General features: G+C 42.7%; 1 protein-coding gene across 1 annotated transcript; it reads left to right on the top strand.

Annotated features, from left to right (window-relative positions):
• The first annotated feature begins 34,808 nt into the window (after positions 1-34,808).
• HGO (homogentisate 1,2-dioxygenase) lies at positions 34,809-91,926 on the top strand. Its single transcript, XM_087694256.1, has 9 exons — positions 34,809-35,369; positions 52,593-52,826; positions 89,935-90,014; positions 90,121-90,288; positions 90,384-90,559; positions 90,651-90,720; positions 90,809-90,963; positions 91,062-91,145; positions 91,431-91,926. Exons 1-9 carry the CDS (start codon positions 35,026-35,028, stop codon positions 91,635-91,637), a joined length of 1,518 nt encoding a protein of 505 aa, XP_087550382.1. The 5' UTR covers positions 34,809-35,025; the 3' UTR covers positions 91,638-91,926.
• Positions 91,927-144,179: the final 52,253 nt, after the last annotated feature.

Genomic DNA, 144,179 nt, shown 5'->3' with positions numbered 1-144,179 from the left:
ATCTCTGGTTCCTGTTCGCCTCATACGATTCACTAAGTCCACCCCTGATGCTGGTCCCTTAGTGGACATTTTTAACAAGAAGCATTTCTCCTTGGCATGACCTTGCCTAGGAAATCTACTTCCATGGAAAAATGGAAACCAATTACCTGAACTTGATTAGCTCTCTCTTGTGAAACAATACCTTTGAACTTGTGTGTTTGCTAGATGGTTATTTCAAATGCAAGGCATACAACATTAGTACAAAGTATGAAACACAAGCTTACCCTTTATTCTACACCAGTGGCATCATTTCTTCTAAAAAATGATTAAGATCCACCTAGTCGCCTCTGATTCATCTTCTTTTGTCAAAGATTCAAACAACATCTGTCGAGCAACTAGCATCTGTATTTTTCGTGGGTCTCCCTTTTCGATCTTTAGGAATATGCTGACAAGGCTCCATACCTTTTCAATGGTTGCCCCCTTTGTGCCCTGTTGAACATCTGAGCATGCTCCCAAACATGGATCACCAACTGTGTCATTGTAGGGTCTAATGGCAACACATAATATATTGAGCATATGCAAACATCTATACAACTAACAACCTTTTGACAATAGTGACATGTTATCTTGGAGTTTACCTCACTTGCAGGATAGTCCATGCTCACCTGTCTATCTAAATGACAATGGAAAAAACATCATTGTATTTTCTCTCAATTATGTAGTAAGAACAAGCTACCCTAGGACATTGAAGACTTCCAAGACAATAGCTCAAACGCATTGTGCACTCTATTTCCATATTTGTTTGTGAGGGCTATGATCAAAGGTGACCATCATATTTCTGTTCCATAGCCATCATTCGTTTCTTACTTTGTGTAGCTGGAAGCTCAAAATCAATCATACCATTATACTCACTTGGGAGCTCATCCACCTTTTGCGGTGATCCACAAAGTGCTAGTAAATTTTTCAATCTACCTAGCCTAGCTTTCTCCTCAATGAAGGCCACAATGGACTTATCATAGGAAGACACATCCTTGCTTTTGCTACCCACATGCAACTCCTTGTCAATATTTGTGTCATGCATCCCTATGTGTACACCTCTATCATTGTATTTAGCTTTTTACATTATCACTTGGCCAACATCCTTGCTATCATCTGAGGGTATATCAAAATACACTTGAGTTGACTTGCTACCAGTGCCACCTTTTATTGACTCGATACTATCAGATACATACACACAATCGTTTGAGTGCATAATGGAGTAGGTGATTGATAGTGTGCTACTAATCATGTAGTGCGCATGCCCTTCATGATCCCATCTTGGAGATACATTGACCTTGTTTGCTACACCTTCATGCTCTACGATGACTTGCAACCCTTGAAATTTTTGTGTTGGAGGCAATAGATTCTGTAGATAGTTCTCACTCAGAAGAACAAGCTCTCCATTTCTTAATGAAACTCTGTGCTCTATGTAATCAACAACTATTCTCCATGACAAAATGGAAAAACTTGACATGTTGTGCTCTCTATTGGGTTGTAAATTGATGAAAAATAAATCATGCCAATATGGTCAAAGAGCATAGTGCAGTCTCGCTGCCTGTTGTTGCTCTTCTTCTCTCATTATTGACATTGACCATGGCCTCTCTCTCTCTCTCTCTCTCTCTCTCTCTCTCTCTCTCTCTCTCTCTCTCTCTCTCTCTCTCTCTCTCTCTCTCTCTCTCTCTCTCTCTCTCTCTCTCTCTCTCTCTCTCCATCCAATGATGCATGCATTATTTATATTTCAAATGTGCACTCTCGTGTTTTGCCTTGATTGCACTTTAACTGCTGCCTTATATGGTTTTTTGGGAGTAGGAGAACCTTGCCATATGCATGTAGATTATGGCTAGTCTATTGAGTTGTATACCTACAGATGTTGCTATGGCAACTCCTTTCCCTGACTAGCATAGTAGATGTCAACTTAAGCTTCTATGTCCATCTTTTTGTCCAGATACCCACAAGCACGTGTACATGTGTCTTTGTTGCATATTGATTTGGGGTGGTTTCATCATGTTTATCTTGCTACAATTCATGGCTTATTTCTTTCTACAATGATTGATTAACATTCCTTCTAACATCATTGGCTACAAATCCATGCATTCTAGATCCTTCCTCCCATCAAGCAAGATAGATGCATTCAAGGTCACAAAGAGTAGGATAGTTGGGATGGCTTTGATACTACCATTGGTCCTTGTGTTTATCCACATTGAGCAAGCCCCAATGTCCATCTTCATCATCTTCTTCTATCTCAATATTACTATAGCTCAACTTTATCATCCTTTTACTCATTGTTGAATAAATATTAGCTTTGTTATTTTTTCATGAGTATTTAGGTTGTGTGTGCATCTCTCTAATGTGGCACACTTGTAGGTGATTTTTGGATGAAGAGTAGTAGAGCTTGACATTATGTATTGCAGTTTTGATCATGTAAATCTCTAACTCAGAATAATGCATGAAGTAGATCAATTGTTGCAATTCATTGTATGTGAAGTTCTCTTCACAGTGAGGCTACTTGGTTGGCAGATCATAATGTGCTTAGGGTTTGATTCCTTTGAGCCTACATATTACATGTATTTGTATGGTTATGTGCGTTGGTTGTCCCAACCCTTTGTTTTGTGTTTACCAATATAATGGATAGATGTATCTACACAAGCACATTACTTGTGCTCACTTTTTCTCCTTTGGATTTGCAGTCAACCATGGCATTTGACAAGGCATGATGCATGCGGTACTCTCTCTCTCTCTCTCTCTCTCTCTCTCTCTCTCTCTCTCTCTCTCTCTCTCTCTCTCTGGGTATATATATGCACATAGGGTAAGGTAAAATAATTCATTACCATGTGAGAGACATGGATAATCACGTGCCTCTAAGATTTTATGCCAACCCCTTTTTATTGCTTGTCTGAAAGGTGTCAATTATGTGGGTACGTGAAATTGCTTTTGGTCTAAATATCATTGGATTATCTTAGCCTATATAACCTTATAACCACCCTATGCCCTCTCTCTCAAATCCTAAGAGTTTATAGTCCTCTCTTTCTATTGTCTTGCCACCATATGGTATGTTTAACCTTCAGTAAAAAGAAAGGGAATCCTAGGCTCTTCTTACTACCATAACTTGAAGATGAACCCTATCTTTCTTGCCCTTATAATTTAAACATTGTGCAACTCTTACACTAAGGTCCCCTCATAGCTTATTGGAGATTACACTAGACTCCATATTGTAAAATTCTCTTACTTGCCTCTCCTAAAACTACTATATCTTTTTTAGTTGAGATTTGCTAAGAATTTGATTGACCTAGAAAAGGCCTTATAATCTTTTTTAGTGGCTTTGCTAGGAATTTAAACCATGTGCACTTTTACACCATGAACTCCCTTTAATTGTAATGTTATGCCCTCTCTTTTTCACCTCTTTGAGAGGTTAAGCCAAAATATGAGTGCTTGCCAATTGGTTGGAGGTTTTCTCTCTCACACATTGCGTGTGTGTGAAACATGCATGAATGTATGAAGATAAGCAAATCCAAAGTGGCATGTTGCACCAAAGTTAAGTTCAAATAAACACAAGTAGAAGCCTCACCCTAAATACTTGCCTCCTGAACGCTAATCTAAACCCTCGATAATTCTTTCCTATAATCAAGTTAGTTTTAAGTTGGATTGTATTGGAAGTTGATGTAAAACATATTTATACACACACAAACACACATGCTCAGAGAGAGAGAGAGAGAGAGAGAGAGAGAGAGAGAGAGAGAGAGAGAGAGAGACCTATTACCTTAGCTCAAGTGCATGTGTTCATAGATGTCTCTTTGCACATAAGATTCATGTACATTTTGTACTCTTACACTTCTTAGGATTGAATAGAAGAAGACATTGTCATAGAACTTTGTCAAAAGGTATGACACTAAGCCCAAAAGCCTAAGGTAGGTTATTCTAAACTCTTAGCCTACCTTGGATTTGCGCATAAGATCTGTGTGCATTTAGTACTCTTACACTTCTTAAGAATGAATAGAAGAAGACATTGTCATTGGACTTTGTCGATATTTGAAACACTAAGCATAAAATCCTAACCCTTGCCTGTAGGCATAGTACCTAATAGAAGAAGTCATTCAAAATTTTAGTTCAAAGGTAGAAATATGGATATACATGCCATCCTAATTGAACATCTAAGGTAGATTACAGTGAACTCTTTGTCTATCTTAGATTAACAGGATCATAATTTTGGGGCCCTACACTGTTAGACCTACACACACCCATGCAAGTGCGTGTGTTCATAGATGTCTCTTTGCACATAAGATTTGTGTACATCTGGTACTCTTACACCACCTAAGGAACCTAAAACTCTCACTTATGTTTATTTTAAACTTTATATAAATTCTTCAAAAGACTTAATTGAAGAAACCATTCAAGATCTTGGCTTGTATAAATGTGCAGTCATCCTAATCTTTCTACATTGTGAAATCAAAATCTTAAGCCCTTAGGACCCATATAACTTTGGTAGGTTAGAACTACTTACTACTTTATGAATTGTTTGTGAAAGTAATATTTATTCATTACAATGTAGAAGCTTATAAAATAGATGGAGTGTGGTGAAGCCAGCCAACAAATGGCATGAAAGAACTTCCTAAAGTGGCGCTTTCCACTCCTCCTAGCAATCTAAAATCAAATGAGACAATGATCCCTACGTTTGTCTAATTGGTGCTCATTTCATGGGTATGAAAGACATGCTTTTATTCTATCCATATCCAAGTTGCTATTATAAGTTTCTATATATATCTAGGTTGAATCATCTCTATGTTTTGTAGTAGTCCAAATGTTGCCCCCAAGAAAGTGAATATGCGAACAATGAAAGAAGTTGCAAGGAGATAAGAAATTTATATTGTAAAACATGCAAGACTTATAAAGAATGGAAGAAAAACTAATCCTGCTCCAAGTTTTACAAATTTTAATTCCCTAGAGAGCAAGATAAAAGAGATGTCAGAGATACAAACAAGTTTGTGTGCACGTGTTGAAGGTGCCTTAGGGAACTTTTTGGCACAATTGCATGAACAAGACAAAGGTCAGCATGAAGTTGTGTGTGAATAAAGCACACTCAAAGTGCTCTTCAACAAGTCTCAACTAAGTTAAGGGCTAAATTTAAGACTCTTTCTAGACTGGTATGCAAGACAAGTAGATTAACTAATGTACTGGTAAATGATATGTGGACCATATTTTGGGGACATGGAGATGACCAAGAACCCGTGATTTGTAAGAAAGGGTGTTGATTGCCATTCTTGCCAATGCAAGAGTAAGTCTGTTTGTTGCAACAAGAAGTGCACTCATTAATAATGAGTGTTCATAGGTTTAATGGTAATAATGTCTTGATTTTTGAGTCGCAAAATGGAGGATTTTGCTCCATTCTACATACTCTATCCATAGTTAATATTCATCCTATAAGTACAATATTACTATTTCAAGACCTTGATCTGCAATCCATTGGAAGTCTTACTGAAGTATGTGAGCAATGTTTGGCCAAACTATGGAGATATGAAACACAATTATGGAATTCAATTTTGTTTGGTAGACATTATTACCGAAATAGAAAAGTGATGTTATCTCCATTGCAACGTCCACTGCAACCTTTGCATGATCTATTGCATGGTGTTCATTTGCAAAGTAGAGTGTTTAAAAGTAATATTCAAGCTTATAACAGTACTCTTGCATTTGTGTCACTTAGAGCAAATGTTGATGAGATTCTAAGTGTTGCTAGAAATGCTTACACTTTCATAGTACATGGCTCGATTGATCACCGTATAGGTTCTCTTCTACCTAATATGCAACATCAATAGAGACCATGTGGGAGCTCACGCTCACCGCCAAGACCCACGGACCGCTTATTGTTTCAAGCATTCCAAGCGAGCTCTAATGGCTATCTCTCACCTAGCTGATGCGCCGTCGATCCTACGAGTGTAGTGAGCTTACCTTGATGCTTGATCGAGTGCCCTCCTCTCTCTTGCACTCCGATAGCTCCACGATTCTTGATGCTAGCTCAAGTATCCTCAAGCCTCCTCCATCACCAAGCTCCATCCTCCATAGCCGCGCGCGCAAGAGAAGAGAAGAGGAGATGGTGAAGAGCTTCACCCTCTTGATCCCTCACTCCCACACACACTCACTCCCTCACACTCTCACACTCCCTCTCTCAAGAGCACACACAAGCAAGAAGGAGAGAAGAAGAGAGGAAGAAGAAGACTCTTTTTGCCACACACCAAAGAATGAGCTTCTCATTCACTTTTCAACTTTATATACAAAGCCCTAAATCCTTTTTGGGCGGTCATCCCCTTTTCCCTTTTCTACATGGCTGGCCGTAGCCTAGGCCCTTTTTCCCATTTCCCACCATTCTAATTTATCCTATTCCCAACTAATGCATACACTTTGCACAGGAGTGAGCCTGGCACTCTTTTACAAAGATTTGGGGGCGCTCCCACATTTTAATGGTGCACCCTTTTACTCTTTTGTTGTCTCGGGGCGACACCGAGGCTTTCTGAGGGTCGTGCCCAAACATTTAAATTTTTCAGGGACTGGTTACCGGTCAAGGTGCCTTTTTCTGCTTTTATCCTGCGCCTTTTTTGCTATTTTCCTTTTTTTTTTCATTTTCCGCTCCTCTGTGCTGCAGGAAACACGGTAACATTACCCCCTCCTAGCCAAGTGCCAGTCCCATGGCACTGCGGTGGGACGTAGTGGCTAGTTAGGTCGGCTGCTAGGCGGAACAGGTAGGTGGATGACACTGCTTTCAAGGTGGTTGGGTGAATGACAGGTGATAGAGTTTAAGGACGATGACCAGGGGAGATTCCGGCGTGCTTTAGGCTCCATGAAGATACTCGACATCTTTCACACTGTTGTGGCGCCCGTTATGTAGCCGGTCGTCCCTCAAGTATCAGAAATGCTTGAAGCAATAAGCAATCCCTTAGGAGGATGGTATTGGAGGGATTTATTCTGGAGAAGCCCCCTTGAACTCTATTTGCATTGAAAATCTGTGTCTTTGATTTGAAGATCTTTGTCTTTGAGTTGAAGGTCTTCAGGCTTGTGGAATCAATAAGCGATATGTAGATCTTTAGGCATTGGGCATGCATCTTTGGAAGATGAGGTTCCAAGATCTATGCCAATGGCAGACCTATCATGACTTGGTTCAATTTTGGTAGCCATCAGCAAGCAGATGGCTGGACATTGGCACATGGAAAAAGTTTTGGTGATTAAAGGATGCCGCGGGTGATCCTCTTCAGCGAAGTAGCCATTCCTTGAAACTTGAACATAACCTGCAAGAAAAGTTGTGCGCTTCCTAAGGGGTGTGTCTGCCTCTCCGTGGAGTGCGTAGTGTCCGTGACAGTGGAACTGGGAGATGGGTCTAACCTTGGGCAAGCCCTTGGTAATGTTCCACACTTGAGAATCCAGTTAGTGTGTCGTTGGAGGTGCGATGCAGGTCTTAGGGTGACAGGTCTGAAAGTTTTGCCCTTGATGTGCCCTAAGCGTGAAGTGGGGAAGGGGCTAGGTAGAACCCTAGGTGCAGTGCCAGCGGTGCACGTCGAGGCGAAGGGGGGGTTGCAAGCACATCTTGAGAAGGTCTCACTGCTTATCTTTGCTTAATGGTAGATGCATCCCTTGGCTTTGCTATGCTTTGCTGTCGTCTCTTCTTTCCAGTTCACCCTTTTTTTTCTTTTTGTTTTCTTATGGCTTGCTTCTTCTCCTTCTTCTTCTTCTTCTTCTTTCTTTTTTTTTAAAAATAATAAATAGAAAGAGGCTTATACATGGATACATGTGATACAAGGGCATGATGGGAGTTTACTCCTCGTCATCCGAGTGGCGGGTAGGGGATGGCGGAGGGCAGGGAGCCTTGTTAAGGAATCTACGACTCAACAAGTAGCCCTTGAGGTTGAGGCGGGTTTTGAGAGTGGTGGTGGAAAGGAAGGGGTGGTTGCACTGGGTGAATTTGCTATCACTCATATCTTCGAGCAGTGCAACACAGAAGGATGGCAAAAGAGAAGCACGCATCATGAGGCGAGTCATGGTGCTGCTATCTATGGTGTTGGGGTCGAAGTAGAGGGATGGGAGGTGGCGTTCTTGAGGTGCGGGCTCTTGGTGGACTAGGACCCTAATTAGTCTAAGATAATTACAAGTGGTTATGAAGGCGGGGTCAAGACAGGAGGTGAACTCGCTAAGAAGTCTATCTATAGAGCTGTACAAATCAGGGAGGGTAAAGAGAAGGGCGTCCCTATGGGAGGTGCTATTGGTGTTATAGATAATGGGAAAGTCGAACCTGCCGTGGATGGACGGATTAAAGTCGACCCCTACCCTTCGAGGATACGGCATGAAAGTGGGGTCGTTTCTCTCAGAAGGGAGGGTGTTACAAAATGCCATCCACGCATCAAGGTTGACGTCAAAAATGCGTCTTCTCCAGGTGGGTTGGCAATTATAGCCTTCCACTGATCTAGGCACCTGGAGGACTTTATCCTGCCAAAATTCGCGGTCCTCGGCCCCCCAAGCAATTGGGTTGGCCTCTCGCTCCGCTAGCCACTTGGCCTTGAGCCTTGCACCCATAATGATGACATCATTTACAAGTTGAATGGGCATTACTCTGTTTAAGGTAGCGGGAAACTCAAAGCTCAAGTCGAAGGGGTCGCGGTTACATTCCTGCTGTTCCTAGATAATCAACTCGGCATGGAATTCAGTAGGGGGATCTTGAGGGCGCGATAGGAGAGGGGCATGATGTCTTGGAACAGGTCTAACATTCAACTTTTTCCTTGCCTTCTCTACCATTTCTTTCCTGCGGTTAGCCTGGGCTGCTTTCCTCTCAGCAGATGTGTCAGGGGGCTGCACTTCCTCTTGTTGTGGCTGAGGGGGTGGTGGGATGTACTCCTCCTGAGGTCTCAGATCAAACTCCAGTTCACCCCCTTCTGCTTGCACGTCTTCTTGTGCCTTCGCCTCTGTGAAACCGAGTTCGTCTATTTCCTTCGCCGTCAGGCCTACCTATGCAAGATATCTTCTTTGCTCCTCCAGGCTCTGCGGCGGGCCTCCTAGCTGCAATGGCACGTGCAGGCCTGCTGTTAGAGCTCTGCATGCAATGGTTAGCTTCTTCTATAGCCAGCTGATCATTGGCTTCATTTCCTTCCAGTTTGGTGGAGTGGAGCAGTGTATTGAGAAAGGTGTGCTGCTGGGCTATCATGGAGAGCTGGGCTGCCTCTGCCTGATTCTCAACCAGCACCCTATCTCCTTCGGCTTTGGCCAGTCGGCGTGCCAAGTCTCGTATTCTCCCCTCATTGTGATCAGCCCATTCTTTTGCTCTTTTTTCCATATCTTCCAGGCTCTCCCCCTGATGGAGGGTCATAGCCATGAGTTGTTGCTGCTGGGCCTCGAGTTCATGGTGCAGGCGGGACTGCTCCTGGCGTTCATCGGCGATCTATGCATTGAGCTGGTTCAGCTTCACCTACATCCTTTGCACCTGCTCTTCTCTTAACTGGTCCAGCTCTGCAGCCTCCTGTCTGATCTTGTCAAGCTGGTTTTGTGCTTCTAGGTTGACTGCAGAGAGCTAATCGTTCTTGTGCCACAGGTGAGCATTGGTCTCCCTTTCCCCGTTGAGACGCTCCATCAAGATTTTTCTCCTTCCTTCCCAAGTAGCGTCACGTTCCTTCAGGGCCTTTAATTCCTCTGCATCCTTATTGTTGGCTTCCTCCCTGAGCGCAGCAATCTTCCTTTGGTATTCTGTTATCTGCTTTGTTCTCTCTAGCTGGAGAGCGGCTCGTGATTCTCGTTTTGTTGCCAGCTCCTCCACGGCTGTTCTCCTTTCTTTCTTGGCCCTTTCTAACTGTGAGAGCAGCTCCTTAACATATTCGTTGTATTGGCCTGCTAGAGGTGGGGGGTGGGGCATGGTGGTGGTGGTGACAGCGTCTTCTGTTTTCTGCCTCTTCAACTCCGGCCTTGGCTCCAGATCAGCCATGGCTGCCCTTTTGACTCCTGATGCTGGGGTGGCCATGGCCGCTTCTCTTGCTAGCTCCCGTTTCACTAGGAATTGTAGCCAAGTGACCACGTTGCTTTCATCGACTTTTGGGATGGAACCTTGGGTGGCGGTGGTAGTGGGTGTTGTCATGATAGGAGTGGCTGGCATGGAAGGTATGAAGAGGGGGGGAGTTGGCATCATCGGTTCTTTTCATTTTCCTTCTGCTGGGGGCAAGGGTGTGATTTATGGCACACTGGTACTAGAACCAGGTGCCTCTGTTCGGTGCGGGCTCTCTGCGCCTCCCTCGTCTCTTTCGTGCTGCTCCTCGATGGAGTGACGAGTGGCCAGCGCTATTTCTTCCTCTTCCTTCCTTCTCAACTCCTCTTCAGTCTTCCTTTTTCTCTTTTCCTCATCCTTGACTGACTCCCTTCGAGCCCTCTCTAGATCTTCCTTTTCTTTCTTCTTTCGCTCCTCTTCTCTTTTTCCATGCAGGGCTTTGGTTCGTTGTTCTGCGTGCCTCTGTGGGGTGCCCTGGGACTCTCCCTCTTTGTCTATGTGAGTCTCCATTTCATCTGACGACCTTCTCTGCTCTTCTGTGTGAGGTGGGGATTGTGACGGTGACTCGTCACTTCCTTCGTCGCCTCCCTTCTTGTCTTCTCCTTCTCGTCCTTGCCCTAGTGCTTCTTGGATGATGGCCGTAAGGACACCTCCAAACCCTATGGTTGCGGCTTTGGAGGATGATGCCTTGCGGGTTGATCGGGATGATGGGGACTCCCCTCCGACGGCTCTTCCTCCTGTTGCCAGGGCCTTAGCCAAAGCCTCTATGGTTTTCCTCACAAACCCATTAACGTTCACCTCGTCCAGCGATTGTGCCGCAATGCTGTCGAGCAGAGGTACGTTGATTCAGCTCATTATGATGTTGTACCTCTGGCTTGAGAACAAGGCGTGCACCATTTTTGCCTGCGGCTGGATTTCTGGGTTTGGGATGTCCGCCAGGCTAATCCCATCATTGGTATGGACCTTCACCTTGTCCATTCCCAACATGGTGTAGATGTCTCTTTTTGGCTTTCTTTCCACCTTATTCGGCAGCCCTAGTGCCCTTTCCACCAACTCGAGGGTCAGCTCGATCTGCACATGTCTGGTGGCTTCATTGTTGCGCACCGTGATGGTGCCTCTATTCCTATTGAAGGTGCTCAAGAAGTCAGCGCACTGGGTGTAGTCCACCCTCCGGCCCACTGTGTCTAGGTACTTCTGCAGGTGGCATTGATCTATGATTTGGCGCACTGCCAGCTCTTCGATGGCCATGTCTTCAAGGTTGAAGATGTGACGGAACTTCAACTGGTTGAAGGCTCTCGTCTCCACCATGAGGCCGTACTTCGCTTGCTCCTTCTCCGAGAAGGGGAGCTTGCCCGCTTTGTCCTGGCTTGCCATGATCGCTACCTGCAAGTTCAGCTATTTTCACTTTTAGTGCTTTTTGACAACTAATTTGCTGGAAGAATAAAAGCGTAGCTGATTTTATTGAACATAGCCTTAACTTTTCTTTTCAGGATTTTACCATTACACCTTACCCTTGCATTTCATTACATCTTACCCTTGCATTTCAAATTTAACTGATGTTTCATACTTGGTTTACTTTTTAGATTCCACCTTATTTATTACCCCTTCCCCCTTTGGAACGAGAAGAATCCGTCCCAAGATTGAAGGTTGAGAGGCCAAGGAGGTTCAGCATAAAGGGCGTCAGTCTATTTGTGCAGGAGCCAGGCGTAGAAGTTGGGGTTATACTCTAGCTGAGCTTCCCTGTCTAATTCGAATGGGCGGATACCAACATGCGTGATATATGTCAAAACATCAGTTAGGAGATTGCCAGAATCGACCCGACTTGCAATGTGGAGCTCTTCCTCTGTTAAGGGGCGGTCAAGGTGGGGGTGCCCCTTGATGTATGGGTTGGCCATGGAGAGTGGTTAATACTCGATACGAGGTTGGCGCGACATAGGTGGGGTAGTACTCTGCTGTTTTGATTGCGCGGCGCTGCTCAGCGTTGGTCATTATGCGGCACCCCTCAACTTCCCATTGCAGCCTAAGAGTGTACCAACGCTTCAAAAACATGGAGTTCGTATCAGCGAGCTTGGATAACTTGGTGATTTCTTGATCAGTGATAGCAAAAGTGGTTCGTTGATCATAGGATGTGATGAGACATTGCTTAATGGCTTGCTCTTTGGAGATCTCGCTGCTGAGCAACTCAGCACAGCAGAGCGAGAAGCTTTTGCAAATGCGAATTCAAAAGTCTCCCACGAGCAAGGCATATTGCGCACTTCCGTGGCAAGGGGTTCTTCTAATAGACCCAAGTCCAAATGGTCATAGCTGAGGGCGAGCGACACGAAGGTGGCATCGAGTCATTTAATGCAGTCCATCAGATCATCGCCGGTGTCCTCGCCAAGGTCAGTGGGCTAGTGCTAGAAATGATTTTCGTTCATAGGAGGGCGTAAGGCCGACGGGCGGTCGAGGTTTGCTAGAACTAGAGGCCTTGACAATACATAGTTGCGGTTGGGAGTTTCCTTGAGCCTGCAGTCGGGCTGTTTGGAAGATGGGCGGGTTAGGGTTAGTCACAACAGCTGGGCTGTTGCAGTCAGCTTTGCTGCGGAGGGTCAGATTGACTTGGTCAGATGATGCCACCTGTGTGACAGTGGATGTTGCTTGGGCCGATAGGTTTGTGCGACTCTCTTGGGCCGAAGCGTAGATGAGTCGGATGGCTAGGGCTCTGGAGAGCACTGCAGCCTATGGTTTTGAGGTGTTGGGGGACGTGGGCTAATCAAGCTTGAGGGTGGCGTATGACTAGTGCCTTTGGCCGTGGGGGCCTTAGGGATCCACAGTGAGGCATTTCCCTCATAGTAGCCTTGTGCATGCAAGAGGGCTTTAGGGACCCATCTTTGCTTAATCATGCGGCTCTTCCTGTGATTGCGTCTTGGCCTCCTAGGTTTAGAGTTCTGGGTCTTATGCGAATAGGCGCGTCGACTCCTAGTCAGTTGTTGCGGCTGTTTAGGCACCCATTGAAAGCGAGGCTGTTGGGTCTTTGCTTTGATTATTGCGGGTTACGGTTTATGGAAGTCGGGGAGTGGCAGCCGCGCACTACCCCCCTCCTTAGTCTTGCCTACGGATGTTTCTATCGGTGGCCCTACGGACGGTGATGGTGTCGCGCAGCCCTTGCTGAAAGCTATGACAATGCGCACGTTGCCGATTGCTAGGTGGATGCGCTGCGACTCATAATCAACATTGCAGTGAGTCTGCTTTTTGAAGGTTCGCCCGAGCAGTGACTCCATGCCTGCGTCTATAGCACTGGGCAACACGTAAAAAAGCATTGGAATAGTCTCAGACTCGATAGAAACGGCGACTCTGCACTTGCCGAGAAGTGCGTAAGATTGAGCCCCATATGGGCTTAATTTGGCATTTGTGTGTTGAAGTAGTGGTTTGCCAAGTTGGATCCAATGCTTGTGGGTTAAGACATTGAATTCTGCTCCCTCATCGATCAAGGCGTTGAAAGCGCATGTTTGCTTGGCAGTGACCGTGACACAGAGGTAAGCGGGTTCTACAGCTTCCTCATCATCTTCGTTGATTTCAGTGATTGTGGTTGCTCATATTTTGACCGACGGTTCGAACATTGGTGGCTCATGCAAAGGATGAGTGGGAGGGAAGTACTTCTTGACATGACTGCCATTGAAGAAGCCTATTCCTTCACCATCTAGGGTCTCAAGCTCGACATTACCGGTTCGACTGATTGCCCGAACCTTGAAGGGTCCAAGACCTTTGAATTTCATCTTTTGTTTATGTCCTTTAACTGAGTAGAGGAGCACTAGGTCACCCTGTTCAAACTCGCGCTACTTGACATGCTTGTCAAACCAGCTCTTGCGTTAGGCTTTCTCGTAGATAAGCGCATGGGTGGCTAGAAGACGAGTCTCTGATAGGCATTCTAGCTCGACCAAGTGTTGTGTCCATGCTTCCTTCCCTTCCCATCATTCTTGAAGTGCCACTCTTAGGCTAGGAACGAAGAATTCTAATGGTAGAATTGCCTCAATCCCATAGGTCAGCCTAAAGGAGTTTGGCCGACAGTCGTTTTATAAGCTGTGCGGTAGGCCCATAAGGCTGCCATCAACTTGTTGTCCCAGTCGCTTCTTGAGGTTGAGACTATTTTAATTAGGACATTGATAAGAATCTTGTTAGTTGATTCTGCCTGGCCATTAGCCTGAGGGTAGTATGGTGAGGATTTGCGATGGATGATGAGAAAGGTGGATAGGAGATGTGCTATCACTCCGTTGATGAAGTGTGTGCCTTGGTCACTAACCAGTTTGATGGGGCAACCGAAGTGCGAGATCACTTGCTCCCATAAGAACTTGGCAATCGTCCTAGCGTCGTTTTTTTGTGTGGCTCTTGCCTCTGCCCATTTCGTGAGGTAATCCGTGGCCACCACGATGTACTTGGCTTGTGAGTACTGCGTCGTAGGGCTGATGGGTCCTATGAAGTCAATTTCCCATTTTTCAAAGGGTTGGCGAGCAATAATTGGGGTTAACTCCATTTGATCTTTACGAATCAGGACTTTTTTCCGTTGGCACTCCTCACAATGCTTGACGAATCGCTTGGCGTCGCAGAAGAGTGTGGGCCACCATAGTTGAGACTGCAGCACCTTCCGTGCTGTCGTGTCTCCGCTAAAGTGTCCTCCCGCAATGCCGCTGTGCACCTCCGAGAGCACATCGTTCATCTCATGCTCACACACGCACCTACGCAGCAATCCGTCTTGCCCCAGCCTATAGAGTTGGCCTGCAATCAGGTAGTAGGGCTGGATCTTCAAGATCAAGCGCCTAAGTCGTGCCTTTTCTATTGGTCGCTTAGGTAGTCCGTGCTCGAGCACTTGGACTATGTCGTCTGCCCAGTATGGCGTTAGATCAGCCTTAAATAGATGTCTCTCGCTGGACAGGTGGAATAAGTGGGCGTCAGGTAACTCGTCAATGATGCCTTGTCCAACGGCTTCTCCTGTGGGTATGCGGGACATGTGATCAGCCATGTAATGCTGTTTTCCCTTTCGTACCACCACGGAGAAATCGAACTCTAGGAGCAGGAGAAGCCATCGAGCTATGCGCCCTGTAGCACAAGGTTTGTTTACTAAATAGAGCAGGGCTTAATGGTCCACAAAAAAGATGAAGGTTGTGGCCAATAGATAATGCCGGAATTTATTCACAGCAAATACCATGGCTAATCCCTCCCTTTCTGTTGTCGAGTAATTCATCTCTGTCTCAGTGAGTTGTCTGCTAGCAAAGCTCACTGGGTAATCTAAGTTATGCTCACCAGGTTGGCACAACACTGCCCCCATGGCAAATTTAGAAGCATCGATGTGCATGTGGAAGGTAATGGTCCAATCTGGGGCTCGCAAAATTGGTGCTATTGTTAGAGCCTTTTTCAATTCTTCGTATGCTCGTTGGCATGCCTCGGTCCACTCAAAGACAATCAGCAGCTTGTACAATGGTCTAGCGATCAGCGCGTAGTTCAGCACAAACCGCCGATAGTATCCTGTATGGCCTAAGAAGCATTGAACTCCCTTGTAATTAATTGGGGGTGGAAGGTCAACAATAACCCTGAGAAGTTAGTGGCAATGCCGTTCTTCGACACCACGTGTCCTAAGATGCATCCGTGCTTCACCCAAAACTGACACTTCAAGGGGTTCGAGAGACGATATAAGCGGCACCGTTCAAAGACTGCGCGGAGTTTGTCTAAGTGTTCGATCTAGGTCAAATGGGCACACAGGTCGTCGACAAAGACCTCTAACTCCTTGTGAAGCATGTCCTTAAAGATGGTGCACATGAGGTGTTGGAAAGTGGCAGGGGCATTGGTCAACCCGAAGGGCATGACTATGTATGCAAAGATGCCCCACTCAGTGGCAAAGGCGGTCTTGTGCCTGTCTGCAGGATGCACTTGCACCTGGTTGTACCCTGAGAAGCCATCCAGAAAACTGTAGGCTTCCTTGCCTGCCACCCTTTCCAGCATGTGCTCAGTGTACGGCAATGGATAGTTGTCTCTCTTCGTAGCAGCGTTCACTTTCTTGTAATTGACGCACACTCGAATTTTTCCGTTTTTCTTCATCACAATTACTATGGGTGATACCCAGTATGTGTGCTCAATTTCGTAAATGAATCCAGCTCTCATCAACTTGTCAATTTCCTCTTTGACAGCATGAGCATGTTTTGGATTCATAGGGTACGGTCGCTGCTTGACCGGCGTTGTGTTCATCGTCATGGGTATGTTGTGAGTCACAACACTCAGATCTACCCCCTGTAGCTCTTCTAAGGACCAGGCAAACACATCTATGTACTCCTGCAAGAGAGCGACAAGACTCATTTCTTCTTTACCAGTCAAGTCATCGGCAATGAACACTGGTCGAGGTGTTTCCCCTTCCTGGGCTAGGTCTACCTCCTTGACCTTGGCTAGTCCTTCGATTGGTTCGCTCGTCTGCCCTTGACATTTGCCACCTAACAGAACTACTACCCTATCCCCTTTTTTGAATTTCGTGAAGGGTTTAGGGAGGTCCTGCGGCTTCCACTGTTCTTCTGATCGTGTATCCCTGGGGTGCTTTGCCTTATCCTGCCTTAACTGTCTGCGCCTCAAGTGGATGGGTAAGTCCCCCTTGGTGCGTCTGGTCATGGGCGGCCTAGGGATCTCTAGGTCACTATCCGAAGTAACTTCTGATTCAGAGTCAAACCCTCCATCTTCGCTAGAAGAGGTAGTCTCCCCTGGTGGCCGCAGTTCAGATGGCAATTCGGTCCTAAGTATTGATGTCGTTCCTGGCTGGGCTAGGCCTACTTGCTCAAGGTCTATGGCTCCTATGCATTCCAACCAAGCACGATCACATTCCATGCACATGACTCCTCGCTCTATTCTAAGGGCTTGCCTTTCCTACAGCTTGGTGTTTGCTTGTATCTGCTTAATTTCTCATCCTTCAATGTCGTATTCTATGGTATTTACTTCACCCTCGCTCTCATCACTGAAGGGTTGGTAGTCTTCGTACTCATCGTTAGAATCTTTGTCATTCGACTACTCGTCGTCTCCTAGAGCTTGGTATGCCTCGTATCGTTGGTCAGGAACCAGGGCCCAGTTATACATGAGGTTTAACTCGTGCACCCTAGTCCATTGCCACTTGGAATCCTCTATGAGATCCTGGAGTGGTTTGAAGTTTGCATCTGGGTTGCCAGCTAGCTGGTCCGTTAGGTATTCCAGTACCCCCTGGAGTTCCCTTTTGTTGGATGGTACTCAGGCTTAGGCTTTCCATGGAGGCTTGCTGCCATCATGCCTAGCAGAGATGGCGTCTAGGTCGACTAGTGAGGTCTGCCAAGTGTCCATCTCTATTCTTACGGCATCCGTTCTATTGCCAAGGAAGATCAAGCCATTACCCCAATCTTCGATGACTCTAGCGTTGCGCATCTAGGGTCGGCCTAATAGGACATCGTAGTCCACTCCCATCATGACTATAAAGTCAACAAAGAACTGGACACCTAGGATCTTCACTGGCCAATTCTTCAGTACCCCGAATGGCTTCACTCTCATACCGTTTGCTAGCATGACATTAAACCTAGCAGCTTTGATAGGCGGGTTTCCCCAAGTCTGAAGCATTGCATGACTAAGCACACTAACCCCAGCTCCCGTGTCTACGATTCCCTTCCTTGTTGTGTCACCTAGGGCTAGGACCGGCAGGACCGCGTGCATCTCGGAGCCTTCCCAAAAGGCGTTGACGTGCAAGGATTTAGGCACAGAGTGCAGCATCAAACTTGGCAATTGCGTTTCTGCATCCTGATCTCGAGGGTCTGCCATGACCTACTCTTGTGATCCTTCAACCCACTGCTTAAGGTCTTGCCATAGAGTAGGGTGCTGCTTAAGCAGATCTCCCAGGCTAAGTGTTACAGGGGTGGTCACCAGCGTGGTCAAGAGATCGTTAGATACTTGTCCTTCCTTTAGCCTAGATTGTCCGTGCCAATGGCCGCGGTTGATCTGCGGCTCTATCGCGTCTAGGCTTGGTCTTAGCGGCACTGCTTGCGGCACAGTTGCTTCTGTCGACTTAGGTTGAAGCGGTGATATTGGCGTGCTTACGCTGGAGAGATCATCGATATTGTCCTCTATGATGGGCTCAGCGTCTTTGAGATGCTGTTGAGCCTCCCTCACCCATTCCTTTACCTTTTCTATAGCCTCTAATTGTTGCTTCGGATGCAGGTACTCCCCTATCTTAGCGCTTCCCTTTTCGGCCGTCTTACGGGCTGAAGTCTCTGCCTCTGCATCTGAAACCTTCTTTCCTGCAGGTAGAGTCATAGCACTCTCGGTCTTTAGTGTGACCTTAGCTTTCGATCTCTTCTTTTTCCGCCTGCAGCTTTTCTTTCCTATCGAGGTTGCGTCAAGATTGCTAGGTCCTGGTAGAGAGATGCCAGCCTGCTTCATTTGGGCTCGGGTCATAACCTGCAATGGAATAGGTGTGGCCTCCCCATCGGGATTTTTGACACCAAACAGCCCCAGTGGGACAGATGGCAAGTTGGTTGAACTAGAGGATGGCTTTCGCTTTGGGCAATCTGTGAAAAGATGGGTGATTCCACACTCTGCGCACCTTTGGTCAGCCTTGTCTCTGTTTTGCTGCTCTCTTTCAGGGCTGCGTGATGAGACGTGACTGGGGTGACCACAAGTCCAACAAGTGACCGGATCCTGCAGCTGCCCTCCTAGGCCTCTACCTTGCCCTCGTCCTAGCGCCATCACCGGCATGGGTCGATAATCCATGAGGACCGCATTGCCCTCATCGTCGTGCGAGACGTAAGGGTATATGTAAGTCTCTTCATCGTTTGGCTCCTCCACATAGTGTACTGGAGCATCGCTCGGTGGGTGGGTCACGTAAGGACCAGGCGGTCTAGGAATGCCTGTAGGATTTATGTCCATTCTAGGAACGGTTGGTTTCATATCGTTAGGCGCGAGAAGAGCTAGTGGGGCTCCCCTTTCGAAGAATGGCTGCAGCCTATTCGCTGGGTAAGGCGGGCCGTAAGATTGCGAGTATGGAAGTCTTCTTGGTAATCTACAATGTGTGACATCATGGCCAAACCTACCACAGTTAGTGCAAGGTCTTGACCTAGGGTCTTGACACTCGGCCAGCAAGTGGTTTCTGCCACAGTACACGCATTGGACGTGCGGGCGCGTTGGTCATCTTAACATGTCTTGTAGCTTGGCTAATTCCATCTTGACCTAAGCCAAGCCTGTCTCGATGGCCTTCCCCTTATCTTGGGATGATGGGATTGACCGCTCACTAGAGGCTGACGTTCTCTTCCCTGCCAATGCCTTATATAACTCCTCGTCTCGAATTCCGCTAAGGAATACAGTTGAAACTGCTCTGTCAGTTGGTCGCTCGCCTAGAGGGATTCTCTTAAAGAGACTTCTCACATGGGTCACATAGTCGCGGATGTCCTCCTTCTCTTTCTTCTTGACGTTCATCAAGCGCACCAACAGGTTATCGGAGTATCCCGGCTCGGCGGATCTCTTAACGAAGAGATCCTTGAGATTATTGAAGTTGGCTCGCTCTACGACATCCAGGCTTGTATACCACATCCTACCCTTGTCGCCTAGGCAAAGCCCGGATGCTTGTGAATGTTAAGTCTGGTCGTTGAGGCCGTTGGCTTCGCAGACTTGCTCAAATTGCTCAACAAAGCTGTATGGATCGTCATGCGGTTGGTACTTATCGAGTTGCTTGGCAACAATCGGTATTTTGGCCTAGCTCTTTGAGCCTTGGTTTTCCCCTAATCCTGCAAGCAGAGACATCGCTAGTGCAGTGGCACTCTACTCTACTGCGGTGTTATCGAGCAGCCGTTTCATGAGAAGCTCGCTCAATGTCAAGTCTCCCTCTAGTGCTCTCTCATGGTCCGTTCGATTTCGGCCAGCCAAGTTCAGCACTCGCTGCACCTCATGCAGCTCCATGCTTTGCCTTTGGTTCCTAGCCTGTTGATCCCTATTATACTCAACTATTCCATGTAGTGCCTTGCGGGCTAGCCTTCTCTCCTCCTCTAGGTCTGCAATGATTGCGTCTGCTGTCCTGTCGCGGTGCTCGTACCAGGCGTGCGCATCGTAGCTGCTCACTGGCTGCTGCTGAATAGCATCTGGGAATATGTTCAAATCAAGTTTCTCACTAGACCGATGGTCGGAGCTCTCTTCAGTCATGGCTGAGTTCTTGCGCTCCACTACGCTGTCGACCAAGGTGAATAGACTTGACAGATCCTCATCGTTGGCACTCCTTGCTTGGTCCTACCCTGCACTTCAATTGTTTATCTATGTCTTGGGTCCTCTCCTATTGGTGGGTTCCTAGAGTGGTTTATCTAAGTGAGTTCCTTTGGTTATTGAATACAAACCTCAATTTATGGTCACTCGGTGAGTGTGTCATTTCTCGTACACTTGTGCCCAATCAGGCTTTCAGCTTTCTTAAGTGTACTTCAAGTGCGGAAATTCAATGTGAGTGCCGCGAGCGATTCCTCGGCGTCTTACAGACTCTCACTTGTTTCGGGCCTGATAGACTTCGTTGCTCAAGTCCTGGCCGTTCTAGCGGGTTCTAGGGTTTGCGCTGCTTCTTGCCGTTCACTAGGGGGGTTGATCACAGGTCCTCCGATTGGATTTCCGTTCTCGATGCATTAGGTCGCTGGAGAGTGATCCAACACTCTCCCCCTGTCCCTTGGTCTTGACTCCTACGTCGGGAACTGCCTATAAGGCGTTCGCCATGTTGTCCTGGAGCAGGTTGCGCTTTCAGTCACTCATGGGGGTCAATTTTTTATGTTTTTCCCTCTCTTTCTTTTTTGGCCTAAGGTGTGTCCAACTCTGGGAATCGAACGTCCAATTTACCAGTGGTCCGATTCTACTGGTCTGATTTACCAGTGGTCCGATTTACCAATGGTCTGATTCTAGGAATCGGACCAGGTGGGTCCGAGTTTAAGCCGTCCGAGTCTCAGAATTGGATGGGGGTTGGGTGTCCGATTTTTGAAAATCGAACAAATGGTCCGATCGGACGAGGCATGTGGTCCGATTACTGATGTGTCCTAATTCGTGAGTCCGATTTCTTCGATCAGACAATCGGACAAGTAGTCCGATCGAACGGGGTTGGTCCAAGTGTCCGAGTGTCCAAGTCGGACGGGTTGGTCCGATCAAACGGTTGTTCGAGAGTCCGATTCTCAAAATCGGACGTCTAATTTTAAGAATCGGACACTGAATCGAGTGTCCGATTCCGTCGGCCCAAACGCACTTTTGAGCACAAATTCGTCCAAAATCTCAAGACATCGATGATTATAGACTACAAAATTCACCAGGAGTGATGTTGGAGTGACGGGGGAGAGATCTATATACCTAGGGATCACCAATAGCAATGTCACTCCTTACCCTGATCGATCGAACGGGTCGCCCAAGCTCTCTCTCTCTCTCTCTCTCTCTCTCTCTCTCTCTCTCTCTCTCTCTCTCTCTCTCTCTCTCTCTCTCTCTCTCTCTCTCTCTCTCTCTCTCAGCTGGTTGCAAATGAGGATTCCCTTGCCCTTCAAGAACTTATAACCCTGCTGGACATTCCCCAAATGTTACCGATCACTCTCCTTGCAATTCCTACACATTCAAATGCGCATTTCCTCCATTTTTCCCCTGTTTTCCCCAATTTTCTCCCTGTTTTACAGTAGCAAACCCTATGCCTCTCACGTGTGATTTCCTACTGTTAACCTACTCTAAACACAACACAAATCGAAAGCAAAAAACTGAACTAATTGCTCCATGTTTTTCAATCATCAAACAACCAGAATATCCCAAAATACTTACCTGTTTTGAAGATCAAAAACACCCAAACTTCCTACCTATCTCAAGCTTCGTTTGGGGATGAATACCCTACTTTGATGCTCAATATGAGGCGCGCAAGTGCTCAAGCTTGAATCTGTTGGTCCCGACAACGGAACCAAAATGTGGGAGCTCATGCTCACCACCAAGACCCATGGACCGCTTATTGTTTCAAGCATTCCAAGCGAGCTCTAATGGCTATCTCTCACCTAGCCGAGATCCTACGAGTGTAGTGAGCTTATCTTGATGCTTGATCGAGTACCCTCCTCTCTCTTGCACTCCGGTAGCTCCACGATTCTTGATGCTAGCTCAAGCATCCTCAAGCCTCCTCCATCTCCAAGCTCCATCCTCCATAGCCGCGCACGCAAGAGAAGAGAAGAGAAGAAGAGAAGAGGAGATGGTGACGAGCTTCACCCTCTTGATCCCTCACTCCCACACACACTCACTCCCTCACACTCTCACACTCCCTCTCTCAAGAGCACACACAAGCAAGAAGGAGAGAAGAAGAGAGGAAGAAGAAGACTCTTTTTGCCACACACCAAAGAATGAGCTTCTCATTCGCTTTTCAACTTTATATACAAAGCCCTAAATCCTTTTTGGGCGGTCATCCCCTTTTCCCTTTTTTACATGGCCGGCCATAGCCTAGGCCCTTTTTCCCATTTCCCACCGTTCTAATGTATCCTATTCCCAACTAATGCGTACACTTTGCACAGGAGTGAGCTTGGCACTCTTTTACAAAGATTCGGGGGCGCTCCCACATTTTAATGGTGCGCCCTTTTACTCTTTTGTTGTCTCGGGGCGACACCGAGGCTTTCTGAGGGTCGTGCCCGAACATTTAAATTTTTCAGGGACTGGTTACCGATCAAGGCACCTTTTTCTACTTTTATCCTGCGCCTTTTTTGCTATTTTCCTTTTTTTTTTCATTTTCCGCTCCTCTGTGCTGCGGGAAACACGGAACAGACCAAGACTTTCTCAACCATATGTTTATGATACAAAACATGAGTTGTCCAATTGATTAAGAGTAATGCTAGATCTCTAACCAAATTTACTTGAAGAGCTTCAATCTATGATGCATGATCATGATATATATGTGCAAGCTTTTAGATGTGTGGATATGCAATTGCAACATAATCCCTTGATGGAATTGAGAATGACTATTTTTTATGTGCAACAAACCAATAGACAATACTTAGCTCCTGTTGCAAAACAAAGGTTGTGGCTATTATGCTAGGTCAAGGTAATAAGGATACTTGATCATCACAACATTCATGTTTATGCTCAAGAAGGTTGGTGTGTTTCTATTTCAAACTTGCATAGAGCTTATATGCTACTGTTGTATGTCCTTATTTTTCCCAAAGGTGATGATGGGTGGCATACAAATGTTCCTTATAGTTATGTTAATGTTCTAATGCATGCATATGAATTATTGAATAAAGATTGCATTACTCAAATGCAATTTTATGCATTTTGGCTTCAAGTGCATAAAGACACTACAACATGCATGCTATGCAGTGGTGGCCGACTATTGCAGCAATTTATTGTTGATGCTTATTGTAGGATAGAGCAATGTAGGTTGGCTTGGTGTCATCAAAATCAATTTGTTCTACATCAATATGTTTTGAACAACTTGGAAAATATGGTTGGAGCAATGGGCAATCAACTAGCACAATTGACTAGTATCTCTATGGGTAAAAGAGTGGTTTTACCATCTTCGTTTACTTGTGGTCCAAGCCACATGTATCAACTATATCAAGATGCGATTGCCATAGTATGAAGCAAGGAAAAGATAGATCTTTTTATAACTATGACATGCAATCCAAAGTGGGTTGAGATAATTGATGCTTTGTTGCCTGGACAAAGTGCTCATGATTGTCATAATTGGACTGCTCGCTTATTCGAAAAAATAAGATTTTGAAAGAGTTGTTGGCTATGTTAGTGTGATTGAGTTAAGCAAGGGTTGCTACATTTCCACACTTTGATAATTTTATAGCATCCTATCAAGCCCTCTGAAGTGTGCCACTATGATAGATTGGTATGTGCTGAATTACCTGATAAATATAGATTTCTAGATTTATTTCAGACAGTCAAGAAATGCAATATTCATGGTCCATGTAGTGTAATGAATCCCAAGAGTCCTTGCATGCATGATGGTCAATGTACTAAATAATTTCTCCAAAAATTCACTTACATGACAATAGTTGAGAATACTAGTTATCTTGTCTATAGAAGGCGAGATGATGGGAATAGAGTGAACATCAGAGGTAATATAATTGATAATGATGGGTTGCTCCATATAATCCTTATTTGAGTAAAAAACATAGTGCATTGCCATGTGAGAATTATGTAGTGTTTCAAGATACAAACAATATATCATATGCTACTAAGATCATCTAGAGGCTAAGAATGTTCTTTATCAAGACTTTCCAAGGTATTGGGTATGGAATGCATAGCAAAAGATTTGGACCAAGAGAAAACATGGAAATACTATTGGTCAAATGTACTCTGTGGCACTTAACTACGGTGAGCATTACTATTTGCAAATGCTTTTGATGATATCAAAAGGATGTACTTCCTTTCAAGATTGATGTACATCTGATAATGTGGAGATTAGTACTTTTAAAGAGGCTTGCATTGCAAAAAGAATGTGGACTTTGTGCTTGGAAGAAGTTGCATCTATGCAAACTGGGGCTTGACTTTCTTCTTTATTCAGTGCTATTTTGGTGTTTTGTGAGCTTGCTCAACTAGGTTAGCTATGGGAAAGGTTTTTGATACCAATGATAGAGGATATTTTATACAAGTTGCAAAAAGATCGTAGGCATGTATCTCATGACACTCTATAATAAGATGCGTCTAATAGAGATTTATTGCATCTCAAAGATTTTCTATGTTAGCATGTTGTTTGACTTTCCAAGGCTACCAATTCCTCATGCATTAGATGCTCAATTATAAATTAATGCACTTTTGTAAGATGGATATGTATATGATACTATGAAGCAACAAAGTGCTTATATTTCTATAGAGACAATACTAAATGATGGACAATGGGTTTCCTATTGTGCAATTATAGCTAGTGTGATTCTAGCTATGGGAAAATATTCTTTTTGGATGGTCCTAGTGGCTCAAAAAAGACTTCTCTTTATAACTTTTTGCTTGCTAAGGTGAGAAGTCATGGACATGCAACATTGGCAACAACATCATCAAGCATTGGTGCTTTGCTTTTGCCAGGTGGTCGTACTACTCACTCTAAGTTTAAAATAGTGTTAGAACTACATAGTCGATCCACCTATAATATTGCGGTCAAAGTGACCTTTCTCAGTTATTGAGGAAATCAAGTCTTATTTTGTGGGATGAGACTTCTACGATGCATCGATATGCCTTTGAGGTAGTAGATAGAACATTAAGGGATATTATGAGGTGTGATAAACCATTTGGTGGAGATGTTACTTTGTTTGGGAAAGATTTTAGACAAAACTTGCTAGTTGTGGTCAAGGGCTCCCATGAGGATATTGCCAATGCAACTCTATGCTACTCTCGTTTATGGCAGTATGTTAAGGTGCTCAAACTCTTTGAGGATATGCATGTATGTGGAAATAGTGTTGTACAGGATCATGGTTTCAATAGTTGGATTCAATGAATAGGGGATGGGGTGGGCATTGTAGACGGTTGTGATAAGTTACGAATTCCATCTAGCATGGTGCTAGAAAGAAAATCTTGAAGCCTTGATTAATACTGTATATCATCAAGTAATTACAATTTTTGACTTTGGGATTTTTTTCAGAGACCGTGCTATACTAGCATCATGGAACACAAAGGTTACCACTTTAAATCAACAAGCATTGCAGTTGATGCCATGAGAAGTTATGCAATGTTATAGTGTAGATTCAATTACAGAGATGAATGATAACTCATTTTTGTACTCTATAGAGTACTTGAATGCACTAGATCTCAGATATGGATTTCCCCCTCGTCTTTTATTATTGAAGATTAATGCATCTATAATTCTCCTTAGAAACTTGAATCCATGAAAAGAATTGTGTAATGGCACAAGATTGATATGCATGGCTTTTAATAGAAAGCTAATAGATGCATAAATAATAATGGGGACAAATATAGGCGAAATTGTTTTTATTCCTAGAATCACATTCATTCCTAGCCATTTGCATTTTCCATTTACTATGAAAGGGAGGTAGTTTCCTATTTGATTGGGATTTGCTATGACAATTAATAAGTCACATGGTGCACAGATCGAACGTTGTATGCACAAGGTCCCCAAGAACAAAAGAACTCTACTTTTTGCACAAGAATCAATGAAGAAAGCTTGCACGACATGAACAAGAGACCAATTGGGTGCAATCTCCCCCTATGCCTTGTGTAAGCGATTCACAAAGCATGTATTTTATATATTATTCATCTTCAAGCTCAAGAAATAGCCCAATTACAATTAACATGCTTTAGCTTTTGTGTTTGCTTTTGTGCCACTAAATAATTAAAGCTATTGGGCGCCCACGAAGTCAGGCAGTACCCAAATACAATGTCCAATACAAATATTTAAATCGTGCGCCCATGCGCATACAAAAATAATAAATAAATATCAAGTGCTTTAATAAATAAGCGTGACTAAATATGGACGCCATGCCTAAGATACGCGCCCATCAAAAATTGATGATAATTTGAATACACGCTATTCTCCAATGTTTCCCACTGCCACCGCTGCTTGCTCTACACATCAACTGAAGCATTCACAATTGTTAGAAAAATAATACAATTAAATCAACAAAAGTGAATACCTAGCAGTCTTCAACTACAAAAATAAATTGGTTAGAAATCAATCCTAACCTTAATTTATTACGAGTGCGCACTCTAAACTCATAAATGTTTATTAATTTAAATATGTATTTTGCGGAATCACCCGCTATGGAATCACCCACTTACACATTAAATTAACAAAACGCCTGAAAAGGATAGGCGTCCCCATCGACTTTTCACACAAAGAATCCACCTTGTGTATGAGTCCCAGTAATAAAATTTTACGGAATCCACCACAAAACCTCATGGAATCCATCGTGGAATATGCTTCCTGGCATCATAACCCCGGGGTGGGATAGCAATTGTCCTCGATTGCTATTAGCTCGATGTGGAGCTAACAGTGTGGGGAAAGCACTTAGGTCTCTAGCATGCATCCATTGGGCCTCTTCAACAGGATGGTTTTTAAACTTGACCAAATATCTAGAATATCTATTGCCAGTTCTAGTGGTCATAAAGTCAGTATCTATAATCGTTTCAGGCTCAAGGATTTCAGTTTCTTCATCTAACAAATGAGGGTTTTCATAGACAGGGTGTACAAGTAATTGGCCTCTAAAAGGTTGTAATAAACTGATATGGAAGGTGTTGTGGATTTTCCAATGTTGTGGTAATTCTAATTTAAATGCATTGTCATTGATTTTGTGTATGATCTTGAATAGTCCATAAAATCTAGGTGCTAATTTGACAACGGGGTGCTTATCTACACTTTGTAATCTTCGTTTTTCAATTCGTAACCAAACATAATCATCAACTTTAAAATTCATAGCCTATCTTTTCTTATTTGCTTGTTTTGTGTATGATTGCTGGGCTTTGGCAATCATATCTTTAACTTCATCAAAGATAGTAGCATGCATATTAGCAATATCATCAGCAGTTTGAATTTTGTTTGACAATGATGCAATAGGTGTAGGCAATCGATATCCATAAATAACTTCAAATGGTGCTTTCTTTGTAGCTATATGTGGTGTGTTATTATATGCAAATTGAAGTAAATGTAGATGTGTATCCCATGTATGTGGTTTTGAAATGGTGTAAGCACACAAAAGATCTAAAATAGTACTATTAGTAGCTTCTGTTTGACCATTTGTTCCAAGATGAAATGCAGATGAAAAATCAATCTTTGTTTCTAAGTTAGCAAACAAAGTAATCCAAAAATTATTGCAAAATCTAGAATCACGATCAGAAATAATGACTTTTGGTAAACCATGATTAGTGAAAACAGTTTTCAAAAACAATTGAGCAGCTTGAGATGTAGTTAAAGTTTTCTTGCATGGAATAAAATATGCTTGTTTGCTAAGCTTGTCTACAACAGTCCAAATCGTATCATGATTAGCTTTAGTGTTAGGTAAACCAGTGATAAAATCCATTGAAATCTGTTCCCATGGTCGTGATGGAATGGATAATGGCATTAGTAAACCATATTGTTTACCACGGTGTCTTTTAACTCGTTGACAAATTAGGCATTCAGATACAAAGTTAGATACATCAGTGTCCATATGTGGCCAATAAAAATCTTCAATCAATGTACGCAAAGTAGATATAATTCCTCTATGACCTTGATATGGGGGACAATGAATTTCATGCAAAACAAATGATCGAAATGGAACAATCACACATAATCTTTTTTCATAAAACATAAATCCATTAGTGTAAATTATTTGCAACTCATTTATTCCAATCAACTTGAAAAGTAGGATCTTGATGATGAGTATCTTTCATAGGAATAAGAGAATCAAATGATATCACGGAAATATTTTGAATTGTCGGTCTTCTACTCAAAGCATCAACAACAACATTCTCTTTTCCAGGTTGATATTGTATAATGGGATGAAAACTTTGAATAAAAGCGGCCCATTTAATGTGTCGATCAGATATTTGTGGTTGACTAAGGAGATGTCTAATGCTTTGTTGGTCAGTTTTGATCATGAATTCAGATCCCATTAAATAATGTTTCCATTGACGTAAGGTTTGTACTACGGCTAACAATTCCTTATCATAGGTAGAATATTTAAGTTCAGATGGTTTGCATTTGCAGCTAGAGTAAGCTATGGAATGAGAATCTTGCATAAGGACTGCTCCTATTCCAGATCCACTAACGTCAGTAACTGTTAAGAAGAATGGTCTATTAAAGTCAGGTAATTATAATACAGGAGCATGAGTTAAAGCATGTTTCAACAAATCAAAGAATTTTTGTTGATTGCCAGACCAATTATACACGATACCCTTCTTTAAGAGTTTTGTCAAAGGTAATGCAAGTAATGAAAAATTCCTCACAATCTTTCTGTAAAAGCTAGCAAGACCTAGAAAAGAACGTAATTCATGCACATTTTTGGGTATCGGCCAATTTAATATTGCTTCTATATTTTTAGGATCGACTTTAATACCTTCTGATGAAATAATATGTCCTAGATATTCAATTTCTCTTTGGAAGAATTCACTCTTTTCGGGGTTAGCATATAATTGATTGTCTTTTAATAACTTAAAAACTAATGACAAATGTTCATAATGATCATTCTCATTTTTACTAAAAACTAATATGTCATCAAAGAAAACAATGACACAATGCTGATGTTTTAGAAATATGCGATTCATCATACAACTGAATGTGGTTGGTGCATTAGTTAAACCGAAAGGCATAACCAAAAATTCATAGTGTCCAAATTGTGTTCAAATGCAGTTTTGAATATATCAGATTTGTCCAATCTTACTTGATGATATCCAGATTTAAGATCTATCTTACTGAATATAGCAGATCCTTGTAGCTTATCCATAAGATCATCTACCCTAGGAATCAGGTATTTATTTTAAACAGTAATTTTATTTAGGGCACGATAATCAATGCACATGCGATAGGTATTATTTTTCTTTTTCACTAATAAGACAGGTGCACCAAATGGAGAGCTACTAGGTCTAATTAATCCTCTGTTAAGCAATTCTTCTATTTGGTTTTGAATTTCTTTCTATTCAATTTGGTTATGTCTATATGGTGCTTTACATGGTGGTTGTGTTCCAGGAATTAAATCTATCTTATGATCTTCAAGATGTGAAGGTGGTAATCCAGGTGGTAAATCAATAGCAAAACAATCTTGGAATTGGGAAAAAAATTGTGCATGCCTAGGATGCATCTGTTTTTCTTTAGCTTGAATTTCATTCACCCATATTAAATAGGATTTGCTACATTTACGTAATGCACGTTTAGCCTGAGTATGAGTAAGCAATGGAAATTTATTATAAGCATGCATACCATGCAGTGTGATTTGTTTTCCTTGAAAATAAATTTTAATTGAATGCGTAGAATAATCTATATCAGGATTGTATTGATGACACCAAGGCATTCCTAAGATAATGTCACTAGACTGCAAAGGTACAACTAAGAAATTTCTTCATTGAGTGTAATCACCAATTTTAATTTCTAAATTATGCACCTCTTGTGTTCCATTATATCTCGTACCTAGGAATGCAGCCTTGATGCGATAATGTGTAGAAACTGTTCGTAAATTCAATTCTTTGACTAATTTTGTAGAAATAAAGTCATGTGTGCTCCCATCATTATGTAAAATAGTCTTTTCTTTACAATGTACAAAACATTTCATTGTTAATAAAGAATGGGAACTTGGCATACCTAGCAAAGTATCCAAAGTAGTACCAATGTCATCATCTTCTTCCGTAAATTCCGACATTTCCTCACGTTCTTCATCTTCTATTACTCCCAGATAATTGATATGGACAGATGGCTTTTTGGATTGACAATTTACTGCTAGATGTCCAGCTTGATGACATTTATAACAAACTATGGGTTTTGCTTTAGATACATTATTGGTAATGGCAGGAAGTTTAGGAATGTTGAGATTTGACTGTGGAGATGGCTTAGGGTTTGGATTTGTGTTTGATGGCAAGGTATGTGGTCATGTCCAAGATTTACGGAATGGAGATGGAAGAAAAGGACTTTGATTGAATCTTCGAAAATTTGAATTAAATTGTTTGGAACCAAAGTTACCATTAGTTGGAAATTGTTATGGTCGCTTGTCTTGTCTGCAAATTTTGTCTTCAGTGTCATGGGCGAAGGAAATTGCATCTTCAAGGGTTGTTGGCTTGAACATATTGACTTCCGCATAGAAATGTCCAAGTAGGCCAGACATAAACTTGCGTTTATGAGTTGCTTCAGGTACATCTTCAAGCATTCGTAGTTGGAGTAGAGCATTCCCGAAACGTTCAGTGTATTGGGAAATAGGTTCGCGATCCCTTTGTTGTAGAAGATCCCATTGCTTAATGGCTTTTTCGTGGAATTGGGGAGGAAGGAAATTCTGCAAAAATTTCTTTTGGAAAGTCTCCCAAGTAGTGGGACAATCAACGCTTTTGTGGACCACAGTCCACCATAAGGATGCTTGGTCAACTAAATGGTTAGTGACACATTTAATTTTGCCTTTCTCAGCATATGTTTCTTCATAGAAATAATCATCAAATTGACTGATAAAAGCAAGAACAGTCTTTCCATCGCGTGATCCATTGAAAGTACGGAGTTTGAAGTTTCTTTTACTTATCTTTGTTTCTTTCCGAATAGATTGGGCTTCAAGTGTTGCATCAATGGTACGTCGTATAAGATCTTCAGGTTGCGATCCATCTTGGTCAGTGGTAGATGGTTGCAAATTGGCCAATTGAGCTTGCAAAGCTTGTCGTGCTCTTCGTTCCTCTTGTAGCTGCATCATAATCAAATCCAACTTTTGCTCCATTGTTGGTTCGGGTAGATCACCTTCAGCCATAAGATCGTCCATGTTTTGATCAGTCATCCTGCAAAATTCCAAAAGACCTCACACACTCGAAACCTTATTAGCGGGATGAGCGTAGCTTAAAGGCGGGTTTACAAGGCTTGTGTATATATTGTTTGGCTTTTATGGTATTTCTTCTTTACGATTGCAAAATTTGATATCACAATCGTCTTCCAAGAAAGTAATTGTGCGTATAGACTGCGTATAGTCTACGTATTGATAATTGATTGCTGTAATCTGCTTCTGTCAGTTCAAGGTATGAACAGGGGATTCCAGAAAGTAGTAAAGTGAGTTGTGTGTTGCTGAATACGAACTGCCGCTATGGTAATCGTTGAAGATGACTTGTAGGACCTTGATGACTTGGGCAACTTAGAGAACTTAGAGTTTAAATCTTTGTTGACTAAGCGTAAATTTTGAGGAACTGAGTATGTCCTTGCCAAAGTCGACGGCAGCCAGTTCATACTGCTGCCGCAGGCGGAATAAAATGACTAATGAAGCTTTTAATAAGCTTCTTTTTGAAGCTTATAAGCTTATTATGAAAGCTTGAAAGCTATGAAGGAAAATTCTTATCTATTCTTCCACGACTTCTTGAAGGATCTTCCCGCGTGGTCCTCCGCCTATAGAGGCTGGTCCCTCGCGATCTGAGTGTACAACAGGGGGTTCTTGACTGCCAGGAACACGTTGGTATCGACCGTTTGCCACGAGACTGTCTGTAGAGCTCGATCATTCTAGGAGCTCCACCTTCGCGTGAGATGGTAAGCGATTGGAAGCTCTCGATCTCAGCTTCGCTCTGATACCACTGGTGCACAGATCGGATGCCATATGCGCGCGCAGTGAGTGTCAGAAGGCCCCTAAGAACAAAAGAACTCTACTTTTTGCACAAGAATCAATGAAGAAAGCTTGCACGACATAAACAAGAGACCAATTGGGTGCAATCTCCCCCCATGCCTTGTGTGAGCGCTCCACAAAGCATGTATTTTATATATTATTCATCTTCAAACTCAAGAAATAGCCCAATTACAATTAACACGCTTTGGCTTTTGTGTTTGCTTTTGTGCCACTAAAGAATTAAAGCTATTGGGCGCCCAAGAAGTCAGGCAGTACCCAAATACAATGTCCAATACAAATATTTAAATCGTGCACCCATGCGCATACAAAAATAATAAATAAATATCAAGCGCTTTAATAAATAAGCGTGACAAAATATGGACGCCATGCCTAAGATACGTGCCCATAAAAAATTGATGATAATTTGAATACACGCTATCGTCCAATGCTTCCCATTGCCACCGCTGCTTGCTCTACACATCAACTAAAGCATTCACAATTGTTAGAAAAATAATACAATTAAACCGACAAAAGTGAATACCTAGTAGTCTTCAGCTACAAAAATAAATTGGTTAGAAATCAATCCTAACCTTAATTTATTACGAGTGCGCACTCTAAACTCATAAACGTTTATTAATTTAAATATGTATTTTGCGGAATCACCCGCTATGGAATCACCCACTTACATATTAAATTAACAAAACGCCCGAAAAGGATAGGCATCCCCATCGACTTTTCACACAAAGAATCCACCTTGTGTATGAGCCTCGGTAATAAAATTTTACGGAATCCACCGTGGAATATGCCTCCTGGCATCATCACAAGGCCAAACTTTGTCTATTGTAGGTATGTATTTGAAAGCACCAATGCTTACTCATGGTTAGTTATATGTAACATTTTCGAGGATGAATTTGTCATCTGGTGAGAAAGTCTTGCTTAGAAGAAAGTGCAGAGGTTGCAATTGTCACCACCAACATTGTGTACAAAGATTACTTTAGAAAGTATATTGATATGAAATGCTTTTTTTGAGCTAAATATTTATTAAAGTCCCATTGCAATCACTTGGATTGCATATTTTTGAGATATTTTTTATATGTTAAAAAAATGTTATTTCCAATGTGGATCTTTCTCTTTCTCAAGGGTTTGACCAACTTTTGCAGATTCCTACTCCATGTTATGGCTATTATCTAGCTTTTGACTGCCAAAAGCATTTATAATATACTTTGTGTGTAGTTATTAGCCATGCTATTATAAGAAGGACTATGGCTAGAGTCACCAAGCATGTGGAGTTTGATGCCAATATAGACATTATGTTTTCCATGTTTATTGAGATCTCACATGTAGATTACATTCAATGTTTTTGTGTTTACATGGCTGCCCTTGACAAAACCACAAGTACAAATGATCTCACATTGATAAGATACCAATGAGGTGGAATAAGTATGAAAGTAAAGATTTGGGTTGCTTTGTTACTATGCATCAAGCATTCATACCTCCTATAGAGTGGTCTAGGAATATCACACCAAGTATTTTTATTTTGTAGAGAGCATTCAATGCAACGATCTTTGTTACTTTTCTACTATCTTTGTATACTATAATCTGATGGTATTTATTCTACATTGTGGTTTTCTTTGATTTAAGATGCAAGAGGAGAAGAGACTGGTTCATCATCTACCATGCCCAAAGAAGAGCACATCATAGCTTCACTTGTCCATGTTAGTTGTGGATATCAAAATGTTCCAAATCATTTTGGAAGAAAAAGAAAGCTTTGCTTTAATTAGCTGGTTCAGAGAAAGTCTTCTTTTTCATGGACATTAGAGCTCTTTTGCTTTAGTTGGATACATTTTGAACTATATTTTATCCTTGCTATCCATAAATTAGTTATATATGTTGATGTTCTTCATTTTCTATATTTTTGTGTTTAGTGAGGTATACTAGTTGATTCTTATGGATATAATAAGTGTGAGTAAGATATGTGAGAGAGAGAGAGAGAGAGAGAGAGAGAGAGAGAGAGAGAGAGAGAGAGAGAGAGGTGCAATTGAGAAAGAAATATAGCCTCACAAGGTGAGGAAGCAATCAACATAGCCGCTTTGCAAAAGCTTCGTGCAATAAGCGCGCAAGAAATGCTAGTTGTACTTACATGAGATAGACAACAAGATAAAACATCCATTGATATAGGTACAAAAATAATACAATAATGTGTGGAGAGAGAATTTCTATCTGCCGGCTTTCAAAAGGCTTTTGAAGGTTCATGGGATTTTACATATTAGGTGCAAAGCGCCTCGTTTATTAAGTGTGAAGCATACTATTTGTAATTCTTTTGTGAGCAAAAAGAAGCGGTTGTATGATAGGAGACTACTCTCCTTAGCACGACCGTCTCCCTTTGCTCACAGAAGTGCAAAACGAACGAAGAAAAGACCGCCGAGCTTTGCGAGAATTGCGAGTGCACCACCACTTGCTTCTTTCAAATTGAACGCTTAGAAAGATGTCCTTCAAAACTCTTCACTTTTTTTGGGCCCGGGGGTGGGAGGGGGGGACCAAAGAATCAGCACATGAGGGCTTGTAGCCTTGTTATTATCTCGTAAAGCGCCTTGAGAACGAGTTGCTCTTTTTTTAATGGCTTCTCCGGCCCTTCTTCTGGAAAAAACGCAGCTGACGCTGCAAACATGGGAGATCGTATCCACGTCACACCTACCTACACAGTAAGTGCCGTGCCGGGTTCCTCCTCTCAGGAGTCCAGAACAACAAAAGGGAAAACATTCTCAAACTGTATCGATCACGCTCATCTCTTCTTAGAAGATCATCATGGCAACCTTCATCAACCCTCACGATGAGAAGGCAGGAGCAGATTGTGCCCTTCCAGACGGGCTTGAAGCAGCTGTCTCGATCAACCCCAGGCATGCCTCGATCAACCACAGCCATGATCACATACCATTGAAGATCTCATCTTTCTCGGAATCAGAGGAGGATCACGATGATTGGCAGCACTTGGAGTACCAAAGTGGCTTCGGCAACCATTTCTCCTCGGAGGCCTTGCCTGGTGCCCTCCCCTCGGGCCAGAATAATCCCCTCACCTGCCCTTATGGCTTGTATGCGGAGCAGATTTCCGGCACTGCCTTCACCGCACCTCGGCACACCAACCTCAGAAGGTAGTCCTGGGATCCCGACCTAGAAGAGAGGATTTCCTACTTTTTTTAAGAACAAAATCTGTGAAATTTTTGGGAAGTACATCATGTCGATGGATATCATTATTCAGCAAGGCTCTGAACTTTGCACCTATTGTTTTCCACTTTCCTGAAAAACGTGAAAATTTGTGGACTCTCTAAGAGCGAATCACATTTGTGGATGTCACTTCCATGATACATATAGAATGGCAGTGGAGGTAGCTGGTTCAAATTAGGCGTTTAGTCTTACATAATGCACACTGGTTTCTCTAACAGGAAATGAAACGTGAGTGTGCACATGCCTATTAAAGGACATGTGGCTGTTAGTTACATTATTTGGCCAATTAAGGAGAGATGATCATGATTGGTGGTGTTCATGACATTGTGCTGTATCAAAGCAAATTTGGATCATGGTAGGCTTCAATAGGCATTTGAGTGTGTAGTTTTCAGAAAGCAGGGTCTATGACTGGCTGTGAACTTCAGATCGCATACCTGACAGAATCAGTTTTATTGGTGCAATTTAGAAGTATTGTAGAATGTTCAAGAGAAAGGATCAAGATGAGTTGTCACTGCATCTCCATACTGGTCTTTCCAGATTATTGCGAATGGGTTGCCACATCTAATATTTCTTCTAAGTATCCCATAGTTGAGGTAACTTGTTTTTCCTTGAAACATAATGCTAGATATAAAGAAGAGGAGATTGCCCTCTCCCAAACAAGATAAGGACATGTTGTGGGTTTGATACCCATTGGGAGTAAAAATTGGGAGCTAATTTGGTTGGCTGGGTTGCATTCACTCTCTCATAGCAAGACCCTGTTTGCTTCTGCATCACTGTGGACTCCATTCATGGCAGATCCAGCATAGCTGTCATAGTTAGGTGTTTCCTCCTACATTTGAGCCAGAAGCTTGTTGCTAATTGGAGACTTGTAACATTGTGATTTGTACTTGCACTCTTATGGAGAGAGGAGCATTATTCTAGCTTCCTGAAATACACTACAGGATTTGCAATTGGCATTAGTATTGCATCGGAACTGACTCAGCTCATGGCTCTAGTTCGTGAGTTTATGTGCTCTTGTTCCCAAATCTCTCAAAATTTCTGAATTGCAACTTCTTGGAGTCTCATGATGTATAGTGTTTACCCTTGGAACATCTTAGAAACATGTATAATTGGTGACAATGTAAAGAAATACTTGAAACAAAGAAGATAAACTCAAAATGTATGGTAATAACACAATGAAAACAATAGAACTCAAAGGTGCAGAGAACTCAGAGAAAATGAAGATGAATGAACAAACACACTATGCTAATGTGCATACAATGAATCTTGAATCTTTGTGTCTCCGTTAACAGGGTTAAAGACGAGTTGGAAGAACTCTTTGATAGCTTCGCCTATGTGTCAAAACTAGAGTAGATCTCATCTAAAATGCAGCAATTGGTATGGTTATGGAGTGTTTGCAGCAATCTTTGTAGTTGTTGATATAAGTTGACTATGGATTTGCTATGGTTTACATGCTTTAGTTTTCTTGTTACAGTAGGATACTTGAAGATATTCTTTCTATTGGTTTTAATTGCTTTTGCTTTCACTCTTTTCTTTTTTATATTATCTCAATATTTTATAGTTATCATTTAAAAGCAACTTTTAAATTGGAACTACAGTGTATAGCCTTTATTCGTCCTCTCTTTACATACAAAAGCTCCATAGTTTTAGTAAGGGAAAAATAATCAACACATATAAAACTATTAATTATGGTGGATAGAGTGTATGTAGGATTGATTATAAAAAAACAAAGCTACTTGAGATTATAACAATGAGAATGAGTTTAGGAGAAAAATCATTCATAGAAAATATAAATTTATTTCATATAGAATAGGAAAAATACATGCTCAATATGCATTAGCTTTTGAAAGTTTATGTAAAAGCACGAGAATTAAAGCTTAGAAGATTGTACTTGCTACAAATTGGTGTGGTCATTGAAAATTTTATAATAGAGGAGATTTGTAATGTCTATGATAAGTAGATCCTTGGCTCTTAGTATGACCTAGTATTTCAACTAGCTTTTAGGACAAACCAAATTTAGTATATATAGGATCGAATATCTTGTATGTGGAAAGATAAACAATTGAAAGACTAAAAGTTAAAGAATGTTTGAGATGATATATATATCATTCTAAAAGAGAATTCTAAGAATATTGATGTGTCTATTGAAGATATTTGTTGATGATATAAAACTATTATCATGGCACTTTCGTTAGGGAGTGAAAGATGAGAAGATGCTTATAACAACCTTATTTAGAGTAATAAAGAACGAGCTTTCATTAAACGAGATGATCATCATTTTTTTATAGGGCACTTTTTTAAATACGAAAAAATTCTTTTGTTTATAATTATAAAGTATATAAAATTTCAAGAGATGATCTTAATACGTTTTAATTGCTCTGTGTAATAAAATAACACGGAATATTTATAGTCAAGGTCTATGAATGTACTAAAAGATGCTGTAAAAGCATCCAAGGATTAGGTAGTATTGATACTTCTTATATTTAAATATATCCTATTTTATAGTATATAGTTAGTAATAGTTTGAGAGATCTCATTGAGTTAAAAAAGAAAGAAAGTAAGAAAGCCAAATGATGTGGGGATGTGTTGCTTCTATCATCTTCAACACCCACTATAAGAGATGCCACCAATTGATGAGATAAAAGATCTAGATAAATTTATAGATCCATATTATTTTTGTGAATATATTGTTTGAGTTCAAAATGCCGGGGTTTACCAAGGATGATCAGGCTTTTTAAATTCAAACAAATCTCATTGATGATTAAAAACTTAGAGAAGATAATAATTTCTCTGTTATTTAGTTTTTTTAATCTTACTAAACTGATAACATAGTACTTGCTTTTAAAAGTAAATTACATGAAGTATGGTCATTTATTTAGTAAGATTACTCTACTAGATATCTAACATAATTGATAGTTTTATACGTAGTGACATTTTTCACTTGCTAAAACTATGTATCTTTGTGTATAGAGAAAATATGAATACAAATAATATATCTTAGTTTTGATTTAAAAGTTTTTTGAAATGATCATCATAGAATATTGAAACAAAGTAAAAAAGAAAAAAGTGAAAGTATATACAACTAAAACGAATAGGGAGAATATTATCAAGTATTCTATTGTGGCAAGAAAACTAAAGTATATAAATGGTAACAAGCTCATGGTTAATTTATTTAAAACGCCACAAAGGTTGCGTGGTTACTATGGTAGACTAGAGCTCTGGGTGATGCCATGCAATAGCTAAGGACCAATTGGTTAAAAAAAGAAAAAAAATGTGGAGACTAGTGACAAGGAAGTGGAATAGCAAATTGTAGATGAGAAGATGTTGTAGTTAACATATGAAAAGATTCCATCTAAAACACAATAGATAATATAGTTGTGAAGGGATGATGTGGGATACATGGGAGGATCTTCCTTGTAGCTGGTTGGTCACATTTGGAGATGTTTGGCTATTTATGACTAGGCCACTAGTTGGGATAGATTATTCTTTTCTGTATTATGCAGGTTACACACTCCGTCTTTGTCTCTGGTGGTGCCATTGTTTGAGAGTGGCCTATAAATAGGCAGAGTTAGTCCCCTTTTTGGAGTTGCAAACCCTAAATACAAAACGTAGAAATGCAAACTGTGGGTGAAGGGTTTCTCAACACCCCCTCTCAAGCCCAAAAAGGGGAACAAGAGGAGTGAGGTGGAGATGCAATGCTACATGCTGAAGAATGCTCATGCAGCAGGTGCCACTTGGACAATGTCCCTTGTGGGGAAATTGTTCATTTGCCCAAGCACCCTAGTACAAAGATGATGAAATCATGCAATGCACAGGGACTTTGTGTGGTGCTGAGAACCATAAGGATATGCTTGTTCTCGATCTCGGGAGGTGACTCCATGTTGACCAAGGGACGAAGAAGATCCACCTTGTAATCTGAGAATACCACTTGAAAGGAGATCTTTGAAGAGAGTCAGGAGATTGGATGAGTTGTAGAATCCAAAACTCAACCTTGGGAGAGAAGCCACTAGCTTCGTGACTCCATGCTAGAAGGAATAGGAAGGTCTAGCCACCAAGTCGTTGGTGAAGACCCAAGGCCCTGATCTAGGTAGATCCTCTAGATCTTGGGTATGAGTACAGGAAATGATTGCCCAAAGAAGAGCCACTCCTCGAAAGTGAAAGGTGGTGGTGTGTGAGGAACTTCATGGCACATAGGGTCCCTCTCTGAATCTAAAGGAGTAGAAGTAGGAGCCCCCTCTGAAGCCAAAGAAGAACTGGAAGCCCCCTTTGAGGGTGAAGTAAGAAAATCCCCCTCTGAATCCCAGTCTGAGAGAGAAAGGAAATCTAACCACTCATGGCTCATGGACTGCGAAGCATCTAATGACAAAGGAAGTGCTGCCGATTGTGTCAAAGAAGGTATCTGGGGCTCGGAAGAAGAAGCCGGAAAGCACCTAGAAGTGGCCTCTCGAACTTGAGTGGAAGAGGGTGGGGAAGAAGGAGGCTCAAGATGAGCCAAGGGTGGGGAATGATCGCGGGCTCTTGGGAGAGGGGACTGTGGAGGAGATGTGGGCCGTGGAAGCCACTGTACCCAGAAGTGGGTGGGGGAAACCTTCGCGCAGTGGGGTGATCTCTGGGAGGGCTTATCACCTCGTAAGGTCTTGGAGCCTCCGTATGCTCGAAAGGACTTAGTGTGTGTCGGGTGTGTTAGCCTGCTCTTCTTCAGTCTCAGTCTGTCATCTCCTGGTTGTGAGCTCCTGTCAGAGTCTGACAGGAGACAGAGGAGCTCTGTCAGTGCATTTTTGTGGCTGCCCTAGTCAGCTTGCAGCCCTGGGTTTGTTACAGCCCAAACTGGGCTGTTTTTTGTCCAGACTGCCCATTTTCTGGGCAGTCGGCCAGATCTGGCTGGTTGGCCAAATCTGGCCAGGTCGGCCAGTTTGCTGGCCTGGGGGCTATTTATAGCAGCCCCCCCAGTCAGTCCAGCATTATGCTCTGCAGGTACAGCACTGCTCCCGTCGCCTCCGTCTCCGGCATTGGTGCTGCCACTGCGTCCAGTCTGTCCTGGTTCCCTCACTGATGCTCCGGGCTGCGTGCAGGGACTGTTCTGTCCATTCTAGTGTATTCAGCATTCATCTCAGTCAGTGCAGACTTTCTTCCTTCATTCTCTGCTTTCTCTCTCCTCTCCTCTGTGTTCGTGTTCTTCTTCCGTTGCGCACTCTCACATGGTATCATCGCCTGATTGAGAGCACGGAGGACATACCTTCAGGAGAGAAATACCTTACTGCTGCTGCCAACAGATCCACAACAGCCAGGCGATTGCTTCAGGAGGCTGTACAACCTGCGTTTGCTGCCCACGCTGACTGCAGAGGCTGCCACGCCATCCAGCGATGCAGCAACCCTGCGTTTTCCACCAGGCGGCCTCTCCTGCTGCTGGGCAACCTCCCTATAGGCTGCGTTTTGCTGTTCTGTAGGTCGCTTCCACCTCAGGCGGCTCTTTTCCTGCTGGAGACCTCTGTCCGGGCTGTTTCCTGGTGCTGGTGGTCTCTTCTCTGGTGTTCGACATCAGTTCTCTTTGCGTTTTGCAGATCCAGGTGTTTGTAGGCACTCTCTGCCTGCGTCTTGGTGGTTGGTGACCACATTGCTTGTTCTATTTCGACAGCGGCACAACTTTCTTTGGTATTTTTGCAGATTGGAAGATGTCTTACCAGTTTTCAGGCTTTGAAGACTCAGAGGATGAGCTTCTCTCTCATCATTCCTCTGAGCGGAGGCGGGATTATCGTGAAGTTCGACATCGGGAAGAACCTCCTCGCACTCGTCCTTCTTCAGTCCATGCATCTCAGAGGGTTCCATCTACTGCGAAGGTTTCTTCAGTGAAGACTGCTTCAGATGTGCGGATGCCTTCCTTGATTCCCTCTATACAGGTGCCGATTCTCCCTTCCTTTCCGAAGGAAGATAAGTTGGATGGTTCCAACTACTTCCTATGGTCCTGCAAGGTGGCTTGCATCCTTGATACCTTTGACCTTTGGGAGCTTGTTTCTTCGCCCATCGTTCGACCCCCCGTGGATTCGTCCGATGGTACTTCTATGGACCGTGCAGCCTTATGGGATAGGCTCAACTCTTGAGCCCGTTCCTTTCTTTTTATGAGTCTACATGATTCTGTTCTCGTACATGTTTATAGGTTACAGACCGTGGCGGAAGTGTGGACAAAGCTTGCGTCTTTGTATCACCACAAGACATTTGCTCACAAGATTTCCCTGGAGAAGAAGTTGTGGATGCTCAGTCTTGATGGTTCTTCTTCCATGAAGGAGCACATCACGAAGATGGAGGATATGTGAGGCGAGCTAGCCTCTCTTGGTCGTCTGATATCGTCTGAGGATATGGCGATGATTCTGTTGACTCAGCTGCCATCACCCCGTTATGATGTCTTCTACACCAGCCTCATCACTTCGAGGACCCGTGAGACACTCCTATGGGAGGAGCTTTTCCCGCTTGTCTTGGAGCATGACGAGCGACTCAAAGATGTGGGAGCCAGTGGCTCCACCAAGGCATTTACGGCCGGCACAGGTGGCGGCAAGAAGAAGAAACAAAAGAAGGAGAAGGCCAAGGACAAGAAGGAGGAGGACAAGAAGGATGCGAAGGAGAAGAAGCCCAAATGTCCCCATTGTGGGAAGGGCACTCATCCCGAGGAGAAGTGTTGGCAGAAGTATCCCCATTTGAAGCCTAAGGAGAAGGACTCGAAGGTGGCCCCAGCCACAACAGAATCTGTGTTTATGCATGTCTTTGTTGAGGAAGACACTGCCCTAGCTTCTACCACTCAGGAGAAGCCTTGGCTCGTCGACAGTGGAGCATCTTCACATATGACCTTCCGTCAGGATTGGCTTCAGGATCTTCGTTCCAGAGGGGGTATAGTCTCCATTGGTGACAATTCTACAGTTCCTGTTCGAGGCGTGGGGACTTTACCTATGTTTACTGAAAGGCAGTCTTCCTCCGCCAAAGTTCTCTATGTCCCTGATTTGGGTTTTAACCTTTTATCTGTGCATGGCCTTACTCAGTTAGGTACCCGAGTCATTTTTACACAGGATGCAGTCACAGTGGAGGATGCTTCTACAGGTGATGCTCTTTGGACAGGTACACAGGAGGGTGGGCTTTATTTGCTCACAGCCTTGGCTGCGCGGACTTTCCATGAGCTTGGGCTGCTTTGGCATGCTCGGTATGGTCATTTGAACCTCGATTCTCTTCTCCGGGCTTCTAGGAGGAAGATGGTGGAGGGACTTCCTGATTTCCCTCCTCTTCACACTTTGTGCCCTAGCTGCTTGAGGGGCAAGCAGCATCGGCAGCCTCACCCGCAGGTTGCTTCTAGGCGGGCTACTTCTCCGCTTGAGTTGGTTCATACCGACCTTTGCGGACCGATGGGCATGGCCTCCCTTGGGAAGGCCAAGTATTTGATGCTGATTGTGGACGACTTTAGTCGTTATGTGTGGCCTTATTTCTTGGAGTACAAGAGCGAGGCGTACTCCCGTTTCTGTGAGTGGCAGGTGTTTGTGGAGACCCAAACAACTTCCAAGGTTCGTGGTGTTCGAGCTGATCACGGTGGCGAGTTCATTTCTCACCTTTTCTCTCAGTTTTGCAGGGATCATGGTATTCGGGTGGAGTATTCCCATCCGAACACACCATCAAAGAATGGTGTGGTGGAGCGTGCGAATCGGACCATGCTTGAGATGGCCCGATCTATGCTGGAGCATAGGAGTCTTCCTCATTTCCTTTGGGGTGAGGCGGTGGCTACAGCGATGCATATTCGCAACCGCTCTCCGACTTCGGCATTACAGGACATGACTCCGTATGAGGCTTTCTTTGGGAAGAAGCCTTCCGTGTCCCATTTCCGCATCTTTGGGTGCGATGCTTTTGTCCATGTGGACAAGAAGAAGAGGAAGACGAAGTTCGACTCTAAGTCGCGAAAGCTTATTTTCATTGGTTATAGTACGACCACGAAGGGATATCGGCTCTATGACCCGACGACGCGGACGGTTGAGGTGAGCAGGGATGTGATATTTGATGAGGCTTTGGCCTCTGAGGATCCGATTGATGGTTCTATTACAGATGTTTCTTCATCCTCGACGGACCCCCCCCCCCCCCACCCACCTTCTCTCCCTTCCCTTCCTTCCAGGATGCCCCTTAGCACCCCCCCATTCCTCCTCCTTTGGCTTCCCTTTCCCCTTTGGTGGATGTGCCTTCGTGTTCTACGAGCTCTTCTACCGCCACTTCGGGATCTTCACGGGATATACAGCCTTCTTCAGATGCGGAGGATCTACCTTCACTCGGTGAGGGGGAGTCCCTCTCCGATATGGGTGCTTTACAGGTTTTGGAGGCCCCCCGGTCTCCCTCACAGCAACAGGAGTCTCTCAGGATTCCTTTATGGTATCGCCGGCTCATGCAGGATTCAGGTGTTACTCACTTTCCTGCTTCTTCTTTAGGTCCACGTCGATCAGCACGTTTACAGGCCTAGCGGGACAGTTCACTATGTGTCAACTATGCTCTTATGTCACAGATTCTTCAGGATTCCGAGCCTTCCACTGTGGAGGAGGCTCTTGCACAGGATATTTGGAAACAGGCTATGCAGGCCGAGCTCGATTCCATCGAGCGAAACCATACGTGGGAGCTTGTTCCGCGTCCCGCGAAACGGAAGGTGATTGGTGTGAAATGGGTCTTTAAGACCAAATATCTTGCAGATGGCTCCTTGGACAAGCATAAGGCTAGGCTTGTTGCCAAGGGTTTTGCTCAGCGTGCAGGGTTTGATTACTTTGAGACTTTTGCTCCTACAGCCAGGATGTCTACCATCCGAGTTCTTTTGGCTCTTGCTGCTCACCACCGTTGGCCTGTCTATCAGATGGACGTCAAGTCTGCTTTTCTGAATGGCGTTCTTGAGGAGGAGATTTATGTTTCACAGCCTCCTGGTTTTCTTGTGCAGGGGAAGGAGGATCATGTCTACAGGCTGCGGAAGGCTCTTTATGGCCTGAAGCAGGCTCCTCGTGCTAAGTACCAGCGGATTGACTGCTTCTTTCTACAGAATGGCTTTGCGCGCTCCGCTTATGATCCCAACCTCTACTTACGGGTTGTGGATTCTCTTTCGGTGTTCCTTATCTTGTATGTGGATGATCTTATCATTACAGGGAGTGACACTCAGCAGGTGGAGCATACACGGTCCATTCTTCAGCAGGAGTTTGACATGACGGATCTAGGGATCCTTCACTTCTTTCTAGGTCTGGAGATCTATCAGATGGCACAGGGCATTTTTATCTCGCAGCACAGGTACATCTCTGAGCTTCTTTCAGAGTTTGATATGGCTGAGTGTCGGCCTATCTCATGCCCCATGGACCCTGAGTCCAAGCTTTTGACAGCTGGAGTTCCTCTTACCGATCCCACCCGTTACAGGTGCCTTGTCGGCTCTCTTATCTGGCTGCTTCACACTCGGCCGGATATCTCTTTTGTGGTGGCTTTATTGTCTTCTTTTATGCAGACTCCTACCCAGGATCACTGGCAGGCGGCCTTGCGGGTTCTTCGCTATTTACAGGGGACTCGATCCTTCGGGATCATGTATGGAGATGGGATTACCCTCTCTGGATGGAGTGATTCTGATTGGGCAGGTGATGTGGATTCGCGACGATCCACTACAGGTTATGCTTTCACCCTTGGATCTGGTGCTGTCTCTTGGAGCAGCAAGAAGCAGCCTACTGTGGCACTTTCTTCTACAGAGGCTGAGTATCGGGCCCTATGTTCGACCGCTATGGAGGCAGTTTGGCTCCGTTGCTTACTCGCGGAGATTGGCTTTTCCTAGACCGGACCTACGGAGCTGTGCGTGGATAACCAGAGTGCTCTTGCTCTGGCCAAGAACCCGGTGTTTCATGCTCGCACGAAGCACATTGAGGTTCAGTATCACTATGTTCGAGAGCGGATCGTGGATTCGGAGCTGGTGGTGGTCTATTGTCCTACGGCGGCCAATGCAGCTGATCTCTTTACGAAGCCGTTGCCTCAGGCTTCTTTGCTTCATCACATGCGGTTCTTGGGTCTTCAGACTCTCCCAGGAGTTGAGAGGGGGTGTTAGCCTGCTCTTCTTCAGTCTCAGTCTGTCATCTCCTGGTTGTGAGCTCCTGTCAGAGTCTGACAGGAGACAGAGGAGCTCTGTCAGTGCATTTTTGTGGCTGCCCTAGTCAGCTTGCAGCCCTGGGTTTGTTACAGCCCAAACTGGGCTGTTTTTTGTCCAGACTGCCCATTTTCTGGGCAGTCGGCCAGATCTGGCCGACTTTGGCCAGATCTGGCCAAAGTCGGCCAGATCTGGCTGGTCGGCCAAATCTGGCCAGGTCGGCCAGTTTGGCTGGTCGGCCAGTTTGCTGGCCTGGGGGCTATTTATAGCAGCCCCCCCAGTCAGTCCAGCATTATGCTCTGCAGGTACAGCACTGCTCCCGTCGCCTCCGTCTCCGGCATTGGTGCTGCCGCTGTGTCCAGTCTGTCCTGGTTCTCTCACTGATGCTCCGGGCTGCGTGCAGGGATTGTTCTGTCCATTCCAGTGTATTCAGCATTCATCTCAGTCAGTGCAGACTTTCTTCCTTCATTCTCTGCTTTCTCTCTCCTCTCCTCTGTGTTCGTGTTCTTCTTCCGTTGCACACTCTCACAGGGTGCTGCTTATTGCCTTGAGCATAATACTGTGATAGCTGATGTAGAACGATCTCTGTGGCCCAGAAAGGAGAGGTTGCACAAGGAGTGCTTGGTGGAAGATGCATATGCTCCGGTGCGTTGGGGAGCAAAGGTCGATGTTGACAGTCTTCGGTGGGATGACCGTTCATGCCATAGTAGTAGCACCCATTAGACTAGCAATTTGTCGGTGGAGATGTCATGGTACCGGTGTGGCAAATTGAAGAAGGAAGAGGTGAGCCACAAACCACAAGCCACAATGTCCGCCTCAAGGGGTGTGAGGGCAGTGTGAAGTACGAACCGCAATGTCCGCCGCAAGGGGTGGGAGGGCTGGAAGTGAGCTGCCAGTGGGAGGATGCTACCAACATTTAGAGGTTGCAACCAATAGAAAAACGTAGGTAAGGAGAGAGAAAGACTAAAAACGCAAGTTGCAGGAGAGAAAACACAAACGGTGGCTGCAAGAGAGAGAGAGACACTAAAACCGCAGGAAAAACTAGTAGTAGTAGTCAATATGCTGAAATCAGCTCAGAATAGTGTGTGGTAGATTGGAAACATGCACCAAACTGTTATAGATAGCGATGGCCAGCTTGGACTGCAATGTCCTCAGCGTCCAAGGTGTGGGCAGCAGGCTGAAATACCTGAAATTTGCAAGAATGAGATTATTTTTTGAATGGAGAGTGATCAGCAACAGTCACTCTCTGCTGTAAACAGCTGCAAACTGTGGGTAGAAGGCTGGAAATAGGCGCCAGATTGTATATGACAGCAAGGGACAGCTGAGACTATGATGTCCTCCGCGAAAGGGGTGCGGGCAGCAAGTTGAAAACACCTGAAACCTGCAAAAACGAGATTTTGATGCAGCGGAAAAAGAAGAGAAGTGGATGCCAAACCTGCCACCGGTCTTTGCCGTCACTGGAGTGGAGGATCTTTGCCGCTGTTTGAGTAGATCTAGCTCTGATACCATGTCAAAAGATGATGTACCAGCGAGACAATAGGGTTTGCGCGGGGAGGAACATGGAGTGAACTTGGCAAACATGGAGAGGAGAAGAGAAGAGAGAAGAAACTCTGATGAATGGAATGATGAAGTTCTGAATCATGGAGTGATTGTCATACAAGGGAACAAGGGTGCCGTAGCACAAGGAAGATGATGAAGACAGCCACAAACCACGAACCACAATGCCCTTTTGAAGGGGTGTGAGGGTAGTGGAGAGGCTGGAGAGAAGAGGTGACGGACTGAATAAATTAGCCGTGAGGAATGAATGAGAGAGTGGCCTATAAATAGGCAGAGTTAGTCTAGGATGGTTCCCCTTTTTGGGGCTGCGAACGCAAACCCTAAATGCAAAACATAGAAACGCAAAACACAAATTGCGGGCGAAGGGTTTCTCAACAGACATTGTCTAGCAGGTGTAGGCAACTGCGGAAAGCGGAAATTGGCCTAGGAATGCATACAAGAAGTCGACAAATAAAGAAAATGCACCTAAATTGCTAGAGCTTCTATGTCTCTGTTAGACTTTGACAAGAGCTCACAACTACGAGTTGACAGGAGCTCACAACTAGGAGATCACAAATTGACATAATTGAAATAGGCAAGCTAACACCCTCTCTCAAATCCTGGGAGTGTCTGAAGACCCAACAATTGCATGTGATGAAGTATAGAAGTCTAGAGCAAAGACTTCGTGAAGCGATCAGCTGCATTGTCCTTCATGGGACAGTAGGCGATTGCTAACTCCGAAATGACGACTTGCTCTCGAACATAGTGATATTGAGCCTCGATGTGCTTTGTGCAAGCATGAAACACAGGGCTCTTTGCTAGAGTGAGACCACTTTGGTTGTCGACACGTAGTTGTATAGGTCCAGGTTGAGGAAAGCCAATCTTTGCCAACATGCGGCGAAGCCAAACCGCCTCCATAGTTGTAGAACAAAAGGCACGATACTCAACCTCCGTAGAAGAAAGGGCCATAGTAGGTTGCTTCTTACTGCTCCATGAGATAACTCGCCATCCAAGGGAGAATGCAACACTTGTAGCGGATCGACGCGAACGCACATTGCTTGCCTAGTCAAAACCACTCCAACAAGAGAGAGTAACCACCTTACTATACATGATCTCGTAGGATCGAGTCCTCTGTAAATAATGAAGAATGTGCAAGGCCGCTCTCCAATGCTTCTGATTGGGAGTCTTCATGAAGGAAGACAATAAAGCCACAACAAAAGAAACATCAGACTGAGTGTGAATAAACTAGATGAGGGAACCAACAAGATGCCTATAATGGGTGGCATTTGTAAGGGGAGCTCCGGCTACCAAAAGCTTGGACTCTAGGTCCATGAGGCAAGAAATAGGCCAATAATCAGGCATACCAAACTTCGAGAGAAGCTCGGAAATGTACTTATGCTACAAAATAAAAATGCCTTGTGCCATTTGATAGATCTCCAAGCCAAGGAAGAATTGTAGGATCCCAAGATCTATCATGTCAAACTTTTGTCGTAAAATCTCTGGAGTACAATCAACCTCTTGATTAGAGCTCCCTGTAATGATAAGATCATCCACGTGCAAGATGAGCAAAACGCACTTGTCACCCTCAACCTTGAAGTAAAGGTTGGAGTTATAAGTTGATCGATGGAAGCCGCTTTGTAAAAAGGTGGGGTGCACAAGCCAAAGTAAGCCGAATAGTAGGCATCCGAGCAGTAGGTGCAAGCAAAAGTCTCAAAATAGTCCAAACTTGCCCTTTGAGAAAGTCCAAGGAACCATTGGCAAGGTACTTGGTCTTATAGACCCACGTTACACCTATCACCTTCCACTTCAGGGGATGCGGAACCAATTCCCTAGTTTGATTACGCTCGATAGAATTTAGCTCCACTTGCATGGGTTGACACCAAATATCTTGTGTAAGAGCCTCCTCAACTATAGTAGGCTTACTGGCATGAAGAATTTGCGCATAAGAGCATAGTTCACACAAAGTGAACTATTCTCCTAGGCCTGTAAATGAGTTGATCAACATGGACCTTTAGGAGAAGCAAGAAAGTGAGAAACACTTGAATCTTGCATGAGTTGTCGGTACTGATGAGAAATCCGAATAGGCTCATCTTGTTGCAAGAGAGATTGAGTAGCCTTTGGTACTTGCAATGCACTTGTTTGTGAAAGGGACCCCCCCTCACCAAGGAAAGGTAAATTCTCCTTATTTGAAGAAGGCTCCCCCCCCTCTAACAATTGATCAACCCTAGAAGACTCCGCAAAGGAGGTTGAAGGGGTGGAAGTATGCGACAAAGAAAAGAAGAAGAAGTTGCATTTGTCAGAGGTGGTAGTGAAGCCGAAGTAGAGGGTGGAGAAGGAGGAGGGGAGGAGCCGAAGACGAAGAAGGGGTGCTAAGAGGCAGCTTGGAAGAAACTAGAGAAACTAAGGGTGGGGGAGGGTTGGTCGATGACAAAGAATCACTTGCAATAGAATCATCCCTCGGAGGCTGAGGCCTCATTGAAGATCACATCCCTACTCACCTCAAGCTTTTGTGTTGTCGGGTCGTAGAGGCAATAGCCCTTTGTGGTAGTGCTATAGTCCACAAAGATGAGTTTCCATGACTTTAAGTCAAGCTTCGTCTTTCTTTCTTCTTGTCCACATGGACAAATGCATCACATCCAAAGATGCAAAAGTGAGACATGGAGGGCTTTTGACCAAAGAAAGCTTTGTAGGGAGTCATGTCCTGTAATGCAGAAGTCGGGGAGCGGTTGGGATGGAGCTAGTGCCTCACCCCAAAGGGTATGAGGAAGACCTCGATACTTCAACATCGATTGTGCTATCTCTAGTATGGTCCGATTTGCACACTTCACCACACCATTCCCCGAAGGTGTGTTCGGATAGATATACTCCAACTGAATGCTGTGATCTTTGCAAAACTGAGAAAAGAGGTTAGAAGTAAACTCTCCACCATGATTTGCTTGTACGCCATGAACTTTGAAGGTAGTATGTGTTTCCACAAACACCTTTCACTCCTTGCTCTTGTACTCCAAAAAATGAGGCCACACATAACGACTGAAGTTGTCTGGAGGTTGTGCCCATAGGTCCGCAAAGGTTGGTATGAACCAACTTGTGCAAAGTAGAAGCTCTCAGAGTGGCAACTTGGGGATGGGGCTGCCTATGCTGCATGCCCCTCAAACAACTAGGGCTTAAAGTGTGAAGAGGAGGGAAATCGAGAATTTTCTCCAACATCTTATTTCGAGAAGCCCATTGTATAGTGTCAAATTTAGGTGACCATAAGGATCATGCCAAAGCAGCCCAAGCTCGTGGGAAGACCTTGTGGCTAAGGTTGTGAGCATGTAAAGCTTACCCTCCTAGGATCCTGTCCATAGAACGGCACTTGTAGAAGCATCTTCCACTGTCATCGTATCCTATGTAAATACCACGTGAGTACCAAGCCTTGTAAGATCATGAATAAACAATAGGTAAAAACCTATTGTCTTCTTGTTTGGCAATAAAGGAAGAGTCTCCATTCCTTCTGTTTTATTTTGACAGTATGACAAATGCACCCCCTGTCCTCTAAATAGGAGTCTGGGTTTTGTGCATTCTTCATTCCCTCATTCCAGCTACCCACACTTTCAGCTCTCGTGTTGCCCATCGCTACCCATACCCCTTCTGGAGGATGTTGTCAGTTTGTGGAGCTTTGTGGAGTTCTGCCCTTGCTGTTCAGCTGCCCATCTCAGCCTAACGACCTGGACGCTAGCTGGGGGCGTAATCAACCTTGTTCTAGCATCTGTGTTTCAGCCATTTGGTGGATGCCTTCCGGCACAAACCAACTGTTACCTACTGATCGGCATCTGTGTCTTGCTGTTGTGGAGTTCTCAGACAGCTATTGACTGTCCACACCATTTTGTCATCAGAAAGCCATGCTTTTCCCTCACCCCTTTCTATTTGTGGACAAATGACGCATCATCTTGTAAGCTGTGTCTGTGTTTTCTGCATACTGGATACTCCAATACTTTTTCAGCCAACTCTGTTGCAGTCCTAGAGACACGGATGTTCGAGGCCCATTGATTGTATCATCTTCATATTCATTATTCAATTATTAGCATTCAGCATTCGACAAATTGTCTTCTACATGTTGTAACTTGTCATATACTTTTGCATTTTTGTGTTTGCCATAACATTTCTTTATTGGGAGGTGGTGATGAGGTAAGAGTGACGGCGATGGAAAGGCCAAGGTATGATGGCCATGAAAGTTGACAAACATAGGAACGAAAGTGGTGTCTCCCTTTGTCTCTTTCTACACAAATTTTTTGAGAGATTCGTCCCACCAAAAACTCTCTGCTTTTGGTTTAGTTCAACTGAATTGATTTTTCTTTTTGGGGTTGTATAAGAGTGGGATAAATTGGCCAATAATTGAGGATTAATCTCGACCTATATTTTTGTAACTTTATATTGGCCAAATCTTCCTCTACATATAACTTGATTTGGCTTTAAGGTCAGCTTGGGTGACAAGTCTTGTTTTTAGGTCATGGCATTGATCATGTAGCAGGTTGAGGACTATAGCGACCAAATAATTGTTGGCACGGGGATTAGAAAAGAACCAAATTGTTTTTGTCATTTGCTGGAAGTTTGAAATGCTTGTTCTTTCAAGATACATTTTACTTAGGTTGAAATATTCAAGTGCAGGATGTTGTCTTGAATATGCAGAATGTTGGCAAGAAGAAATATGTTCAAGAGAGTAAATATTATTGTTTAACAGTATTGCTGCTTTAATTTCCACTCTTTGCTTGTCTCATAGCAAAATCCTTTAATATACCTTTCTTTTATTTTAGATGGCATGAGTTTGTGTTTTATTTGAAATTGTCACCATCACAAGCAACTTCTTTTGTACATCATCATTGAAGTCATAGTTGAATGATTTATAAAACGCGAGAAAGTTGCACCGGGATAATCATTTCAGAATCAAACTTAAAGAGTATCATGGACAAATCTGAAGATAGGATACTATTCAGCACTCTTATCACACTCTAGAAAGGGTAGATCCTTGGTTACTATCCAGCTAGAACTAAACATGAAAGGAAAACTCAACAGCCCCAAGAAAAAGGCTTGGATCTAAAAGATCATATTTCTCAGATTGGCTTATACTTCAGCTGTATGGGGGTGGCATGAACTCTTGGAAGATTGCCATTGATGATGGCAATTGGTTGGGACATTTGAATCGGATATGTGACAAATATAACCTTATGGGGATGATCCAGAAGATGTTGGGTGTTAGGATGCACATAATTCATGCATTATGTTTTCCAGGTGTGCAGATCATAAGTTATGTGTTACTCTTGCAAAATCTTTGCAAACGGAACAGAACTTTCAGGATAGCTTCCCGTACTTGAAGTGAAGAATTCTTTTGGTCTTGTGCTCTTTTTCCCGTAGGTATTCACAGCACATTATGTCATAGTAGCTGTTTCCCTTTGTTCCAAGCATATTTTTGCTGCACATTAGGTCATGCTACATTTTTAAGTTTTACTTTTCTTGGTAACAGTTGGTTCTACCGGATCAAACCGTCAGTAACTCATGAGCCCTTTGCTCGTCGAACACCGGAGCATAAATTCTTAGTTGGCGATTTCACAGTCTCTGAAAAAATTGCAGCAACACCTACTCAGCTGCGGTGGGCACCAAAGCATATTCCTGACATTCCCACAGATTTTGTAGAGGGCTTGTTCACAGTTTGTGGTGCTGGGAGCCCTTATCTTCGGCATGGATATGCAATTCATTTGTGAGTTTTCACTTCCTATTCCTAATAAGTGGTCTGCTGGCATTCATTTGTTGTATGATTGAGCTATACAGAATTACCTTAGAGACCTTGTGTGCTGTAAATCTCAACTTTATCATGTTTGAGTTTCTTAGGCTGTAAGGGAGTTTGCAATGGTTGTTAAAAGTTTGGTTGACCAAATTGTTTGTATTAATACATGCATTGGGGTTCGAAGAAAATTGCAGGTTGGTACATAAAAATGTTGTCTCCAGTCCCACATTCAAATACTAAGGCACAGAAATATTTATGGGAATAGTTTGGTATGCCTGCTGAGGATGATACAGTCTTACTTTAGAACAGAAGAATTATCTACATGTAACGTGTCCACTAGAACCCTTCCGGACACGTCTTAGCAGTCCATCGGGAAGGATGTCTAGAAAGCTCCACCCGGCACTCCCATGGAATGTTACGGGTTTTGCAATCTAGGTCTTCCCGAGTCTGCCACGTAGCGGAAGTATCGTGGCCGTTCCCACTTAGGATCGACCTGAATTTGGGTCTCCCTGTTTGGTCATTAACTATCAATAGCTAGCGTCGGACCGAGCGAACTTCTTTACGCAGAAGCGCCTGGACCGAAGCGGATCCGCGCTGCACTTGGTTCAAGGAGAATGGGAAACGAGAGGGATGCAGGGTTCGACCTCTCTGCCACAAGGCATAGTCCCATTCCGTTCCCCTAAAACAGCGTGAATCGGATAGGACGTAACTCTAGGTCATTTTCCTCGTTATTTGCTTTGATGCTGATTATCACCCTCCTGTTCGTGGAAGACTTTGAGAAAAGTTCCCGGCTAACTGGGACCACCCATCCGTAGGACGGACCCATGGTCCATCCTCCGCACTTTCCTGAGTTTGTTTTAGTTATGTAATTACCTACCACATTAGTTTGACATATAACAACCAGCTTCCTTGATTAAACCTGTTAAGCACTGGTTCCTTCACATAATCTTATCACAGGACATAAAGAAAACAATGTCAAACAACTTCTTTGTTATCATTATATCCTTTTATCATTGCAATACAAGGAGTTTCCCGCCCGTAGGCGTATCATAATCCGTCCGTAGGCTATCCAGGAATCCACCAGGGACTTCCAATCCAAGTTTCCGCCCGTAGACTAGTATGCGGGCCTCGAGATCCAATCCCGAGTCACGTTAGTCTCTTGTGCAGGACCCGGAAGGCGAGGGATTTACAGCCAGAGCCCCCCCTGGCACCCAAGCGTCCTCCTGCTCCAAGCAGAACTCAACGGAGAGACCTCTCACGGCGGGTTCGGTCCACGTTCCCGGCGCGGTTCACAACCCCCTTGGTTAGGGTTAGGCAGGCAGTCGGGGGTAACTGAAGCTGCCTCTCCCTTCAGGACTTTCACCTGAAGCGTTTAAATATGTTTTCCTCCTTTAGTTCATTGAGCAAACAATGCAAACAGTGCTTTTCTAACTGTTACAAGCACAATCAAATTCAAATGGCCGGTTGGCTGGCAAACTGTCAAGAAATGACTTCTTTCCTCCGAACGCAACCCGCATTTGATCCGGAATCAATTGCGACTTGGCAAGATTCCTATCATTCTTGGGCTAGGGTTATACCCTACCCATACTTTAGGTTTGTTGTGGCCGGATCCAGCGACCATGTCGCTTTAGTTATAGTCTGGTCATTTGCTTCAAGGCAAATACTTAACTTCCCTTTTCCTTGGCAATTTACCTCCAAGGAAAGTGAGTAACAAGATGATTAGTCATCCTCTTGTGTAGGTTAAACTCCTTCAATAACTTGCCAACCTCATCTCGAGAGATGACAAAACTCTCTCGTGGGCAAATCTCAAGTCTATACAATGTTGCAGCTCTTTGCACATGTATTGCGTCTATTCCACGGGATCATTCTATCCGTTGCCTAGCGTTTTTCCGTCACGGAATTACCTCCAGCCGAGTAGCGGGGTTTAGGGTATCCTCCAACCCATGTCTAATTAGGTTGGCCCATGGTCCTAGAAATAGGCAACTCCGTCGGAGTTTTATCATGATCCCTAGGATAAAACCTTAGATCATTTCATACATAAGCACCCAATTGACTCGACATTCCGAATGTGAGTAAGATCTTAGGGTTTGCGGTTCTAACTTGGCAGCAAATGTAAAACTAGGTCGAATTCTTGCCGCACCAAACCCTGGTTAGCACTTTGGGATACTTACCATATCGACTGAACCATGCCCAAATGAATCCCTTGTGGTTTATGTGATTTAGACAACACAATATACCTGTCTTGCGACAAGGATGAACCTTTCCTAAAGGTAATAACCTAGATCAATAGTTACAGCTATTCTAATACATGTAAACATGTATTACACTGCTTCTACGCCTCACATGGTTCACAATAAACCCATCTTTCCTTTCTTGGCAAAGTAAAGATGCCTGATAATCTGGACACTAACTCTCCTAGGTCCTACTAGGACTTACATCAAATAACAAGCCACTTGCAAGACCATAGATCATGTTTGTGCCCTTCTATTCTTCTTTGATTACACCTTATGGGTGTTTAACTTTCCCTATGAATCGTTATAAGGAAGATTTATCTAACAAGGTGACATGCCATTAATCTTTCCATACCTAGTAAAAAGGTGTACCTTAATAAGTTCAACCTTGTAATGAGGCAACAGTTGTCCACAGCTCGTTACTTTAGAATGCACAAAAGGAAACTTACTAATAAGGTCTGCAAATGCATAGACACCTTATGCTCTTTCATTAACTCCATTGAACGTATCAATGACCAATTTCCATATCTTAGACTATCTCTAATAAATGTTCAGATAGCCAATTCATTTTCCAATTGCATTTAACATGCATGAGTGCCTCCTATTCCATTCAATACCTTTGTGTGGAATCCAAATAGATCAAACCTGGACTTGCGGACTCCGGAAAATATCCACGTATGCTCGGGTTGAGCCTTCCGCAACGCACCTTGTGATCTTCCTAGAGACCATCGCGAATTCGATCTCCAGCTAGCCTTTATGGTCTTCAACTTTTTTTTTTTGCCTTGGCTTGCAATCTTATGACCTTGGCTCGCCTCCTTTGTATGCGCAACTCCCTTTGTTATACGGCTTCCTTGACCGACGTTCTGACTTGCGGAATTTGCCTTGGCGGCCCTTAGGGTTCTTATGAGATCCCTTGCACAAGAGAGCTTTAATCCACCTTGAATTTCCGGATTAAGGGAGGATTGATGATGTCCGCGGAAAAAGGCTCTTGCGAATGGGCCTTGCAAGAATAGGACTTTAGGGTTCTTCTTCCAAAAATCCAAGGGCCGGCCTTGTAAGTGATTAGTGGGAAAGCCTTTATGGGCTTCCTCTCATATTCTTGAAAAATCCCGAGGATTAAGGATATTGTGGAAAGGTGTTGAGGACCCCTCTTCTTTTCTACAAAATCTGGGTCTAGGGAGCTTATGCAACTTTTGTCACCTCCTATTCTTCAAATCCCGGGAAGATAATGGGCTTAACGAAGCCTCCCCGTGTCACCTCCTTCTCTTCCGAATTCCCGGGGGTGTGTGGAAAACTCATGGGGGAAAAGTAGTGGGAAGGGGTTTTGACACCTCCTTCTCTTCAAATTCTCGGGGTGTGGGTGTGGATAGGCCTCTAAGGGGGGAAAAAGTAGTGGGAAGGGGGGCTTAAGAAGCCCCTCCTTAGAAGCTTCTTGAAGAAGCTTCTGGGGATCATTGAGGAACCACGTGGACAGAGAGGAGGGCGGCGGATTTCGGCAACAGCTGGCGGCGACTTCATGGCCCAGGTGGCGGCTTTGGCGGCTTCTCTCCACCTCACGAACTGGCAGCATCACGACCCTCCTTCAGCGGCAGCCTTCACGACCTCCGCAGTCTTTCCCTTCGCGACCTCCCTCTGCTGCCTTGACCTCCTCCACCTCCTTCAGCATGGCGACACAGCGACCCCTTTCCCCACACGGTCGGCCTCTTCCTTCAACAGCCTTCTGCCGCCCCTTTGCTCCTCCCGTCCACCCTCCCATCACACAATCCTTCCATCCTCTCACAGCCCACGGTCGTCCCACAGTCCTCTGTCAACGGCCGCCACCTCCCTCACTCTCAGTCCTTTCCTTCCACACCACCTTCTGCCGCCATCTCCCCTTCACAGCATCCCCAGCCCTCCCCTTCACGGCATATCCACAGCTTCTGTCTCCCTCCATCTCCCTCTCTAGCTCCCAAGAGGGAGTTCTTATAGCATAAGGGGGGGGTGAGGGGTCCTCCCCCACGTGGTCAGTTGCATGACCTTCTCTCCCTCTCCCTTCCTCATGCTCCACTTGCCCATCCCCTTTCCCCAAGCCACAAATCGGCTGGGGAAATTAGTAAAAAAATTTGCAATAATCTTACCTTTATCCTCTTGACCTCTTCCCAAGAGGCTGTTCTCCCGCGGTTATGTGGTTTGAATCCTCCGGCCCTATTCCCGTACGATGGAATGTCTCTATTCCCCGCGTGTAGCTATAACTCAACCGCTGGCACTAGTGATAATCCTTGCACGAGATTCATATGACGTGCGGAGAGTTAATTTTTACCGTACATGGTACGCGGAAATATTACACTACAATGCTGTTACAGAATGTAATTGAGGTAACAAGTAAACCCTGAAAATGTGTAAAGTGTTGGGTATCTCACACGCCTTACTTACGCCTACGCTCATATGGGAGTGTGCGGGTGATCACTAGGACACTGGGGCACTTTTTACTCTCGGTAGGAGAGGTTTTTTCCCCCAGATTATGTGTACTATTTTGTATGTGCTTGTGGTGCACACTTACGGGCACTTACTGTGTTCGGGTGTGAACAGCCCCTTATAACCCTAAGGTATAAGGGTTATCATTTGTACTTTCAGCTTACACTCTATTCAGTACAATTGCATTGGGTGTCGTGCTCAACTCTGTCTCTCACTCTCACACTGTCTACTGCACTTCAGCTGCACCTCGATCCTCTCCCATCTGACATTTGGTATCAGAGCTCAGCTCAGAGCAGTCTTCAGTCTGCAGTCTGCAGCCCCCGCTAGTTCTGCCCCAGCCGCCTGTTCCTGCCCAGTCCTGCCTGCGCCTGTCAGTCCGTCAGCGCGCAGCACCAGACGACTCCTCTGCCCAGCTTGCAGCTCCAACAATCAGCGCGCAGCACCGCCCTGCCCAGCGCGCCACCTGTACCTGCGTGCTGCCACCTCTGCCCAGCGTGTCCTCTGCCCTGTGTCTGCCCAGCGTGCCCCTTCGCCTGTCAGTCTGCCTGCGCAGCCTCCCTGCGCTGAGCTAGCCTGTGCCGTCAGCTCCAGCTGCCAGCGCGCCACCTGTCTCCACCAGCCAGTCCTGGGTGCCGCCTCCTCTGCCCAGCGCGCGCCCAGTCCTGCCTGCGCGTGTCACTGGACCTGCACGCCTGTACCTGTGCGTCAGTCAGACTGTACCCAGCAGTCATTACCTCGGGAATCGTGCCCGTCGTCAACACGCAGAGGTAACATTCTGCACTTTTCTTTAACACAGGAGTTCCTGCAACAGGTTCAGGTTCAGCATTGGGAAACGTGCTGAACAGCAGGTTCAGTTTTCAGCATTGGGAAACGTGCTGTGTCTGTCTGTGACACATTGAATGCACATTTTGGGGCTTTTGTAACAGACATTTGTGACAGAAATTTTTGGGGCTTTTGATGTTTTAGTGCTGCTGAGCACTAATTGCACCTTGGGAAGCGTGCATCAGTGACAGTTTTTGTGACAGAGTACCCTTTGCACATTAATTGCAGACTTGTGTTTGCTGCAATTTCTGGAAATTTGCAGATTTCCAGCCCGTACTGCATTGACATTGCTCTATTGCCTTTTGGGAAATAATGGCAAATCAGGGAGGAGATGTATTCACCTATGTGTCCAAGGAAGACCGATTGGATGGGAACAATTATTCCCTTTGGTCTTTTATGATGAAGAATGTATTAGTGGCAAAAAATTTGTGGGATTATGTCAGTGGAGAGGAAGCACGACCGGGAGTTGTGGCTCCCGCTACTCCTCCTCCAGGAGGACGTGCAAGAGGGCAACCTCAGCCCCCTCCACCTCAGCTCGCTCAGCCACTTCCCCCAAGAACTGCAGCTCAGAAAACTTGGGATACACGGGATGCACAGGCTATGTCGCTGATTGCATTGGCAGTTCAGCGTTCTATCATTCCTCATATTCGTTCAGCAGCTTCTTCACAAGAAGCTTGGTTGATATTGGAGCAGATGTTTGCAGGAAAGAATGAGACTCGCATCTCTTTCTTGAAGAAAGAGCTAGAGACTCTAAAGATGAATGAGGGTGATTCTATGCAGGATCATCTCAACAAAATTCAGGACTTGCGGGAGCAACTCATGAATGTGGATGAGTACTACTCAGATGCGCAGCTGCTTTCTACGACATTGAATTCACTGCCTCCCTCTTACTTGGCTTTTCATACTGCCTTGAACCTCACTATGAGGATTTCGAAAGAGCCCATCACTTTCATTCAGCTTGTCAGTTTGCTTCTAGAGGAGGAGCAAACTAGACGGAACAGTGGTGTGGATGGTATAGCCTCTGAGCAGGCTTTTATGTCAAGGCAGAAGGGTAAAAACAGCCAAGGGAAAAATGCTTCGCAGAGTTCTGGTAGTAGTAACACTTCACAGACAAGTCAGAAACAGGGGGGCACGCAAGCCAAGAAAGGAAAATGCCATTACTGCAAGAAGCCTGGCCACTACATCACTGAGTGCAGGAAGCGCATCGCCAAAGAGAAGAAGAAGGAGTCAGGGATGTCTGTTTCTGCAGCTCCTTCCACTGCTAGTGAGTCCGCGTCCTTTGTTGCAGACAGGGACTATTGTTTTTACACTTGCAGTTATGATGTCTCTTGGGCTGATAGAGCATTTAGCTCTACAGAAGATGCTGACACTTGGTTCTTTGACAGTGGTGCTTCACGGCATATCACATCTCGTAGAGATTTGTTTGCTTCTCTTGGTGCACCTCCCGTTGGGAAGTCTGTTCAGTGTGCTAATAATGCATCATACCTTGTTCGTGGTATTGGGGAGATTCAGCTTACAGCCATTGATGGCTCTATTCTCCGCCTACAGGATGCTTTGTATGTGCCTGGCATTAAGAAGAATCTGCTTTCCATTTCTTCTATGGCACGTTGTGGTTTGCAGGTCACCTTTGATGATGACCGTTGCATGGTCCGTGACAAGGAACACATGACATTGGTCTTGACAGGTTCTTTGTGTCATGGGTTATATGAGTTGGATGCTCTTTCGGTAGATCAGTCTGCATATTTGATATCCACTCTTACTCCTGCTATGTTAGAGGCAGAGTTATGGCATGCTCGTTTGGGGCATGTAAACTATGGCAGCTTGATGCTATTACAGCGTACTCAGATGTTGGATGGATTACCTCTCTTGGAGAGACCTCCTGAGCATTTATGCGAGGGTTGCATTTTGGGGAAAATGCATCGTTTCTCTTTTCCCCGTGATGTTGCTTTTAGAGCAACAGCCAGATTGCAGCTTGTGCATTCGGATGTTTGTGGGCCCATGCAGACACAGTCATTGGGTGGTTGTTACTATTTTGTAACATTTATTGATGACTTTACACGTTTGTGCTGGGTCTACTGCTTGAAAAAGAAGTCTGAAGTGTATGATGCATTTTTGGCTTTCAGTGCACTTGTGGAAACTCAGTCTGGTTGCAAGATTAAGACTCTCCGTTCGGACCGAGGGGGGGAATACATGTCCTCTATGCTGAATTCTTATTTGCAGCAGAAGGGCATTATCCATCAGTACACTACTGCATATACTCCACAGCAGAATGGGGTAGCAGAGAGGAAAAATCGGTCACTCATGGAGATGGCCAGATGTATGCTGAAGGCAAAGAGTTTGCCTCATAGTTTTTGGATGGAAGCCGTCATGTGCGCTTGCCACATTTTGAACAGATGCCCTACCAAGGCCTTGAAAACCGTCACACCTTTTGAGGCTTGGCACAGCCGCAAACCTTCTGTTGGCCACTTCCGTACTTTTGGGTGTCTTGCATATGCCCATATTCCACAGGTACTTCGAAAGAAGTTGGACAACAAGGCTGTAAAATGCATCTTTATGGGATATAGCAGCGAAAGCAAAGGCTACAGACTCTATGATCCCGTGACCAACAAGGTTTTTGTCAGCAGGGATGTTGTATTTGATGAAAAATCAGAATTATCCTTGGCTGGTTTTGATACATATCAGGCTGCCCGTGATGTCTTTGAAGGGCTGCTGCCCATCACATTTGGTGATTCAGCTGGTACTTCAGCAAATGAACCTAATGTTCAGCCAGCTGCTCCTATGGAACATGCAGTAAATCAGCACATTGCTGAAACTGAAATTCAGCAGGAACTTGTACACAGTCAGGAAGCAAGACAGGTGCCTAGATGGTACACGCAGACTATGAGAGATAGTCATTTGGAAACACCCTTGGCTGGTCGTACTCGAAGGCAAACTCGACTGCATGATTCAGCACATTCCATGGAGTTTGTTATGGCAGCATGTACTCATGATAATGAGGAGCCTGAATGTTTTGAGGATGCACGACATAGTGTGCATTGGATGGCAGCCATGCAAGCTGAATTGGATTCTATTCATAAGAATCATACTTGGGATTTGGTGTCTTTGCCAGTTGGCAAGCGTGCCATTGGTACGAAATGGGTCTACAAATTGAAAAGGAATGCAGATGGATCCATAGATAAGTACAAGGCACGGTTGGTAGCTAAAGGCTACGCACAGAAAAAGGGCATTGACTATGAGGAGACCTTTGCTCCTACCTCCCGTATGACGACCATTCGGTCTATGATTGCCTTGGCTGCACATTTTGGTTGGAAAGTGCATCAGCTGGATATAAAGACTGCATTCTTACATGGGGAACTTCAGGAAGAAGTGTATGTACAGCAGCCCATTGGTTTTGCAGTTGAAGGCTCAGAAAATTTAGTATGCAAGCTGAAAAAAGCTCTATATGGTTTGAAACAAGCTCCACGAGCTTGGTACGCAAAGATAGATGCTTTCTTGCTTAGTCAGGGGTTTGTAAACAGCCCATCTGAGTCTACCCTTTATGTACATAAAGAGGGGGGATCCATGCTGATTTTGTGTCTATATGTAGACGACCTTTTGCTCACTGGAACACGTGCTGATCAGATTTCAGCATTCAAAAATAATTTACAGCAAACTTTTGACATGTCTGACTTGGGTATTTTGCACTATTACTTGGGCATCCAGTTTGTACATGATGCTAGAGGCATTGGATTATGTCAGTCAAGGTACATTGGGCAACTTCTTGAGAAGTTTGGCTTACAGGATTGCAAGCCAGTTTGTACACCCATGGAACCTGGGCTCAAACTGTCATTACATGATGACAGTGATTTGTTTGATATCCATACTTATGCTCCAGCAGTGGGATGTCTCATCTATCTATGCCACACTCGGCCAGACATACAGTTTGCCGTTTCAGTTTTGAGCAGGTACATGCATCAGCCTCGTATGTCGCATTGGCAAGCTGTGAAGCGTGTGTTTCGTTACTTGCAGGGTACTAGAGCTCTTGGATTGCTTTATGCCAAGGGGGGACCACTGCAGTTACATGCTTACAGTGACTCTGATTGGGCTGGTGATTTTGATACTCGTCACTCCACTAGTGGCAATTGTTTCTTTCTTGGCTCGTCATGCATTTCTTGGCTTAGCAAGAAACAATCCACTGTTGCCACGTCGTCATGTGAAGCTGAGTACAAGGCAGCCTTCACTACTGCAGTTGAGTGCGTATGGCTTAGACGCTTACTTGCTGATTTGGATGTATCTGTTACGGAGCCTACTCCTTTATATACTGACAGTCAGAGTGCCATTGCAGTGGCACGGAACCCTGTGTTTCATGCTCGCACGAAACACATAGAGATTCACTACCACTTTGTCAGAGAGAGGCTACATGCAGGTGATATCAGCCTTGTCTACTGTCCTACCACCAGCAATGTGGCAGACATCTTCACCAAAGCTCTTCCACGAGACAAATTTGAAGCATTTCGCGATGCTTTGAATTTGACGCCCTTTGGTGGCGGATGATCCTTGTACACTTGATCACTCTTCACTCCAGGGGGGTTTGTTGGGTATCTCACACGCCTTACTTACGCCTACGCTCATATGGGAGTGTGCGGGTGATCACTAGGACACTGGGGCACTTTTTACTCTCGGTAGGAGAGGTTTTTTCCCCCAGATTATGTGTACTATTTTGTATGTGCTTGTGGTGCACACTTACGGGCACTTACTGTGTTCGGGTGTGAACAGCCCCTTATAACCCTAAGGTATAAGGGTTATCATTTGTACTTTCAGCTTACACTCTATTCAGTACAATTGCATTGGGTGTCGTGCTCAACTCTGTCTCTCACTCTCACACTGTCTACTGCACTTCAGCTGCACCTCGATCCTCTCCCATCTGACATAAAGTAATCTAGATTGGAAGTTATGTGGCATAGATCCAAGGCATGACATGTGCATCCCCAGCTTTATGGTAAACCACATTGACTGAGGAAGAAAGGGCAAAGGTAAAAGCCTGAATAGCTTTTCTACTCGCTGCATCCTCGGATCAAGCTCTAAGCATGTTGTGGTCCATGACTTTACATATGAGGAGACGGCTTCAAGGAATTCTTATCAGGTTGATGAGATAATTCATGTGCAGGGGATTCTGTGAATGTCTCCTGCATCAATCCTCACAAGTTGCCTTAATTTGTTCCAAATGCTTGGAGGTACAGCATGATTGCAAGATCACCAAACTTCCCATGAAGCCCAGTATCTCATGTAGTCAAAGAAGTACAAGTGAGATCACAAGGCAGCAGGAGTGATGCCAAAGAGTGAGAAGAACTTCCCAAAAGCACTAGAGGCAAAACAAGCTCTCAAAAAGTGCTGGATGATGGCCAAATGGGTAGTGAGAGGCAAAGTAGCTTAGAGAACATAATGCACTGTTTCCTAAGTTGTCGTGCAACATACATGACTTGATCCCAACAAGCCATGCTTTGCAAGGAAGCTCCCCACTGACAAGGCAACAAAAAATGCTGAGGCACAGTCTTTATTTGGGAGGAAGCTTGCTTTTTCAAATCTTGCGAAGATGTTTCCTCCATTCCAATGGTTTGTACTATGCCACAAAGCATGTGTATGCACACATTTTTTAAAGCGAAACCAGTTGAATGTATTTCATTTATATTCTATAGGTGTTGTGTTTGGTGAGAGCACAATACACCAACCAAACAAATTATGTCTCACACTTTTCCATATACACGTGTATACATGCGCATGTACTTGTATGTGTGGTGCAAAATAGGATGAGAATCCCATTGTGAATTACAATGCAAAAAAGAAAAAAAAAGATTGCATAACCATGTGTATTTGTAGGAAACCCTGAATGGCGTGAGAATACCACTGTGAAATACAATGTAAAAAAAGAAAAAAGAATACATAACTGTAATCATTTCAAAGTTCACAGGCTTAAGATCAATAAAGAGAAGTGCAATACTGCTTTTCAAAAGAGCATACATGTAAGAGGTGCTTGGAATTTTACAACCACTAGTAATTGCTTGGTTGTTAGCATTGAGCAATTGTCAAATTTGATGTAATGCTCTAAAATGTGTGGGCCTAGGAAAGAGTAGGATTGGTCACATTCCCATGTTCATTGACAAAACCATTCTCAAAATGATGTTATATTCTTATAATGAAATGGCCTAAATTACAATGGATTGTGCAATGGGCTCTCACATATGAGAAAGACCTATGAAGCCACTTGCGAAACAAATTGTATCATGTCCATTAGTTCAAGCATGCAACTCCAAAAATTGGTCCACAATTGTTGTTATGTCTTTGGCATCTATGATTGGCACCCATATCATTGGCTATTGGCTATTGAGCATTGAGCATTGAGCATTGAGTATTGACCCGTAGGTCACTAGGGGTGGGTGAACACTTCCTATAGCTACTGTGGTTAAGGGATCTTTCAGGATGAATGCATCTTAAAAAGCTAGGGCAATTAAGGAGTCCTATAAAAAGAACTGGGGGGCTCATTTGCAGTACATCCTATGTGATCACCACACTGGGACTCTAGACCGTAGGTAGCTCCATCCACACACAAGTATGGTGTGGGCTGATGTTATGTGGGACATCAGCCCTTGTGATGACGGCTTGGTCCAACATGTTTGCTATCAGTAGATATATAACAAATTCTTCCATACTATTTGTGCTTGGATATTGGCCATTAGGTCACTATGTGTAAACATCTAAAGCTGTGTTGGGTACGGTTTCTTTTAGAATGAATGTGCCCTAAAAGCTAGGGCAGTTTAGGAGTGCTATAAAAAGGACTTAGGGGATCCTTTGTGCCACATCTTGTATGATCACTACACTTCGAATCTAGTCCCTCCATCCACATACTAGGATGGTGTGGGCTGATGGTATATGGGCCATCAGCCCTTGTGATGGCAGCTTGGTCCAAAATTTTGTTAGTAGTGGATATTGTGACAAATTCCTCCATGGTGTTTACACTCGTCTATTGGCTTTTGCTACAAATTTTGTTAGCAATCATGATTGTCATGCCTTGTCATCTCCTTCTTGTGAGCCTCAGTTTGAGTTAGAAGACGAGGGCTTCAGGAGCTTTGACATCTCTGTCACTAGTTTTGATAGAGGTAGCTCATTCTAGAGCAGCCACTTTGTTGCCTTTCTATGCATTTTCTCTTCCAATCGGGTTTCTACATGCATTTCCTAGGTGGTTTTTGCATTTTCCAATTTGCCATCACCTGCCAGATTTTGTCACATCAGCATTCGTGACTGGATTTCATACAGTTGGACAAGCATTAAATGCTGGTCAGCCCATTTTTAGGGCCCAGGGTGTAGGTCAGCCAGATTTAGAGGCATTTGGCTATATATAGCCTCCCCCTTTCACTTGGCCGATCATCTTCTATTTTTCCATTGCAGGTTTGCAAGTGCACACTTTGACTTTGGTATTCTCTTCCATCTTCAATGCTATCATTATCATCAGCCTGATTTGGTGCCCTTGCTGATGCTGTGGGCTGCGTGCAGGGATTGATCAATCCTCTTTTTGTATTCTTCATTCGTTCCTTGTTCAGTGCAGATTTCTTTTCTTCCTTTCTTGTAGAGTCGCTTTGTGTGTGTGTGTGTGTTTGTGTTCATGTTCCTTCCGTTTTGCACTCTCACATGGTATCACATCAAACGAGAGGACAGAGTGGAGATTGTTGCGAATGTGACCAACCTAGGCTGAAAACACAACCATCAGCATTTGTGTTTGTTCCAACGCAGGTACTTTGCATCAGGCGGCACCTTCTAGCTGCTAGTGATAGCCCTTCTTCCCCAAGTGATCAAGTTTCTAGGTAGGTGATAGCCTATCTTGGCCAGGCGGGGCATCTACATAGTGCTTGTAGCTGATTTCTCCTGTCTATTGTAGATTTTGGATCTTGTAGGTGTCTTTGCAAGATATCGAAGATGTCTTATAACCGGTTTTGAGCGCACCAATGATTGTGAAGGAAGATAAAGGTCACGTAGCCCGTTTGTACAGGGCCCCTCTTCTCTTTGTACTCTCCATGTTTCACAGAAGGCCCGTTCTACTGGCCTGAAAATTCCACATATGGCACTCTCTATATACAGGTGGTCATATTCTCTTCTTTGCCCAAAGAAGACCAAGTCGATGGTTCAAACTATTTGATTGGTCATGTAAGGTATAGCGTATCCTTGATATCTTCAATCTTACCCACCCTATTCCCTGTCCAGTGTACATGTTACAGAAAGCAATGGAGGTGTGGCTAAAGCTTGTTGCTTTGTACCATCAAAAGACATTTGCCTACATAGCAACAAAGAAACGCGTTTCTTTGAGTTTGAAACTTACGAAATGTTTCTTAAAGTAAGAAACGTTTTCTATAGTAAAAAACAAGAAGAGGGGGGAGGGGGCCTAAAAAACATGGGTTTTTTGATAAAAATTGTTGAGCAATGTTAAACATGATCACAATGATGAGTAATGACTTGTAAGGACTCGAGATTTTGGATGATAGACTTACTTTTATGGGATTTTGTTTAGTTATTGGACTTTGGCAATCTAGTATCTAGATTCTATTCTTGTCTTGAGAGTTGATTATTATACGACTTTGGTCTCATTTACGAGTTATTTATGATACATATGATTCATTTTGGATTTTGACATTTTATCAGTTTGTTTTGGAATGAGAATCATGATGTTGCAACTTGACTCAATCCATATTGTACATTAGCTATTTACATGTTTATTTCAATTTTCTTTGTGTGATATGTATGAATCATAATGTTTGAGGTTTGAACCATAGTATAGCTTGTCTAAAGACTAACTTTGACATAAGTTAATAATGGATCATGGATATGTAATGTATTATTCTCAACTCTCATGTATTATCACTCAAGCTTGATTGGCCTTTCTTTGTGTAAGAGAGAGTTCCATAGAGGTTTAAAACCTCGTTTCTTAGTTAAAACTATTCAAAAATCCCTAAATAAAAAAATCCACATTTCTTATTTTACCCCCTCTTGAAAGAAACTTACAAAACACGTTTCTAATGTTTCGTTTCTAAACGTTTTTGATGTTTTTGACTGCCATGTTTGCCTATTGGATTACTCTTGACAAGAAATTATGGATACTCGCTATTGATGACTCTCTTTCCTTGAAGGATCATATCAACAGGTTGAAGGGTATGTGGGATAAGCTTCCATTTCTTGGTAGGATGATAGCTTCATAGGATGTGGACATGATTGTCTTGACTTAGCTATCGTCTCTACGGTTTGATGTGTCCTATACTAGCCTTGTTACATCAAGGACCCGTGAGAAGCTTTTATGGGAGGAGCTTGCCGCCCTTGTTTTGAAGCATGGCGAGCACGCCAAAGAGGTAGCCAATGGATCCACCTCCACCTCCACCTCCACCTTTTGTTGCAAGATCGGGAGGGGGAAGAAGAATAAAGGAAAGTCAAAGGCTAAACAACAGGAGAGTTCTCCAAGCTCTGCCTCCGATTCGGAGAAGCCTAAATGCCCATATTGTGGGAAGGGGACATGTCTCAAGGAGAAATGTTGGAAGAAGTGTCCCCACCTATGTTTGAGAGCGAAGTAGAAGCTAAAACATTGGAGCCTTCTACCTCCACTCTTGCGGTTACTCATGAGTCAGTGTTCCTTCATATTGTTGAGTTGGAAGAAGTGTCTCCACCTATGTCTCGAGGAGAAATGTTGGAAGAAGTGTCCCCACCTATGTTTGAGAGCGAAGTAGGAGCTAAAACATTGGAGCCTTCTACCTCCACTCTTGCGGTTACTCATGAGTCAGTGTTCCTTCATATTGTTGAGTTGGAGGAGCCTTCTTTAGTACTTGCCTCATCTTTTGAGAGGCCTTGGTTGGTTGATAGTGAAGCTTCTAGTCATATGATTCTGGGAGGTGATTTGAGGATTCAGTCACTATTGGCGAAATTGTTTCCGTGCGTATTAGTGGGGTTGGCACTTTGCCTTTGTTTCTCGACCATGCATTGAGCTTCCTTTCACAGGCCCTTTATATTCCGAACTTTGGGCTTTTAACTTCCCTTGGTTTATGGCCTTACTAGGCTTGGTTCCTAGGGGATTTGAACTGAGCAAACCATTTGTATTGAGGATTCTTCTACGGAGCTATTATCGTGACAGGTTGGCAAGAGAGCAAGCTTTACATGCTCCATTTCCCTTCTTTTATGTAGGGTTTTGGGAGGTAGTTGTCTATTGCTACACTGGTTTGTGCTTGTGTGCCGTTTCTCTCATAGGTTCCTTACCATCTCCTATCAAAAGATGACGTACTAGAGAGACAGTAGGGTTTGTGGGGAGGATCACGGAGTAAACTTGGCAAACATGGAGAAGAGGAGAATAAAGAATAAACTCTAATGAATGGAATGATGAAGTTCTGAATCATGGAGTGAATGTGATACAAGGGAACAAGGGTGTCGTAGCACAAGGAAGATGATGAAGACAGCCACGAACCATGAACTGCAATGTCCTCCTAAAGGGGTGTGAGGGCAGTGGAGAGGTTGGAGAGAAGAGGTGACAGAATGAATGAATCAGCCATAAAGAATGAGTGAGAGAGTGGCCTATAAATAGACACAATCAGTCTAAGGTGGTGCTCCTTTTTGGGGCTGCAAAACCCTAAGCACAAACCCTAAACGCAAAACACAGAAACAAAAAAAGGAAACTACGGGTGAAGGGTTTCTCAACGCCTCCTCTCAGGCCCAAAAAGGGGAAGAAGAGAAGAGTGAGGTGGAGATGGAATGCTACATGCTGAAGAATGCTCATGCAGCAAATGCCACTTGGCTAATATCCCTCGTGGGAAATTTGTTCACTTTTTCAAGCGCCCTAGTACAAAGATGGTGAAAACATGCAATGCAGAGGAGGAATGTCGGACTTTGTGTGGTGCTGAGAACCATAAGGATATACTCGTACTTAATCTTGAGATTTGGCTCCATGTTGACCAAGTGACCAAGGCAAGAAGAAGAGGAGGAAGAAGATGTAGAGGATCCTAAGTAACTTGCAGTAAAGAACAATAGATAGAGTGAACTGGAGAACCCGAAACTCAATCTTGGGAGAGAAGCCACTAGCTCCGTGCATCCATGTAAGAAGGAATACAAAGGCCTTGTCACTAAGTCGCTGTTGAACCTCCAAGGCCCCGATTTAGGTAGATTCTCGAGATCCTGGGTATCAGTAGGTGAGATGACCGTTGGAAGCAAGCAATCCCATCCAAGGGTAGAAGAAGAAGGTAAAAGGCCTCCGCTAGGGTGTGTGAAGGATTGAGCGGTGGGTGGGGACCCCCTTTAAAACTGGAGAAATAAGAGCCTCCTTTGAAGTCACAGTAGATGTAGATGCCCCGTCGTAGGGCAAAGAAAGATCATCCCTCTCTGAGGTAGATAGGAAATCCAAAAACCCATGGATCACGGACGCCAAAGGAAGTGTTGCCGGTTGTGCCGAAGAAGGTATATGGGGTGGTGAAAAACTCCTAGAGGTGGCCTCTTGAACCTGAGTAGGCGAGGGTGAAGGGTGGTGCTCAAACCAAGCAATGAGTAGGCAACAATCGCTGTTTCTCAATGGAGTGGACTAAGAAGCCGAAGAAGAGGAAGGAGTCGAGCAATCACTGTCTCTCGAAGGAGCGGACTGACAAGGAGACAGTATCAAACAATCGTTGTCTCTCGATGAAGCGGATTGAAGAACCGCGGGCCGTGGTAGTAACTGTACCTGAAAATAGGTGGGAGAAGATTGCCACTGGCATTGTGAGGATCTCCAGGAGGTTGTAGCGCCAATCAATCCTCCATGTGCTCGAAAGGACTTAGTGCGCATCGGATGCGTCTCGTTGCCTTGAGCATAGTACGCTGATAGTCGATGCATAATGATCTTTGTGGCCCAGAAAGGAGAGGTGGCATAAGGAGTGCCCAATGGAAGACGCATATACTTTGAGTGGGTGGGGAGCAAAGGTCGAAGTCGGCAAGCATCAGTGGTGTATCCGGTGATGCCATAGTAGGAGCACCTAGTAGTTTGGTCATTTGTTGGTAAAGAAGCCATGGGTATCGGTGTGCCTTGCTGAAGAAGAAGGAGGCTAGCCACAAACCATGAATTGCAATGTCCGCCTCAAGGACTAGGAGGGTAGTGGAAGGGCTGGAAGTGAGCTATCAGTGGGAGGAGGATGCGAACAATAATAAGAGATTGCAACTAGTAGAAAAACACAGGTGAGGAGAGAGAGAGAGGCTAAAAACGCAGGTGAGGAGAGAGAAAGACTAAAAATGCAGGCTGGAGGAGAGAAAACATCAAACGCAAGTAGTAGAGAGAAAATCTGCTGCGATAGGTTGAGGAGAGAAAATCTGCAAGCATGTTGCAGAGAACAGCCATCAGCAGCAGCAGCAGGGAGGAGCTGCTGGTAGTCTAGCTGAGCTGCCAAAAGCAGGGACGTAGAGGTGGTAACAGTAGCCTTGAACACAAGCTGAAAAACAGTAAACACAAGAGGGAGCAACTTTCAGTTGGGATGTTGATGCAGCGGAAGAAGAAGAGAAGTGGATGCTGAACCCGCCATCAGTCTTTGCCTTCACTAGAGTGGAGGATCTTTGCCGTTGTTTGAGCAGATCTAGCTCTGATACCATGTCAAAAGATGACGTACCAGGGAGACAGCAGGGTTTGCGGGGAGTAACATGGAGTGAAAGAGAAGAGAAGAGAGAAGAAACTCTGATGAATGGTGTAGTGACGGGTTGAGCGAGGATCGAGACATGCAGGGATTATTAGCAACAAAGAGAGATAGAGAGTGAGAGTGAGCACGATTTTTGGGTACAATGACGAGTGTACCACTTTAGGTATATATATATATATGAAAGTACAAGTGCTAAGGGTGCGTTCACACTCGAGCACATTTAAAAGGCACGAGGGCATAGTAACATGGAACGGGGAACATGAACGGAGATGGGGATAGGGGACGACTAAAAGCAAGGAACGAGGACAGGGGGTGGGATGCAGGATGGAACGGCATGCGTAAATAGCATTTGAAAATGTATGCATGTGATGTGGTGGATGAATATGTGGGCATAGTTATAGGGGATACACATTTTGTAGCTTCCCATCCCCATGTTAGAGCCCCCTCTCATGGTAATAGGAGATGGAAAATTGCAATTTATTATTCTTTGTCCTTGTGGGCCCGTTCCTATTTCCATCCCTATCCTCAAAACCGGTCCCATGTTACTGTGTGTGTGGGTGAATTTATTCTACCAAAGAACATACAAAAAAACCACCCCCTAAAAGACACCTACTCCTAAAAAGAAAAAAAGGTCAAAAACGTCTCCTAACAAGGGACGTGACAAGGGGACGAGGTAGGGGATGGTCGGGACGGGGAGATGGCTGTTGGGGATGGGATAGGGGATGTTCTCGTTCCATTTTGGCGTCCTCATTCGGCCCATCCGTTTGGGATGGCGTTCTTGTGTTCCGGGGCCTTGGGACGGCTGTTCCTTGTTACTATGCACGAGGGCCTTTATTCCCGACAACCTCCCACCTAAAGGCAATGTGCCTTAAGAAGAGAAAAGAATTAGCTAAGTCTAGGTATGTACGAAGCTGAAATACATATATCTATCCAACTCCCATCGTCTGTCGGCAATGAGTAAACCGCTCTGTTGGAAGACCCTTCATGAGAAGATGTGCAGGATTATCATCTGTATGCACTTTGACAAGCTCAATGCTCTTGTTGTCAAGTACATCTCTAATGAAGCGGTACTTCACCTATATGTGCTTCGACTTTGCATGAAAGACGGGATTCCGTGCTAGCATGATAGCACTCTGACTATCACAATGGGAAACAAGTAACTCTATAATGCCAAGCTCTCCCACTAGACATGAAAGCCATAAACCCTCCTTGCATGCCTCAGTGGCAGCCACATACTCTGCCTCTGTAGTAGACAATGTAACACACTTTTATAGCCTGGAGATCCAAGAGACTGCTCCTCCTGTGAAGGTAAACACATACCCAGAAGTGGACTTTTTGCAATCTGCATGACCAGCATAGTCTACATCCGTAAAGCCAACGACAAATGCCTTCTGCTTTCCAAAGCAGATGCACGAATCCTTTGTGCCTTTGAGGTATCTCATAATACCTTTCATTGCTTTTCAATGTTTTTTACCAGGGTTTGCCATGTATCTGCTAACCACTCCCATTGCAACGGCAATGTCAGGATGTGTAGCAACCATAGCATACATCAAACTGCCAACAGCTGAAGCATATGGTATCTTGGCCATTTCAACTGTCTCATCATCAGATGTAGGGTTGTCCTCTGCACTGAGTTTCACATATGGAGGCAAGGGAATCCCAATTGTTTTTCCCCCCTCCATATTGAAATGCTGCAAAACCTTGGAGATATACTCCTGCTGAGATAGATAGAGGGATCCTTTCGACCTATCTTTGAGTATTCACATGCCAAGAATGTGATTTGCATCACCAAGATCCTTCATGTCAAAGCTGCCATGAAGACTTTGCTTTAGTGAGTCCAAGGCATGAGTATCCCTACCAGCAATTAGCATGTCATCAACATACAAAACCAAGATAATCAGGCTGCCATCTACTGCCTTCTTGGTGTACAAGCAGTGATCCACTTGACTTCTATGGAAACCTTGAGGCTGCATAAATGTATCAAACTTATGATACCATTTTCTTGGTGCTTGTTTCAATCCATACAAACTCCTTTTGAGTTTACATACCATCTTCTCTTTGCCTTTTTCCACAAGGCTGTTGCATATATATGTCTTCATGCAGATCACCATGTAAGAATGCAGTCTTTATATCCATCTGTATGAGCTCCATATCTTCAGCTGCAACCCATCCCAAAATGGTTCTTAATGTAGTCATCTTGACTACAGGAGATAAGATCTCATCAAAGTCAATTCCATGTTCCTGCTTGTACACCTTCGCAACCAATCTTGCTTTGTACTTTGGTGAGGAACCAGAAGTGACATTCATTTTGTAAACCCATTTGCATGGAAGTGTTTTCTGCCCTTTAGGCAAATGCACCAAGTCCCAAGTGTCATTTTTCTCCAGAGATTCCATTTTTGATAACATGGCTTTATACCATTTCTTGCTGTCCTGTTTGTTCATTGCTTCCTTGAAGCAAGATGGTTCACCACAGTCTGTCAACATGACATAATCAGCCACATTGTTTGCATTAGGAGTGAATCTATCAGGTTGTCTAGTTATCCTAGATGATCTCCTAACCCAATGATCATTGTTTGCTGGCTGTTGAGTATTTTCAGCTTGCTGTCCTGGCATTTTAGCCTACAAATCAGCATTAACAGCTTGCTGTCCTGGCTGTTCCTGCACATGCAATGGCTCATTATCATGGGCAATAGCTGGCTGATCATTTCCAGCATTATTTTCTGCATTTACAGGTTTATTTACATCAGGTATTTGCTGTTGTAAAGCGGGCACATTTTGCTGTCCAAAAGGTATTTCTTCCCGGAATACCACCCTACGGACCTCCTCGGTCTTTTCGAGTTGTTTATGCATTCGATCTTCCCGGAAGATAATATCATTGTTGCGTACTACTTTCCTTTTCTCAAGATCCCATAATCTATACTCCATTTCACCCTCGTCACCATATCCTAGGAAGATGCATTTATAGGACTTTGGCTCTAGTTTGCTGCATTTTTCTTTACGAATGTGTACAAAAGCCTCTCAGCTAAACACTTTCAGGTGAGCATATGAAGGTGGCTTGCCGGACCACGCTTCTTGGGGAACAACCCCCCCCCCCCCCCCCCCCCCCCCCCCCCAACCACCACCAAAGACCTATTTGGTGGCCGATTAATCAAGTGTACGGCTATCATGCCTCTGCGCAAAAACCATGGGGTAATGCAGCATAAGACAGCACCGTACAAACCTTATCCTGTAGGGTCCAATTCATACGCTTTGCAACTCCATTTTGGGGTGGATTATGAGAGGTAGTGAGCTCCCTCTTGATCCCTTTGCTGTCACAAAATGCCTGAAAGGCTTTGGACACACATTCCCCACCATTGTCAGAGCGAAGACACTTGAGTGTCTTATCAATTTGATTTTCAACCAATGCCAATAATTTTTTAAATTTTTCAAGCACTTCATCCTTGCTACGAATAGGGTAAACCTATACCTTTCGTGTAGCATCATCGACAAAGGTGACAAAATATTTCTTTCTCCCTAAAGATAATCTTGGCATTTGACATACATCGGAATGTACTAACTCTAGAGGAGAAGATTTCAGCGAAAGAGACTTTTTATGAGACGTTTGTGCATGTTTACCATAAACACAATGATCACAATGCTCAAAATCAGGATAACGAAGACAAGGCAAGTAACCCAAATGAGAGAGCACTTTCATTCTAGTTTGACTCATATGTCCCAACCGGCCATGCCAGAAAGAAACACTTGGCTGCTCGGTCACGACAACAACATGATCACTCACACTAGATACATAGACAGGACACAAGATATCACTTTTACAACCTTTGGCAATCACTCTAGATCCCTTACAGATCTTCCATTTTCCATCACCAAAGGTAGTATGAAATCCATCATCATCTAGCTGCCTTGTGCTAATCAAGCTCTTCTTGAGTTGAGGTACATGTCGTACATGCTGAAATGTGAAGATAGAACTATGCTGAAATTGCAACTGCACACTGTCAATACCTGCAATGTGACATGTATAGTTGTCCCCAAGATGGACAGCACCATGTTGACCCCCTATATAGGCAGAGAACCACTCATGATGAGGGGTGACATGAAAGGAAGCACCTGAATCGAGAATCCATGTATGCATGCCATCATCTGTATCTGCAAGTAAAGCATGTGCACCAAAGTGTGAAGAGACAGAGTACGTCATTTCTGCTGTCACTGTCATGAGTGACTACATTCACCTTTTCAATTTTGACACTGCTCTTCTTAGGTTGACTCTCTTTCTTCTCTTCCTTGCTATCATTTGTCTTATTGCCCTTTCCTTTCTTTTTCTTCTATTTGTAGCAGTCACGTTTAAAATGACCCTTCTTGCTACAATGATGATATTCAACATCTTTGCCACGTGATTTACTGCATCCCCTGTCTCAGATTTGCCTTTCTGTTGTGATCTGCCCCTAGTATGCAAAGCACTAGAAGACTTACTAGATGCATTGTTCCGCCGATTCATTTCTTCCATGAGTAGAGCACTCTCTACATCAGCATACAAAAGAATTGCATTAGAATTTCCCGTAGCAGTCCTGAATGTATCCCAACTCTTTGGAAGAGTGTAAAGCAAGAACGTAGCCTTAAATTCTTCATCAATCAAGAACTTCAAGGCAACCAGCTGGCTGAAAATGGAGTTAAACTCACTCAATTGAGTAGACATTGCTGTACCCTCTTTCATAAGCAAATCATAAGCTTTTTCAGCCAACACACTTTGCTTGCGGCACTCTTTTGTGCATACAGTTCTTCGAGTCGAGTCCAAATAGCATATGCAGAATCCAAACCTTCAATGCTAAACAACAAGGCATCAGAAATCGATAGCTCGATGGTTGAGCATGCAAGCTCTTTTAACTCATCCCAATCGTCCTGTTCCATGTCTGCGGGTTTTGCCCCTTTTGTCTTAATCGGCTTTGCTTGCTTCTTTTGGAACAAGATGTTGTAGCACTGTTTTTGCCAAACTACAAAGTTATGTGCTCTTTCAAGCTTCTTTATGTGCATGAGATTACTGCTATCACTACTGTGAGCCATGATTTTCAGCCCAAATGTGACCAAAAAATTCAACAAATGCAGGCCCAAACTGTCACACAAGTGACAAAGGTACAAAGAAGTACCAACCAGCAATAAATGACCACGTAGAAGTAGAAATTTCAGATGTGTAAGTAAGTTTTCAGAAGCACCAAACCATGTGCTACAACATTCCACAACTGATTACATCTGTTCCAAGCGCAAATGCATCACATTATATGAGAAGTCCCAAATGTTAGCTGCAATTTCTGTTGTACATGTACCCATGGGCATAAAAGACACGCACAGTCAAAAGCCCCAAAATTTTTTGTGCTCAGCATTAACCATACATCTGAATTGTCTCTGACATGCATAGAATAGTCCAATTTTGCCAAAATAGAGCAATTTTAGCAAAACCCGCAAATTTCACTGACCAGTTCCAATTGCATTAATACATGTTCCTGAAAGCATAAAACGGGCAAAATTAGCAAAATTTCACAAAATTGAGCAAAAGCTCCAAAATTCTGGGGTCCAGATGTGCACCAATGTCAGCCAATTTGACTCAGCTGAACAAATTTTCACCAATACAGTAAAAGCCTCAAATTTTATGAATCCAATGTTGAGAAGTTTCACTCAGATGAGCAAAATTTCAATAATTTTGGCAAAATCCTTAATTGAAATGCACACAGTGTCTGCAATTTCTGACACAGATGCCTCAATTTTGCATGAACAGTATTAGTCTGGAGAAGCCCCAAATTTCTGGGCTTAGATTGCAGGAAAATTTGAAGATGTGCCTCTACGCGTGAACCCTCAGTAGGGAAAGAGGAATTTCAAAAAAGTTTTGAAGAAAAAAAAATGGATGATAGGTCCATTGACCCGTCAGTTGGCGCTCGTGAGCCTCGCTGGTCCCATCCGTCGCGCGCCTGGCTACTTGCAGTTGCGTGGTCATCGCTTGGTTGTCTCGTGGTCGCTTACAGTTGTGTGGTCGTCTGCAGTTAGGCTTGCGAACTACACCGTCCGTCGAACGTCCCACTTGGGCTGCGACCTGTCGACACTTGCTTGACTGCTGCGTTGGTCGCGCCTGATTGATGTTGACACGTCAGTTCTATTCGCACGCCAGCAGGTACTCGCCGACTGCTCTTTGCACCTATTGACTATCGACTACTGCTCGTTGAGTCCACTTGAGACTCCTGCAACTCCTGCCATCTGCTTGGTCTTGAGAAGCGTGCATTCCTTGCTGCTCTGATACCAGTTTGTAGTGATGGGTCGAGCGAGGATCGAGACACACAGGGATTGTTAGAAGCAGAGAGAGACAGAGAGTGAGAGTGAGCACGATTGTTGGGTACAATGATGAGTGTACCACTTTAGGTTTTATTTTATATATATATATATATATATATATATATATATATATATATATATATATATATATAGAGATGAAAGTACAAGTGCTAAGGGTGTGTTCACACCCGAGCACATTTAAAAGGCACGAGGACCTTTATTCCCAACAAATGGAATGATGGAGTTCTGAATCATGGAGTGAATGTGATGCAAGGGAACAAGGGTGCCGTAGCACAAGGAAGATCATGAAGACAACCATGAACCATGAACCGCAATGTCCTCCTGAAGGGGTGTGAGGGCAGTGGAGAGGTTGGAGAGAAGAGGTGACAGACTGAATGAATCAGTCGTAAAGAATGAGTGGGAGAGAGGCCTATGAATAGGCACAATCAGTTTGGGGTGGCGCCCCTTTTTGGGGCTGCAAACCCTAAATGCAAAATGCAGAAATGCAAAAACGCAAATTGTGGGTAAAGGGTGAAGGGTTTCTCAACATCTCCCACCCTCTCCTCTAGTGGTTCCCTTGTATCCCCCGTTCCTTTCAAAGGGAAATGATCTCAGTGATGTAGCTGTGGATTTCTTGGCCCCTAGTGTTTCAAAGGGGGTTACCCAGGATTATTAGTAGTTGCTTCATCGGTGGTCTACATTGACAGACTTCATTGACATTGGCATTCCTCTTGCCACCCTAGGATCTATTTCTTTTTTGGCCTTCCGCCACATCGAGGATATAAGAGGGGGTGTTAGCAGCAGTCATGATTGTCATGCCTTCCTGCATTTGAGCCTTAGCTTGAGTTAGACAAGGATTTTAGAAACTCTGACATGTTTGTCACTTGTTTAGACAAAGGAGGTAGCTCATTCTAGAGCATCCATTTCATTGTATTTCTGTGCATTTTCTCCTCTAGTTAGGTTTTTATGTGTATTTTTTGAGCAGTTTTTGCATTTAACAGTCTACCATCACTTGTCAAATTTTGTCCATCCCTATTGGGGTTTTTTTTTGCCACATCATCATTTTCGATTGCATTTAATGCATTCAGACCAACATTAAATGTTGGTTGGCCCATTTTTAGGGCCCAAGGTGCAAGTCAGTGTCAAATTTAGGGGCAGTTGGCTATATATAGCCTCCCCCACTCACTTGGCAAATCATCTTCTATTCTTCCATTGTAGGTTTATAGGTGTGCACTTTGACTTGGGTCTTCTCCTTTGTCTCTAGTGCTACTTTCATCATCAACGTGATCTAGTGCCCTCACTAATGTTGTGGACTGGATGCAAGGACTGATTAGCCGTTTTCTTGTATTCAGCATTCTTTTCTTGTTCAATGTAGACTTCTTTTCTTTCTTTCTTGTAGTGTTGCTCTGTGTGTGTGTATGTGTGTTCTTGTTCCTTCTTCCATTGTGCACTCTCGCAAACGAATGGTTTGGAAGAAAACTACATGTAGTCTTCTTGCAATTGTGTTGGCAAAAGAGACCGAGGAGGTGCTAGTGTGTGTGTGTGTGTGTTCCTGTTGCTTCTTCCATTGCGCACTCTCGCAAACTAATGGTTTGGAAGAAAACTACATGCAGTCTTCTTGCAATTGTGTTGGCAAAAGAGACCGAGGAGGTGCTAGTCCATGTGTATGGGAGACTTTTAGAAATTTTGGCTGTTTTGTTAATTTATGTCAAAGAGAAAAAAAGTAGATTGTAACTATATTGCTATAGTGGTCAATGATGCAATGCGTGAAATGGTGTGCAATTCGAGACTGTCAAAGGCATGGAATACAACTAATAGTGCATTGCCTAGAGCACAGATTGGGCAAAGATGATTGTGCGATGTCACTATTGTTGAGCTAAAAATGCATTAGCTTCACTTAAACAGCCCCAAAACATGCTTAATTAAGGAAGAAACCTTGTTTATTTAAAAAGAAATGCGTTCCTAGAGAGTGTCTATATCCCATAAGCACAAACCCACTTAGGAGGGCCCAAACTTTCTATAAATAGGTATCCTGCCCTCCATTCAACCCTAATCTCGTTTTTGCAGATTTTAGGTATTTCAGCTTGTTGCCACACCCCAGACGCAGAGGACATCGTGGTCCAAGTTGGCCATTGTTGTTTACAATAGTTTGGCGCTTGTTTCCAGCCTACCACACACTGTTTGGAGCTGATTTCAGCATGCTGATTGTTGTTGTTGGTTTTTTTGTGTGTTTTTAGTCTTTCTCTCTCCTCACTTGTGTTTGCTGTTTTTTCTCTCCTGCAGCCAACGCTTTTAGTCATTCTCTCTCCTTACTTGCGTTTTTAGTCTTTCTCTCTTCTTACCTTCGTGTTTAGTCTTTCTCTCTCTTGCACTACCATTTGTATCAGGTTCAGCCTTCCTTGGTTGTGCTTGTTGGTGTTCGATATCTGGAGGTTGTCTCACTATGATTCGGGATCCGTTTGGAGTACGATACACTTTCTAGGTCACTACACCTGCCTTGATCCTTGAGAAACATGAGTTCGAGGTACAGTTTTCATTCACTACATAGTGTGTTTGCTGCATGAGCATTGTATATACAGTAGTCATATCACTTCGTTAATTCTCTGTGTTCATTGTCTTTGAGTTGCCCTAACCCTAACTATGTTCTTTTTTCAGTCTGTGTTTTGTGATACGGTGTTATTTGTGTTTTTGTGTTAGGGTATTTCTTCACAACTATAAGGATGCCTAGATTGGCATGCAATCCAAGGTTGCTAGTTGCAATGGAGTGTAATAGCACCAAGGTTGTAGGTATACCCTTCTATTGTGGAAGATGGGTTATAGGCATCTTGGCCATCGTGAAGGGATTCTATGCTCACCGCATCAGGTGATGATGTAGCAAGACTCCTAGGTTGTGTCTTTTTTTTTTTTTTTGGCTAGGGAGAGTGGGGGGTTCTAAGATCCAGGTCAGTCCTTTAATATGGATGGGGTCATGATGATGCCTAGACAAATGTGCCACCTCTTAAGTTATGCCTACATTTGGTAGGACCCAAGGATGTATCTATGAAGGAATCATCCATCCCCTTTCATGATTGCCTAGGATTTTCACTTGGAAGGTCGTCCAATTTGACTCTTTGACCAGCCAAGCTTCCACATCACAAAATAGAAATGCAAATGCAAGGAGATGCAAATTGGGGCATGGAATGCAATGGGCTTTCACAAGAGTAACACCTTGAAGGAGTTTCCACTTATTGGAGTGCCCTTTTTCAAAGATGCATGGATAGGAACTAAGTACAAAAGTAAAGTTATTAGTGTCAAAGGCAAAAGAAACCAAAATTTGTATTTACAAAGAGAGTAAAAGCACCCCATCTCACCTTCGATAAAATGTTAGTCCATGGCTAAAATGCGAGTCTAGCATTTAAATACCAGAGAGAAACCTACCACTCAACAAAGGGGTAAAAGGAGCCGTCAAGGGTGGAAGGGCAGCTAAAGGGGGAGAGAAAAGGGAGGGAGGGGAGAAGTCATAAACAAAGGAGGGGTGTTGATGGAAGGAAGAGGAGCTATTGTTTTTTTTTTTTTGGGGGGGGGGGGAGGGGAAGGTGGGCATCAAGCGATGACAAAGAACCACCAGCACAAGATGCACCATCAACTCAATCTTTTTTTTCTTGGAGTCAGAGCTTGGAGCTCTTTCTGGTCATTCTTTAACTAACTAAGATGAACCTCTTTGACTTCAGGTTGAGCTTGGCTCAGTTTCTTGTTCACATGGACATAGACATCACACCCAAAGATGCAAAAACGAGATACAGAAGGCTTCTTCCCAAAGAAAGCCTCATATGGAGTCATATCCTGTAATGCCGAAGTTGGAGACCTATTACAAATATGCACTGTTGTAGGGGAATGAGGAAAAACTCAGTGCTTCAACCTCGAACGGATTGGCCATCTCAAGCACGGTCTTGTTGGTGCGCTCCACCACACTACTCTTAGATGTGTTCAAATGAGTATTCACCACAGGTTGTGTAGGAGGGGGGTTGAAACACAACTACAAATTAAAGCACAATCGTTGAGCCAAATGCATGGATCTCAAGCAAAGTGCAAGGATGAGCACATTGAAGTATTGGGATTTTGGGATTTTGTATTGTGTACTGAAAAAAGAAATGTAAAATTCATAACCCTAAGTTTATCTTAGTGAAAGTTGTCATTGAGGTGCCATGAAATAAAATTTTGTGAAAGGACAACTTCTTTATTGTGGGAGGGGGGTTGAAACACAACTAAAAATTAAAGTACAATCGTTGAGCCAAATGCATGGATCTCAAGCAAAGTGCAAGGATGAACACATTGAAGTATTGGGATTTTGGGATTTTGTATTGTGTACTAAAAAAAGAAATGCAAAATTCATAACCCTAAGTATATCTTAGTGAAAGTTGTCGTTGAGGTACCGTGAAATAAAATTTTGTGAAAGGACAACTGGGGGGGCGGGGGGGGGGTTTTGAAACACAACTAAAAATTAAAGTACAATCGAGCCAAATGCATGGATTACAAGCAAGTGCAAGGATGAATACATTGAAGTATTGGGATTTTGGGATTTTGTATTGTGTATTGAAAAAAGAAATGCAAAATTCATAACCCTAAGTTTATCTTAGTGAAAGTTGTCATTGAGGTGCCATGAAATAAAATTTTGTCAAATGACAACTTTATTGTGTCTGGAGATTTGTCACTATAAATGGATTACAATTGTATACATGTCTATGTTAATGATTGTGTGCTCTTTAAAGGAGAATATGAGTCTATGGCTACAGCCTACACGTTCAAAGTGTGGTGCACCAAATGCGCAATGTTATATCGAAATGTCAAGAAGTGGCTCCCACTGTATAAAAGTTAAATGCTAGATGAGCAAACAAAGCTCAAAACATCATGTGGAATGCATCCATACATCCAAGATCCAAGTAGCATAAAATAGGGATGGAGCAATGTAAGTGTGACGAAGTTGTTTAAGTACATAGTACACTTGTTCTTTTATTATATAGAAAAGTGTGTCAGAGTGCAGCGATACGGAAGCGTGGGACCAAGACAGAGAGAGAGAGAACGCAGAGAGAAGAGAGAGAGAGAAAGAGACAGTGGAAGATGAAGATCTGTTGTATAAAGTGTGCTGTATACAAAGATATGCAGATATGTACACGGGCGCAGTGCGCGGGACTGTGTGTCTCCACCTCGACGATGCAACCTGGTGTTCACCTTGAAGTCCGCTGCAGTTTGCACGATCTCTAGCCTGTAATATGCAAACAGAAAAGTGTGGAAGACTGTGCAGAATATCGGCTATAAATAGCCAGCCAGAATGCGCCCTGAAAAGCAGGTCGGCTGCCGACTGACCAGTACGTGGCAGTCCGATTGGTTAGTCTGACCAGTTTGCCTATACGGCCAGGGACTGATATCGCTAACACCCCCCTCAGAGCCTGGACGAGGCAGAAGCCTGAGGGATCTGGCATGTCTCCGAAGTAGAGCATGGGGAAGCGCCTTCATAAACAAATCTGCAAGATTGTCCTCTGTCTTGCAGTACTCCACAGATATGGTCTCATCCAGAAGCTTCTCTCTGATGAAGTGGTAATGGATCTCTATGTGCTTCGTCCGGGCATGGAAAACAGGATTCCGTGCCAAGGCAATGCAACTCTCATTGTCGCTTGCAGCAAAGTAGGACGAGTCTGGGGGCAGCCAAGCTCCTCCAACAATCTCCGAAGCCACACAGCCTCACACGTGGTGGAAGACGCGGCTCGATACTCCGCCTCCGTATACGAAAGGGCTACCGTGGGTTGCTTCTTGCTACTCCATGAGATAACACCTGCACCCAATGTAAAACAATAGCCTGTAGTAGACCTCCTGTGGTCCACATCGCCAGCCCAATCCGAGTCGCTCCAACCTGCAAGTACAAGATCTGAACCACTGGATAATGAATCCCTAAGTCAGATGTCCCCCTCAAATACCGAAGTATTCTCTGGGCAGCTTGGCAATGTACCGTTTGAGGTTCACTCATGAACCCCGGCAAGAGACCAACAGCAAAACAAAGATCAACATGAGTGTTGAGGAGCCAAATTAATGATCCAATCAACTGACGATAGCGGGAAGCATCCGCCAAGGGAGAATCTGAATGTGAAGTGGCCTTCTAGTTTGGATCCATAGGAGTAGAAATGGTCCAACAATCCTCCATTGCAAAAGAAACCAAGAGCTTCTGTACATATCTCTGCTGAGAGATGAAAATCCCCCTCTGAGATTGATAAATCTCATGGCCCAAGAAGAAGTGGAGTAGACCCAAGTTCGTCATCTCGAACGCTTGATGTAAAGCTGCCTTCGTCTCTTTGACCTTCTGTGCATGATCACCTGTGACAATCAAATTGTCAACATACAACACAAAAAGCACACAACCAGCCGCGGAAGTGTGTACATTAAGCTGCGGATCGGCTTTGGAACGCCGATATCCCAACTGTGACTGAAGAAACGAATCAATCTTCTCGTTCCATGCACGCGGAGCTTGCTTGAGGCCATACAAGGCTTGCTTTAACCTGTAGACCTGCCCATCTGAAGATCCTAAGCCAGGAGGCTGCTCTACATAGATCTCCTCCTTCAAATCACCATTGAGGAAGGCTGACTTCACATTCAACTGGTAGACAGGCCATCTCCTATGGCTAGCCAAGGCAAGAACAGCTCGAATAGTCGCCATACAAGCAGTGGGGGTAAAAGTGTCATGACAATCAATCCTTGGGCGCTGTGCAAAACCTTTAGCAACAAGGCAAGCCTTGTGCTTGTCCAAAGAACCATCGCTAAGGTACTTGGTCTTAAAGACCCATTTGACGCCAATCACCTTCTTATTCGAGGGGCGAGCCATGAGATACCAAGTGCCATTCCTCTCAATAGCCTCCAACTCGGCTTCCATAGCTTTCTTCCATGGTGCGGACTGTAAAGCCTTCTTCACGGAGGTGGGCTCTCGATCCTGCATAACACGGGTCATCAAATAATAGTTAGAACAAACAAGCTCCGTAGAATGTGCCTGGTGTCTCCGTGACCGCCACGGACCATCCTGCGGTCCCCACTCCTCAGGGACCCCCTCGATCCCCGAATCTCGAAGTGTGTCACGGGCCTAACGAGGAGGAGGCCGGACCTCTCCTTGTCTCTCTCCATCAGCTGAAGACTCTGGGATATCCACTGGTGGTAACTCCTCGGGGGTGACCGGTGGAACTGTAGACTCTGTATCGGAAACAGAATCGGAATCAAAAGGCCCTGGCTCCAAAGGAACTGTCTCGGGAGCCCAACTCTCCCCTGGATCTCCAAGAACGGGATGCTCCTCACCTGCTGCTATGGCAGGAACCTCCACGTACCGCACATCTAGATTGGTATACACATCCCGCTTTACGGGATCATACAAGCGATAGCCTTGGGATTGAGAGCTGTAGCCAACGAACACCTGTCTTCGAGAAGCCACTGCAAATTTATCACGATGAGTCTTGGGAATGTGAACATAGGCATCACACCCAAAAACCCTGAAATAAGAAACATCAGGCTTAGTCCTAAAGTAAGCCTCAAAAGGTGTTATCCCATCAACGGCCGAAGTGGGGGATCGGTTAAGGATGTGGACTGCAGTAGCCACAACCTCGGCCCACAGAAATTGAGGTGTCTGTTGGTGCTCCATCATGGTGCACGCCATCTCGATCACACTTCGATTCTTCCGTTCAAGAATGCCATTTTCTTGACGAGTGTTGGTGCTAGCAAACTCCTGGTGAATGCCTTTATTTGCGCAAAAACGAGCAAACTCATTAGAAACAAATTCACCACCCTTGTCGGATCGTAAGGTCTTCAATCGCTGGCCCGATCGGTTCTCCTCAAAGAGAAGCCAATCCTTAAAGTGGGAGAATGCCTCCGACTTCAACGCCAAGAAATAGGCCCAAGTCATCCTACTGTAGTCATCTACGATCAACATGAAGTACGAGCTTCCTTTCAAGGACTCGTTCCTCATAGGGCCATAAAGATCCGTAGATACAAGCTCCATCGGTGAAGTAGACCGCCGCGAAGCTTTGTTGGGAATCGCATCCCTATGCTGCTTCCAACGAATGCAGGAGACGCATGGCTGTTGGCTCACCACTATGTTCGGCAACCCTCGAACAAGGTGTCCACGTGACGCCCTCCGAAGATAATTATAGTTGAGGTGACCAAACCGAGCATGCCATAGCTCTGACTGTGTCTGAGAGGTAAGAAGAAGAGTAGGGAGAGCGGTAGAAGACGTCAATTTGTAGATGCCGTTCTCCTCATATCCTGATGAGAGAACCTTCCTTGATCCACAATCAAGAACTCTCACCGAATCACTGTCAAACTCCACCAACAGTCCAAGTGAACAAATCTTATGAACTGAAAGTAGATGATATCCCAAACCTGGCACATGCAAGACCTCTGAGATATGGGTACCACCACGTCCATCGGGAATAAGCTGCATCTCACCCCGTCCTGCAATAGACACCGAAGAGCTATCTCCGATGAGAATCTGCCCATGCGAAGGTCGCAACTGGGCAACACCAACTGATGAAGGAGTCATGTGCCGGGAGGCACCACTATCAACGATCCACTCTCGAGCCTAGGGGGCTGTCATCGCAGCATCAGAAGCCTTCGGTGTAGAGTCCTCAATGACGTCTAGATGAAGAAACGCAGTTGATGAGGGTGCAGCCATCGCTCCAGAATCCTTCGTGTCCTTCTTATTGGTGTCCTTCTTGTCTTTGTCGAGGCAATCCTTCTTCCAATGGCCGGTCTTACCACAAATATGGCATGTGGATTCTTTTTCCTTGTCCTTCTTTGACTTATTGTCCTCCTCCTTCTTCTTTTGGTCCTTTCCCTTCTTCTGAGAGGCTTGACCTGTCAAGGCTTCCAACTTGGAAGCATGCTGTCCCTTCAGTTGTTCCTCTTGGTCCAAGACCATAGGAACCAACTCTTCCCACCGAAGAGTAGACTCACGTCCCGAAGCAATAAGGGCGGAGTAGAAGGCACCGAATCGTGGCGGCAATTGGGACAAGAGTGTGATCGCCATGTCTTCGGAGGAGATTGGCTTTCCCGCATTCTGAACCTGCATCTGAAGCTGTCTAAGCTTGTTGATGTGCTCCCGCAACGAAGAAGACTTGTTCACGGACAAGGTCTGCATCTGCACCTCCAAAGAAACCCGCTTCATAAGGGTCATGTGGTTATACATCTGGTCAAGCTCCAACCATATCTCTCGAGCCACCGTCAAGTGCTCGATGTGGGCTATCACGGCTGTAGTACAAGACAGAAAAAGAAAAGAACGAATCCGGGCATTCAGTTTGTCCCAATGAGACTGAGCCTTGGCCAACTCCTCACGAGCATCGGAAGAGAGTTTAGACTCATCTCTTATCAAGGGCCGGTCGATCTCCTCCTGTACAAGCTCCGCCGAATCGTAAGACTCAAGGATGGCCAACATCATCACGCGCCAGATGCGGTAATTGTCGCCATCGAGCTTTTGATCTGTGGGAAGAGCTGGTAAGACAGGCACCTTCCGATCCATGATCGTCTGGAACTCCAAGTCAATCTCTGTAGACATCTTCACTTGTAATGCCTTCACAAACGCAAAAACAGCCCCCTCTGACTGTGAAAACGCAGCCTGCTAGGGCTCTTTCTTCCGCGTCCTGAACCTTCTTCACCCGCCGGAGGCGAAGAAAAAGTAAAATCTGCACTTGAAAGCTGAAAACTCAGCCTTCTTCCTCTTCAGTCACCAGCAAACAACAGCAAATTCACCAACTAGACTCCTTTCCCGCGCGCCCATGCTCGCTTCAGCCTTGTTCCGATGTGCAGCCCTCCCGTTCGCACTTGAACGCTGGAAACGCAGCCTTGTGTCGCGATGGAATCTTCTCTTCAGGCAGGTTCTTCACTCAGTCAGCCCTTCTTCACTGCTCTGATACCATGTCAGAGTGCAGCGATGCGGAAGCGTGGGACCAAGACTGAGAGAGAGAGGATGTAGAGAGAAGAGAGAGAGAGAGACAGTGGAAGATGAAGATCTGCTGTATAAAGTGTGCTGTATACAAAGATATGCAGATATGTACACGGGCGCAGTGTGCGGGACTGCTGTCTCCACCTCGACGATGCAACCTGCTGTTCACCTCAAAGTCCGCTGCAGTCTGCAGGATCTCCAGCCTGTAATCTGCAAACAGAAAAGTGTGGAAGACTGCAGAATATCGGCTAAAAATAGCCAGCCAGAATATGCCCAGAAAAGCAGGTCGGCTGCATTAAATGCGCCCAGAAAAGCAGGTCGGCTGCATTAAATGCAGCCGACTGACCAGTATAGGTCGGACTGCCACGTGGCAGTCCGACTGGTCAGTCCGACCAGTCTGCCTGTACGGCCAGGGACTGATATCGCTAACAAAGTGTTCTAATTCCTTGAACATATTTGGGATTTTTGAAAATACTAATATGTTACATATTGCTATCTGGAAACATGATGCTGGATTCTTGTGATGATGTAAGACAAAATGTTGTAAAAGAGAGGTAGCTTGTGGATAGGGACCACGAACTCAGCATGAAAGAAATCAAGAAAAGCAAAACGTGCCTAAGGTCTAAAGTCCAATAGAAGTCTAGTGGACAAGTCAATGAAGCCTTCAGGAGTCATGAAAGGTGTTGGTTTAGAGGGCTATGCATGTTGCATTATTAGGCCACCAAGGAGCAATACTATTTCTACATCAAGGAGGCTCAAGTTCCATCTAGGATTTGGGGTTGTAGGATGGATTACCTTTGTTGCCTAGCCTTTTTGTTACATTTGTCATTTGTGGCTGCATTTGGTAATGTGTGCAAAATGTGTTCTTTTTGGAAAAGCAATACCAATGTGGTTTCTTGGTTTTGGATTTGGTATCATTTGAGGGGAGGATTTTTCCGCTTGGGACTTGCCTTCTTTTAGGAGAGGATGTGCGACTCCCTAACTCCCCCTTGGTCGAAGTGGACAGCAATGCCTCTTCATTAGTCAAAGTGGGTGAGAACTATTTCTGCTCATGCTATTAGCAGGAGCCAAAACTCAAAACTGAGCAGGGTGATGATTTATTGTATGCTTGTTGAGTAGGTGCCCCTTCCTTTGGACTCACAATGGATGGTTCAATAACCCTAGTAGGGTGGATTGAAGATGAAGGAATATACTAATATTTGAATGGGAATAATGACCCATATCCAATGGAGAAGAGAGAGAACTTGTCTCTTTGGTGGGTGGGATGGAGTGGTGACGTGAGCTTGCATGACCTGATCAACCCTAATGTCAGTATAGCTCAAACGTGAATACCGTTGTCGGAAGGGTTTTTGTCGAAAGGTCGAATCCACCGGGGATCAGAAGTAGAAGGAAGTAGAGAAAGGAGATGGAAGAGAAGATAGAGAATACCCAAGTGATAAACACTACAAAAACAAATCACAATGAATTGAATCAATATATATTGAAAGAACTTGGAATCCTTGCACTACTCAGAAGCAATCTCTAGTCATTAGTTCTCCTGGAGCTCCTTCGTAGACAAAAAACGTGGATCATAAAAATCAGCTCTTTCTCTGCGGTCCGGAACCCAAATCTGATGGCTCCGTTGGCTCCGATGGCTCCGAAAGGGGGGTAAAATCCCAGGACGCTTGGTCACGGATCTCCCAGATCACTCCTCCTTTCAGTTCAATTTGCAGTTTTCAGCCTGTTTACAACGATCGCGATGCGCGCGATTTCGTCAATCTGTCTTTTTTAATGAAAAATCTTCTAACTGACTGGAAAAGCCACTAGCTTTTTGCATGCCATCCTAATCTAGAAGCTTTTTCTAACATTTTTGGATTTTTACAATAAATAATATAAAAAATAAACTAAAATTATCCAAAAATCTAGTTTTTTCGGATAATCCATGCAACTCACACTAGTACTAATGGCTCAGATCACATTGACTCTCTAGATCAATAGAGAAGTCGGATGATGATGCATTCCATACTTTTTCACACTATGTCCTCATAACATCATGACACCGTGCTCTGACACCATGTGAGGATCTGATACATGTGCACAAGAACGAACAAACTCAAGAAACAAATGAATGTGGAATTTGGATGATCCATATGATAAAGGACAAACACAAATATAATAAAAATGAACTAGATTCAAGAGCCTAAGTGTGGCACAATGCAGTAGAATATGGGTCAACTCTTATAGATGCTGGATTGAGGGTGAAGGCTCCGTGAGAATACATTAAGGTTTGCAGAGAAAACTCAGTGTAACAGACAACCACATGACCAATAAATGGACTCAGAAATGAATGGAGCTAAGAAATGAATGAATGAATGAATGGACTCATTTCATGGATGCAAGCATGCACCATTTCTTTGGGGGAAACATGTGCACACTGTACTACAACCCATTCTCTTTCTCAAAGAGTCCCTTAGTTCAATGGCTCTCTTATCAGACAGATGCATATGACAGTAGAAGCAATACATGTATGGATAATGCCACTGGGCCTGGGGTAGAGCTATGGGAGGAGCTGCAGGCCTTGCTGCTACATTGTTTCGTAGTTCAAGAAATGCTGTATTTCCAGTATGCAGGCAACAAACTGGCTTGTAGTCCAAGGACAAAATTTGAACTTCGTGTGCTATCAGGTATACGGCGAATAAATCCATGGATGGTTATGCTTTTGCAAACGCTGATGGAGATTTTCTGATAATTCCACAACAAGGACGTAAGATATCCTAAATCATTACGTGATGAAAACTCAGATGTTCTAGCTTAGAAACTGTATGATATATGAGTAGTTGGACACTTAGGCACTTGTTTTGTTTTGACAGGGTTGCTCATAAAAACAGAGTTTGGAAAGTTGCAGGTTTTGCCTGGTGAAGTGGTAGTTCTTCAACAGGGTTTTAGGTTCTCAGTAAGTCTACCAGATGGACCCTCGCGAGGTTATGTTGCAGAGGTTTTTAGTGGCCATTTTCGGCTTCCTGAACTTGGGCCTATTGGTGAGAGTTCCAACTGTGTTTTTAATTAAGGTCAGGCAGGGTGTTTTAAGTTGTGATTCACCAGGTAAGTGAACAGAGCAGTGGCTCAAGTACAGGTGCAAATGGCCTTGCTGCTGCTAGAGACTTTTTGGTACCAACTGCTTGGTTTGATAGAAACCCATACTTTGGCTTTAAGATAGTGCAGAAGTTTGGAGGTGAGCTCTACGAAGCCAAACAAGATTTCTCTCCTTTCAATGTGGTTGCCTGGCATGGAAACTATGCGCCTTATAAGGTTAGTTTCTAGTTTGAACTGTCAGCATGGAACAGAGATGGGATGTCAACTTTCCATGTACTAACAATGATGTGCACGTGGTAATTGTCAGTATGATTTGAGAAAGTTCTGTCCTGTCAATACTGTTCTCTTTGACCATGCTGATCCTTCAATCAATACAGGTATTTGATCTTGTGTTAGCTTAGTGATTGTGAATTTTGATGTGAGGCACGGTCTAGTTAGCACTGACCAAATAAATTTGCTTTGCAGTTTTAACTGTTCCATCAGAGAGGCCTGGTATTGCGGTTCTTGATTTGGTGGTTTTCCCCCCTCGCTGGTTAACTGCAGAACATACATTTCGTCCTCCCTATTTCCATAGGAACTGTATGAGTGAATTCATGGGGCTCATTTATGGCGTGTATGAGGTGGGTGAATGTGTTCGTGCAAACTCTATGGAATGTTTTGGTATAAGACACCTTTTCTTCTAAGATATGTATTGAACTATTCTGAATCATTTCTGCAGGGTAAGGCAGAAGGTTTTTTACCTGGGGGTTCAAGCTTGCATAACTGCATGACTCCACATGGGGTTGATACCATCACTTATGAGGTAACTTCTCTGGTACTTTTGCCTCATCATTCTGATGAGTGAAGCAGGATCACCCCCTGCCCTGCGACAGGGTTGTGGATATATATAGACATTAGATTCATATACACATCAATACACACGGAGTTCTCTACAGAGACCAAACCGTTTTTAGGAACCAGGTGGTTATGTGGTCCACAACATAGTGCCCTCCACACAGTTGCTACTGTCTGGGCAAGTTTTCAAATACAAATGCTTTTATAAGTTTTTTATTATTTGTTGTTTCTAATTGAGCAATCGTTTATGCAGAACACCATTTCCAGAGGTTGTGACACTCCAACCAAATTATCAGAAGATACACTCGCCTTCATGTTTGAATCAGCTCTTATACCCAAAGTTACAGCATGGGCGCTTGAGAGTCCTTACCTTGACAAAGATTACTACAAGATCTGGGTTGGACTGAAGCCTCATTTCAGCTCTGAAAGCATTCGTGGAAATGGGCAATGCAAAGGCTAACGAAAGGGGATTATGTAGGGTGCAGTGATTAAGTGAAAGTGTACCCCCATGTGGGTTTGTACATGAGATTAATGTTTATATATGTGGTATATTGTAAAATACGACAGATGTAAAATGATAGTGGTCTACAAATCCGTGTAAAAACAAGAACTACTTGGGATGTACTATAATATGATCGCATGTAAGAGCATTTGAACTACTGCTCAAGTAAGAACTTGTATGGGGAGGGAAACCCGTCTCCCCACGAAAGGAGTTAATTAAAATATGGCTACATTGTTTTCCTGCTTCACATTTTCATGCAAAACAAGAACCACACACACACACACACGCACACACACAGAGTTCTATCTAGGCATGAATTTATTCCTTTGTCTCTTCATTGAAACCTTGATTGCTTAGTCTGCTCTTTGACTATATTCCAATCAATGATACCTTGATGATGTGAAAGGATAAATTCTACTGAGATTTGTCTTTTTGGTGGTTAGCATTACTCTATCTATTAGTCGAATTCTTCATTGTGCTACCAAGGGACATGAATTAAAGACTTAACTCTATATGTATGTCTAGAATTCATCTCAGAAAATTCTTCAGCATGCATCCATAAGTACTTTGAACTCCTAAATAGAAGAGAAAAGTTGCTACAATTTCTTGGCAAAAGCAAAAAGTCCATTAGAGATTCTCCACTAGTTTGAAAGTAAGTAGTTACAACAAAGGTAGATTCATCAAAAGCACACAAGGATATGGATAAAAAACTGGACTGGTACTTACAAGCCTAAGACCACAACTTAGTAAGAACTAATGAGTAGAGTTGGGCTATAGGTGTTAGGGTCGACTTCTGATTGTATCCCTCTTAACCTGTATACAAGTTTACCTTAGACAACAAATCCATGCTATACATAGTTGTTGATATGCAAATAGAGATGCTATGGCAGAATTGAAACTTCATCCCCAAAGTTGAAATGCAACCCAAGTAAGGAGCAAATGGGTGGTGGTAATGTCCAGAATGTACAGGGAGGGTGGATGATAGAGGATACAAAAGGGGAAGCTCTCAGATTTAGAGCCTTAAGGTTGAAGTACCAATGCATGGGTTGCCTCTTGCCTTTATATTGAGTTAGGGGGCATCGGTGGTTAGCTAGATAATTGGGATCAGTAATGGATAGTTGATTTGGTGATTTAACATTGTAGTTATCAAGTGTGTATGATTAACATTAGATAGATGAGATTTGAAATCAAGGTTGGGAGATACTACTCGATATAATATAGTTCCCATATGAGTTCTCTCTTATTTGGTAAAAGGAAGTAAAAGTGTAGCTTCTTAGGGCAAATCACTAAAGCAAAAACCTAGCTTTTTCTAGAATTCCTAATCCTAGTTCTATATGAGTTATATTTGTGCTTTAGGAGCATATTGCTCGTACCAAATCTCATACTTGTATTTCTCTTAAGAAATATTATGATGCACATATCCATTGCACAAGTACATAAGGAGCTATAATAAGCACACATAAGGGAAGACCCATATAGCAAATCCACCCAATTCTCTTGATGGCAATTAATTGTGCATCATAGATATTGCTCTACAACTTGCTTCACTCTTTGTGTTTGTCCATTGCTTCATGGGTGACAAGCTAAAGAGGTGGATTTTTATTCCCTAGATCCTAAAGAGTCATTTATGAAAATTGAATGACTCCTCAAGAAAGTATCACTAGGTTTCAAAGGACTTAACAATACTCAAAAGCTCTTTGTCATGAATTTAAATGTTGATTTCTACTCCTAAGAATTTTTTAGAGTGGAAGGCAATATGGTGGTCTTGATCATGAACACCACCTATTTGGGATAAGATACTAGCACACACAAAATTTGATGCATTAGTCTCAAAAAATAAAGGTTTGAATGGGTATGTATGGATTAGAAATAGCATTTTTGTGAATAAATTCTTGAGTATTTGAAAAGTCTTTACTACCTTTGAGTCTAGCACCAATTTATCCTATCAAAGGAGCAACAATCTTGGAAGTAGTCTTTCATGAAAATATTGTAGGAGCTTACAAAACCTAAAAAGTATTGCACATCTTGGATAGAAGTGGATGGTTCCCATTAAAATTTTTCATTTTCTTCTTTCAATTAATAGAAATTTCTCTTTACCAAATAGTAAAGTCCAAAGACCATACCTACCTTTTTTTAAAGTAGAGAAAGGCTTGAAGTTTGAAAGATTCATCAAGGGTGTATCCAAGGTTTGAAGTCGCGCACCCATTAACACACCCACATGCTCAAGCCACTTGAGCTACAGCCATGTTGACAAGTATACCTATGTTTGATGAAAATGACATTTTATAATTTTTCATACAAGCTAATATTTTGCAACTTATTAAGAATTAAGTATACACGATACTCATGTTTCTCTTTATTTTTTTAGAACATCAAAAGGTCACCTAGATGTATTACCACAAAGTCATCTAGATACTCACAAAAGATATATTTATCAAATACTATAATACTGCTAGTACATTTCAAATCCAATTGGTACTAATAGTAATAGTCAAAATGGCCATATCTTGTGTGAACCATTGTCTTCCATTCATCTCCTTCTCTCATTTGGGGAAGGCCATAAGTGCCACAAACATCAAACTTGATACATATATTTGTTGTACCAAGTATTTCAAGTAGTTTTGGAATTAATGGTAGAGGATAGTGGTTCTTAATTACAATATTGTTGAGGCCACTATGGTCTATGTACATTTGAAGAGATCCATCTTGTTTATTCACCAATAATATGGGTGCTCTTACTAGTGACCCAAAATGTTAGATAAACCTCTAGATTTTTAAAAATATACATTTGCAACTCTGTAAAAAGCTAATTTTGTGATGGTAAAAAAGGTTCTTGGATTCCCTTTGGTAGTGTGACGGTACGATCATAGGATCGATTGTTGAGAAGAAAGTCTACATTCTTTTGGAGCCCTCAACCAAGATGGCATGTATTCTCTAAAACCTTCAACATACAAAAAACATTCATAGTAAATATACATGATAATACTTGCAATCTATATTATTTTGGAGCCCTTGATCAAGATGGCATGTACTCTCTAAGACCTAACGAGATATAAAAAGTATTCACAGTAAGTATATACAAGAATACTTACTATCAACAGATGTCCATTTGTCAAAAGCTGTGTAGATGGTAGATAAGTGTCGAATTGCCATGGCTACATGTTGAGCCTAAATTTGAAAGCATCTATAGTAAGCGATGAAAAAAAGAATATATGTGGTTAGAATACCAACAAACAAGAAATGACACATACAAATGAAAGAACTAAGCTTAGAAATTGATAATGTACTTTGAGATGTCCCAATATGAGAGTTTCATAGCTTTAGCTTTGTGTCTTCCAATAGATGTCCATAAATATGAAAATAATTTCTTGAAGAGATGTCCATTAGATCTTCAAGGAGGTGAAGGAGTAGCATCTTGAGGTTGAGGACTAGCACATTGTGAAAGAAATTGAAATCTTCAAGAGTGCAAGTTGCAAGTGAGATGGCATAGAAGTCTTTTCATTGCATCTATTCGTAAAGGTTCCTTATTATGGATTAGAACAACTAAGAAATGTATAAGCAAAACATGTAATGCGTTCTTCTTGATTGATACCAGTGCCATTATATTGGAGTTATATTTATATTTGCTTTCAAGAGAAGCTTCCACTTCACTAGAATAATAAATATCACCTATGTAAGGAATAGCTAGCATGCCACTTTTAGAACTCAAAGCTACTTCAGTGATTTATTATTGATTGTGTGGACAATCACATGGAGTCTATAGGTCATGCCAACCTAATGCATGTTCTACTTCTAATATTTCATCATTGGTAGAACAACATCACTATCAACTTGTAAACCAATTCGAAGTGCATAAATGTTAGGATTCATACACAACTTATTGTTTGTCTAAACCATAACATATACAATAAGATATAAGGGGGTACTAAAAAGAAAGATTTTCTTATATCAGTCCCACTTCTAAGATCAGATAATCTTTTTTTATCGCCAATGCCTTTAAGAACTCAAACTTGTTAATGTTGTAGTTCCTTCCTAATATATTTTCATTATGAGGATCTTTTGATAATCACTAAAGACCATACCTTCTTGTTAAAGAGCATGCATTAGAAACCTATCAATTGAACACTACTAGGATCTTCTTTGACAATCTAATAGAGTGGGATGTCCCAATCATTACAAAAATTGTAGAGCATCTTCTGGTGGATAGTTGACATGGGACAATATGAATGGATATAAATCTCATAATAGTAATAAGCAATACCCTATTGCTTATCGATATAGGATTGGTGATTCCCATGGTGATATATCCTTGGTCTATTATTGTAGATAATTTTTTCGAGCTATGGGAAAATCGAATTTGATATGGTTATAGAACTTTCCAATAGTTACAAGCAATACTCTATTAAGCTGTTTATCTCAGCACAAGAAGAAAGTGGAAAAAAGTGGAAAAGTGCAAGTCGGGACCTATAAGAGGTGGTTCAGGAGGAAATCAAACACAACGCAAGGTGCAGGAGGGAGAACGACTAAAATCGCAATGGTGGCCTAAAAAATCAAGCAAATGTGATTTTTAAAATGTAAGGCGCCCCTAAAACTATTGTAAAAGAGCGCGATGCTCCCTCCTATGAAAATTGTAAAGGTAGATGGGCGGTAGAAAGGAAGCTAGAAATATAGGAGGACAATGGGAAAGAGGACCTAGGCCACGGCCACGGCCGGCCATGTAAAAAAGGGAATAAGGGGATGACTGCCCAAAAGGGATTTAGGGTTTTGTATATAAAGTTGAAAAGTGAATGAAGAGCTCATTCTTTGGTGTGTAGCAAAAGTGGACTCTTCTTCTTCTCTCCTTCTCTTCTCTTTGCTTGCTTGTGAGTGCTTGAGGGAGGGAGTGTGAGTGAGTGAGGGAATGAGTGTGTGAGGGTGAGGGATCTTGAAGGTGAAGCCCTCCATCATCTCCTCTCTTCTTCTTCTCTAATTTTCTCTTCTCTCTTGTCGCGCGTGGCTATGGAGGATGGAGCTTGGAGGAAGAGGCTTGAGGATGCTTGAGCTTGCATCATGAATCGTGGAGCTACCAGAGTGCTCGAGAGAGGAAGTAACTCATTTGGGCATCAAGGTAAGCTCATTGCACCCCTGTAGGATTGAAGGCGCATCAGCTAGGTGAGAGATAGCCATAGGTTCTCGCTTGAAATGCTTGAAAGAACAGGCGGTCGTGGGTCTTGGTAGTTGAGCGTGAGCTCCCATTACATTTTGGTTCCATTTCTAGGACCAACGAATTCAAGCTTGAGCGCTTGCGCACCTCAAATTGAACATCCAAGTAAGGGTTTCATCCCCAAACTAGAGCTTGAGTTAGATAGGAGATTTTGGGTTTTTGATCTGTGCTACAAGTAAGTTTTTTTGGTTTTTGATGATTGGTTGAGGGGAGAAATCATTTTAGTACATTGCTTTTGATTTTTGTTGCATTTAGAGTAGGTTAGGATCGAGGAATTGGAGTGGAAAGCTTAGGGTTTGCTATTATAAAACGAGACCAAACAAGACATAAACAGGGAAAAATGGAAAAAATGAGTACTTAGATGTGTTGGAATTGCAAGGGGAGTGATCGAGAAGATTAAGGTTGTACCCAGCAAGGGTTTAAGTCCCCAAGAGGCAAGGGAGAGCCTCATTTGCAATCTTAGCTTTGTGTGAGAGAGAGAGAGAGAGAGAGAGAGAGAGAGAGAGAGAGAGAGAGAGAGAGAGAGAGAGAGAGAGAGAGAGAGAGAGAGAGAGAGAGAGAGAGAGAGAGAGTAGGCCACGAGCTTACATCGGGATCGATCAAAGCATGCCGGAGTTTTTTGCGAGACTCAGGTATATGAGGCCCTTGCCCCACATGTGTATTTGATTTCTGGAAGATCTTGCAAGCGATCGTAGCTTCAACTTGAAGATTTTTATCAAATCATAGTCAAACACGTGTTTCAGCCCCAACGAAATCGGACATTGTTCAATTCCATGGAATCAAATTCTCGGGACCAAAGACCTTGTCCGATTTTGAAAATTAGAATACTAAAATCAGACCCTACCATGTCATCACTTGGACCACCCTGTCTTATTTGATTTCGAGAATTGGACATGTAAGAATCAGACTCACTGCCTGGCCGATTTCGAGGATTGGACATGTGAGAATCGGATGCTTGACCCGTCTGATCCCCAAAATCGGACACATCCAAATCAGACTAGCCATCTTGTTCGATCGGGCCCACCTTGTCCAATTTTGATAATTAGACACGCCTTGTTTGATTTTGACAATATAACATACCTAAATCAGAAACCAAATCAGACCACTGGTAAATTGGACGTCTAATTTCTAGAATTGGACCCTGCACAATTGGACACACATTGATTGACAAATTTGGGAATCTAACATATCCTAGACAACGTAGAGTGCAACCCGCACTAGGAAAATTCACCGAACACCTTACATGCAGTCGGAGACCTAGAAATCGTAGCTGAACACCTAGGAAGAGGGACACACTTAGCGGCCAATTTGGCACGCTTAGAGACGTAGGTTGATTAGCAGACCCTAAATTGACCCTGAACAAATTGAACGACATGGTGGAGACCCTAGCAAGCAGCAAGAAAGGACAGGTTCCGAGCTTAGAGCCCATTCAGGCTATGAACACAAGCGTGAGTGCAGAAGCTGAATGGTCATCTTGTCTTCACACTTGTACTATTTTTCAGCACTTGAAGTACACTTAATAAAAGTTGAAAGCCTGATTGTGCACGATGCACAGAAAAGAGTACACTGATGCCATGAGGCATATTCCACGGTGGATTTGGTAAAATTATATTCATTGCCGGGGCTCATACACAAGGTGGATTCCTTGTGCGAAAAGTCGATGGGGACGCCTTTCCTTTTCGGGCGTCTTGTTAATTTAATGTGCAAGTGGGTGATTCCATAGCGGGTGATTTCGCAAAATACATATTTAAATGAATAGATGTTTATGAGTTTAGAGTACGCACTCGTAATAAATTAAGGTTATGATTGAGTTCTAACCAATTTATTTATTTTGTAGCTAAAGACTGCTAGGTATTCACTTTTATCAATTTAATTTTATTATTTTCTAACAATTGTGAATGCTTCAGTTGATGTGTAGAGCAGGCAGCGGTGGCGTTGGGAAGCATGGGGTGATAGCATGTATTCAAGTTATTTAGAAGATCATTTTTGATGGGCGTGCATATTAGGCGTGGCACCAATGTTTATTTTGACGCCCTTATTATTGAAGCGCTTAACATTTATTTATTATTTTGTATGCGCATGGGTGCACGATTTAAATATTTATTATTGGACATTGTATTTGGGCACCACCCGACTCTTTGGGTGCCCAATAGCTTTAATTCTTTAGTGGGACAAAAGCAAACACAAAAGCTGAAGCATGGTAATTGTTAATTGGGCTATTTTTTGAGCTTGGAGATGAATAATATATCAAATACATGCTTTGTGGAGCAATCACACAAGGCATGGGGGGAGATTGTACCCAATTAGTCTTTTGCTTCATGTCGTGCAAGCCTTCTCTCTTGTTTTTTGTGCAAAAGTAGAGTTCTTTTGTTCTTGGGGACCTTCCGGCGCTCACTACACGCGCATACAACATCCGATCTGTGCACCAGTGGTATCAGAGTGAAGCTGAGATCGAGAGCTTCCAATCGCTTACCATCTCGCGTGAAGGCAGAGCTTTTGGAAAGATCAAGCTCTACAGTCAATCTTGCGACAATCCGTCAATACTAGTGCTTTCTTGGTGGTGAAGAACCCCCTACTGTGCTGTTAGATCGCGAAGGACCATTTTTAGACAGTGGAGGACCACTTTCCAAGCTCCTTTGCAAGTCGTTTCATACTCAAAGAAGCAGATAAGAGATTATCATTAAGTTTAGTTTATAAGCTTAATTAAACTTAACAAAAGCTTTATAAAGAAAAAGCTTAGCTTTCCAAAATCCCACGAATCGTGGCGGCAGGATGCAGTGAAGGACATTGACATCGTTCTGGACATATCGACGTCCTAATTTCAAAAAAACGACTAGACTAAAGCTTAAAGCTTTAAGCTTATCGAGTTCCAACCTTACTAAGTCACAAAGGTCAAGATTCAACTCTCTTCCATAGCGGCAGTTCCCACCGGATTAAACACGAACTCGTCTTCAACCTTCTGCAAGCCCCTATTCACACATGTGGACTGACATAGCTAGATTCCAGTAAACTGTTTGCAACACACAGTCTGCACGTACAACTTATCTTCTTGGAAGACGACCGTGACATCAAATTCCGCATTTGCAAAGAAGAAATACTACAAAAAGCCATTAAAAAAAAGAAGAGAAATAAGCCTTGTAAACTCAACTTTGAGCTATGCTCATCCCGCTATGATGGAACCTAGAACCGGCCGGCACTGGCTCATGCACTAGCCGGACCTCTATCTCGCGCGCTCAACAACCCCACGATCTCGCGGCCAGGAGCATTGATGACACATACATTGCCTTCCTAAATATCTTGCGTTCGTATTACGTCGTTTGTAGTTGACTATTCTCTCACCCACTACTCCTCAGAGGGAGTCCCTTACACATTGCCTAATGGCACGAAGCACAGACATAGGGGGTCCTCCAACGACTGAATGCCGCCACCCCTCTGCGACTCTCCTACATCTTGGGGATTGGCCCCTCAATGCATCGCTCAACATATAAACATTTCGCGCAAAATCCACTCAAGGTACCATTTAATCGTATACATGAATGTACCATTGTCCTTACTTCTCTTTTCCCCAGACCCCACGACTAGTCTATGGCTTAGGGTGTCCTGTCTCTCACTCAACGTGGGTCAAGGTCCTAATAAAAGCACTTGCTGTGTATCTAAGATTTCTGATACCTTTAAATATTTCCATGATTTATGCATATTGTGGATGCTAAGTGCTCAAACAATTATAAAATCAATATTGTGCACATGTGGAAAACATCCTTTCAATGATTTTCAACTACCGTTCTTATGCGGCGCTGCATGAACCTAGCACCGAGGAATCCCTCGTGCTACTAGGCTCTTATCCTATAATTATTCACCGACCTACATGGCATGCAAACAAAAACCAACAATCTTTTCATAATTTTACTCCGCATTTAGACACATTTTAACCACTCTACCCTCCCATCGATCAAATGTTGCGTTGTTGTATAGATTTATAAGGCATTTTGCCATCATTTTATGTGTAAAAAACGGAAAAAGACACACTAGAACAAGAAGGGGGGGTTGAACTGAGGCAAATCCTCATGCTTCAATCCCCACAAACGTTCACAAACATTGTTCTTAATTTTCATTAATTTTCTGCACCCAAAATGCATTTTTTTCCTATTTTTGTGTTTTTCCTCTATTTTCCTTGTATTTTTCCTTATTTTCTGCATTATTTCATAATTGAAAATTCAAAATAGGTTATGGGTTGTGGTCCTTAGTTCCTTCTTGCAAAAAAAATGAAAATTTAGTTGGTGTTCCTATTCATTATTCCATTTTTATGCCCAAAAACATCAATTTCCCTTGATTTTCCATATTTTACGTGTTTTAGTGTATTATTTTGAGTCACAAGATGCATGTTTTTTTGATTTTCTGATTATGATCAACAAGTACTCATGGAAAACAGCAACATAAACAATTTTTAGCCCACATGAACAACATTTCATCATTCAAAAGCCATGAAATCTCAAATTTCCTTTGAAAAAATTGAAATACCGCTTATTTGCGTGTTTCGGGTTTCATGTCCATGGCTACAAATCTGAAAATCAGCAGCAGTTCATGCTCATGACGATCACAAGTCACCATTTCCAGCCCGTGGAGCAATCCGATCGATGCCGGACAAGCCTCCACCATTCTTTCTTCTTCCTTTCTCTTCCCACATGAACTCCCTCTTAGAGGAGAGAGAGGGAGGAGAGAGAAAGACTGATTTTCTCTCTCCCTCTACAGGCTGCTATTCCTCGCGTGGACCGGAGCGATATGAAGCGTAGAAAGGATGTAGTTCCCTGGAGTGGTTGGTTTCATGGCTTACTTTCAAGCCAACAACTCGATTTGTGGGGGGAGGGGGGAGGGGGGGGGGGGGGCATTTTTTTTGCGGCGCGGCAGCCGCCGCCCCCCCCCCCTCAATCACGTATTTTTTCTTAAGGGGGGGTGCCCCTTCACAAAGGCACCCCTTCACTTCTCATTTTTGGGCACCTCCCAATTTTTGACCGGCCTTTTGGCCTTTTCCCCGTTTCTCGCGCATACGGTGTCCGAATCGTGATCTGAAAATTTCTGTGAGCTCATCTCGGCATCCCCCACTGACTGACAGCTCCACTGACCGCCACAGGCCCATGGAAAAATTACTAAAAATCCGCAAGTGTTGCTCGGGCGTCCTTAGAGCACTTTGACGCTTAAAATCGTCCTAGATCGAGCCGCCGCCTTTGACGGTGAATATTTTTCCCTTAATATTCATAATTTTTAGCTATTTTTAAGCAATTCCAGGCACCAAAATTCCGCTCTCATTGGCGACCACGGGATAGGGCGACTCAGCCCGTCGAATCCACGAACATATCTGCACATAAACAACCAAAGAAGCATTAAACTGATACAAAACAAATATACGATAAAACTCAGCACAATACTCACCCTACCCGTGACAGAACCAAGGCATGACATCCACAAGGAGTAGGCCTAACATCATCTAATAGAAGATCCGAAGCGAGTCACTAACAAACTGCTCCAACACAGCCAAACTAAAAAACCTATCAAAGAGGTTGCCCTAGTGGTAGTCTGAACTACTTACCAACTAAAGACAACACAACTAGGAGCTCCTACAAGGCGAGGACTCCTATAGCCTGATCAAGGAGTATTTTCTTTCAGTACATTTCTTTCTTTTAGGGTTTTTATTTTATTAACAGACTTGGGCATGTAAAAAGGAGGGAGCTGAGCATAGTGACCCAAGGAGAACAGGGCATCGGCCTTAGGACCTGTCTCGGCACCCAAGAACCTACCAAGCCCTCGCAAGGCGACACTTAATCCTTTTCTAACGCTCACTTTTATTTTCTCTCCAACCTTCCTTGTTTTGTTATTCATTTTTTTTTCTAGCAAGAAGCCACCCCTAGGAAGACAAGGTATCGGCCCCGGGTCTGACTCGTCCCCAGGAACCTACCAGGCCTTTGCAAGGCGACGATCAACTGCCTATACATTTTCATTCTTTTTTTTTTCCTTTGATAGGGGTTATAACCCCTTTTTACACACCTTCGTATTTATATCCATCTTGTAGGATGTTCAGGGTTTCTTAACATCATCATTATTATCTTCTGGCAGGCTTCTCTAACTGCCTCACTATTAACAAGAACTCCTAGAACGGCTGCCTAGCAGGCTAGCAGAACAGGGCCACTAAGACTTCCTTCTAAGACAGGTCTTTCGATGCCTGACAATGTCTTTACAGGAGGCAATGACTACTCCGACCTCCCTCAAACATAGTTAGCCTAAACCTGGGACTTCATGCCTTGGTTGTTGGTCCCCAACAAAAATGTATCCCCTCGACAAGACCAAATACACATATAACAGGAAAGAAAGGTACTCGTAAAGGAGAGTTATCACCTGGATTGGCCACAAGAAGCTTCCATCGCAGCAAAGGCTCCTCCAGGCTCCACCAAATTCCATGAATCACGAAACCTGTCCAACACAACACTTAAAACAAAAACCCGATTAAACGCACCCGCACTAGACAAGGAAATGGCCCTCTTGGCCTAATGAAATAAAACACTTCACCACAAGACTAAATCGGCCCTCTTGGCCTAATGAAATTAAACAATACTACGTATAACTTCCTCCTGGAAACAACTATGATAGACATCAAAGCATACCATTCCTAGGGGAACAGAGGCTCGTAGCCCTAAACTAAGTGCATTAAATTATGACCCATCCGTCCTGCGTATATCGCAAGAGGTGTTCGCATCACATGTCGTCTAATTAGTCTGTGGGTCCAAGATAATAAAGGCAGATGAGTCTCGCCTACCCTCTGCATCACCCAGATCAACCATCGTCTGCCAAAGAGGGCATGTTCAGAAAGCATACCCCACAAACGACCAGGTCCTGTCTCACCATCAATAGATATATCGGGACAAGGGCCACAATTAAAGAAGAGGTCTTCTTCATACACAAAATTAGCCAATGAATCGGCAAACTAATTCCAGTTTCGTGGAATCAGCTGAAAAGACACTCTATCAAATTCGTCTAGCAGGGCTATGGCAGTATGATGGTACATGCAAAGGATGGGGTTTCGTACCACGTACGTCCCATTGAGTTGATTTAAAACCAACTGCGAGTCCCCTTTGACCAATAATTGGCGAATACCACCCTTCTTTGCAATGTTCAAACCCATAATCAGGGCTTTGTATTCTGCCATATTATTGGTAAAATTCACCCCGAGATAAGCAGCTAACTTCATGACAATGCGTCGTCGGGGGTCGCGGATGACAACTCCTACACTTCCTTTTTTGCATGCACCCTTGGACGCCCCATCAAAGTACAAGGTGTACGTCCATAAAGGGTTTACATATCCCGCCATCCTGAACTCTACTCGTAATTATGGTAATCGAAGTTCAGCATACTCAACGGGTGGACCGTAGGCTCCATCCCTCCATCATCATTGAATTCAACAGGGATGCTCGTCAAAATTTGTAAGCAGTGATGGCAGAAGACCTTGATCTCCCAAATAAATGTCCCACCTTCTTGCTCAGTCACCTTATATCCTTTGTTCCACCAAATGAGCTTTCCCTGATGATACCTCTGTTCTAAATATGGGTGTTCTAAATAAGGGATCAGACGACCCATCAACCTCTACGACGATTTCCTTGCAGATATTTGATCGATCTCGCCTAGACCTGCAAGGCAGTCATAGTATTAGTGCAATCAGAAATAATAAGGTTTAATCTTATTAAGATTAACCTTATTTTTAAATTCTATCCCCTCAAGGTCAGCTAACAAGACTGTGGATTTATTCTTTCCTATTCTAACGATCCTATAGGGCCCGTCCCATTTGGACTCTAGCTTGCTTGGAAATAATTCACGTCGCGCGTCATAATACAGAACAAGCTGTCCTTTCTTGAAGGTGTATTTCTTGGCTTTAAGGTTGTGTAGCTGCTTCATTCAGCGCTTTGCCACTTCTTGGTGCAATAAGCTCTGCAGCTTAAGCTCATCTAAATGTTCCAGTGTCGTCAAGTGCTCAAAAAGTGCGTCTTCATCACTCAAAGAATGATTGATGGCAAACTGAATAGTCGGTAGCTCAATCTTTAAAGGCAAGACACACTCCTCCCCATATAATAACTTGAACGGGGTATGGCCAGTGGCTCTTTTGAAGGTCGTATTATAGGCCCATACTGCCACGTATAACTTTTTATTCCAATCCCGTTTCTTTTCCGACACAATCTTGGACAGGATGCCCACAAGTTGCTTGTTGGTGCTTTCAACTTGCCCATTGGCTTGTGGGTTATATGGGGTTGTCTTGTTATGCTTGATTTGCCAAGTCTCTGTCAAGCTTTTGATCACTTTATTCAGGAAATGGGTTCCGCGGTTCGACACTAATTCTTTCGGCGGACCAAAACGGCATATTATCTGCTCTAAAAGGAAACTAGCAGTTTCTTTAGCATCATCTTTCTTGTTGCACGTGCTTCTGACCACTTTGTGAAGTAGTCAGTTGCTACAATGATGTACCTCTTTTGCACAGTCGACGACGGAGTAATAGGACCCACAAAGTCTATTCTCCACTTCTCAAATGGAAGTATCGCCATAATAGGGGTGAGTGGTCGTTTCCTATTCTCTCGACTATCATGTCATTGACAAATATCGCATCTCTTAACATACGCAAACGCATCCTGGAAGATGGTAGGCCACCAATAACCTGTTCTTAAAGCCTTTTGTGTTGTAAGCCGTCCAGCAAAATGGCCACCACAAGCAGAATCATGGCACTCTTCCAAAATGAATGGCACCTCGTCAGGCATCACATATCGGCGATAGATGTCATCAACCCCTTGCCGATATAATGTACTTGCAATCAAGGAAAACTTTAACGCTTGCTGCCTAATTTTCCTTCTCTCATCTTTAGATAATTCGGATCCCGCCTCTCCCGTCGATAAATAATGCGTTATTGCAGCGTACCAGGAGGGAATAGATGCTGTATCTATTTTAAATAACAACTCCATGTCACTACCTTCAGCCACAGATTCTTTCGGCTCCCCAAAGTCCACAAGACATTCCACGATGCCTTGCAACCTTGGTGGCTTACTCCTGATTTCATAATCAAATTCCTGCAAAGTGATTAACCACTTCGCTAGACGATCAGGCGGCTGTAGCTTATTCATCAATAATCGAAGTCCCTCCGCCTTCGTATAAAGCACGACTTTCTCATAGAGAATATAATGCCTAAATTTCTTGGTCCCAAAGACCATCATTAGACACAACTTCTCCATGTAGGTATAATTGATCTCTGAAATGCCCAATTTTCGACTAGCAAAGGCTATCGGATGATACCACTTCTCTTCCCAAATTTGGGCTAAACAGCTGATACTATGCATAGTGACTGCCGAAAATATATAGAACACCTCACCTCTTTTAGGTGCTTTTAAAACCGGAGCTCTTGCTAGCTCTTGTTTCACATCCTCGAATGCTACCTTACAAGGGTCACCCCATACAAACGAACAGCTAAAGGACAATAAATTTGTAAGCGGCAATATTCTTTCTGCCAAGACGTTTATGAATCTACGGTAATAACCAACCGAAGACAGAAAGCTATGAACTTCTTTCGGAGTGCGTGGTGGAGCCATGGCAACTATAACTTTGACCTTCTCGGGGTCTGTCGCAATTCCTACCGAACTGACCACATGACCCAGCAATAGCCCATAAGGTACTCCAAAAACACACTTCCGTGGGTTTAGGGCGATGCAGAATTGTCTACAGCGCTCAAAGCATTTTCTTAAAATGATCAACTGCCTTTCTCTCACGGTGGCAGCCCCTAAGTCATCAATAAACACCTTCAACTCTTCAGGGGATATGTCACCGAATGTCTTATCTGCTATTCGTTGCCACGAACCAGGCGCATTGCATAAACCAAAGGCCATCACATGGTACGCAAAAGTACCAAAGACAGTAATAAAAGTTGTTTTCAACTTGTCCTCTTTTGCAATTGCCATCTGGTTATATCCTACAAAGCAATCCATAAACGAATATATTTCCCTACCCGCTGATTGATCCAAAATCTGGTCAATAAATGGCAATGGGTAGTAGTCCTTAACTGTCTGCTTATTCAGCTCCCTAAAGTCTACACATAATCGAATTTGATTATTTTTCTTCTTTCTGATCACAACTGGCGAACACCATTCCGTGTGTTGCACAGGAAAAATCAAACCCGCTTTTCGAAGCTTCTGTAACTCTTCAAACAGCCCGTCCCTCAGTTCGAAAGGCATATGCCTTACTTTCTGTCGTACAAGACGACTGCCCTCTTTCAATGAAATTGTATGAACAGCAAGACTAGGAGGAATGCCTCTTAACTCATCATAACTCCAGGCAAAAATATCACGGAATTCCTGAATCAAGGCCACATAGTCCTCCCTTTCTGCTGTGCTAAGCATAGAACCTAATTTGATTGGCCATGAATCATCAGGCGTACCAAGGTCTAGCTCGATAACATCTACATCTCTTATACGATCTTGGCCCTCTATCAGCTTGTTCAAAGTGATCTGATAGATGTCTTCCGTGGTGGATCCCTCTTTGGACTCATCACTCGATGATGTCTCATTGGCCGATAAATCTTCTAATGTCTCCAATTCTGTAGAGGATAGAGGAGCTCTCTCACTCTGCGGGGACTCAGGATAAGCATCAACCACCACACGCTGGGCACCCCTGTCGAATATTAGTCGACCGGCGGGTATATCTACTTGGCAGTCTGCTTGCAAAATCCAAGGTCGTCCGAGTAATACTTGGTAACTTGGACGGCCTGCAAAATGAATCACCCTAAAGTCCAACATGCATTCTACATTTGCAACAGTGATATGGACCTTAGTAATGCAGCCTTCTGGCTGTCTCAAACTATCATCTGCCATTCTAAGAATTGTGGAGGTATCTTTCTGGATCGCAAGACCCAACCTTTCCATCAGTTCAGAACTCATAATGTTAACATATGATCCCGTGTTGACAATGGCATAATCTACTAATATCCCATCGACATAGGCTGCAACCCTTGGGCAATGCTTCTCAACATGCTCGAACTAGTCATCACCAACTCGCGCAATACCCAAAGGTTCAACGATATACCCAGTACGCAGGATCTTTCTAAATTCCTTGCGTACTCCTGGGGAAAGCTTAATAAGCTGTAAGAGATTCACATCCGGCTTGACTTCGCAAAGAGAGCTCACCAAATCGAATTCATGATAGTTCGATAGAGTTCGCTTTTCACGCCAAATCGTCCTCTCTTTAGGTCGCTGAATCGGCTTTATTGCCTCTTTCTTAACTTTCACCTTCTTCTTTGGTGGTTCCTTATCGACTTTACTTTCCACGGGCTTTAAAGGTCCCCCTTCCATGGCAGGATCCAAAACTTGCGTTCCGTTGTCGCCTTGTTTAGGGTTTCCGTCGACAGGCTTATCCTTGTCGGCTTCTCTACCCTTTTGACCTCTTGTAAGAACAGCTTGCAGATTAGAGGTTTCAGCATCATTAACGTGTACAACCTCAATCAAACAAACCCTACTACCACTGGGTAGCTCCTCCACTATAGTCTTTGGTCGTTGAAGTATTTGTTTAGGCCCATCTTCTCGCTGGGAATCATTTCCTTGGACACGATGATTAACAGGCCCTGGCTGCCGACTACCTCGCTGGAGGGAATTGATCTTACTCTAGCAAGTAGTTACTAAATGGCTGGATTTTCCACAGATGTCGCACTTAACATTTGGGCAATTTCTTGGATAGTGTTGTCTACCACACCATTTGCAACTAAACGTCGAAGGTGCACCCTCATCTGGGTATCTACTTCCTATCAAATTTTGTTGTTTTTTAAGGAAGTTGACATCAATGGCTATTTGCCGATATTGCTCCGTAATCATATCGGTATAATGCTTCATCATGTCCTTAACCTCTCCAAGAACATTGGAAGCACTCGACTCATAGCCCTGGTCATTACCATGTCGTTCCATCGGCCTAACAATTCGATTAGGCACTGGTTGTTGAGCCACAGGCATGGTATTAGAATTGACCACCTGGCCTCCACCTTTTGGAGCCATTTGACTGCCCGTAGGCATCGACGTGCTAGGGGGAGCTGGTAATAAAGGGACATTCTGCATCATGGTCCCTCTTCCATTAGGGTTAGCCATCGCTATCCCTTGGCCACTACTGCTATTGGCCATCGCCATTTTGTTTCCCAATACTAAACCCATATTCGAATTGCCTCGAGAAGCATAGGCTGCTTGTAGTCGGGATTCCACCTCTTGTGCTCGTGTAATGGCAGTATCTATATCCCCCAAGGGGACACTACTCAACTGCAATTGGATATTAAAGTCCAAACCATGTAGGAAATATTGCAATTGGGCGACTGCGGGGATAGGAATAGAGGTGTCCAACTTACGGAAAACCTCTTTTATTTTCTTCGCATAAGCACGAATATCCTCATGTGGTTCCTGGCGGGTCACGTTGAGTACACGCAACCAATATTGCCCACCCTTTTCAGGGGCAAACTCCCTTCGAAAAGCTCCATAAAATGAATCAATATTCAATATGGTTCCGGATTCTAAACCATGATATCATATAGCGGCTCTTCCTTTGAGAGTCATATTGAAGAACATCATTAAATGTCCTTCTTCTTGGATACGACAGTTAAACATCAGCTTTTGAAACTCCCTAATGTGGAGTTCCGCATCTTCCTCAACTAGCCCATTAAAAATGTGTAGTAGGTAACCTAGAGCCGGCAAATCCGTCGTTCCTGCTGGAATTGCAATAGGCTGCGCCATGACGAGGATTGGATTTGCACTAGGAATAGGGGATGTTGAGGTTACACCTCCCGTACTTGATGTAGACTGGCTTATGGAAGAAAGGGGAGCACTAGGGCTTCCACCTTCTCCTAACTTACTGCTTGTGGCCCCAAGACCACTAGATCCACTCCCTCGTAAGGGTTCAGCACCGCTACGCTTAGGGGAATATCTCCTAAAAATTTCAGCATGTCGCCTAGCACTTTTGTCTCTTTCTTGCTTTTGGATTTCTGCTAGACGATGCTTATCGATAAATAACAGATCAATCACAGTATCCTTTGGCATAAATTGCTAGTTGGCCCCTAGACAACTAGGATTCGAGGACCGCCACTTTTAGGCGGCTCCCGGCAGACGCACCACTGATGGAACCTAGAACGGGCCGGCACTGGCTCGTGCACTAGCCCGACCTCTATCTCACGCGCTCAACAACCCCACGGCCTCGCGGCCAGGAGCGTTGATGACACATACATTGCCTTCCTAAATATCTTGCGTTCGTATTACGTCGTTTGTAGTCCACTATTCTCTCACCCACTACTCCTCAGAGGGAGTCCCTTACACATTGCCTAATGGCACGAAGCACAGACATAGGGGGTCCTCCAATGGCTGAATGCCGCCACCCCTCTGTGACTCTCCTACACCTTGGGGATTGGCCCCTCAATGCGTCGCTCAACATATAAACATTTTGCACAAAATCCACTCAAGGTACCATTTAATCGTATACAGGAATGTACCATTGTCCTTACTTCTCTTTTCCCCAGACCCCACGACTAGCCTATGGCTTAGGGTGTCCTGTCTCTCACTCAACATGGGTCAAGGTCCTAATAAAAGCAATTGCTGTGCATCTAAGATTTCTGATACCTTTAAATATTTCCATGATTTATGCATATTGTGGATGCTAAGTGCTCAAACAATTATAAAATCAATATTGTGCACATGTGGAAAACATCCTTTCAATGATTTTCAACTACCGTTCTTATGCGGCGCTGCATGAACCTAGCACCGAGGAATCCCTCGTGCTACTAGGCTCTTATCCTATAATTATTCACCAACCTATATGGCATGCAAACAAAAACCAGCAATCTTTTCATCATTTTACTCCGCATTTAGAAACATTTTAACCACTCTACCCTCCCATCGATCAAATGTTGCGTTATTGTATAGATTTATAAGACATTTTGCTGTCATTTTATGTGTAAAAAACGGAAAAAGACACACTAGAGCAAGAAGGGGGGGGGGGGTTGAACTGAGGCAAATCCTCATGCTTTAGTCCCCAAAAACATTCACAAACATTGTTCTTAATTTTCATTAATTTTCCGCACCCAAAATGCATTTTTTCCCTATTTTTGTGGTTTTCCTCTATTTTCCTTGTATTTTCCCTTATTTTTTGCATTATTTCATTACTGAAAATTCAAAATAGGTTATGGGTTGTGGTCCTTAGTTCCTTCTTGCAACAAAAATGAAAATTTAGTTGGTGTTCCTATTCATTATTCCATTTTTATGCCCAAAAACATCATTTTCCCTTGACTTTCCATATTTTACGTGTTTTAGTGTATTATTTTGAGTCACAAGATGCATGTTTTTCTGATTTTCTGATTATGATCAACAAGTACTCATGGAAAACAGCAACATAAACAATTTTTAGCCCACATGAATAACATTTCATCAATTAAAAGCCATGAAATCTCAAATTTTCTTTGAAAAAATTTAATTACCGCTTATTTGCGTGTTTCGGGTTTCATGTCCATGGCTGCAAATCTGAAAATCAGCAGCACTTCATGCTCATGACGATTACAAGTCACCATTTCCAGCCCGTGGAGCAATCCGATCGATGCCGGACAAGCCTCCACCATTTTTTCTTCTTCCTTTCTCTTCCCACATGAACTCCCTCTTAGAGGCGAGAGAGGGAGGAGAGAGAAAGACTGATTTTCTCTCTCCCTCTACAGGCTGCCATTCCTCACGTGGACCGGAGTGTAGAAAGGATGTAGTTCCCTGGAGTAGTTGGTTTCATGGCTTACTTTCAAGCCAGCAACTCGATTTGTGGGGGGGGGGGGGGGGGGGGGCGTTTTTTTCACGGCGCTGCAGCCGCCGCCGCCCCCCCTCAATCACATTTTTTTTCTCAAGGGGGGGTGCCCCTTCACAAAGGCACCCCTTCACTTCTCATTTTTGGGCACCTCCCAATTTTTGACGGCCTTTTGGCCTTTTTCCCGTCTCTCGCGCATACGGTATCCGAATCGCGATCTGAAAATTTCTGTGAGCTCGGCTCGGCATCCCGCACTGACTGATAGCTCCATTGACCACCACAGGCGCATGGAAAAATTACTAAAAATCTGGAAGTGTTGCCCGGGTGTCCTTAGAGCACTTTGACGCTTAAAATCGTCCTAGATCGAGCCGCCGCCTTTGACGGTGAATATTTTTCCCTTAATATTCATAATTTTTAGCTATTTTTAAGCAATTCCCGGCACCAAAATTCCGCTTTCACGCTAACAAGATTTCGAGTATGTGAGGTCTTTTGGAAATTCGCAGGATGTCCGATCAAACCATGGAAGATTTTATGGCTGAAGGTGACCTAGTCGAACCAACGATGGAGCAAAAACTGGATTTGATTATGATGCAGCTTCAAGAGGAATGAAGAGCACATCAAACTTTGCAAGCTCAATTGACCAATCTGCAACGATCTACCGTCGACCAAGATGGACCGCAATTTGAAGATCTTATATGACGTATGATTGATGCAACACTTGAAGCGCAATCTATTCAGAAAGAAACAAAGATTAGTAAAAGAAATTTCAAATTTCGTACTTTCAATGGGTCACGCGATGGAAAGGCTGTACTTGCTTTTATCAGTCAATTTGATGATTATTTCCATGAAGAATAGTATGCTGAGAAAGACAAAATTAAGTGCATCACTAATCATCTAGTGGACCGAGCATCCCTATGGTGGACTGTTGTTCGCAAGAGCATTGATTGTCCTACTACTTGGGAGACTTTCCAAAAGAAATTTTTGCAAAATTTCATTTCACCCCAATTCCATGAAAAAGCTATCAAACAATGGGATCTTCTACAACAACAGAGGGATCGTGAGCCTATTTCACAATATACCGAGCCTTTTTGGAATGCTTTATTGCAACTACAAATGCTTGAATATATACTTGAGGCAACCCATAAACAAAAGTTTATGTCTGGCTTACTTGGAAATTTTTATGCGGAGGTCAACATGTTCAAGCCAATGACTCTCGAAGATGCAATTTCCTTGGCCCATGACACTGAAGACAAAATTCGAGGATGAGAGAAGCAACCACAACAATTTCAAACTAATGGTAACTTTGATTCAAAAAAATTCAATTCAAAATTTTGAAGATTCAATCAAAGTCGTTTCCTTCCATCTTCATTTCGTAAATCTTGGACACGATCACCTGCTTTACCATCAAACACAAATCCAAACCCTAAGCCATCTCTCCAGCCAAATCCCAACATTCCTAAACTTCCCGCTATTACCAATAATGTATCTAAAGCCAAACCCATAGTCTGTTACAAATGTCATCAACCTGGACATTTAGCAGCGAATTGTTAAATAAAAAAGCCAATTGTTCATATCAATTATTTGGGAGCGACAGAAGATGAAGAACATGAAAAAATGCTAGATTTCACGGAAGACGATGATGATATTTTTACTACTTCAGATACTTTACCAGGTATGCCAAATCCCCATTCTTTATTAACGATGAAATGTCTTGTGCATGGTAAAGAAAAGACTGTTTTACATGATGATGGGAGCACACAAGACTTTATTGCTGCAAAATTGGTCAAAGAATTGAATTTACATACTGTTTCTACACATTATCGCATCAAGGCCGCATTCTTAGGCACTAGATACAATGGAACACAAGAAGTGCATGACTTAGAAATTAAAATTGGTGATTATGTTGAACGTGGAAATTTCTTAGTTGTGCCTTTGCAATCTAGTGACATTATCTTAGGAATGCCTTGGCGTCATCAGTACAATCCCAATATATATTATTCCACGCATTCAATGAAGATTCATTCTAATGGAAAACAAATCACATTGCATAGTATGCACACTTTCGATAATTTTCCATTGCTTAGTCATACTCAAGCTAAACGTGCATTACGAAAAGGTAGCAAATCCTATTTAATATGGGTGAATGAAATCGAAGCTAAAGAAAATCAAATGTATCCTAGGCACGCACAATTTCAAGATTGTTTTGTTGCTGACTTACCACCTGGATTACCACCTATATGTCCCGAAGATCACAAGATAGAACTAATCCCTGCATCACAACCACCATGTAAAGCACCATATAGACATAACCAAATTGAACAGAAAGAAATTCAAGCCTAAGTTGAAGAATTGTTAACCCGAGGACTCATTAGACCTAGTAGTTCTCCATTTGGTGCACTTGTACTATTAGTAAAGAAGAAAAACCATAATAAAATCATTATTAAGAATAGATATCCGATTCCTAGGGTAGATGATCTTATGGACAAGCTACAAGGATCTGCAATATTTAGCAAGATAGATCTTAAATCTGGATATTAGCAAGTAAGATTGGACACATATGATATATTCAAAACTGCATTTAGAACACAATTTGGACACTATGAATTCCTTGTTATGCCTTTTGGTTTAACTAATGCACCAGCCACATTCAGTCGTATGATGAATCACATATTTTTGAAGCATCAACATTGTGTCATTGTTTTCTTTGATGACATATTGGTTTTCAGTAAGAATTAGAATGAGCATTATGAACATTTATATTTGGTTTTCAAATTATTGAAAGAGAATCAATTATATGCTAATCCAGAAAGGAGTGATTTTTTCCAAACATAAATTGAATACCTAGGACATATTGTTTCATTTGAAGGTATAAAATTTGACTCTAAAAAGATAGAAGCAATTTTGAACTGGCCCATACCTAAAAATGTGCACGAATTACGTTCCTTCTTAGGTCTTGCTAGCTTTTACAAAAAAATTGTGAGAAATTTTTCATTGCTTGAATTACCTTTGACAAAACTATTAAAGAAAGGCATTGTGTATCATTGGTCCGACAATCAACAAAATTCCTTTGATTTACTGAAACATGCTTTAACTCATGCTCCTGTATTGCAATTACTTGACTTCAATAGACCATTTTTCCTAGTAGTCACTGATGTTAGTGGATTTGGAATAGGAGCAGTCCTTATGCAAGATTCTCATCCCATACCTGCTCTAGCTGCAAACTTAAACCCTCTGAACTTAAGTATTCTACCTATGATAAGGAATTGCTAGCTGTAGTACAAGCTTTACGCCAATGGAAACACTATTTAATGGCATCTGAATTCATGATCAAAACTGACCAACAAAGCATTAAACATCTCCTTAGTCAACCACAAATATCTGACCGACACATTAAATGGGCTGCTTTTATTCAAAGTTTTTATCCACTCATACAATATCAACCCGAAAAAGAGAATGTTGTTGCTGATGCTTTAAGTAGAAGACCGACTATTCATAATATTTCTGTGATATCTTTTGACTCTCTTCTTCCTATGAAAGATACTTATGACCAAGACCCTACTTTTCAAGCTGATTGGAATAAATTAGTTACAAATAACTGGATTCCCATTGATTCATTGTCTTACACTGATGGATTTATGTTTTATGAAAAAAGATTATGTGTAACTGTTCCATTTCGATCATTTGTTTTGCATGAAATTCATTGTCCCCCATACCAAGACCATAGAGGAATGATTTCTACTTTACGTACACTGATTGAAGATTTTTATTGGCCACACATGGAATCTGATGTATCTAACTTTGTATCTGAATGCTTAATTTGCCAAAGAGTTAAACGACACCATGGTAAACAATATGGTTTATTAATGCCTTTACCAATTCCAGAACGATCATGGGAACAGATCTCAATGGATTTTATCATAAGTTTGCCTAACACTAAAGCTAATCATGACATGATTTGGACTATTGTTGATAGGTTTAGCAAACAAGCATATTTCATTCCATGCAAGAAAATGTTAACTGCATCTCAAGCTGCTCCATTGTTCTTAAAAACTGTTTTCACTAATCATGGTTTGCCAAAAGTTATTATTTATGACTGTGATTCTAGATTCTGCAATAATTTTTGGATTACTTTGTTTGCTAATTTAGGAACAAAGATTGATTTTTCTTCTGCATTTCATCCTGAAACAAATAGACAAACAGAAGCTACTAACAATACAATTTTAGATCTTTTGCGTGCATACACAATTTCAAAACCACAAACATGGGATACACATTTACATTTACTTCAGTTTGCATACAATAACACACCGCATACAGCTACACAGAAAGCACAATTTGAAATTATTTATGGATATAGATTACCACCAATGAAGAATTCTATGATCCCATGGATGGATTTCCATTTGATCCAGGTGGTACTCATGATTCTCATGCTTCCTTGTGTATCATCTCACATGATGCATGGATTGGTTGTAAAGGGGAAAATACGCTTAGACTCAAAGGTTTCATTAATGGCAAGGTTGCACATATTTTAGTGGATACGGGCAACATTGATAGCTTCGTCAACACCAAATCTTTGAATGAGTTAAAGTTACTACCCATTGATATGGATTCTTCCTTGTGGATACAAGTTGCCAATGGTGCATATGAGTCTAGGAATGAAGCGTGTCCATGTACTTCAATTGAGCTATCACCCTCTTACACAATAAAAGTACACTTGATCACTTTGGATATGGGGCCTATTGACATTATCATTGGATGCAATTGGTTGAAAACTATAATAAAGCATAAATGCCTTAGTCTAGGGTAAGTATAAAAGGTGGAGGCGTACCATGTGAATGATCTTTTTGCCATTTTACAAACATTACTTCCTACACATGTATGTAAGCTGAAAAAGGCTTTATATAGACTAAAATAAGCACATAGAGCATGGAATGCTTAGATTAGTAGTTATTTACGGCAACATGGATTTAGATTGGGTAATGCAGATATCACGGTCTATTCACAAAGAAGAAAAATCATGGATACGTGTTTCTAGTGGTTTATGGAGATGATCTTATCATCATTGGAGATGATGAAGAGGGCATTGCTGAAATTAAATCATGTTTACAGGCTGAATTCAGAGTCAAAGACCTTGGTGAGCTAAAGTATTCTCTTGGGATTGAGGTAGTCTCTACGCCTTAAGGTATATGGCTGCTACAAAAGCAGTATGCTCATGACGTGTTACAGAAGTATGGTATGGTTGAATTCAAGCCTATGGAGACACCTCTCGATCAGAATATCAAGCTACAGATTGATGTTGGGAATGACATAGAGAATGTGACGATGTATCAATAGATGGTGGGCAGCTTGATATACTTACCCATCCCGACTTACGTTATGCAATGGGGCTGATTAGTCAGTTCATGCAGAAGCCTCGCAAACCACATTTAGATGTAGTCATGAGGATCATGAGATATATAAAGGGTACTATAGATTATGGGTTGTTTTATGCATATAGAAAAACCCTTGACTTGACAGGGTTTACTGATGTTGATTAGGTTGGTTGTGCCTATGACAGGTGTCAACCAGTGGTTATGTATTTGGATTGGGCAATAGTATGATTAGTTGGCAGAGTAAGAAACAACCTACTATTGCATTGTCTAGTACAGAAGCTGAGTACAAAGGAGCTACCTTAGCAGCTTGTGAAATAGTTTGGTTGATGAAACTGCTGAAAGAACTGGGAATACAACTGGAAAGCAGAGTGAGATTGCATTGTGATAACCTCAGTACTGTTATGTTGGCTAGCAATCTTTTCTACCATGCTAGGTCCAAACATATTGAGGTTCACTACCATTCATAAGAGAAATGGTTCTTGTAGGGAAGATTGACTTGATTCATGTGAAGACTGAAGACTAGGTAGCAGACATATTTACTAAGTCACTTGGTAAAGAAAAGTTCATATACTTTAGATAGCTACTTGGAATTTATCAGATGGTTTGAGCTTGAAGGGGAGTGTAAGAATATCAAGCTCCCGTTACTCTTCAGTCAGTCTATCTTTATGTGTGTGACCGACATTAGTTGGATACAGCTGTACATGTGTGTGACATTCAATAAGTTAGTGTAGTCAATGACTTAACCACATTTAGTCTTGGTTAGTTGTACGTATGTGTGTAAGTCTCTTTCAGTTAGAATGATGGAAGAATAATGAAAGGAGAACAACAATGAATTGAGGCTCATCTTCTGCTCCACTCTGTCTCTCTCTCTCTCTTCCAATACCTCGACACCATCTCAGCTATGCTAAAGGGTAATACTCAGGTTAGAAAATCTTATGGGTCACTAACAAAGTATATCCCTTACCCTGAGGATGAGTGCAATTGGATGCACGTGCTAGCCACAATCAATTTGTTGTTCTCAGACCATGAGGAATACAAGCAAGATGTTAACACAATTGGTGAGCCCAAGGACAAACCCTCACTGCCGTTATGCATGATGGCTAGAAGCCCTACTAGATGGCCCACCCCTATCACACTCCATGCCCTAAACGACAAGCAAGAGCTCCACGATATCTTAAAGCACTTGACGGACAAATAGCTAGCAACCTAGCCGCTAACCTCAAACCCCTCAAGGATCTCTTGGATGAACCCAAGTGGAGGTGGACCAAGGTGCACGATCTAAACTTGATGTACAACCTTAGTCACCAAAGAGAAAGAAATGGAGTATTGAGACCTAGGAGATGATGAGCAGTCGGATGAGGACAATTTAGACAATGAGTATAAAGACTACTATCCCACAAACAAAGACAATGAAGAGGAGATCAACACAATAGAATATGACATGGATGGTCGGGTAATTGAGTAGATCAAGGTATACTCAAAGCCACAGAGTGCCAATGTGTTTAGAATCAAAAGAGGAGTTTTCAAAACCAAATGCAATTGCACTTGGCTAGACCATCTATGTGTTATAGATTATGAGCAAGTAGAGTTAGTTCGGCCAAGTACCGTGCCTCTATTGAAAACAAAACCACCATTAGAGGTACACCCACAAGGAGGGACTCCCTCTTCTAGCGACCTTGAGATACCTCAACCTCCTAATACAAAACACACCAGGGGAGACCTACCAGTCCACCTATGGTATCGATGGTTGAAGGAGGAAAGTAAGAGATAGTGTAGGGAATTGGAAGCTAGGGAATATAATAAACTGCAAAACCTACTGAAATGATTCATGAAGTTCAAGAAATGTGATAGGGTAGTGATCTTGCTAGGAGCTAAACGATAAGGGCAAGCAAGCAAGCCGATAGAAGGACCTGCCATAGTGAAAGAGGTTAATTTAGCTAAGGAAGGGGAGACGCCTCGATATGTCTTTATATAATCGATGACTTGAGCGAGAAGGAAGAAGCGAGTCTCACTTCTCTCCTACAAGAGTACATAGATGTCTTTTCTTGGTCACTTGACGAGCTGAAAGGAGTGGATTTGAGGGTAGTGACTCATAATATCCCCATGACACCTAATGCAACATCGGTCAAGCCGCAACCATATTCGATGAATCCCAACCATGCTCACACTGTGAAAGCAAAAATCGATAAGCTCTTAAGAGTGGGATTCATGTATGAAATATAGCATACGGATTGGGTTTTTCCCATCATGATTGTATTGAAGAAGAATGAAAAGATCAGAGTGTGCATCAATTATAAGAAAGTCAATGCTGCTACAAAGAGAGATAACTATCCACTACCATAAATTGAGCATATGCTTGAAAGAGTAGCTAGCAAAGAAGCCTATGATTTCTTGGATAGCTTCTCAGGTTACAATTACCTCTCTAAACATGGGATTGGAGTTCCAATATACCTGCCTAATCTGAAGTGATAGGGTAGGAGAACCATTTTCTACCTTCCAATCGCTTTACTTCACTCCTGATTCCGTGGAAGCACAATAGAGATATTCAATTACCCTCTTCCCCTTCACAAGTCGTCATTCCGAACTCCATGGAAGGCATAATTTCAAGCTTAAAACTAATCAAGATTAATCTAAAAGAGCTTTAAGGGGCCATTCCTAAGGCAACCATGCAATTGGCAAATGGATCTCTTGGGAGACAAGAAATGATGAGCTTGCGGTGCATAATGATTGGATAGACTTCTCCTTGGCCGGAACTGCAAAGGACACGGTTTACAAAAGCGTAATTGCGACTCTCGTACTTTACGCAAGTGCCTTAACTCATTTAACAAAAATAAGTGATTCAAAATAAACATTTCTCTGGTTTAGAATTTTATAAAATGTAATTGAACCTCATTTTAAACTTTGGATAGTTGTTAGAATTTATGTAGGTTTGATTTTATATCTTGAAAATAAAAAATAGTTAAAAATGCTTTAAAATTGTTTAAAAATGACACATATAAATTTTTATAAAATATTTGATTGAACAATTATGATATATAATATTTTTCCAAGAAATTCTATACTACTAAAAGTATTTGATTTTTTTTAATTTTTAGAAAATTTTTAATATGTCTTAAAAATAAAAAATAATTATTTTGGATGAAAATTATAGTATTTATTAATAAAAAGCATATTTTTTATTCAATAAAAATTAAGATATTGTAGAGAAAACCTGATAATATAATTTTGGATGTTTTATGGAATTTTCTTGGATTTAGAAAAAAAGAAAATTAATTTGATGTTATTACTTTGAACATTATTAATATAAAATATGGTGTATCTAATTTTATACAAATTAAAAGTGTTAACAAGATATTAAGTTATACCAATATGGGACAAGGAAAATGCTTTTAAAGGGAAATTAGAGTTTATAGGTTTGTGGAATGTTAGTTGATTTGTTTTAAATGTTTACTTATTAATAAAGAATGAAAATTTTTATTATATAAAGGTAGAGAAGAGATAATTTAAAGGGAATTTAAATGGAGATGTGCATATATATCTATTGGGTCTATGCTCTGAAGTTAATTCCTTAAGGGATAAAAAATCCTAGGTTTAGTATCCTAGGGTCTAGTGTAGAGACCTAGCCGTGGAAATTTAAGAGACGAAGTGCAAGATTAAGCAAGCTTACTGAGTTTTTGATATTAGATTAGTTGGACTACTACGAACGAGTGTCCTAACTATTGAGGAAGGCTATAATACATCATAAAAATTAGTTATCAATATCACCTCTTCAGTGCAACAACTCCTAGGAGTTGGCTTGACAACATGGTTAAAAGTAGCTTTGGCCTTTGGATAGTCATTTTTTGGTGTGTTTGCCAGGAGCCAAGTGCACTTGAATGGGTGATCAATCTCCCTAGGATCTTGAAATCCTAGGCATTTATGAGTTAATACGAGGTCTCTTTTCTGAGGGACTATTTTCATAATTTGCCCCAAAATTGCCAAAGGAGAATACTGGATTGGGCAAGAGACACAGAATTAGTAGGGGGGGCGGGGGGTAAATATTTTGGCCCGAAATTAACTATAGACATAGAACAATTATCTTCTTGGAGTTGGGGTTATAACGATTATGCGCAAACCATAGTTTTATTAGCAACGCACTTTGCTAATAGATGTAGTAGAAATAAATACAAATAGTGTATCATACCACTTTGATTGGTATTATCGTAACGCTTATCGAACTTTTAGAAGAGTGGTATGGGATGATGTGTTGCCTTGGATACATGTATCCAGAGGTTTAAAAATTACTTTCAACACAAAAGACGTTAGAGAGATTGCTGAAAATTTAGGCCTGATTCCTGAGCAAGAAGAAAAGTTGCCTTATGGAGAAATAGACCCAGAGTTACCAACCATTCTAAACCTTCTAAGCACGCATGCAAGCAAAATTTTAACTTTATAGCTTTAAACAAAACATGTGAAATTTTGGAGTATGACAGTAATAGCTATTTTATTAACAATGGATGAATTCAAAGGAGAGATGAAGATAGCAAAATGAAGCTCGAGATTAAGGAGTTAGAGAACGGGCGGCACGACAGGAGGCTTGGCTATTAGAAAGGCTTGAGAGGGTGAATGCATTATTGAAATTAGGGATAGATGTTGTGTCTAACTCAAATGTAGAACCTTTTAGGCCTAGTATATCATTCGATATAGAACACCATCAAAGGGAAGTGAAGTAAACTCATATCAATGGGATCAAGTGGCCTCAGACACTAGTAGTGTCACTGGGGAAAGGAGTAGACAAAGTAGCGAAAGTAGAGAGAGTGAAGTTAATGCTACAGTAGGGAGTACTGAACCACCCTTTCGTTGGGATTTAGAGTCGAATTTGGATTGTGCCAACTATTTAAGGAGCCTAAGGAATGTGCGTGGTTGGATATTACCCAAGATTTAGGGTTAGAGATATTACTTAGAGAAACAATGGCTCGTAATCTAATCAGATTAGCTGACTTCATGCAATTTGGGGGATTGTGGGACGAGGATCTTAATGCGCATTTGCAAAGATTTGAGGTGATCCGTGTCAGCAATGAGATAGTAGATGATGACCAAAAGCTTCGTATCTTCCCTCCAACATTAAAAGATAAGCAAACTCAAACCATCTGAACTTAAATATTCTACCTATGACAAGGAATTGTTAGCCATAGTACAAGCCTTACGTCAATGGAAACATTATTTAATGGGATCTGAATTCATGATCAAAACTGACCAACAAAGCATTAGACATCTTCTTAGTCAACCACAAATATCTGACCGACACATTAAATGGGCTTCTTTTATTCAAAGTTTTCATTCCCTTATACAATATCAACTTGGAAAAGAGAATGTTATTGTTGATGCTTTGAGTAGAAGGCCGACAATTCAAAATATTTCTGTGATATCATTTGATTCCCTTATTCCTATGAAAGATACTTATCACCAAGATCCTACTTTTCAAGCTGATTGGAATAAACTAGTTGCAAATAACTGGATGCCTATTGATTCATTGTCTTACACTAATGGATTTATGTTTTATGAAAAAAGATTATGTGTGATTATTCCATTTCGATCATTTGTTTTGCATGAAATTCATTGTCCCCCATATCAAGGTCATAGAGGAATTATATCTACTTTGCGTACATTGATTGAAGATTTTTATTGGCCATACATGGACACTGATGTATCTAACTTTGTATCTGAATGCCTAATTTGTCAACGAGTAAAAAGATACCATGGTAAACAATATGGTTTACTAATGCCATTATCCATTCCATCACGACCATGGGAACATATTTCAATGGATTTTATCACTGGTCTACCTAACACTAAAGCTAATCACGATATGATTTGGACTATTGTAGACAGGTTCAGCAAACAAGCATATTTTATTCCATATTAAAAAACCTTAATTGCATCTCAAGCTGCTCAATTGTTTTTGAAAATTATTTTTACTAACCATGGTTGATCAAAAGTCATTATTTCTGATCGTGATTCTAGATTCTGCAATAATTTTTGGATTACTTTGTTTGCTAACTTAGGAACAAAGATTGATTTTTCATCTGCATTTCATCCTAAAACAAATGGTCAAATAGAAGCTACTAACAGTACTATTTTAGATCTTTTGTGTGCTTACATAATTTCAAAACCACACACATAGGATACATATATACATTTACTTCAGTTTGCATATAATAACACACCACATACAGCTACAAAGAAAGCACCATTTGAAATTATTTATGGATATCGATTGTCTACACCTATTACATCATTATCAAACAAAATTCAAACTGCTGATGATATTGCTAACATGCATGCTACTATTTTTGATGAAGTTAAAGATATGATTGGCAAAGCCCAGCAATCATACACAAAACAAGCAAACAAGAAAAGATAAGCTATGAATTTTCAAGTTGATGATTATGTTTGGTTACAAATTGAAAAACGTAGATTACGAAGTATAGATAAACACCCCGTTGTCAAATTAGCACCTAGATTTTATGGACCATTCAAGATCATACACAAAATCAATGACAATGCATTTAAACTAGAATTGCCACAACATTGAAAAATCCACAATACCTTTCATATTAGTTTATTACGACCTTTTAGAGGACAACTACCTGTACACCCTATCTGTGAAAACCCTCCTTTACTAGACGAAGAAACTGAAATCCTTGAGCCTGAGACTATTATAGATACTGACTTTACGACCACTAGAACTGGCCGTAGATATTCTAGATATTTGGTCAAGTTCAATGGATGCACGCTAGAGACCTAAATGCTTTTCCCACACTGTTAGCTTCACATTGAGCTAATAGCAATAGAGGACAATTCCCACCCTGGGGGTATGATGCCAGGAGGCATATTCCATGGTGGATTTCGTGAGGTTTTGCGGTAGATTCCGTAAAATTTTATTATCGGGGCTCATACACAAGGTGGATTCTTTGTGCGAAAAGTCGATGGGGACGCCTATCCTTTTTGGGCGTTTTGTTAATTTAATGTGTAAGTGGGTGATTCCATAGCGGGTGATTTCATAAAATACATATTTAAATTAATAAACGTTTATGAGTTTAGAGTGCACACTCGCAATAAATTAAGGTTAGGATTGACTTCTTGTTAGATATGATCAATGCCCCACCCTCATTAGGTGCTACCAATGATCCATGGTGCTCAAAGTTGTAAGGCCCCCATTATGAGGAGAAGCCAAGTGTGAGCCCGGACATTGGTGGAGTCCTGACTTGTATATCAGATGAGATCTATGTGACCGGATGGCAAAAAGGTGACCATTGTGGGTCTAATCTTTGGGTTAGACAGAGTGGTTAAGCTGGTAGCAACTCGAGGCGCATTGCATCGAGCCGAGTGGTAAAGGGAATATTCCTTGGAATATTCCCTGGCCGACTAGTGGAGGCTCATATGGTAGGTCGGTCAGCAGGCCGACCTAACGACCTTCACAGGCTATAAAATATAAATCCCTTCGCAGCCATCACTCACTCATCTTTCACCTAGTCAGAGTTGTTGTTCCAGCTAGCCTTAAGCTCTTCACCTATCTTCTGTCTAGATCGCCATCTAAGCTTCACACAGTGGAAGCGCACAGGTGGACAGAGCCATCTTTGTATCAGTTGTTTGGAGTTAAAGAATTTACTGATTCTCCTCTTATCTATTGTGTACTCTCTATCTCTTTCTCAGATTCTGTTCGCTGCGCCGTGTAATATTTTACACTTCTAATCAATTTATTTTTGTAGCTGAAGACTGCTAGGTATTCACTTTTGTCGGTTTAATTGTATTATTTTTCTAACAATTGTGAATGCTTTAGTTGATGTGTAGAGCAAGCAGCGGTGGCATTGGGAACATTGGAGAATAGCGTGTATTCAAATTATCATCAATTTTTGATGGGTGCGTATTTTAGGCATGGCGTCCATATTTTGACGCGCTTATTTATTAAAGCGCTTGATATTTATTTATTACTTTTGTATGTGCATGGGCGCACGATTTAAATATTTGTATTGGACATTGTATTTGGGCACCGTCGCTTGACTCCTTGGGTACCCAATAGCTTTAATTCTTTAGTGACACAAAAGCATACACAAAAGCTAAAGCGTGCTAATTGTAAATTGGGCTATTTTTTGAGCTTGAAGATGAATAATATATAACATACATGCTTTGTGGAGCACTCACACAAGGCATGGGAGGAGATTGCACCCAATTAGTCTCTTGTTTCATGTCGTGCAAGCTTTCTTCATTGTTTTTTTGTGCAAAAAGTAGAGTTCTTTTGTTCTTGGGGACCTTCTGACACTCACTACACGCGCATACGACGTCCGATCTGTGCACCACAATTATGACATGAAATATTTTTTAAAGAAATTATATCCCACTAAAATTATTTTGAGTTTTTTTTGAAATTTTTGAAAGATTTTTATTATGTACTAAAAATAAAAAACGTTTATTTTAAATGAAAGTTACAATATTTATTGATAAAAACCATATTTTTAATTAAAAAAATTAGAATCTTTTATAAAAAACATGTGAATATATTTTTGGAGTTTTATGGAATTTTATTTGGGTTAGAGAAAAAGAAAATTAATTTGATATTATTACTTTTAACATTATTAATATAAAATATGGTGTGACTAATTTTATGCAAATTAAAAGTGTTGACGAGATATTAAGTTATACCAATATGGGACAATGAAAATTTTTTAAAAGGGAAATTAGAGTTTATGGGTTTGTGGGATGTTAGTTGATTTGTTTTGAATGTTTATTGATTAATAAAAGAAATTTGTTATATAAAGATAGAGAAGAGATCATTTAAAGGAAATTTAAATGGAGATGTGCAAATAGATCGATTGGGTCTATGCTCTAAATTTAATTCCTTAAGGGATAAAAAATCCTAGGTTTAGTATCATAGTGTCCAGTGTAGAGACCTAGCCATGGAAATTTAAGAGATGAAGTGCAAGATTAAGCAAGCTTATTGAATTTTTGATATTATATTAGTTGGACTACTACGAATGAGTATCGTAACTATTGAAGAAGGCTAGAATAAATCATAAAAAGATATCACCTATTCAGTGCAACAACTCCTAGGAGTTAGCTTGACAACCTGGTTAAAGTTCAAAAAGGGATGTGTACAGCATGCTGGGAATGGACAAAGTTCTGGTCCACACTAATGATGGCATCAACTTAGCTGATATCCCTTACCCAAAATTAGCCAGTCAAAAAGGGATGTGTACAACATGCTGGGAATGTTCTAGTCCACACTAATGATGGCATCAACTTAGCTGATATCCCTTACCTAGAAGTCCAACTATAGGCCAAGATGGTGCATGCCTTGTTTTCCAACCAAAGGTACAAAACACTAATGAGCAGGATCAATGTGTTGATGCTAGAAAGCATTGCATCCAAATCTTTAGATGAAGTGAACTTGAATGGCTTTGTGTAGAAGACAATTGAGACCTCAACAAAGGCACTGGCTATAGGTGGAAGACCCGTAGGGGGAGAGTCCCAACCTCCAAGGCAAGAAAGAAATCATCTAAGGGCTCGACCATAGGATTTGGTGGGGTCTTGATTGCCATCATTAGTGAGGCATTGGGGGAATCACAAGGCGAAGAAGAAGTTGGTGAGACACCATAGATAGGTCACCTCCCCACCATGAGTAGGAACAGTCCAGTGAGAGAACTGTGAGTGATGAAGAAGGAGAACATGAAACATAGTCTCTAGCCACGGAGGGGCCAAAAAGTCTAAGAAGAAAACCACCCAAGAGAAGGCGAAAGAAGAGAGAAGGAAGAAAGAGAAAGCCAACTTGCAGAAGGCACAAAGAAAATCCAAGAAGGCTGAGAAAGAAAGAAAAAGAAAAGAAAAGAAAAGTATGAGTTGGAGAATATAAAAGAGGAGTCCAAGAGAGCTAAGGAGGAGAGGAAGAGGAGAGCAAAAGAAGAAACAGAAGAGCTATGGAGAAAGGAAGAAGAGGACATAGCTCGAGCGACACGCATGTTAATAGAGGAGCAGTTTAGGCGGGCGAAGTTGGCTACCATGAGCCCACACAAAGAGGAATGCTCGGGAACAAGTGCCCAAGTGCTAGAAATCAAGCCACCCCCAGTAATAGAAGGAAACATCAAGGGCTTGATTGATTCTATTCTAGCTATCCTAGTGTCTACCACCCGAGTCTCTGCACCTACCCAAGGCACTTTGACCATAGTCGATGCCAGTAATCTTATGCCCGGGTGCGGTTTTTCTGGTCAATAAAGAGATAGCTCAGGATGCAAGTGGAAGAACTCGAGTGACAAGAACAAAGAGATTGACAGTTGTTGTTGGTAGATGCTGAGTTAAGAGGATATCCCTGAAAGGTGAGAAGGATTGAAGCTTGCACTCGAGAGATATGGCGAGAGAGCAAGAGCAAGAAAGAGAGAGACAAGAAATGGAAACTCCAACAGTCACAATGTGTGACCGAGCCTTCATTTATTCAAACTGTCACTAAAAGAATAAAGAATAAAGTGATGGTGATGGGCGCTTGCCACCTACAGTGTGCAGTGGCGATGATTGTCAGTGTAGTAATACACGAGCGGCTAGGCGGAGGCGCCTTTACCCCCAACAACCTTCCACTTAAAGGCGAATCTGCCCTAGTGAGGAGTGAAAAGAAAAAGAAAAAAAAAGACAGTACAACATGTACACATGTACAATAGGATGAGGAAAGATGTCATCTCATCCCACGCCCATCAACCTCCTGAAGAAGGCAAAGTGCTATGTAGAGAGGCTTTTCTGAGCAGATCTGCAGGATTTTGGTCAGTCGAGATCTTGACAAGATTAATAGACTTGTCCTCAACGACCCCACATATGAAGTGATACCTCACCTCAATGTGTTTTATCTTCGCATGGAAGATCAAATTCTTGGCTAACTGAATAGCACTCATAGAATTCGAATGTAGTGTAGGGGTAGCATCAATACCAAGGTCAACAACCAAACGACCCAACCAAATGGCCTCCTTGCAAGCCTCAGTGGCTGCAACATACTCGGTCTCTGTAGTAGAAAGGGCTGTGCATTTCTGCACCCTGGACATCCAAGAAACAGCACCTCCAGCATAGGTGAATACATAGCCATAAGTGGACTTCCTATTATCTGCATGTCCTACATAATCAGAGTCCGTGTACCCCACGACTCCTGTATCCTGGCTGCCATAGCATATGCACATATCTATAGTGCCCTTCAGGTACCTCATGATACCCTTCACGGCATCCCAACGCTTCTTGCCAGGTATAGCCATATACTGTGCCACAACAACAACTGCAAAGGCAATATCTGGATGAGTGGCAATCATGGCATACATGAGACTGCCCACTGCAGATGCATAGGGAATCTTGGCCATCTCGGCCCTCTGCTCATCTGTCTACGGACAATCAGCCTGTGATACCTTCACATAAGAAGGCAATGGACAGCCAATAGGCTTTACGTCCTGCATGTGGAAGCGCTCAAGGACTTTATGAATGTACTCCCTTTGTGGCAAGTAGAGGAGTCCCTGATGCCTATCGCGTCTGATGCACATACCAAGTATGTGAGCGGCCTGTCCCAGATCTTTCATCTCAAAGCTCTTCTTGAGCTGAGCCTTAAGAGCATCTAGCTCATCATGAGCTTTCCTTGCTATCAGCGTATCATCCACATAGAGTACCAAAATCAATAAAGAACCATCACGGGCTTTCTTCTGTAAAGACACGGATCCATTGTACTTCTGTTGTAGCCTTGTGACTGGATAAAGGCATCAAAATTATGATACCACTCCCTAGGTGCCTGCTTCAAGCCATAAAGACTTTTCTTCAATTTGCACACTAGATGCTCCCTACCAGGTTCTGCAAAGCCCTCCATATAAATCTCATCATGCAAGTCCCCATGTAAGAAAGCTGTCTTGATATCCATCTCGTATAAATCCAAGTCAAGATGAGCAACCAAAGCCAAGACTAAGAGCATGGTGGTCATCTTAACCACAGGAGAAAAGACCTCATCAAAGTCCACACCATGCTCCTGCTTAAAACCCTTTGCTACCAATCTAGCCTTGTATGCCGGCTTGGGGTGTCCAGGGGTACTTTTCAGCTTGTACCCACTTGCATGGCAAAGCCTTCTTGCCGTTAGGCAAGGAAACCAAATCCCAAGTGTCATTCTTATGCAAGGAGTCTATCTCAAACTGCATAGCCCTCTCCCAGGAGTGACTGTCACCCCTGCGCATAGCCTCATCATAAGTGAAATCCTCTCCTGCATCTGTAACCAAGACATAATGCATCGAGGGTTGAATCTATCAGGTGGACATCTGTCTCTAGTAGACAGTCTCATGGCAGGCTCTACTGCCTGCCCAGTTGCCTATCCAACACCTTGACCATGAGCATTTGCTACAACTGTAGGCTATCCAACTGGCTGTGGGGGAGCTCTCGAATCCTCTTGAAATATGACCCTACGGATCTCAACAACTCTCTCAGGCTACCGATGCATCTTGTCTTTGTGGAAGACTATATCATCACTGCGGATGACTTCCCACGCATGCAGATCCCACAGACGGTAACCCATATTGCCTGCATCCCCATAATCAAGGAAAATACATTTGACACTCTTAGGATCCAACTTACTTCTCTTGTCCTTGGGCACATGGCAAAATGACTCACATCCAAAGACATGGAGATGCGCATAAGAGGGAGGTTTTCCGGTCCATACCTCCTTTGCAACCTGGAAATCCAAACCACTAGAGGGTGATCTGTTTATGACATGCACAACTTTACTAATTGCCTCAGCCCAAAAGCTCTGTGGTAGTCCTGCATGGGTAAGCATACTGTGTACACGCTCTTGAATGGTTCTATTCATCCGCTCAGCCAAACCATTCGGGGGGGGGGGGGGGGTTGTAGGGGGTGGTCAACTGATGCTTAATACCCCTCTCATTACATAATGGCTCAAAAGCACATGAGACATACTCACCCCCATTATCTGTTCTTAGGCACCCAGATTGGTTCTCAACCAATGCAAGCCATCTCTGAAACATAGCCAAGAGATCGGATTTTAGCTTAATGGGATAAGCCCAAAATTTTCGTGAAAAATCATCTATGAACGTAACAAAATACTTTGCACCACCGATAGACTGACAAGGCATGGGCCCATAGACATCCGAATGTACCAATGCCAAGGGCTCACTCATGCGTGGCCTACTAGACTTCTTATGCGTAGACCTAGTCTGCTAGCCATAAAGACAATGCTCACATGAATCAAAACATGCATAATCAAGGGGCGGTAAGTACTTGAAACTAGAAAGCATTTTCATTCCCTTCAAAGACATATGGCCCAAACGGGCATGCCAAAGAGATACATGTGGGATAGAACCCATAGACAAAACATGATCAAGGGAAGAAGCGGATATAATCAAGGGATAGAGGTTGTGAGCCTTGGCACCTCTCACAATCACAAGTCTGCCACGAGTGATCTTCCATGCAGAGTCTCCAAAAGATACATGATAACGTGCGTCATCAAGCTGTCCAGTTGATAGGAGAGTGCATATCAAAGCAGGTACATGATGTACATCCTCCATAACAAAACTACTACCATAAGGAAACTGCAGCCTAACATCACCAATGCCCACAATATCAAGAGAGCTGTCATCACTCAAGTGCACAGAACGCGAAATAGTACGATATGAATGAAACCACTCTCGGCAAGGTGTCACATGAAAGGATGCATTTGAGTCCAAGAGCCAACATTGTGCATACATAGAGTGTATCTCTGTCATCTACGAAGCACTAGAAGAAGCTACAAGGATATAATCATTATCATCAACATCCTCAAGCTGCATAACATTGATCTCTTCAATTTTAACACAGGACTTTGCAGGCACTATGCTGCGATCAAAAGACTTATCTTGCACTTTGTCTTTCCCACTTATCCTTGTGCCTTTCATTGCGCAGTTCATAGCATTGTGGCCTAATATGGCCCTTTTTCCCACAATGGTGACAAGTAACATTTGCATTCCTGCCACGGGATTTGCTACGTGACTTCCCATGAGGCTTGGACTGAGATTTCTAAGAATCCTGTCCATGGCCACTGCCACTGCCATGCTTTCCATATCCATCATTCCTGCCTCTAACTGTCATAGCATGCAACACACAAGAGGCATCCAAATTCTTACGGTTAACCTCTTCCTGTAGAAGAGCACTCTCAACATCAAATAATTTCAAGGTAGTAGTAGAGGCACATAATGCAGTGCGGAATACATCCCATGACTCATTAAGAGCACCAAGCAAGAAAAGAGGAGTGATATCCTCTACAAAAGTGATGTCCTGCGAAGTCAAGTTCTTGAGTATAGCATGGAACTGGCTCAAGTGAGCAGACATAGTCACATTCTCCTTCATGCGCAGATTCATAATACATCTGACTCGTTGGACTTTTCTTGTCATAGAGATTCTTGATTTTATCCCACAACTGCCATGCACTCTGTTCTTCCTCAAATACATTGTAATGAACCTGTTCTATGAGAGATATTACAATAGTGGACTTGCATAACTCATCAAGCTCAAGCCATTCCTCATCTGGCATAGTTGCAGGCGGATGCCTGCTCAACCTCAAAGGTTTGATCTGCGATTTCTACACCAACACATGCCAAATCTGGCTCTTCCAATAAGAGTAATTCATACCATCAAGCTTAGTGATGTTGAAAATAGTATGATCAGTGGACGAACTCACCATAATGCAGGCTGGAAGACTATAGGCAGTTCAAAACTGCTTGCTGTTTACTGCAGAAAATGACAAAAAAATCACCAAAATCGAGAGAAAATGGCGAGAAAAGTGTAACCAAAGATGCTACCCACCAGGTACTAGTGAAAGTACATCATTTTAGAATATTTCAGCATGAAAAATCCATGTCAGCCCGGAGTTATATGCTTGCTATAATAAATGACAGCAGGGTACTGTGAGAGTCAATTGCTAACCAAATCACTACACCAAGTCAATAAATGATAGCCAAGACATAACCAGCTATAAATTGGCATAAATCAGCACCAAACAGTCATCAAGACCCTGAGCAAACACCCAAACATGTCACCAAAGCATCCGTTAGTGAGTAGGCATACCCCTGGACAGTAGGGCAAAGTATACACAACATTGGCAAGACCTGACACCAGTAGGTGTATGCTCACTAGAGTGCAAAGCCCAAGCTCAGGTCAAAAGCAATTCCAAGATATTAGTGCATGAACCATGCAACATGTAAGTGTAAGAGATCCCAAAGTCTCAAGTATTTGCAAAATGCTCAAAATAGCACAAACCTCCTACTCAATGTCGGTCAAGCATACAAGATGCTCCCACTGGCTCAAAAGGCGGATAAATGAGCTCAACAGCTCAAGCAAACCAAGTCAAAGTACCAAAGACATGTAACCAAGACAATGCCTCAATAGCATCCAATGTCGTAATGGAAAAAGCCAAGTCATAACGGAATACTCAAACGAATGTCGAGACGAGCTCAAACAACTGCCATCCACAGCCAAAGCATTAAGCATTCACCAAGACATCATAACATGTGGGTAGCCTAGGCATAAACCATGTCATAGATGAAATGCCAGTTGCAAAGAAGTGACATTCAAACCCAAATCGAGCTCTAATCTCAGCTCAAAAGTATTCTAGAGCATAAACAAGACATGTGACATAGTCCAAATACATCATGACATCATACCGAGTAGCCAGGACCCCGTGACCAATAGGCATAACCCAACTATAGCATAAATAGCTTTAGCCCTGAAGTTTCCAACAGCATATAACCTCTGTAAACTGAGAAAATCAGTACTCAATCCAAGGTCAAATCCATAGGCAAACCATAGGCATACATTCCTGTATGTATAGGCACCAACCGGGCATCAAATGCCAAGACTTGTAAGCATAAAATTGAAGTGACAGGTGGTTGCCCTATTTTGGATAGATCTGGGATTGTTCAAAACAGTCAATGGGTGAGCTAAATCAGCTCCAAATGCATCTCACATAAGAGGGCTGAGATAAATCTCTGAAATAATGAAGCAATACCTCAATGTCAATGCCCTGATGGTGCCTCAATAGGTTGGGAAGAAGCTCGGGAAGCCGAGGAGTGACGGGAGCTCAAGAGAATGAGCTATGGTTGAAGGAGACCCAATGCGAGTGGGGAGTCGATGGGGGAAGCTGAGAATGCCACGAGCCAAGCTCAAGAGTCGGGAAGTCGTGCTCTGATACCAGTTGAAAGGTGAGAAGGATCGAAGCTTGCTCTGATACCAGTTGAAAGGTGAGAAGGATCGAAGCTTGCACTCGAGAGCTATGGAGGGAGAGCAAGAGCAAGAAAGAGAGAGACAAGAAATGGGAACTCCAACAGTCACAATGTGTGACCGGGCCTTTCTTTATTCAAACTGTCACTAAAAGAATAAAGAATAAAGTGACGATGATGGGCGCCCCCCACCTGCAGTGTACAGTGGCGGTGACTGTCAGTGTAGTAATACATGCGGAGGCGCCTTTACCCCCAACAATCCCAAGAGATATAAGATAGAAGCATCCACAACAACTATCCCTACAGCATTTCCATTGTCCACTAATTATGATGATTAGATCAAAGAACTCATTTCGCAGCTAGAGAGAGTGAAGGAGGAAAAGAAGATGGCCATTGCTGAGTTAGAAGCTAAGAAAGAGATGCTAGTGGCCTTCCAGCTCAAGAGAACCCACCAAGTGGCCAGTTATCAAAAAGAAATAAGTGGACTAAAGGTGGAGCTCAAGGCTAAGGAGGAAAAGCAAGAGGAAAGTTGGTGAAAAAGGCTTGAAGATGAGAGTCTGGAGTTGGTGGGAATGCAAAGGGAGAATAAGCTCTTGATCTTGCAACAAGAACTGCAAGAGACAGATGAAAAGAGTCCAAAATGCCATGGGGGAGTTCCCAGTAAGAGAAAAAGAGAGCACCTAAGGATATCACGAAAACGTGGAAAATTTGGAGAAGAGGGTAGTTCTAGAGCTAGAAAAGTAGAAGAGACTAGAAAGAGAAATTGAGGAACAAGAGCAGAGAATAAGGACCTTAGCTCAAAGACAAAGTGAAAGCTTGGAAGAGATGAAAAGGAGAGTAGATGAATGGGTGGGCAAGAGTGAAGGAAGAATAAAAGACCTAGCAAGTTGTCTAGCCCTTGCAGAAGATGACAAGGTGTTAGTAGAAAGCAAGGCGGGCACAGACTGCGTAAACAAGCTTGGAAGCCCAACAACACGCCTTCCTCAATACTATCTTGGATGTCACACAATCAAAAGAGGAGGAGGCCACTGAGTCACTAAAGAAAAAGCTAGAGATCGCCTGTAAGGCTCTAAAACATGGGCTACACATCCAACCACAAGCAACAAGAGCCAACCTGAGCCTACATGACCAAAGAGGCTACTTGCTAAGGGTAGGCTTCATGATCCAAGAAGTAGACTCTCTAGGATTCAAGTAAGGAGAGCCACAAGAACACAAGGTAGAGGAGGTGCAAATGTTGACCAAAGAAGGAGGACCAAGCTCTAAAATTGGGCAGCAAGACAAGGAGCTAATTTCCCAGCCTCCCTCTCCATGGCTAGAAGTATAGCAGGAGGTAGACACCACTGCTAAATGAAAAGCACAAATAAAAAAGAATAGATTGAATATGCTAGACCAGACACGGAGGAGGTTGAGAGCTCAACCAATAGGGGCCCTAGAAGCACCCATCCTTCTAAGAGAAGATTGTTTCTGAGTAGATTGGCATGTAGAGCTCATATTATGGGAGCAGAAAGAGAACGGATGTGAACCCTTTGACTTTAATTTCCAATTCCCCACTACATGGAGCAGAGTGCTATCAACCAAGGTGGTGAAAGAGGTGGTTAATGTAGGAAGAAGGCTAGGAGATAGCTTGGTTGTTGAAAGAGAGAAGAGTCCTCCTTTGTGGGGAACATAGGCTCTAACACCATATTGGGGAATATGGGAATTCCCCATAAGTTTGGGACACATGGTCAAATCTTTTGATTTGTCATAACTTGAACACTATAACTCCAAATTGAGCACTCTATAGCTCAATAGATTTTATTTTTCAAGCGCTTTCTAATGATAGGTCATATCATATGGTTTTGAAAAACTTATGGGCATGCTATCCGGGTGTCACCTTTTTAGTATTCAAAAAATGGGAATTGGGAGATTCCCAAACTCACTAATATTGTGTTCTCTTAACTACTAGGAGAACAAGGTCATGGAAGTGCCTAGAATAGTGAAGGGCTATGAGTGCCAGCCAAGGTGGAGAAGGAGAATATGGGACAACAGCATGGATACCTCAATGTCATTTTGCAACACCCTACCCTTCAAGAGAGATAACCCCACTTACATGCCATATCCTAGAAGGGTAGGAGTGGACTTTAATCCAGACATCCACGGCAGATATGACTTTCCAAGAATCTATAATGTCAATGCCACTAACCCCGAGGAAGCGCTCACATTTTTTTAGCATGACTTATATGCCTCAATTGAGAATTTTCTTAATGATGAGTTCAGTTCTTGCCCAGACCCCACTTTTCTCACAACTTGTAATTACCTTAGGCTCCTTAGAGTATTATTTAGGCAAGATCCTATTCTACAAGAATACAACCTTTCGCCGCTATTTTTTAATCTCAATGGCTAGGCTAATGATGTGCATTGCCCTCTTATCATCTTTTTGTGTGGCCCTCTTAGAGGACACGAGTGACAACCACTTCACTAGCTGCAACCACCCATTTTTGTCCACAACTCCTCTCAACATTCAAATGGACATAAAATGATATATATAGGGGAAAATCTTTCTTAGTAAGTCCCTTAAACCCCCCACTTCTCCCTCTAATGACCATGATCATAAAGAGTAGTTCCTCATTATAATTATTTAAAAAAGACTACAAAAGAAAGAGAAAAGAGAAAAAGGAAAGAAAAGAATAAGAGAACGAAGAAGAAAATCACAAGAAAAAGCAAGAAACTCGTAAGTGCCATAGTCACAGCACCTAGGGGTCCTCAAGTTGAGTGCATCCGATGGCTTTGGTCGGTTGGCTCCATCCCTAACCCCCTAGCCCATTTCGATTCCCCACTTCATGCTTAGGGCACATCAAGGACAAGACATACCTGGGGAGGTCACCCTCGCCTATAGTTAGACCTATCTCCCTAAGTTGCACCCACCGCACCTCCCTTCCACACAAATAGAGTCCTCAAGTGTGGGACAACACCCAGGCTTGCCTGTGGACCCAACTCCCAATTCCACTAGCACAAGCACAATGCACCACATGGTAAGGTAGACACACCCCCTAGGTAGTGAACTTTTCTTCTCTTTGCAAATAAATACGAATGTTACCAACCATTGACATCAAAGGCCCACCATCCACTCAACATACCCTTGACCTCCACCACTGCCATCATTTGACAAGCTTCTCTTCCATGACTGATCCCCACAAGGCCCCATCATCAACTCACACGACCACCCTTCAAATCACTGACTTGACTAGGAGGGGGTAATGTTAACCCCAATGTGAGATGATAAAATGAAAATTCAAAAGTATAGAACAATGCAAAAAAAGATAACCTAACAAACGAATAAGAGTGGAAAGGCCAAAAGCACAAAAGGAAGTCAAAGGAAAAGTGCATTTGAAATGCAAAGGTGCCACTAAAATCCTATAAAGGAGCGCCAAGCTTCCTCCTGTGCAAATTGTAAAATCTAGATGGGCATAGGTGAAGGGATGAGGCAACTAGAAGGGAATAGGAAAAGAGGACCTTGGCAAGTTGCATGGTCATATAAAAAGGGGATGGGTGCCCAAGGGATTCAAGGCTTTGTATATAAACTCAAAAAGTGAATGAGAAGCTCATTCTTTGGTGTATAGCTAAAGTGGTTTCTTCTTCTTATCTTCTTCTCTCCTTCTTGCTTAAGTATGCTTGTGTTTAGAGAGGAAGTGTGAGAGTGTGAGGGAGTGAGTGTGTGAGGGTGACGGCGGACCGGGGTGAAGAAGCTCTTCTCTTCTCTTCTCTTCTCTTCTCTTCTCTTCTCTCGTGCACAACTATGGAGGATGGAGCTTGAAGGAGGAGGCTTGAGGTTTCTTGAGATGGTATCTAGGAATATGGAGCTATCAGTGTACTTGAGGGAGGAGGCTACTCATTCCGGCATCAAGGTAAGCTCACTACACCCATAGAATCGGGAGAGCATTGGCTAGGTGAGAGATAGCCATTAGAGCTCCCTTGAAATGCTTGAAACAATAGGTGGTCTATTGGTCTTGGTGGTCAAGTGTGAGCTCCCACTACATTGGTAGAGGCCATGAGGATGGCATAAATATTAGTCGACTTAGAAGGGAGAAGTACAACCCAAGGGAGCTAAGCCACATTCAACACCAATTCTTGGGCCTCAAGACCCAATTCCCCAAGAGGCCCCATCTCAGAGATTTGGGATTAGATCTTAGGAATAACCCTAGCCATGTTGCAATTAGCCTTGGTACCAAGAGGAGCAATTGGACGATAGGGAAGAAACCTCTACAGACAAACCCCTAGTGCATCTTATGGATTTGCAGGGTCAAGTACATCATGATGGAGATCCCAAGCCTCAACCACAAGAGCTAGATGTTTCAAATGTGGGGGATCCCATGATCCAAATAGATGCCCAATGGAAGACACAACAACAACAACAAGTGGGTCTAGGATAATAGTCACAAGTGCTTATGGAGAAGAGGAGCCACAACCCCCATGTATCTAGAAAATCCCCAATGGAAGTGAAGGGTGCCTAGACCACCCAAGATTGGGGATAGTTAGTGCTCACCCCCAATGCATGGTAGTAGTACAACACTTATACCTCAAGGGAAGAGTGAGTTGAGGGGATCAAAAAATCATGATAGATACAAGAGCCACTCACAATTTTATCACACCAATTTTTTTCGCAAATATGGACGCAAACTATCTAAGATCCCATAAGGATTAGCAGTAACTTTGCACAAGAGAAGCAAAAGAAGTTATGAAAGTCTTTGTAGTACAAGTGGAAGCAGGTAAATGAAAGGCCAAGCTCAACGTTCTAGTAATTCCCATGGCTGACTTTAACATTTGCACAAGGAGAAGAAAAAGAAGTTAAGCAAGTATTTGGAGTGCAAGTGGAAGTGGGTAAATGGAAGGTCAAGCTCAACTTTCTAGTAATTCCCATATGGATGACTTTGAACTCATTTTGGGCCTGGAGTTCTATGGCAAATATATCATTGCAATGTTTGGAAAAGGAGTTGATGAAAAGCTACTAGATATGCAAGGAGAGGGCGTGAGAGTACCATGTGAAAGGATGCAACTCCAAAGAAGGATGCCCAATCAAAGTGTAGATGAAGGACAACAAACCCAAAGTCTTGTGTCAAACTGCAAAGTTGGCACCTAGTAAACTAGGAACACAAGTCCAAGTAATACCTTAGCAAGTTACAAATATTTAGCCCCACATCACGACCTGCAATGCTAAATAAGTGGAGAAACCAGTGAAGCAAGGAGACATGGTGTATTTATGCATGATCCGACCTATAGAGCACGAAGTCACCAAGGAGACCAAACCACAAGTTGGCAATGAAGAGGTGAAAGCAATATTGAGAAATATGTAGATGTGATGCCAGTAAAACGAGGTAGACCACAAGATTGAGCTCATCCTAGGGGTAGTCCCACCAGCTAGAACCCCATATCACATTAATCACACCAAACTCATGGAGTTAAAGAAGCAATTACATGAATTGGAAGAGCAAGGATTTATTTGGCCCAGCAAGTCCCCCTTCGGTGCCCCAGTGTTGTTTTTCAACAAGAAGGATAGGGGGCTTCAATTATGTGTAGAATATAGGGCTCTTAATAAGATCGCCATCAAGAACAAGTATCCCATGCCCTCAATTGAAGACCTCTTAGATAGACTCCATGACACCAAATATTTCAACCACATCAATCTTTGGTCAGGGTACCACGAAATCAATATAGCTAAAGAAGATATTCCCAAAACAACTTGCTTGATATGGAAGCTTCGAGTGGCTCATCCTAGGGTTTGGACTAAGCAATGGACAGGGTACCTTTTATGGCTTAATGGATGGAGTATTTTGGCCAGAGATAGATGTATTTATTGTTATCTACATAGATGATGTCCTAGCATATGATGAAATCTTAGAAGAACACAAGAAACACCTCAAATTAGTCTTTGAGAAGCTAAGATGACACAAACTATATGCCAAACCCCAAAAACGTGAGTTTGTAGTGAAGTACTTAGTTGAACCTGTAATACCCCCACTTTGGGGTGTTTTACCTCTTCTCTTGTCCCCTGAACTTCTTCCTTTTCTACTTCTGTTATCCTCACACCGTTTGTGATTCCTTCTTGTAGTCTTGATCAGCTACACTAGCTGCAGCCACTTGTGACTGATCCATCACATGACCCAGAGGGTAGTCCCTCACAATGTGTGGTCCTCCGCATGTATGACATGACCTCACTAGTGCATTCCATGCTACAAAGCCCCTGCCTTGCGTGACACCACTCCTTTCCCTATTCCATTGTGAAGTTGTGCCCCCTAGTCTAGGTAATTGCATGTTGGGGGGCCTATATACTGATGATTTTGATGTGGATTCTTGGACTTATGGCTTTATTTTTTACTCAACAAGGGGTTTCCAGTGATGAACGCCTCTTAGGGAGAAAAAATAGTATATATATATCTCTCTCTATTCCTAGGGTTCATCATACGCGACAAAGGCATCAAAGTAGACCCCAAGAAAGTAGCCATAGTGAAGAAGTGGCTAGTACTAAAGACCATTAGAGAAGTTTGGGAATTCCTAGGGTTCACAATGTTTTGTAGAAGATTCGTCAAGGATTATAGCATGGTAACCACTCATAATCCCACCTAAGGAAAGGAGATGGAAACTTCACATGGGGGAGTGAGCAACAAGCCACTTTTGAACTTATGAAAGAATGTATGAGTCAAACCCCCATACTCAAAGTGCCAAACTTTACCAAACCCTTTGAACTCTAGAGATGCATCAAATTATGGAATTGGGAGAGTGTTGATGCAAGATAGGCACCTTGTAGCTTATGAATCCAAGAAGTTTATAGGTACAAAAACTAGATGGAGCACACATGATACATGAGAAAGAAATGTTAGTAGTGATTCACTTAGAAAATGGAAGCACTATGTACAAGAAAAATTGTAGTGGTGTTCACAGACAACATATCACTCAAATACTTCTAGTCCTAGCCCAAGTTGTCCACCAATTAATCCAGATGGCTTGACTTCCTGGTAGAGTTCAACTTGGAGATCAAACACATGCCAAGGTCCACAAAAAAAAAGCATATGCACTAACTCGCAAAACTAATTTGAAGGTAGTGACTATGGCCAATAGCAACTTCCTTGAGTTAGTGAAAGAGGCTTTAGAACATGACCAAGAAATGTACAAAATCACAAAAGAAGTGAGAGCTGCAAGGACACCTCATGGCATGTATACCCTGGGGGAGGGAATTTAGTTTGTAGGGAAGAGATTGCACATTCCTAATAATGTAGAGTTGAAGAAAATCATACTACATGAAGTGCATGATGGGAAGTTAGGGGGACGTAAGGGCCAAAGAAAGACACTCGATGCCCTTTGAAAACACTTCTTTTGGCCAAACATGAAGGAGGAAGTCATAGACTATGTCAAGACTTGTCCCACTTACCAACTAGTAAAAGTACCACGCTTTAAGACACCAGGTTTACTTCAACTAATGCTAGTACCTAGCTGGCCATGGGACATTATTAGCACAGATTTTATTGTGGAACTCCCCGAATCCCATGGCTATACCATCATCTTTGTAGTGGTGGACTATTTTTCTAGATAAGCCCACTTTCTACTACCAAGCCACTATTGAATGCCAAGGAGGTAGCCCGCCTCTCTTCTTCACTCATGTCTTCAAGTTGCATGGGCTACCATTAGCCATTGTATCAAATTGAGATGGCCACTTCATGAGTGACATGTGGAAGGAACTCTTTAAGAATCTAAAAATATGATTGAGATTCTCATCATTGACATGTGGAAGGAACTTTTTAAGAATCTAAGAACACGATTGAGATTCTCATCATCCTTCCACCTTGAGAGAGATGAGCAAACAGAAAGAGTGAACCAAGACATTGAAGACTATCTCAGAAATATGCCAAGGTGGACCAAAAATATTAGATCTTGTATCTTGATGTGCTCGAGTTCCACTACAACAACTCAAATCATGTAGCAACAGGTTACACACCCTTTGAGTTACTCATAGGAAAAGAAATCATCACACTCTTATCCTTAGCCTCAAGAGCCACCAAAGTTGAAGGTCAGGATGCAAAAGACTTCTTGAAGAAATGGAGAGAAAGAAATGCAACCGCTAGGCAGAGTTTGGAAAAGAGAAAAATCATCATGGCTGAATAGGCCAACAAGAAATGAAAGGTATTCCTCTTCACCAAAGGAGACATGGTTCTAGTTAACTTCAAGCATATGCCCCTTCCAAAGAATATGGGCCCTAAGTTCCACCACTGCTACTATGGACCCTACTACATCACCAAGGTCCTAAATGAGGTCACATACAAGCCAGACCTTCCAAAAAGTATTTATTTCCACAATGCATTCCATACACTCCTTTTGCATAGGTTTTTCACAAACACCTAATGGGGGTGGCATGTTCATTGCTTCATTCCAATGGCCCCTTCGAAGTAGAAGTAATCCTTTGATGCCAAGAACACAAATAATATCTTGAGTACCTCACAAAGTGGAAAGGGTGCCCTCTCAAAGAAGCCACTTGGATTTTGGAAGCAGAGGCCCACATCAACAAGGCCTTCATTACCTAGCTCAAAGAGAATCCCAACAATACTCCCAATGTACCTTGAGTCATCACTGAACTTACCATAGGACTTGAAAAGCCTCCACTCCTCAAATGTAATTGACTTGAGTGTGAACTTGAATGGTAACAAGAATAAAAAGGAAAAATTGAGCCTAGATGGGCAAACACTGACTAGCTTGATAGGAAAAACTATGTTAAGGCCCCCAACTCATATGCAGTAGACACTAACCAACTTGATAGAAAAGGCTACGTTAAAACCCTGCTAATGGCTGAGGCAAACATTGACTAGCTTGTTAGAAGGAGCTACGTTAAGACCCCGGAATGAGTTAATACGGCACTACCTTTAGATTGTTGAGGATAGAAATCCATTATGTGGGGGTGAGTATATGGGCTTCATAGCTGTACCATGGCATTGCTACCAGAAACACATATATAGGTAGTAGTAGTAGTAGTGACTTTGAGCCCTGCTTGGTTCCCACTCTACATGTGATTCCCTATACCCAATGGTGAACCTTCACATGTGCGGCGTCACGAGGGTGTAGTCGTGGGATGTGCCTATGTTGTCCCATTTCTTTCATTGAATAATATAAGAGTATACCTTGCTCTCACATATCATGTTACCTTACTGTGCCATGTCAAGTGAGTGATTGAGTGCAAGTACATTACGGGGGGAGGGGAGGGATTGGTTGTTGTAGTGACTTACAATGATAACAAGAGCGCTTGTGGGAGATGGTGAATTAAAAAACCACAAAATAGGCTATGACATAAAAAATTATTATCCAAGGTAGGAAAATTATGGGTAGTAGGCTAATGATGGAAGGCTCGGTGGGCTAGTCATAGTCAATGGCATTATTATTATGTTGGTATGTATATATCTCTCAAGTCCATAAAGCATGAACAATTTATTACCTACTAAAATAGTGCTAACCTTGATTCAAAAGTCTAATTCCATTGATAGACACCTTTATTTGTAGAATATTATTCAAAGAAAACTAAATAAAATATCTAAATGCATATTCAAAATCTTCATCTATGACTTGGAAAATTCAATATCATGAACATGCCTAAAATATGATTGAAAATATAATTTATTTGAAGGAGGAAGCTCCCTTTCAACATTAGTTGAATAAAAAGGATCATTTTCTTTCATGAAAAGGATCATTTCATTATATAATTGGATAAGTATGGATAGAGGAGTCCTCTTTCTACAACCTGAACTATTTTGTTTGGTCACCTTTTTTAAAATCTCAAAAAAATGTCATAGAGATCATAATGTGAGGATCAAACATTATTTTGTATTAATCTCTCAATCCCTATGAAGCTTAAGTCATTTATTGTTAGTAGAATAATGCTAACATTGATTTAAGAGTCTAACTTCACTAGTAGAGGCATTGTACTTGCACAATGCTATTGACAACTAAATGAAATATTTTAAAAACATAGTGAGAACTTTCATCTATGTCTTGGCAAATTCAATATCATGTGCATTATAATTGGAATGATAATTGATTTGAAGGAGGAAAATCCAAAATTGGTTGAATAAAAAGGAACATTAATTTTCATTATATAGATGTATAAGATATGGATAGATGAGCCCCCCATTCTACAAGGCAAACTATATTTAGTTACCCTTTTGAATTTTTAAATGTGTTGCTCTTTGGGCACACATTCCCAAAAATTGGTACATTCATCGCAAAAGAGATCAAAACAAAAGAAGGATATTACATTAGCTTAAAGTGCATAATTAAGAACTAATATATAACTTTCATCATGTAGAGAAGTGCACTTGTTCAAAAACAAATTTCAAGCTAGGTTGAAACATTTTGCTTCAAGAGATAATAAGCATAGGGTTATTTTTATCCCATCATGTCATCAAAAGAACTTCTAACAACTATTCAATTTGGGGAGGTAAATCTTTTTCCACAAATTTGTTGAGTGTATTGAAACAAAGGGCACAAAATTTTGTATTGGATATTCACAAAGTATGCATGAGCTTTGAGATTTTTTTAAATAGTTTTTTTGTTTACAATTGATAAGAGGACATGCAAAATTGTTATCCAAGGTAGGAAAATTATAGATAGTAGGCTAATGGTGGAAGGTGTGGTGTGCTCTGGCCATAGCTAATGGCATTATTATGGTGGTAGACCTATACACAAAAGTGTGTGTGTATGCTTTATATGTGCATGGAGAATAGACTCATGTGGAAGCAAGAGAGAGTGTTAGAATAAGTCTTGTGAGATCAAGAGTGAGATTTATAACAATTCTTGCAATAAGGAGGAGAATAAGAAGAAAAAGATGAAGGAAGAAGAAGATGGGCGG

The sequence above is a fragment of the Lygodium microphyllum genome, chromosome 15, assembly GCF_053477565.2.
Source record: "Lygodium microphyllum isolate KBCC chromosome 15, Lygodium_microphyllum_v1.1.10, whole genome shotgun sequence".
In the NCBI taxonomy this organism is placed as follows: Eukaryota; Viridiplantae; Streptophyta; class Polypodiopsida; order Schizaeales; family Lygodiaceae; genus Lygodium; species Lygodium microphyllum.
The sequence above is the reverse complement of the archived record's forward strand: the minus strand, read 5'-3'. Positions and strand labels throughout refer to the sequence as shown.

Coding starts and splice junctions, on each gene's coding strand:
- HGO (XM_087694256.1), top strand. CDS start 35,026: ATGGCAACCTTCATCAACCCTCACGATGAGAAGGCAGGAGCAGATTGT. Junction 90,015..90,120: donor GATAATTCCACAACAAGGAC/GTAAGATATCCT, acceptor TTGTTTTGACAG/GGTTGCTCATAAAAACAGAG. Junction 90,964..91,061: donor TCATTTATGGCGTGTATGAG/GTGGGTGAATGT, acceptor TCATTTCTGCAG/GGTAAGGCAGAAGGTTTTTT.